Raw genomic sequence first — 144,179 nt, forward strand, 5'->3', positions numbered from 1 at the left:
CTTTTTTTATAATGTAAATATATATTTAGTACCTATTTAAAATATTCTGACAATGTTCTTAATTTTATAAATAACTCATAACATAAACTAACAATAAAATTAAGAATAAAATACAAAACTTGAATATGTATATTATAAATCACTGTTACTTTTTTATAAGTACATTGCAAATATATTTCAAGTAAAATTAGAAAGGTGAACACATAAATCACTGCCTAAAACAGAGATTATCAACTTCTAAAATAGAGGCAAAGACAGGAATATCAGAATAACCGGTAAAGCTTTTTCAAACACTATAAGTTCTTTCCCCTCAGATACCTGCTCCCCTAGACAATTTTGATTTTGATTTTGTAGTGCTAAGAGTCTATGTATGTATATTCAAATATGATCTTTTATCCCACTTCTCACTGACTCAAAAGGTAACATATTTGCTAAAATTACTTTGCCTGATATAACTTTTGATTATTTTATCAAACTGTAATTGACAGTGAAAATATGTTTACTTCACCTCCTTTTTTTGAAAGATATTTTCTCTGGGTATAAAATGATTAAGTTAGCAGCTATTTTCTTTTATAACTTTAAAAATATAATTCCATTATCTTCTGATTTCCAATTATTTTTGTTGAATAATAACCTGGAGCTTAATTTTGCTCCATTGCAAATACAATGTCTTTTGTTCTGTCCACATTTAAGAATTCTTCTTTTGTACTTAGTTTCCAACAATTTTAACATATTGTGCTTTGGTGTAGTTTACTTTGTGTTTATTCTGCTTCAAGTTTATAGAGATTCTTAAATCTGTGGGTTGATGTCTTTTTGCACTTTGGGAAAATTCTCACCCAGTATTTCTTCACACTGCTTCTGCCCCATTCTCTTTTTTCTCTACTTCTGGGACAGCAATTATACATATGTTCACATGTCTCTTGTATGCTCTTATGTGCCTATATTTTAATTGTGTTTTAAATTATAAATATTTTCTACTGAACTATCCCCAAATTTACTACTCTTCTACTCTACAATTAGTAAAATGACAAAAATGTTGCTTACTTCTAATCTTCCGTGAAATCCATCAACTGAGTTTTAAATTTCATGTATTGTATTTTTAGTCCTAAAATCTCTATTTGATTGTTTTATAAACTTGGTTTTCTGTTAAATTATCCAGCTCATTTCTTATTCTTAAGCATATTAATTTTGAGTCTGAAAATCAAATACTTTGGTCAACTAAGGCAGTGGTTCTCAACCTTGGCTGCACATTAGAATCACCTGGGAATCTTTTTAAAATCCTGATTTCTGGGCCTCATCCTCCGGAAATTCTGTTTCTTTGTTACTAATGTTGTGGCCTCACACCATAACAAAGAAACAGAATTTCTGGAGGATGAGGCCCAGAAATCAGGATTTTAAAAAGATTCCCAGGTGATTCTAATGTGCAGCCAAGGTTGAGAACCACTGGTCTAGCACTATGAAGCTTCTAAATCAGGATACCTACTTAGCTGCCACTTTCTAATTGGAGTCTTGGCTTCCTGCCTAGACATCATACAAATCAACAAAACCTGCAGGAAAAAAAATAACAGCACAGAATGCAGCATTACTTTCCTGTGGCTTTCCTTCCTCAAGCTTTGACTACATTGTTGTTCCTGAATTTCATTTTTTTTATTTTCCAACCTTGTAGGAATGATGAAAGATTTTATCAGTTATTTCTGCTTAACACCTCAGCGTTTCTTTCTATGCCACTTATAAATTTTTTAAAAAATGCCTTAATGTAAAAAGGTCCAGAGAATGTCAGATTAACCTCAACGCACTTCTCTTTCTCTCTGGAATATTTATCCCTTAGGTCCTATCTCCTTTGGTTGCTCTTTGTTGCCTTCAACCATTTGGAAATCACATAATTTATCCACTTCAACAATTGCTCTCAGCAGGATAATTGTAGTTAGTACAGACTACTCCAGCATACCCAGAAACAGAATTCTTCACTATTCTTAAGACACCAAAACATGTGACTAAATACTACTAAAAGAAAAGAAAAATGAGTCATGTAATAATAAAACCCAGCCTCAAAATTGGAATGTATTCTGTAGATTATGAAAAGAAGCACCTCTATCCTTCAGAACAACACAAAAAAAATTTCTTTTACTGAGAATATATATATATATATGTAACTATATATCAAAGCCTAATATGCAAATAGACAGAATGGTGGGAACAACAGAACAACTGGTCACTATGATGTGCGCTGACCACCAGGGGGCGCGTGCAGAACATGGCAGGTGTAGGCAGCAGGTGGCAGAGCGCAGAACATGGTAGGCATTGGCTGCGGCAGGATGGTGGCACAGGTGAGCAGGGGCACTGTAATTGGGCTGAGCCTTTGCTGGTTACTGAAAATTCTTTGCTCCCATGCACCGCTATCCTGCCCTGTGTTCACACCTGCTATTGGTGCCAGCCCCGCTCACACCCACTGCTGGCGCCGGAGCCGCTGCTTGTACCCGATTGCTTGGCACCGTTAGTGGGTACTGGTACGAGCGGCAACTGCTGGCCCCAATCACCCCTCAGTGCTTCTCCACCTCCTCCTGCTCCTGAGGGGTGACTGGGGCAAGCAGCCACCTCTCACACCCACTGCCGGCGATGGCCCTGCTTGCACCCACTGCCAACACTAGAGTCGCTGCTCGCACCCACTGCTGGCGCCAACCCTGCTCACACCCACTGCTGGCGCCAAGCCTGCTTGCACCCACTGCCAGCGCCTGGCGCCGGTCCCAATCACTCAGTGTCATCAGTGGGTGTGAGAAGCAGCCGCCGGTCCCGATTGCCTCTGAGGGCTTCTCCACCTCCCCCTATTCCAGAGGGGCAATCAGGGCAGCAGCTGCCACTCACACCCGCTGATGGAGCCAGCCCTGCTCTTACCCGCTGCTGGTGCTGGCCCTAATTGCTCTGCTCTGTGCCATCAGTGGGTGCAAGCGGGGCAGTGGTGCTGCCGGCAGATGGGGCCAGAGGCTGCAGCGAGAGGGGCTGACCAAGACCCGCCCCTGTGCCCACCACAGCCTCAAGGCCCACAGTTCCTTTCAAGGTGGACAAATTCGTGCTCTGGGCCCCTAGTTTAACTATAAAGTTTGAAACCCTTGGGGGTACTTACAAAATCTTCAAGAAGCAAAGACCACACAATTTTAAAAGAAACAAATGAATGGTAAAACATCCAAATAATCCAACATGAAAAACTGAAGGTAAGAACTAAAAACCCAAAAGACAGTTTAATAAGAGAGAAGTCTTAAATTTTTATTAAAATTGATATAGCCTTAATCTAATAAATAGCTTACTTTTAATAGCTCATATTTTATATCACAATTGAAAATGTCAATTTTTGTCTCCATATGAACATCTGAAGGCACATTCAAGTAAGAAGATGCTTCTTAAACACAATTTTGAAAATTCATAGATTTTAGAATCATTGAAACAAATGTTGAGATTGGCCATGTGTACTTTTTGACATTAAAAGCAGTTATGGGTATTTCAAAGTTCACGTCTTCCTAAAACTGCCATTCAATCTAGTCAATCCTCATGTTCACTGCTAACAGTATAATATTGAAAGACATTTGATATAAAAGTTGCAAATATCAGTAATAACTCTAAAGATCACTATAAATTTAATGGGTGTATTCAGAAAACCTATTCTCATTCCTAATTACAATTTCACTGTATGTTGGAATAAAGGGTACAATTGTACTTTATTAAGTAAAAAACAGTCCTATTTAAAGATGCATATACATTAAAACACACGTTATAATATATATGGTGAATTTTTACTACTAAATAAGCTAACATGTGTTAAAAGCTCTCTGATCTAGGTATTTAATCAACAAACAAAGCAATGTTATTTATAACTTCAAAAACCTTACAGTCAACCCCAGCCAGTTGGGCTCAGTGGATAGAGCAGGGGTTCTCAAACTACGGGCAGCGGGCCACATGCAAATACAAATATTGTATTTGTTTCCGTTTTGTTTTTTTACTTCAAAATAAGATATGTGCAGTGTGCAAAGGAATTTGTTCATAGTTTTTTTTTAAACTATAGTCCAGCCCTCCAACGGTCTGAGGGACAGTGAACTGGCCCCCTGTTTAAAAAGTTTGAGGACCCCTGGGATAGAGGATAGGCCCAATCAAGGGAACGTATCTCGGTTGCAAGCTCAATCTCCGGCCCCGGTCAGGGTGTGTTGGGAAGGCAACCAATCAATGTGTCTTTCTCACATCACTGTTTCCCTGTGTCTCTCCCCATCTCTTCCACTCTTTCTAATAATCAATGGAAAAATATTTTTGGGTAAGGATTAACACAAACAAACAAACAAAAAGCATACCCTACAGTCAGGGTTCTCAAAGTTTGTTCCAGGGACCCTTGTAGAGTCCCTGATATCTTTTCAGGGAATCTTCAAGATCAAGATTATTTTCATAGTAAAGCTGTCTTAGTCTGTATGGGCTGGTATAATAAAACCATAAGCTAGGTAGCTTTAATAACAGAAATTTTTTTCTCACAGTTCCAGAGGTTGTGGATTCTAAGATTCAATGTTAGGTGAGGGTCTGCTTCCTGGTTCATAGACAGCAGTCTTCTCACTGTATTTAAGCAGGGTTGCCCTAGCTGTTTTTCTCAGTGGATAGAGTGTTGGCCTGCGGACTGAAGGGTCCCAGGTTTAATTCTGGTTAAGGGCACATGCCTGGGTTGCAGGCTCGATCCCCGGTGGGGGGCGTGCAGGAGGCAGCCGATCAATAATTCTCTCTCATCATTGATGTTTCTATCTCTCTCTCCCTCTCCTTTCCTCTCTGAAATAAAAATATTTTTAATAAATAAATAATAAAAAATAAACAGGGTGGAAGAAGTAAGGGAATTAGTCCCATTCATAAGGGCCCATATCTGAATTAACTTTCAAAGGCCCCACCTCCAAATGTCTTCACACTGGGGATTGGGTTTCAACATAAGAATTTCAGAGAGACACATTCAGTCTCTAGAAAATGCTAAGATTTTGTTTGCCTATTTGACTCTTGCTTTCTTATGAACACTTGTATATTCTTGTATTTTAAATATTTCTCAGTTTTAATTTCTAATATAACAAATATCAATAAATATAACCCACTTAAATAAAAGTTCTTTAGGCCCTCAATCATTTTTGAGAGTATAAAAATGTTCTGATGTCAAAAAGTTTGAGAACCAGTACCCCACAACCTAAATGATAAATTAAGAAAGAAAAAATATCAAAAACTGTTGCTAAAAATTGTAAAATATTAATTTTACATTATCATGTTTTTAAATACTAAATGTCTAAGAGTATCAATAAATGTTAATATAGTAAAGGTTAAATCAGAAAGCATGATTCACCAATATTGAAAAAAACCAAGATGGCAGCATAGGTAAACATCGGAAATTGCTGCCTCGCACAACCACTTCAAAAATACAACTAAAAGACAAAATGGACATCATCCAGAACCACAGGAAGGCTGGCTGAGTGGAAATCCTACAACTAGAAGGAAAGAGAAAAGCACACTGAGACTCAGAGGAGCTGTGAAAGTAAAGTGCAGAGGTACAGAGGTGCACGTGGAAAGGGCTGGCAACTGAGGATGCGGCTGTCTTTTTCAATTGGGAGGGAGTCTCAAGCTCCCGACTGCTCTGAACTCCAGTTCTGGGCGAGTCTCTGGGGACCCAGACTCACACGGGGAGAAACTGGACTGTGTGGCATCAGTCAGAACTTGAGCGTGGCTTTTTCTCAGAGGTGCTTGCAGCGATTACCAGGACACTGAGAAGCTGGGCCTGAGGAGCAGCCATAGCTGCTTGCTCCACCCTGTTGATCCCCTGAGACCCCGCCCCACCCAAGCTGTGAGCAGAGGCTTTTGCATATGAAAGGCCTGGCCCTTTGCAATCTGAAAATAACCTAACTGCAGCTGGGACAGAGAGAACCAGAACATCCAAAAGAAGGCCCAAGGCCCCACAGCAGCTTGCATTGCTTCACAACTGGGCCTCATCTGGGCACCTCCAAACCCCAAACAAAGAAAAGGAATCTGCAAATCTCTCCATAATTCCTGCTGGGTAGCCTCAGGCAGAGGCTAAATTAGCACTTCCTTAGAGATCCAAGAGCCAGTGTACCCAGTGGTCAGAGTGGGACCATCCAGATTATAACTCCTCAGATCCATAAGGGACACACTCAGGGGGCAGACTCAGTGAGCACCAAAGCCCCACTGAAGCAAGTCTTGCCCCATAAGGGTGTCTCCAGCACAGAAGTTCTCCCATTGCAGACACAGCTGATTCTCAGCCAATTCTCCTGGAGGTCAATTCCTCCCAGTGATACCTACAACAATCAAGGCTTAACTACAACAAGACTTGCACAAAGCCCGCAAAGTGGTGCACCAAGAGTGTCCACCTCAGGTCACTGGGGAGGCTGAGCCACTGGGCCCTATAGACACCTAGCACACAAAGCCACTCTACCAACACAGGGAAGCAGCCAAAATGTGAAGACAACGAAACAGGTCACAAATGACAGAAATAGAGGAAAGCAAACTACTGAATATAGAGTTCAAAACCACGGTTATAAGGTTTTTCAATAATTTTCTAGAAACCACCGATAAATTTAGTGAGACCCTCAAGAAATCTAGTGAGACCCTCGAGGTCATGAAAAAGGACCAACTAGAAATTAAGCATACACTGACTGAAATAAAGAATATTATGCAGAGAACCAACAGCAGACTAGAGGATTGCAAGAATCAAGTAAAAGATTTGAAATACGAAGAAGCAAAAAACACCCAACCAGAAAAACACAAAGAAAAAAGAATCCAAAAATATGAAGATAGTGTAAGGAGCCTCTGGGACAACTTCAAGCGTACCAACATCCCAATTATAGGGATGCCAGAAGAAGAGAGAGACCAAGATGTTGAAAACCTATTTGAAGAAATGATGACAGAAAACTTCCCCTACCTGGTGAAAGAAGTAGACTTATAAGTCCAGGAAGCACAGAGAACCCCAAACAAAAGGAATCCAAAGAGGACCACACCAAGACACATCATAATTAAAATGCCAAGAGCAAAAGACAAAGAGAAAATCTTAAAAGCAGCAAGAGAAAAAAGTCAGTTACCTACAAGGGAGTACCCATACGACTGTCAGCTGATTTCTCAACAGAAACTATGCAGGCCAGAAGGGAGTGGCAAGAAATATTCAAAGTGATGAATACCAAGGACCTACAACCAAGATTACTTTACCCAGCAAAGCTATCATTCAGAATTGAAGGTCAAATGAAGAGCTTCACAGATAAGAAAAAGCTAAAGGAGCTCATCACCACCAAACCAGTATTATATGAAATGCTGAAAGGTATCCTTTAAGAAGAGGAAGAAGAAGAAAAAGGTAAAGATACAAATTATGAACAACAAATACACATCAACAAGTGAATCTAAAAATCAAGTGAATAAATAATCTGATGAACAGAATAAACTGGTGAATATAATAGAACCAGAGGCATAGAAAGGGAGTGGACTGACTATTCTTGGGGGTTGCGGGAAGAAACTGGACAAAAATCGTACACCTATGGATAAGGATGCGGTGGGGGATGAGGTGGGAACCAGGTGGAGGGGAGCTATGGGGGGAAAAAAGAGAAATGACTATAATAATCTGAGCACTAAAGATTAATTTAAAAAAATAATTCACCAATATTAAATGTTTCTACTCTCACAGAATATTATGGACTGAATTGTGTCCCCCAAAAATTCATATGTTGTAGCGTAAACCCCAGTGTGACTATATTTGAGCAAACAAGAACTTTAAAAACATAATAAAAGTTCAATGACATCCTAAAGATGGAGCCCTGATCCAAGTGGATTGGTGTCCTTATAAGAAGAGGAAGAGTTACCAGGGATGCATGTGCACAAAGAAAAAGCCATGTGTTGACACAGCAAGAAAGTGAACATCTAACTGTAAGCCAAGAATACAGCTCTTAGAGGAAACCACAACTGTAAACTCCTTGATCTTGGACTTCCAACCTCCAGAATTGTGAGAAAATAATGTCCATTGTGTAAGCCTTCACTCTATAGTATTTTATTATGGCCACCCTCACAAACTAATACAGAAGACTGAAGTTTTTCTTGTTGGCCTAGTGACCTTCTGTAAGTTTTAGCTATTTCAGTAAGAATCACAATGGTAGAAGACATTGTACATGTGCCCCACAACATTTTTCTAATTCTTTTATTTTCTGTGCCCCTTGAAAACTTAATACAAGGACAGTTTTACTGAAATAATTTTCTTATTCTCCCCTGAGGATATGGTTATTGTTTTGGGAGAGAAACATTGATGTGAGAGAGAAATATCAAATGGCTGCCTCCCATACACACACTGATTGGGGATTGAAAGCACAATTTAGTTAAGTACCCTGACCTGGAATTGAGCCCACACCTTTTGGTATACAGGACATGGGTCCAACCAACTAAGCCACCTGGGCAGGGTGGAAATGAAAAAAACTTAACTCATACACAGAGCTTGAATGTCATGTCATCTCAAATATGATCCTTCAAAGCCCTAGCTGGATAGCTCAATTGGTAAGAGCATTGTTCAGATATGCCAAGGTTGTGGGTTCAATCTCCGGTCAGGGCACATACAAGAATCAACCAATGAATGCGTAAATACGTGAAACAACAAATTGATGTTTCTCTTTCTCTCTTCCTCTCTTTCTCCAAAAGTAATAAATAAAAAAATAAAGAAATATAATCCTTAAAAAACTCTTTGTTTCTCTCCCCAAATGTAAAGCAAGTTGATCACTGAAAGAAAGAAAAATACTCCTGATGAAAGATATACTTTTTAACAAAAGGTGGGGCACTGTGTGTCTAGTTACCTTCATTTGACTCCCTAGGAAAAGGATATTTTCTAATAATATTATAAAGGAAAAGCTTATTATTATTATTATTATTATTATTATTACTTTATCATTTACTAGCCCTCATAATATATTTCTCTTAGTGCTGGGATCCAACCCCAGCAGGTCCAGGGGTCCCCAAAGGTATGGACGGAGTCGGCGAAGAAGGAATGACACGGAGACAGCGTTCAGTTGATCAGCAGCCTAGCCAGGATCTCTAGCCAAGTTCTGGCCAGGATCTCCAGCGAAGTTCTGGTTAGGATTTCCAGCCAGGTTCTGTGTCCATGTTCTCTTGCTAGGTTCTCCAGCCAGGTTCTCCAGGTTCTCCAGCCAGGTTCTGTAGCCATGTCCCCTCGCTAGGTTCTCCAGCCAGGTTCTGTAGCCATGTTTCCTCGCTAGGTTCTCCTGCCAGGTTCTGTCCCCAGGTTCTAGTCAGGTTCTCTTGCCATGTTCTATCCAGGTTCTGTCTCTAGGTTCTTCAGCCAGGTTCTCTCGCTAGGTTCTGTCTCTAGGTTCTGTGGTCAGTTTCTGTCCAGGATCTTTTGCCATGTTCTCTCCAGCGAAGTTCTTCTGTCTCTAGGTTCTGTGTAGGTTCTGTGTCTAGGTTCTGTGTCCTGTTGTCTTGTTACATCTGTACTTATACCAGTTGATTCCAATCCTATCAATCTCTATTCCAAAGGTTAGGGCGTTTCTTATCTCCATTCCAGGGAGTAAAGATTATGTAGCTTAAGCATGATTGTTCGTAGTTAAAGTGATTAATTACCCGCCTGGCACTTAGTTAAGGGGTTTTATTCCCTCCCTAACTTCAGGGGAAAATCCCTACCTGGGGAAATAACCTTTCTCAGAGAGGTGACCTTGGTTAAAACACATAGTGCCAAGAAGGTGAGCAAACATATTAAGAACAGTATGCCATATATGCCAGGTCCCTTGAAACAGCAAGGATGGACCGGCTCCCGGCATCTTAGAAACTTACTTTCATCACTAGCCAGTTGTCACATTTAAGGAAAAAAATTAATTCCTCCAATTCCTCAGGACCTTAGCCTCCAGATTTCTAAACAAAGAGCACTAGATTTAAAATACGGCTTTACAGCATTATATGAAAAGTAACCTGTCTATATACAGGTAGGCTTGAATATTCACCATTGTGGTGAACCTAATGTTAATGAACATAGACACCTCAGTAGATAAAAAAAGAGAAGCAGGAATGTAAAGTTAAATGTGCAGTCAATATTTTCCCATCATTTACACCCAGGTTAGTACAACAAATGTAACTTATCTGCCCTTACAAAAGTGCTTGACGCCACTGAAATAAATAGACAGTCTCAAAATATAATTCAATACTAAAATTGCATATTTTGACAAGAATATAAATTTTCTTTTACTTAAATCAATTAGGCGGATTAAATATATAGATCTGTAAGCTTTTACTATCTTAAACTTGGAGTTTAATGTCTTTTGTTATAAGGTATAATCTTACTTGAACTCTATTAGGTAAATGGAAGGAAATCTTGAAATACATTGTACTTGTGATATAAAACAACAATAATAACCATATCTATTACACATTTATTTTTCTATTAAAGTCTTTCAGCATACTATTAAATTCAAATAATCTAAATAAAAATTTATCAACTTATGCCTAATTTATAACTCAATTATATCCTGGCTTTTACAGATGTTCAGAATAAGTATACATATATACTTAAATAACTTCCCTCTCCTCCAAAATAATACTTTGTAAAATTTTTTTACAAATACAAATCTACATGGGCAGCTTCTAGTTAAAAATATTTTAATATATCACCATTACTCAAAATATTTCGCTCATAGCCTAGTATGTAAATGTGGATATGTATCCTGTATAGGATGACTTTGTGTGTCCTCCAGGTAGGCCCAGAGGGCAGTGTTGGCAATAATGACCCATCTGTTCACTACTGGCAACTAGGAAACTTCTAATGAAGACAGATGTGAGTCACCCTGTACATGCAGGCTGCAGGGTGTTAATGAATCCACCTAATGGTCACTACCTGCCACTGTTGACTGATTGATCACCTAAATAAAAGGTATAGTTTGAAAGCAAAATGAGTATTTCACATACTCATTAGTCTTAACAGGACATGGCTTTCGCTTTTTCTCATAAACTCACTCTTTACTACTTGTCTTTATCAATTCTTATAAACTATTACTCTTATTAGACTCAGACTTTTAAAATAAACTTGCTAGCACTATTGAAAAATTAATTTCTCCTAAATTTCTCCATTGACTGACCCACAAGATATCCACTCCATGTTATGATGCAGCAAAATACAAAAGGTAATATTTTTTATGTCATAAAACTATTCAGGTACATGTATATGTAATTTTGTCACAAATATCAATTTCTCTAAAATTTTACTTTTTAAAATATTGTCAATATCTGCTTTGAAATAAAATTATTTCATTCCATAGTCCAAACTGACTGTTTACAGAGACCAATTTATGAAATATTTATATACCCATAAAAAATGTATAGAGATAGTCATTTTACTTTCTAAAAGATGTTGTGGGTAAGACTCAAGAATTATAATTTCTGCAGTTGTTTTTTCAGAGTAAAATTATACTTAAACTCTTAAAGAAAATCCAATAAAGCCATAAATTGATACTTAGAAAAATTCATACATATATAAAAGTATATACAGTCAAAAAGTGGAAACATATTTTTCAAAATATGCACATTTATACATAAAGCTATGAGAAATATTATCCTATATAATAAAAGGGTAATATGCAAATAGACTGAACTGCAGAACCAAACAACCAATCAAAGCATAATATGCTAATGATATGCTAAGGCTGCTCAACCGCTCACTATGATGTGCACTGACCACCAGGGGGCAGATGCTCCGACCAGTAGGTTAGCTTGCTGCTTGGGTCCAGCCGATAGGGACTGGGCAAGATGGGCCAGACACACCCTGGAGGCCTCCTGCGGTCCCTCCCCGGACCAATTGTGCACCAGTGGGGTCCCTCAGCCTGGCCTGCTCCCTCTTGCAATCCGGGACCCCTCAGGGGATGTTGAAGAGCATGTTTCAGCCCGATCCCGCAGGCCACTCCCCTTGGGAGAGCACCAGACGCAGGGCTCATGGCTGGCAAGCGCCGCTGTGGCAGCGTAAGCCTCTCCCGATCGAGACTGATTGGGCACGAGCCCATGGCAGGCACAGTGGGGCTGGGATGAACAGGAGCGGCAGGTAGGAGCTTCAGGCCACGTTGGACTGAGGGTTTCGGCCAGATCCCTTCAGGCCACCCAGAGGGACTCCACCCATGCATGAATCCATGCACCATGCCTCTAGTTTTAAAGTAATTGTTATAATTAAGTTTGAGGAAGTTTCTACAGTTTATAAACTATTAAATTTCACTTTCTATCTGGAGATTTAAAACAACCAGTGGTTGCTTCAGTCACTAATGGACTATTTATTCTTATAGCAAATCAATTTACTGGAGTGGGAACCATGACTGACTTTCATTAAGATGACCTGCATCCTTAAAAGTTAAAATTCAAATGTGAACACATGCACACAATGTTATACATACATACACACACACCATCCCAATAGTTACTTTTAAAGATAAAAAGGTGTTCCTTTAGCCTAATAAGTCTAAAATATCCAATAAAAAATTCCATGTGAACTTTATAAAAGAGGAAAATAATAAGACCATTCAAATAAGTTAAAATAAATAGAGCAGCAAGATAATCACATTACTAAATATACCAGTTTTATTTATATAAAGGCAGTGATGTAGCAAAATTTTTATTATCAAAAACAGTGTATAAACACAAATCACATGTGGTTGCTTCTGTGATTATTTACTAGAAACAATTAATATATGTAATGCTTTCAACAAAATGGGTGCTTTCACATGCATTATCTCATTTCTTATACAATCCTGTGAAATTGGAATTGTCATAACTCCCACCTACATTAATAATAGAGGAATATGCAAGTTGTCCAGGACACTGTCATGTAATATCCGTTCAGCAGGCTGCATCTCTGCCTCCTACTCAGACAGCTGCAAGTCCCGGGGTAGGTAGGATAGGATGCGATAAGAGGGGATAATAAAGGAGAGGGAGAGGAAGGCAGGCCTGCATGCAGACAGGCTGAGAGAAGAAATAGAAATACGGAAAGAGAACAAGAAAAAAACGCAGGAGGGGGAAGGTCAAGGGGGGAAAAAAAGGGAGACATACGTAATACTCTTTGTAATACTTTAAGCAATAAAACAAAATTTTTAAAAAAGAAAAAATGCAGGAATGGAAAAGGGAAGTAAATTCGGGGCTGCATGTGGGAGGGGGTGGCAACCACGGGGGGGGGGGGGGGGGTGTGTGAAGCAGCTGCGCTGGGCGAGGGGCGTGGCACAGGTGGCGCAGAGCGGGAAGCCCTACCCAGATGCTGAAGGAGGGCTATTGCCCCCTGTGCAGGGTGTTGGGACGGAAGAGTGGATGGTCCAAGGTCTTCTGGGTGGAGGTGCTCCTGCTCCATGGCAGCAGCACCCAGGTGGCATGGGCCTCGGCCAACCTCGCTGGGCCAGGCATCCCGCGCTGGGAGGGGAGGCGCAGCTTAGGTGGGGCAAAGTTGATCACTAAGGAGGGTACCGCTTTCACCCCTGATGTCTGGACGCCAAAGACACTGGCCAGAGTTACAATGGTGGCGCATTAAGTGTACTTTGTTGACTAGAAGTTGGGGCATCCTGGACAGGGAAAGGGAGGAGGATGGCGGCGGGGAAGCCGGGGAAGTGGGAGACAGCAAAGGCCTGGCTGGGGGTTAACGCCCCCTGAACGGAAGCTTTAATATCAAAGTGCGCTCAGGTGGGGCTGGAAACAGGTCCCAGAGAGAAAAGGGGGGTGGGGTGCGGGTAATAATAGGGAAGGAGAGAGGGAGGCAGGTTTCAGGCTCACAAGGGAAAGGCAAATGGGGGGAAGGGAGGAGGAGTAAGAAGGAGACAGACAGGGGAATGGAGAGAAAGGAGGAGTGGGGGAAGGAGAGGGGCCATGGGAGGTTCAAAGGGAGGGAGGGAAAGAAAGCAGGAAAGACAAGGATGCTAAAATGGGGTGAGGCCAGGAAAATAGTTAAATAAAATGAAGAAACAGAATGTGAGAGTGAGAGGAGTTTAAAAGGAGTTAGTAAGAAAATTAAGTACAGGGTGATTTTTTTTAAATGTAGTCAGACATCCCCTGAGGGCTCCTGGACTGTGAAAGGGTGCAGGCTTGGCTGAGCCCCATTCCTTCCCCCGCTCCCCTACCCCATGCACAAATTTCGTACACTGGGCCTCTAGTTTTATCAATAAAAACCTTCAGAGAAATTAAGTTACTTTTCAATATCCACACTTAGTAATAAGAGATGAAGCAAAATTTCAGATCCATATTTTCTAATTCATAATCCCTATCGTATTTTTCTACACTTCAAAGTTGAAAGTGAGGTCTCTTTGATTTATTTCATAACCATTCCTTGTTTTATAGCAACACATCACTTACACAGGGGTCATTTATTCAGCTAGTGTGGATATATGAAACAGTCTAAACATCAGAAAAAAGCAAAAGATACCTGGAAGTATAAGAAATATCCCATAGGAGCATCCCTTCCTCTCTAAAATCAATTTTTAAAAAAATAATAACACATATGTTTGGGTAATGAATTTTTTATAAAAGAAAGAAAGAAAAAGAAAATATCCCACAGGCCAGTGGTCGGCAAACTCATTAGTCAACAGAGTCAAATATCAACAGTACAACGATTGAAATTTCTTTTGAGAGCCAAATTTTTTAAACTTAAACTATATAGGTAGGTACATTGTTATTAACTTAATTAGGGTACGCCTAAGCTGGCCTTTGCTAAAAACGTCCTCAATCTGATTGAGGTACGTTTGCTGAAGTTGACCCCTTCCAACTTTCCCATCAACACTCGTCTTGTATACTTGTTTCCTCTATCTTTTGTCACCCACGCGCTATGTGTGGAAGCGACTAGCACTAACCACTGCACATGAGACTGCTGACTGACTGGCTCACTCAACTTGTGCATGAATCGCATGCATCTCCCCCGCACTGCGTATCCCAGGGCCCACCTGCGCCGCGTCTCCCGTCGCCCAACCAACTGACACCCCCCACTTCTTCTAACACCACTTTTTCAAAAGAGACTCGCCCAGCCAAAAACCGACTTCTGCACATGGGCCACGAAGTTTCAATCGCACTGTATGTGCGCGCCCACACGTGGTATTTTGTGGAAGAGCCACACTCAAGGGGCCAAAGAGCCGCATGTGGCTCGTGAGGCACAGTTTGCTGACCACTGCCATTGGCAAAAATAAGATTGTGGGTTTTTTTCATAATCAAATACCTTCAATCTTCATTCAACTCCTATTTGCTTATATAGTATTTACTAACCTAACAATGCATTAGAGGAATACTTGTTAAAAAAAAAAAAAAAAAGTCAATCTCCACACTCGATCCTTACTCCTTTTGAATTATGTAATTTAACCCCAAAATTAATTTCTAAATCTCCTGTCAACATTTTTCTCAATTTTCTGACTATCTTCAAAACATTTATGCCTATATAACAAATACATGTTTAAAATAATCTGATTCCTCAGTATTACACACACACACATACACACACACACAGTATGGCATGGTTTCTATATTCTCTCTAACTCACTACACCATTCATGAGGCATTCTAAGTGAGAAATCTAGGAGTCATCCTTAATACATCCTTCCCCCTCATCCTCTCACATCATATTAATTACTAGACGAAAATCAATGCTAACATTCAAATGTCACTTTCCCCTCACTTCCAGGTTCATTTCACTATCTTAATACAGGGACTCACTATTGAATCACTAGGTATCACATCATGACTTCTTTCTCCCTCCCTTTCCCCATATGTCATCAATTTGACTTACAGATGACTGTCATGTTCTTATAAAATTTTAAAACTGTTTGTGAATCTCCTACTTAAAACATTCACTGGATCATTATCACCTCTAGCTAAAAATAAAAACTGTTTTTCTCAAATCTTTATGGCTTTCCACATCCTCTTTACCTGTAGTTTTCTATCCATCTGACCAAAATTACCTACACATCCTTCAAAATACAACTCAATCATACTTTGATATCCTTTCTTGACTTCTATCATCCGCCAAGCAGAATCCATGAGTTTCTCTTCTGAAGTTTCATAGTACTTTATTTGAATATTATCATATCATTGTTTACCTATTTGTACTTGCCATCAAAGTGTTAATTTCTTGATTCAAGAAGCTTTGTACTACTCATCATTACTAAGTGCAATAAATTGCCAAGTGCCTATTATAATGCAAACTATTAGGCAATTTAATAAATATTAAAGACTAGTAATGAAAAGTAAAATGGTAATTTTTTTGCATCAGAAATAATGGGACAACCCAGTCATAGACAAAATCATTAATACTATAATGGCAGGCTTCAAAAAATAATCACAAAAGGATATATTATTTCTGTCTCTTATGTCCTTGTTATTAATCTTTTTAGCATATTTTTACTTATATGAAATAATACCTTTCTACTTGAGAGCCACTTAAGATTAGTAAATTATATTTAGGCAATCTACTACTTAAGGGGAAAACCTAGTTTATAAATTACACCTTTATTTTTATTTATATATTTTTATGGTTTAAAGTATTACAAATAGTAGTACATATGTCTCCTTTTCCCCCCATTAACCTCCCCCAGATTCCCCCACCTCCCGGCACATGCCCTCAGTCCCCTAGTGTCTGTGGCCATTGGTTATGCTTGTATGCATGCATCCAAGTCCTTTGGTTAATCTCTTACCCCCCAAAACCTCCCCTGCCTCCCCACTTAAGTTTGACAGTCCAATAGATGCCCCCTTGTCTCTGTATCTATTATTGTTCATCAGTTTATAATGTTCATTAATATTCCACAAATGAGTGAGATCATGTGATATTTATCTTTCTCTGACTGGCTTATTTCCCATAGCATAATACTCTCCAGTTCCATCCATGCTGTTACAAATAGTAAGAATTCTTCCTTTTCTACATCAGCATAGTATTCCATTGTGTAGATGTACCACAGTTTCCTAATCCACTCATCTGCTTATGGGCACTTAGCCTGTTTCCAAATTTTAGCTATGGTAAATTGTGCTGCTATGAATATAGGGATGTATATATCCTTTCTGATTGGTGTTTCTGGTTTCCTGGGATATAGTCCTAGAAGTGGGATTACTGGGTCAAATGGAAGTTCCATTTTTAGTTTTTTGAGGAAACGCCATACTGTTTTCCACAGTGGTTGCACCAGTCTGCATTCCTACCAGCAGTGCACAAGGGTTCCTTATTCTCCACATCCTTGCCAGCACTTGTCATTTGTTGATTTGTTGATGATTGCCTCTGGCAGGTGTGAGATGGTACCTCATTGTTGTTTTGATTTGCATCTCTCTGATGATTAGTGACTTTGAGCATGTTTTCATATGTCTCTTGGCCTTCTGTATGTCCTCTTTTGAAAAGTGTCTATTTGGGTCCATTTTTTGATTGGATTGTTTATCTTCCTTTTGTTAAGGTGTATGAGTACCCTATAAATTTTGGAGATTAAACTCTTATCAGAGATAACATTGCAAATATCTTCTCCCATGCAGTGGGCTTTCTTGTTGTTTTGGTGATGGTTTCTTTTGGTATGTGGAAGCTTTTCATTTTGATGTAGTCCCATTTGTTTATTTTCTCCTTAGTTCCCATTGCCCTGGGAGCTGTATCAGTAAAGATATTGCTACAACAAATGTCTCCGATTTCGTTGCCTATGGGTTCTTCTAAGATTTTTATGGTTTTCCGTCTTACGTTTAAGTACTTTATACATTTTGAGTTCATTTTTCTGTATAGTGTAAGTTGGTGGTCTAGTTTCATTTTTTTTTTGCATGTATCTGTCCAATTTTCCCAACACCATTTATTGAAGAGACTATCTTGACTCCATTGTATGCTCTTGCCTCCTTTGTCAAATATTAATTGAGCATAATGGCTTGGGTCGATTTCTGGGTTCTCTGTTATGTTCCACTGGTCTATATGTCTGTTCTTATGCCAGTACCAGCAGTTTTGAGGACAGTGGCTTTGTAATGTATCTTGCTAGCTGGTATTGTGATCCCTCCAACTTTGTTCTTCTTTCACAAGATTGCTGCAGTTATTCGGGGGTCTTATTTTATTCCAGATGAATTTTTGGAGAGTTTGTTCTAGGTCTTTAAAGTATGTCCTTGGTATTTTAATGGGGGTTGCACTGAATTTATAGATTGCTTTGGATAGTATGGACATTTAAATGATGTTGATTCTACCAATCCATGAACATGGTATGTTCTTCCATTTGTTTATGTCTTCCTCTATCTCTTTTTTCAGTGTCCTGTAATTTTCTGAGTACAGGTCCTTTACCTCCTTGGTTAAATTTATTCCTAGGTATCTTATTTTTTTTAATTGCAATGGTAAATGGGATTTTTTTTTTTTTAGTTTCTCTTTCTGTGAGTTCATTATTGGTGTATAAAAACAAGCCATAGATTTCTTGGCATTAATTTTTTATCCTGCTACATTGCCAAATTCATTTATTAATTATACTAGTTTTTTGATAGAGTCTTTAGGGTTTTCTATGTACAATATCATTTCATCTGCAAATAATGACAATTTTCCTTCTTTTTTTCCAATTTGGATGCCTTTTATTTCTTCTTCTTGTTTGATCACTATGGCTAGGTCTCCAGTATTATGTCAGACAGGAGTGGTGAGACTGGGCATCCCTGTCTTGTTCCTGTTCTTAAGTCAGCAGTTTTATTTTTTGCCCATTGAGTATGATGTTGGCTGTAGGTTTGTCATATATGGCTTTTATTGTGTTGAGGTCTGATCCTTCTATTCCCATCTTGCTAAGAGTTTTTATCAAGAAAGGGTGTTTGATTTTGTCAAATGCTTTTTATGCATCAATTGATATGATTATGTGAGTTTTATCTCTCAATTTGCTTATGTGATGTATCACGTTTATTGATTTGTGGATATTGTACCATCTCTGCATCCCTGGAATAAATCCCACTTGGCCATGGTGTATGATCTTTCTAATGTAATGCTGGATCCGATGTGCTAGAATTTTTGTTGAGAATATTGGCATCTATGTTCATGAGGGATAATGCCTGTAATTCTATTTTTTTTTTATTGTCTTTATCCGGTTTGGGGATTAGGGTAATGCTGGCTTCATAGAAAGAGCTTGGAAGTGTTCCTTCCTCTTGAATATTTTGAATTGTCGAAGGAGGGCAGGATTTAGTTCTTCCTGAATGCTTGATAAAATCTCCTGTGAAGCCCTCTGGTCCAGGGCTTTTGTTTATTAGAAGTTTTTGGTTTTTTTAAAAATATATTTTATTGATTTTTTACAGAGAGGAAGGGAGAGAGATAGAGAGTCAGAAACATCGATGAGAGAGAAACATCGACCAGCCGCCTCCTGCACATCCCCCACCGGGGATGTGCCCGCAACCCAGGTACATGCCCTTGACCGGAATCGAACCTGGGACCTTTCAGTCCACAGGCCGACGCTCTATCCACTGAGCCAAACCGGTTTCGGCTAGAAGTTTTTTATTATTATTATTATTACTGCTTCAATTTCCTCCATAGTTATTGGCCTATTCATATTTTTTTATTCTTCCTGATTGAGTTTTGGATGTCGTATTTTTCTAGGAATATGTCCATTTCTTTTAGGTTGACCAGTTTGTTGGAATAGAGTTGCTCATAGTATTTTTTTTTACAATTCTTTGTATTTCTGTGGGGTCTGTTGTTATTTTTCCTCTTTCATTTCTGATTTTGTTTATTTGGGTTCTTTCTCTTTGCTTCTTGGTGAGCCTGTCTAGAGGTTCATCAACCTTGTTTATCCTTTCAAAGAACCAGCTCTTGGTTTCATTGATCTTTTGTATTGGTTTTGTTCTGGTTTTTTTGTATTTGTTTGTTTGCCTCTATGTCATTTCTTTCCGCTGTGATCTTTATTATCTCCTTCCTTCTGCTCACACTGGGCTTTTCTTGTTGCTCTCTTTCTAACATTTCAATTTACAGAGTTAGATAGTTTATTACCAGTTTTTCTTGTTTTTTGAGGTAGGCCTGTAATACTCTACACTACTTTCATTGTGTTCCATAGATTTTTGGATTGTTGTGTTTTCATTGTCATCTGTTTCCAGAATGTTTTTTATTTCTTCTTCTCTTTGGTAACCTAATCATTGTTTAATAACATGCTATTTAGCCTCCAAGTGTTTGAATTTTTATGATTATTCTTTTTGTAGTTTATTTCTAATATTATGCCATTGTTATCTGAGTAAAGGCTTGATATGATTTCAATCTTCTTGATTTTGGAGAGACTTTGCCTGTGACCCAGTATGTGGTCTATCTTTGAAAATGTCCTATGTGCACTTCAGAAGAATGTATATTCTATAGCTTTGGAATAGAATGTTCTAAAAATGTCAATGAAGTCCATCTTATCTAGTGAGTCATTTAGAATTTCTGTTTCTTTGCTGATTTTTTGACTAGAGGATTTATCCAGTGATGTTAATGAAGTATTAAAGTCTCCTACTATGATTGCATTGCTGTCAATCTCTCCCCTGATATCTTCCAGAAATTTTTTTATATATTTTGGTGCTCCTGCATTGGCTACATATATGTTTACCAGAGTTATATCCTCTTGTTGTATCAATCCCTTTAGAATTATGAAGTGGCTTTCTTTGTCTCTTGTTATGGCCTTCACTTTGAAGTCTATTTTTTCAGATATAAGTATTGCTACCCAAGCTTTTTTTTTTTTCATTTTCATTTCACTGAAAGATATTTTTCCATCCCTTCACTTTCAGTCTGTGAGAGTCCCTTGTCCTGAGGTGGGTCTCTTGTAGACAGGATATATATGGGTCATGTTTTCTTATCCATTTAGTCATTTGATATCTTTTGATTGGAGCATTTAATACATTTACGTTTAATGTTATTATTGACTAGAGGCCCAGTGCATGAAATTTGTGCACAGGAGGGGGGTGGGGGTAACCTCAGCCCGGCCTAGACCCTCTTGCAATCCAGGCCCCGTTGAGAGATGTCCAACTGCTGGTTTAGACTCAATCCCACTGTGGGTCTAAACCAGCAGTCAGACATCCCCCTCACAATTTGGGACCACTGGCTCCTAACTGCTGGCCTGCCTGCCTGCCTCATCGTCCCTAACCACTCGACTGCCTGCCTCATCACCCCTAACCCCTCTGCCAGCCTGCCTCATCACCCCAACCACTCTGCCTGCCTGCCTGATCGCTGCTAAACACTTTCCTGCCTGCCTGATCTCCCCTAACCACTTGCCTGCCTGATCACCCCTAACCATCTCTGCATCGGCCCCCGCACCGCGGGTGTTCCAGAAGGACATCTGGAATGATGAAGATCATTTGGCTGTCTGGTCTAATTAGCATATTACACTTTTATTATTATAGATAGGTACTTGTTTGTAGCCACTGATATTCTATATGCCTCTGTTCCTCCCTTTCTATTCCTTCTTTTTACAACAGTCTCTTTAGCATTTCTTGCATTGCTGGCTTGTTAGTGATAAACTCCCTTAGCCTTTTTTTGTCTGCGAATCTCCTGATTTCCCCTTCAATTTTGAATGATAGCCTTGCTGAATAGAGTATTCTTGGATTAAGTCACTTGTCTTGCATCCCTTTGTGTACTTCATTCCATTCCCTTCTGGCTTTATTTGTTTCTGTTGAGAAATCATTTGATAATCTGATGTGATATTCTTTGTAGGTAACTCTCTGTCTCTCTCTTGCAGCCTTTAAGATTCTCTCTTTGCCGTTAACATTTGCCATTATATTTATGATGTGTCTTTGTGTGGGTCTTTTTGGGTTCATCTTCTTTGGGACTCTCTGTACATGTGTGACTTTTTTCTTCCCCATATCAGGGAAGTTTTCTGTCATTATTTCTTCAAATAGATTCTGTAATCCTTACTGCTCTTATTGTCCTTCTGAGATCCCTATTATACGTATGTTACTTCGTTTCATGTTGTCCCAAAGCTCCCTTAGGCTCTCCTCCTGCTTTCTAATTTTTTCTCCAATTGCTGTTCAGATTTGGCTTTTGTCGCTACCTTATCTTCTAACTCACTAATTCGGTCCTCTGCTTCTCCTAATCTACTGTTGAAACCTTCCATTGTGTTTTTTACTGTAGTTATATCACTTTTGATTTCCTCCTGATTCTTGCATAGGTTGTTGATTTTTCTCATCCATCCAGTTTATGAACTATATGACTGAATTCTTTCTTTTTGACATATTGCATGCCTCTGTTTCATTTAGTTCCTTTCTTGCTGATTCCTTCTTTCCTTTCCTTTGGGGATTGTTTCATTGTCTCCCCATTTTTACTATTACCAAAAGGTCCAAGCTTCAAGTTGTGAGGGCCTGAGGCACATGTGTCATGCCACTCAAGCATCACTGAAAAGCTCAGGCACCAAGAGGCTTGGTTGCCCTGGACCAGTGGGAGCTGCAAGTGACAAGAATCTGCCAGCTCGGGGGTGGGTGGCACAGCCACTGGGGGTCAGCCACAGCGCCCCCAGGTGTGCCTGAACCGAAAATCAGGGTCATGGGCTCTCGGTGTGGCTGCCTTGGGTCAGCTGGGGCCTTGTGCACACACTGAGAATCAGAGACCCCACATGCATCACTGAGATTCAGAATCCCTGTGCATGTGCACGAGAATCAGAGTCATCGGCACTCCGTTTGGCCATCTTGGGTCACCCAGGGCTTCACACACGCTCCATGAATCAGCGTCCCCACATGCATGCGCCAAGAATCAGAGTCACAGGTGCTCGGTTTGGCCGCTGCGGGTCAGTGTAGGGCCTCCGCGCCAAGAATCAGAGTCCTCATGTGTGCATGCACTGAGAATCAGAGTCCCCACATGCATGTACCAAGTATCAGAGTCACAGGCAGTTGGTTCTGCCGCCACAGGTCAACAGGGGGCCTCCACACCAAGAATCAGTCCCTACATGTGCATGCACCAAGAATCAGTCATGGGCTTGCTAGAGGGGCAGGGTTGCACGACCGCCCTGTATCAGTGAGAGGCCCGCTAGCACACCACAGGCTGCGTCGGTCCTATGCTGCTGCGGTGGGCCAGTGGGACTGGGACACACTCTATGACTCAGGAATCTTCGGCCAGGATGGCTGGAATCTCAGTTTCCATGGGTCTGCAGCTGTGGTAACAGGTGTTTGTCCAGAGTCGCTGTAGTATCCCGGTTTTTGTCTGAGGCCAGTCTTGGTGCTGGTGTGACTGGGTTCCCAGTCACAGCAGTCTGCCCTTCAAGATGATGTGGTTTCTGTACCAGTGCCTGCCGTCCGGGAGAGCTTGCAGTGGCAGCAGGGTCTTGCAGTCTAAGATCACCTGGTCCACCAGCCCCAAAAGTCCTGCAGGATCTAACTGTCCCTAGCTCTCACACACACACACACACACACACACACACACACACACACACACAACACACACGTCCACACACTCCTCTTTTGCTCCCTCACTTAACACTCTCTTCCTCACTGCCATCCTGCTGGTTCGCCATCTTCCTATCCCCTAACTGTACCTAAGTTAAATCTTTAAATTATAACTTTTAAAATTCTAACAATTTTAATAAATTTATAGCATAAATAAAGAAACATAACAGCTCTATAATTTTGTTTGCAACCAGAATTTAAGTAACATTTTAAAATACAGTTCCAAATTATATCTGTTTGGCAGAACTTTCAAAGAATTAAAATTTGCAATTTAGGTTTGCTCAGAAGAATTACAAGGCAAATTTTCATACCCTGCCATGTAATATTTAAACATTTATCTTAATGAATATGGGAAATGAATGAATAAATAAGGATTCATGTCAATAAAGATCCAAAGTATTGGTGCCACCTAATGAAATATTAATAAGTTTTTTAACAGATAATAAGCTTCATAAATTTTGCATTAATACAGCAACTTCATAAATTTTGCATACTACATCAAAGAATTTGAATAGGAACAGCTGTTAGATTTTTTAAATTAAAGACTTCATTAATGTTAAGGAAGATATTAAAAAGAATTTTTTTTGCCAAAGGCAAGATATATTCCTATGCAAAATATTCAAACTGAATAAAAATTAATATCTGTATTTCTAACCTAAGTTCACAGTAGAGTGGAAGTCATGATATATGCAAAAGCTATGTGGAAACAATAATGTGTATACAATAGAATTAAGTAGAACTCAAGGAATAATAAATTTAAAAACTCACAACCATGCATTAAAATATTATATTCATGTTATTTTATCTTATATTTTGTTATACTACCAGAAAATCCAAAGACCCTAGAATATTTAATTATTCTATTACTTAATTATTGTTTAATTATTTTACTGCTTTAAATTTATTCTTAGGCAATAGGATAAATGGGAGGAAAGAAAAAGCCTAATAATTCTTTCTCTAAATTCAAATTTTAAAATTAAACTCGTTTTCAGACCTGTAGTCAATTAATTCCAAAAGCATTAGTAAACATTATATATCTCACTCTACTAACTACAGGTATACCAAAAAACAAGCAGAATAAAAGATTCTTGTCCTAAAAGAATGGTATAATTGGGGACATAAATATATATTTTAAAAGATTCCATACAAGAAATAACATTATTAAAGTTAGTCATAAGTTCAGACAAAACAAAATCAAACTTAGAGAACTCTGACATGTCAATAACAAAAAGACAATCCAACTTTAAAATGGGCAAAGGATCTGACTAGATATATCTCTAAAGAAGATATATAAAGGGCCAATAAGTGCATGAAATAGTACTCAACGTCATTAGTCTTTGGGAACTGCAAATCAAAATCACAATGATATATCACCTCACACACACAAGAATGGCTATCAAAAAGGTAAAATATAGCAAGTGTTTAAAAGATGTGGAGAAATTGGAACCTTCAGACTTTGGCAGACATAACTACTTATAAAACAGTTCCATAAAAAGTTAAACATAGATTTATGACATTATCCAGCAATCTCAATCCCAGATATATATTCAAGAGAAATGAAAACATTTGTAAACTAATATTCAAAGCAGCATTATTCTTTTGCTCATTATTCTTATGCTTTTAGTTAGCATATTAGTATACTAATTATTTTTATTCTTGGCCAAAAAAGTGTAAACAACCTAAATGACCATCAATCAATAAATGGATAAACAAAATATGGTATATCCATAAAACAAAATAGTATTCAGTCATAAAAAGAAATATAATATTGATATATGCTACAACATGAAAAAAAATTATGCCAAGTAAAATAAGCCATCACAAAAGGACAAATATTGTATGATTCCATTTATAAAAAATGCCCAGATAGGCAAATCTACAGAGTCAAAAAGTAGATTAGTGATTGCCTAGAGCTGTGATAACTGGGGGGAAATGGGAATTAATGTTATTTGGGGTGAGTTAAATACTCTAAATTGATTGTGGTGATGGTTTCATAACTCTTTGAATATACTAAATCATTAAATTGGATACTTTAAATGGATAAATTGTAAGATATATGAATTATCTATCTACACGAATAAAAGAGAAACATGCAAATTGGTGTCACTACACTATGCCCACCAGCCAATCAGAGCAACTATGCAAATTAACCCAACAAAGATGGTGGTTACTTTGCATACACAGGTGCGGAGAAGCCAAGCCTCACTGCAGCCAGAGGGAAGAAGCCAAGCCTCACTGTGGCCGGAGGGGAGAAGCCTAGCCTCAAGGCTTGGCTTCTCTCCTGCGGCTGGATCAAAGGCCTGGCAGCCAGGGGAAGGAAAGCATATTGCGTGAATCTTCATGAAACAGGCTTCTAGTATATATATAAAAGGCTAATATGCAAAGTGTCCCCGCAGGAGTTTGACCGGGAGACGAGGAATTCTATCACTCACTATGACATGCGCTGACCAGCACGGGGTGGCACAGAACAAAGGAAGGCCTCTTCCAGCAGCCAGCAGCCAGCAGCTGGGGAAGGAAGGCCCCGGCTGGCAGCCAGAAAGCCCTGATCAGCCCTGATCACCCAGCCAGGCCTAGGGACCCTACCCATGCACGAATTTCATGGACCAGGACTCTAGTATCTTAATAAAGCTGATTTTTTTTAAAGGCAAACTTGTAACTTTAAAAAGTGATGAATTTTGAGGCAAGCTAAATAACATGGAATAAAAACCACATTGAGAAACAAATCTAAAAACATTAATTACATCCCCTCTTCTAGCATGTGTGATAATTTCCCCCTTATAGGAATATAAAAGGAAGAGATTGTCCTGAATTAGCCAGAACTACAGGGTTCAGAGGAAGAACTTTGTAAAAATATGAGAACCATAGAGGATAGCTAAACTATAGTAAACCAAAAAGAGAATTATGAAAGGATCAATAGAAGCCAGAAATCTGAGTGAGATCCAAGGTAACAACGGAAAGAGCAATGGGCTCCATATAAATAGAGTATTCTAAAACAGTTTCAAGATATTACTACCTATAACTAATTTTTGTGTACCATAATTAATTTCAGTGCATCAGTTTAATTTATTTTTTTATTTATTGTTGAAACTATTACAGATGCCTCCCATTTACCCCCTCTTGGCCCACTTCCACCCAGCCCTTTTCCCCGTCCTTCTAGCCATCACCACACTGTTGCAGAAGAAAAGAAATAATAAGAATTAGAGCAGAAATCAATGAAATTAAAAATAAGAAATGAATAGAGGCAATAAATAAAGGAAAAAGCTTGTTCTTTGAAAAGTTCAATAAAATCTTTAACTTTCTAGCCAGACAAACTAAGGGGAAAAAAAGGACACAAGTTACTAATATCAGAAATGAACAAGAGGGCATCACTACAGATCCCATAGACATTAATATAATCAGTGAATACTATGAATAACACTATGCCCATACATTTGATAATCGAGATTAAATGGGCAAATTCCTTGAAAAACTCACACAAAAGAAACAAGATGATCTGAATAGGCCTATATTTATTAAAGATTGAATCAATAGTTAATAAGCTTCCAAAACCAGGGCCAGATGGGTTCACTGGTTAATTCTACCAAACATTTAAGGAAGACATTTATAATCGCTTTCAGAGGATAGAAGAAGAATACTTCTTAACTCATTCTATGAGACCAGCATTACCCCTATACCAATACCAGACAAAGAGATTACAAGAAAACCACAGACTAGCATCTCTCATGATTCTAAATTAACACTTTTTATCCTGTTAGAGATTTAAAATTGCTATTCTATGAAAACAATTATACTATAGTATTCTGTTATGTTTTTCTAATACTTCTATAAACAATATTTTAATTTCTGATTAATATTCAGGGGAAGACCAAAGAAATCAAATGCAGAGAAAATTCTTAATAAAATAGCTATTGATTTTTCAACTAAAAATCATTTATCCTTACTCTAAATGAATCCATTTTTAAAATTTTATCCTATAATCTTCAAGTTTTTAAGTTTAAATATAATAATATATTGAAGGGGGAATAATTCAGGGTATAATTTGCCTACAAGTTCCAAGTGAATAAACTGAAACATGGCTACAAAAAATATATTTAATGGAATATTAGGTTTTATACTAATAAACATACATTATTGAGAACAAGGAAGATGAAAATCTTACTGAGTATTAACCAGAATACATGAAGAATATTATGTTTAGTTCTCATTTGATATGCTTTTTAAAAAGAGAGCTTCACAAACATAAGAAGAAAGAAGATCCCTTAATAACTTTAAAGAAAATAAGTTACCATGAAGTTAAATAATGAGAATATTCAAAGGTATTTAGAACATTAATCCTTACTAGAAAAAATAAAAGAAGACTAAAAAGAAGTCATAGGAAAAGAAAGAATAAATAGGTTGCAAGCAGGAAAGAAAATTTAAGTCAGTTTGTAAAGAAAATTGTAAGAAACAGTGGCCTTACTGAAACAAACAAACAAAAAACTTAGGGTTGGGGAGGGTTTGTTTGTTTTTTAGTCACAAGAGGTGTTCTAGCAGAGACAGTGATAACTTGACAGATATTTTAAATACAGTTTCTTCCACAATATTCACTGAGTGACAACTAAATGCAGTAGATCTAAGAGTACTTTAACCTTGTCATAATAAGATTCAATGATCTTAGAATCTAGAAAGTAGATGAAATAGCTACTTCCCAACTTACCTTTTTTACCTCCTGCATTATTATTACTTCATAAAGTCGTGGGACATGTAAACAATAATTTTTTGGTTGATCTTTCTTGATGTTAATATTTTCATAATATGTCTTTTTCCTTAAAAAAAATTAAGAAAGATACTGAGTTCGCAATTTCAAATATCTACACTAATAAAAGACAAAGATGCTAATTGACCGTACCTTTGCTACGCCCACCAGCCATTGAGAGCGACTATATGCAAATTAACCCAACCAAGATGGCGGCTGGCAGCCACAGAGCTAGAGCAAGCAGAAGTCTTGGTTGCCCGGGCAATGGAGGAAGCAAAGCTTCCTGCCAGCCCTGAGCTTGCTGAAGCCTCTGATCATGGCAACAAAGTTTCAATTATAGAAGACAAATAAATCCCAGATACCTGCTTCCAGCTAGCCTCCACTGGGAGCTTGGGTGGCTGGGGGTTTTGGCCAGCTGGCAAACAGCCATCAGCCACTCAGCCAGGCTGGCCACACCCTCATGGGTTGAGGGTCCCCGCTGGGGGGCTTAGCCAGCCTGCAAACAGCCATCAGCCCCTCACCCAGGCTGGCCAGGCACCCCAACAGGACCCCCCCCCACCCTGAAGGGGCTGTGGACAGCCTGCAAACTGCCATCAGCCACTCACCCAGACTGGCCAGGCACCCCAGCAGGTACCCCCACACTGAAGGTGCTGTGGTCAGCCTGCAAACAGCCATCAGCCCCTCACCCATGCTGGCCAGGCACCCCAGGGGGAACCCCTACCCTGAAGGGGCTGTGCCCAGCCTGCAAATAGCCATGAGCCCCTTACCCAGGCTGGGCAGGCACTCCTATATAATAAAAGGGTAATATGCAAATTGACCCTAACAGCAGAACGACTGGGAATGACTGGTCACTATGACACACACTGACCACCAGGGGCAGATGCTCAATGCAGGAGCTGCCCCCTGGTGGTCAGTGCACTCCCACAGGGGGAGCTCTGCTCAGCCACAAGCCAGACTGATGGCTGCCAGTACAGCAGTGGTGGTGGGAGCCTCTCCCGCCTCCTCAGCAGTGCTAAGGATGTCGGATTGCAGCTTAGTCCTGCTCCCCACTGGCAAGTGGATATCCCCAGAGGGCTCCCTGGCTGCCAGAGGGATGTCTGACTGCCAGCTTAGGCCCAATCCCCCGGGGAGTGGGCCTAAGCCAGCAGGTGGTCATCCCCCGAGGGGTCCCAAACTGTGAGAGGGCACAGGCCAGGCTGAGGGACGACCCCCCCAAGTGCATAAATTTTTGTGTACCTGGCCTCTAGTATAAATATATAAGTATTTATATAAACCAACAGAATATTTTACACCAACATTTTCTGCTTAAAACGTATGCAATAATAAGTTTATCTGGTGTGTTAGACCAATATATTCTATATTTTATAAAATGTACTTATTTATTTTGGTGAGTAGTTCTGCATTTTCCAATTCAAAGCATTATAATATAACCTATTCTAATGATTACTCCAAAAATAAAACAGGATGTGTCAGGAGTTTAAATAAAAAGCTACCAAAAAAAAAAAAGCCGAAACGGGTTTGGCTCAGTGGATAGAGCGTCGGCCTGCGGACTGAAAGGTCCCAGGTTCGATTCCGGTCAAGGGCATGTACCTGGGTTGCGGGCATATCCCCAGTAGGAGATGTGCAGGAGGCAGCTGATCGATGTTTCTCTCTCATCGATGTTTCTAGCTCTCTATCTCTCTGCCTTCCTCTCTGTAAAAAATCAATAAAATATATTAAAAAATAAATAAATAAATAAATAAATAAATAAATAAAAAGCTACCAAAAAAATTGCTGTATAATTCTTTAACATTTAAAATTTCTTAGTATTTCAATTATTACTAAAATAACAGGGAAAATAGCCCTATGCTATTTATATCATAAAACAATCAAGGAATAAACATGAAGAAAGATCTTTGAAAATGAAAGGGAAGCTTATTATCATTGAAATGTACACAACCTCAAGAAAGAATAAGAACCTAAGCAGTGATTAAGTGCCCAAGCTTTGGGGTCAGACAGCCTGATGGGAATCCTAGCATTGCTATCTACTAACTATGTGACCTTAAACAAATCACCTAATTTCTTTAAGGGTCAGGTTAGATTTCCCATCTAATTGGGAATAGTAACAAACACTTCTCAAGAGTATAATGATTAGAGTATATATATAATCTCCTATATAATAAAAGGGTAATATGCGAATTGACCCTAACAGCAGAACAACTGGGAATGACTGGTCACTATGACACACACTGACCACCAGGGGGCAGACGCTCAATGCAGGATCTGCCCTCTGGTGGTCAGGGCGCTCTCACATGGGAGGAGCTCTGCTTGGCCACAAGCCAGACTGACGGCTGCCAGTACAGCGGTGGTGGTGGGAGCCTCTCCTGCCTCCTCAGAAGCGCTAACGATGTCCGACTGCAGTTTAGGCCTGCTCCCCACTGGCAAGTGGATATCCCCTGAGGGCTGCCGGGCTGCCAGAGGGATGTCTGATTCCCATCTTAGGCCCAATTGCCCAGGGAGCGGGCCTAAGCCAACAGGTGGTCATCCCCTGAGGGGTCCCAGACTGCGAGAGGGCACAGGCCGGGCTGAGGGACCCCTCCCCTCCCCCCCGAGTGCACAAATTTTTGTGCACCGGGCCTCTAGTCCTATATAATAAAAGGGTAATATGCAAATTGACCCTAACAGCAGAACAACTGGGAACGACTGGTCATTATGACACACACTGACCACCAGGGGGCAGACGCTCAATGCAGGATCTGCCCCCTGGTGGTCAGTGCACTCCCACAGGGGGAGCTTTGCTCAGCCACAAGGCAGGCTGATGGCTGCCAGCACAGTAGTGGTGGTGGAAGCCTCTTCCCCCTCCTTAGCAGCGCTAAGGATGTACGACTACAGCTTAGGCCTGCTTCCCTTTGGCAAGTGGACTCACAGGTTGCCAGAGGGATGTCTGACTGCCAGCTTAGGCCCACTCCCCAGGTGGACATCCAGCAGGTGGACATCCCCTGAAGGGTGCCAGACTGCAAAAGAGCACAGGTCAGGCTGAGGGGGCCCCCCGCCCAGTGCACAAATTTTTGTGCACTGGGCCTCTAGTGTGTGTGTGTGTGTGTGTGTGTGTGTGTGTGTGTATATAAAGTGTTTATTGCTTTACATACCCGTAATAAGTACACATGTTATATATATATATATATATATACATATAAGTACACATGTTATATATATATATACACTATATATATATATATATATATATATATATATATATATATATATAGTGTTTATTGCTTTACATACCCGTAATAAGTACACAATAGGTGTTAGCTGTTATTATAACCATTATATTATAGGCTATACTGAGTATACTGCTATTTTTTTCTATTTCTTAAACAGAAAATTAAGTCATATATGAAACATATCCCGTGAACTATCCAGAACATAAGCAGAAAATCAGATAATAAAAAAACATAAAAACAATTATTTGACATTGCTATAATTTAAATATACATTTAACATATCAGTTCACTGTTAAAGGCTGACTTCATGATTTTTTATACAATCCTAATATTTAAAAACCCAGGGTCCGTAAGGACTGACCGAAGGCTCAACTGAATACCGGAAGTCAGTCCTGCAGTCAGTGCTGTGTTACCATGGCGACCCAGCACTGACTGCGCTCCTTCAGGCGCCGTGATCCAGCACTGATGCTGAGGGGGCTGCGGATCAGGCCCAGAGAGAGAGGCCTGGAGAGAGACGCAGCCTCCGTGGCATCTATTGATCAGCCATTGCCTTTCTCTTTCTCTCTGGGCTTCGCCAGCAGCTGCGCCTCTATTTCTCTCTGGGCCTCTGAGGGGGCTGCTAATCAGCCCCACCTCTCTGATCAGGCCTGGAGATAGGCCCGGAGATGCTGACTGGCATAGAAACCAACAAATCAGAACCAAATCTGGATGAACTGTGAGGAGCCAATGGCTGCCTAGGAGGCAGAGCTTTTGATGCTGACTGGCATAGAAACCAACCAATCGGAACCTAATCTGGGTGAACTGTGAAGGCAGAACCTAAGGTGGGGGCTGAGGAGGGGTTTTAAGGGCAAAAGCTGTTTGGTGTAAGGTGGAAGAAAGCGGTTCAATTTTTCAATTTTTTAATGACCGGTTTGGCAGTATAGTGCATATAGCTGGCTATCAGTCCAGATATAGGGATTATGTATTTTTGTCTGCCAAGAGCATCTCCTCCTGCTGAAAAAGGCTTTTTGTCCCCATTTAAGCAATCCTATCCTATCTATACTAATAAAAGGGTAATATGCTAATTAGACTGGGTTGACTGGCCATCTTCCAGATGCCCAACTTCCTTCTGGACAAAGCCATGGTGGTGGGGGCCAAGGTAGAGGCAGTTAGGGGCGATCAGGCCAGCAGGGGACGGCCGTTGGGGGTGAGATCAGGCCAGCAGGGGAGGGTAGTTGGGGGCAACCAGGCCAGCAGGGGAGGGCAGTTAGGGGCAACCAGGCTAGCAGGGGAGGGCAGTTGAGGGTGATCAGGCAGGCAGAGGCAGTTGGGGTGAGACCAGACCAGCAGGGGAGAGCAGTTAGGAGCAATTAAGCAGGCAGACAGAGGCAGTTAGGGGCAATCAGGCAGGCAGGCAGAGAGATTAGGGGCGATCAGGCAGGCAGGCAGAGGCAGTTAGGGGCGATCAAGCAGGCAGGCAGGTGAGTGGTTAGGAGCCAGCAGTCTCAGATTATGAGAGGGGTCCCTGATTGGAGAGGGTGCAGGGTGGACTGAGGGAACCCACCCACTCCATGCACAAATTTCATGCACCAGGCCACTAGTATTTAATAAATGAACTTGTTTTCAAAACTTCAAATATTTTTATAGATGATAAATTTATATTTGAGATATCAGAAGAGTCACATATCATTTAGGTCTGTCTTTCCCAAACAGAAACCTGTGAGTTCATCTTTCTATTTACAGGGGTCAAGCATCTCCACTTTATACTCTATCAAATCTCCCAGAATAATTCTGACATGATCCAATAAAGTAAAAGTTTTAAAAAAGGTAGAAAATTTCAGCTGCCAGAAGGAACCAAGACAACTTCATATAAAATATACAGTGAAAGGAGCAAAACCAAAAAAACAGTTATGGAAATGGTTATAACTATAGTCTGGAATGCAATCAGTACAGATAAATTCCTAGGAGCAAAAGTAAAAATACATATAGAAGAAGAGAAGAAAAAGGGGAAATAACAAAGATCAAATAAAAGTAACATTAAAAAACAAGAGGAAAATGGGAGTGGGATAAGGTTGAAGAAGTGAAAAAAAGCTGTTCTAAAAATACCACCACATACCCTGGCCAGCATGGCTCAGTGATTGAGCATCAACCTATGAACTAGGAGGTCACAGTTTGATTCCCAGTCAGGGCACATGCCTGAGGGCTTGAACCCCGGTGTGGAGCATGCAGGAGGCAGCCAGTCAATGATTCTCTCTCATCATTGAGGTTTCTGTCTCCCTCTCTCTTCCTCTCTGAAATCAATAAAAATATATATTTTTTAAATACTAGCACATAAAGTCAGAGAAACATGACCAAATAGAGTCCTGGTTGTGCCTGATACTTAGTCACAGTGTAATAGAATGAATGGAAAGCAATCATCATAGAACCAGATACTTTCAAAAAGATTAATTTTGTTTATGTCAATTAAGCCTCAATAAAAGTGACAGGCAGGCAGATAAAGAGATAGACAGATAAGCAAACCAACCACACTGGAAGAAGATGAGGATAAGATTAGAACACTAAATAACAAAAACGTTTGTCAAGGGAATGAGCAGTGTTAAAGCACTTGATAGACTTTCTTTTCTTTGGAAGAATGACAAAAATATTAAGTTTAGACCCCATTAGGCTAAATATACATGTTAAAGTTCTAGTGTAACTACTAAAAAAAAAAATACAAAGTGTATATCCAATATTAGGAGAGTGAAAAGGACAGTAGACTATAAGTTCCCAAAAACAAGGACCATGTTTTATTCTTTTCTTTCGCAGTTACTAAGTTTAGTACTAGCACATAGCAAGAATCCAAACAATGCTTGTTCAATGACTAAACAGTAGCTGGGGTATCTCATAAGAGTCTAAGCTATTTCTACCACTGGCATATAGATGTGTCTGAATCAATCTAACAAACTAATGGGATAGATAATCACTGTGAGATGTCTTGTGAGAAAATTCATTCTATGAGAGAAAGTATCATTCAGATAACTTGAACGCTGTTTTTAAAAAATTAATGATGAAAAGGAATGGTAGATTCTGAGGACAATATGGTAATTGTTACTCGATTTGGTCTTCCATACCCTTGTCTAAGACCTTAGTGTAAAAGTAGGAGAAATTAAAAACAGAGCTATTATGCCAGAAATCTTCTTCCTATTTAAATTTCATTAATATTCCCTCCAACCTATTGTTATGCCTCTGATCCACACTGAGAATGCCTTCTAAAGCTATCACATAGTCAGAAGAATAAACATCAGAGGCACGGACAAAATGAAGAATCCTAGTGCCGGGGTCCAACCCCAGCAGGTCCAGGGGTCCCCAAAGGTGTGGATGGAGTTGGCGAAGAAGGAATGACACAGAGACAGCGTTCAGTTGATCAGCAGCCTAGCCAGGATCTCCAGCCAGGATCTCCAGCCAAGTTCTGGTCTGGATCTCCAGAGAGGTTCTGCTTCAGATCTCCAGCCAGGTTCTGTGTCCATGTTCTCTTGCTAGGTTCTCCAGCCAGGTTCAGTCCAGGTTCTCCAGCCAGGTTCAGTCACCATGTTCTAGTCAGGTTCTCTTGCCCATTTCTGTAGTCAGGTTCAGTCCAGGATCTTTTGCCATGTTCTCTCCAGCGAAGTTCTGTGTTCTAAGTTCTGTCTCCTAAGTTCTGGGTCTTGCTGTCTTATTACATCTGTATTTATACCAGCCAGACCAGAACTTGGCTGGAGATCCTGGCTGGAGATCCTGGCTAGGCTGCTGATCAACTGAACGCTGTCTCTGTGTCATTCCTTCTTCGCCAACTCCATCCACACCTTTGGGGACCCCTGGACCTGCTGGGGTTGGACCCCGGCATCCTAGGTCAACTTATTTTATATTTTCTCTGATCTTTTGTCTGTTTAATAATGAAATACAGTATATTTTAGCACCTAGATACATGGGCTATATAATCAATTGAAGAGGCCTTAGTGAAAGTCTAGCTCTGCCACTTAATAGCTACATGATCTTGAATATGTTATTTATCCTCTTCAATCCTTGCATTTCTCACTGATAAAATACATATATCAATAGTAGTTACATAGAGACTGGTGAAGATTAAATGAGGTGAAACATGTAAAGCAGGGTAGCACAGGATCTGGCTCACAAAAAATCAACAGTTTTTGTATAGGTTATTCCACAATATAATACTTCTTGGAGATTTTATACTGATTTTCCCTTTATAGCAGCATAGTCTAGTCTAAATTATTAGAATATTTTAATGTTCATAGCAGCAGAATTTACAATAGCTAATATTTGGAAGCAGCCTAAGTGCCCATCAGCAGATAAGTGGATTAAAAAAAACAGTGGTACATCTACACAATGGAATACTATGCTGCTGTAAAAAAGAAAGAACTCTTCCCATTTGCAACAGCATGAATGGACCTGGAGAGCATTATGCTAAGCCAGTGATGGCAAACCTATGACACGCGTGTCAGAGGTGGCATGCGAACTCATTTTTTTGGTTGATTTTTCTTTGTTAAATGGCATTTAAATATATAAAATAAATATCAAAATATAAGTCTTTGTTTTACTATGGTTGCAAATATCAAAAAATTTCTATATGTGATACAGCACCAGAGTTAAGTTAGGGTTTTTCAAAATGCTGACACGCCAAGCTCAAAAGGTTCGCCATCACTGTGCTAAGCGATATAAGCCAGTCGGAGAAAGATAAATATCACATGATCTCACTTATTTGTGGAGTATAATCAACAACATAAACTGATGAACAAAAATAGATCTAAAGACAGAAGCATGGAACAGACGTCCAACCTCAAAGGGAAGGCAGGGGAGGGAGGGGGTGGTGGTGGAGGTAAGAGATCAACCAAAGGATTTGTATGTATGCATATAAGCATAACCAACGGGCACAGAAAGTAGGGGTGGTGAGGGTATGTACTGGGGGGGGGGGGGGGAGCGGCTGGGGAGAGGTCAATAGGGAAAAAAGGAGACATGTAATACTTTAAGCAATAAATAATCTAATTTTTTTTAAAAAAGAATACTTTATAGTAAAAACTATATTAATGGCATACTTTTTCTTTTTTTTACTTACTGAACTATATCATACTGTCCAGGACCAGGCCCTGACTTTATAGGTAACTTTAGTCTTCCCAAAGATTTGCCAAAATGTATTCCCTTGTATTTTAAAGTTGCATTGGAAAAACCCTATAAAAAAAGAAAAAGTGAAGATGAGACATAGTTTAAATAAGTCACAAAAGAATTTTTAACTTTATTTAAGTCTAAAGCTAAAGCAAGGATAACCTTAGACAAAGGGGTTTCATGGGTAAATGCTAGATCTCAAGGTAAGTTATTACTGCAATGCTTATCCCATACCTGAGTCAGCCAGGATTTCTAGAGAAATGCCTCTCATTTTAGCGTGTCCTCAACCAATAAGAACAGTTTTGCTCTTGGCATACATTCATTTAAAAAAAGGGAGGAGGGCAGAATTGTATGATTTAGGGAATGGGAAATTCTATTAAAAATGACCTTAATAGAAATTATATTAATTTCAAGAAATCCAATTAAAATTCAAATACCACTGATAGATATTAAATAACTTCTAATTACCTGATATTTAAAACTCTAACATATTTATGTAAAGTTTTCAGAATAACAAGTATATGACAATAAATTAAACATCACCCCCATTTCATTTTATTATTAATGCCTGAGGTCACGATCAGTCTTTTAATGTTAAAGGAATTATTTATGACATAAGAAATCAACAATTATCTAATACCACTAAAATAGGTATTAAAATTACATATGACCCGTTAAAAATTTCACTTTAGAGAAGTTAAAGCACCTGATTTTAATAAAAACTAATGAGATAACAAAATATAATACAATAACAAAATATAATACAAGCTTTTTTTTTTTTTAACAAGAATTCTCTTCTGTTGACCTAATACCTTATATATTGAGCAATCATTTAAGAATATTTTTAAAACTCAATTTTTAAACTGATGGTAAAAAGTGACTTCTAATATATTTATCTTACTTTTAATTCACATTTGTAAAAAGAGTTTTAAAATGAGCTTGAATTATTAAAATAGTTGACATATGATACTGAATAAAATTCCCATAACATAAACTTTAGTTTAACTGCATTAAACAGTTAGTCAGCTGTTCTAGGTGACTGTTACTATTCTAGAATAGTAGACCCAATCTCTCTCTATTACTGTTATAAATAAAAATAAATAGCAATATTTGTGATAATTCTAGTTTTAAATGATTACTCAAACCCATATCTGCTCTGCTCTCACCAAAATTTCAAAAGAAGTATATAAAATAGATACAATTTATCAGTGCTACAAACTAAGAGAAGGTATCATTCACATTCCAAAACTCTGAGGAATTTCTGTGAAATACAGCACAGCAAAGACTAGAACCAGAAGAAAAACCTCACTGAATGTGAAAAGAACCTCAACTGAACTCTATTAATGTCCCCAGAAAGACAAAAACTGGAAATAAGGATGGACTTTTGGGCAGTGAGTAGGGAGAAATTCTCAAAACTACTAATGCCCTTGGAGATTTGCACCAGTGCCATTACATGAAGTGAAAGAATGCTAACTAATACCCACTCTATTCCTGGCAAGGATGATTGGAATAAATCAGAAACACTTCCATGAGTATCTAACGAAGACAGACATTCTAGTTAGAAAGGGACCATTCCAGAAAGCTTTGGGACGCTACAACGAAATCCAAAAGGAAGCTGACACGGCACTAAAATTCCCTACGAAGTGATGCCTTTTACTTCCTAGAATGTAGCACTAAGAACTAGCCTTCCGATGTTATAAAATGCAAACACAATAAAACTGAACTTTCCCTTCTACACCCTCCTGATGTTAAAGAATTAAACAGGGGCCAACACAAACTCTGACAGAAATTTGATATTTGCATGAAGTGAAATGGAACCTTTGTTATTCTTTTTTCATAGATGCAATCTCATAGAGAAATGAAATGACAGTTTTCTAAAGCTTTCCCCTGTTTTGATTTTAACAAATCCCCTTGCTCATTCCTTGCTTAAGGGGATGTTTGAGCTGAGAGAAACAAAGTTACCAGCCATATCCAAGTAAGATTCAGACATGTTTTGGAATGTCTGGTGAACAAATAGAGCAATCTAATCAGAAGGTGAATGTGAAATCTAATCCTATGGGAAACAGGTAATTATGATGATCCTTACCTAGTAAGAAAATCTTAGTGGCAAGAGTAGCAATGCCAAATACTGAGTCTTTTCTGTTGAATGAATTTGCCTCCTAATGGACAGTCCCCACTGGATTTATGCCTGTGTCGTATAGATTGCAAAGGGTTTACAAGAGAAATCTAGAAGACCTGTTTCATAAAAACACCAGGAGACATCAGTACAACTTATAGACCACTCTAACAGAGAATAATGCAAAGGAAGAGCAGCATTATCCCTCCAGTTGTGATCAAGGGCATTGGTGGAAATGCCCAGCAGAGAGCTCCATCTGGCAAGAGACTGACACATCTGCTGGAACAATAACTGTCCCAGTGAAAACACACTTGTTTAGGAGCATGGCTGAGACAGCCCCTGAGGACTTCCAGAAACACCTGAACAGGGGAACTCTGCAGAAGACTAGAAATCCTCTCACTCAATAGTAGACAACAAACATATATTTGAGTTATTAACATAACTGTGACTCTATATCACAATCTAATGAAGCCTGGGAAAACTTGTTACATAAATAAGAATTAATCCTTATTTCCATTAGGAATATTTCTAGCACTAAAGTGGTCTCATTGTGCTTAGATTAGTCTGGCCAGTGTGGTTCAATAGTTGAACACTGACCTATGAACCAGGAGGTCACAGTTCGATTCCTGGTCAGGGCACATGCCCAGGTAGTTGGCTCAATCCCCAGTAGGGAGTGTACAGAGGCAGCCATTCAATGATTCTCTCTCATCATTGATGTTTCTATCTTTCTCTCCCTCTTCCTTCCTCTCTGAAATCAATGAAAATACATTTTTTTTTAAAATACACTTAGATTATTGATATACCTATCCCTTCCAATAAATTGTAACACAAACAGCAGAAAGGTATTTTTCCCTCTTCACTATGGACGTTTAGCTTTAACATACTATGAAGCTACAACACTATAAAACACTAGTAGTAGTAGTAGTAGTAGTAGGGGTGTTATTAGTTGCACTATTAGCAGTAGTGGCATTACTATTACTATAAGTAGATTGTCTAGTTGATAACATGATTCCCAGCCTAGAACCTTGTCAATCCTAGAAGGAAAAGAGCTATGAATAAAAATTGAAAGAGTTGAAAAACCAAGATGGCAGCATAGGTAAACACCAGAAATTGCTGCCTCCCACAACAACTTCAAAAATACAACAAAAAGACAAAATGGACATCATCCAGAACTACAGGAAGGCTGGCTGAGTGGAAATTCTATAACTACAAGAAAAGAGAAAAGCACACTGAGACTCAGAGGAGGTGTGGAAGTAAAGTTCAGAGGTACGGAGGCACGGGTGCAGAAAGGAGCTGGCAACTGAGGACGCGGCTGTCTTTTTGAATAGGGAGGGAGTTACAAGCCCACAACTGCTCTGAACTCCAGTTCCTGGAAGTCTCTGGGGACCCAGACTCATACGGGGAGAAACTGGATTGCCTGGCAGCAGGCAGAACTCGGAACTCGAGGACGGCTTTCTCTCAAAGGTGCTTGCAGCAATTACCAGGACACTGAGACGTGGGGCCTCTTAGGGCAGGCCTGATGATCAGCCATAGATGTTTTCTCCACCCTGTTGATTCCCTGAGACCCCGCCCTCACCCAAGCTTCAGCAGAGGCTTTTGCATATGAATGCCCTGGCCCTTTGCAACCTGAAAATTACCTAACAAACTGCAGCTGGGCCAGACAGACCCAGAACTTCCAAGAGGAGGCCCAAGGCCCCACAGCAGCTTGCACTGCTTCACAGCTGGGCCTCATCTGGGCACCTCCAAACCCCAAACAAGAAAGGGGAATCTGCAGATCCCTTCGTAGCTCCTGCTGGGTAGCCTCAGGCAGAGACTAAATTAGCACCTCCTTAGATCCAAGAGCCAGTGAACCCAGTGGTCAGAGTGGGACCATCCAGATTACAACTCCTCAGATCCATAAGGGACACACTCAGGGGGCAGACTCAGTGAGCACCAAAGCCCAACTGAAGCAAGTCTTGCCTCACAAGGGTGTCTTCAGCATAGAAGTTCTCCCACCGTAGACACAGCTGATTCTCACAGGCAAATTCCTCCCAGTGATACCTAAAACAATCAAGACTTAACTACAACAAGACTGTGCACAAAGCCCACAAAGGGGTGTGCCAAGAATGTCCACCTCAGGTAACTGGGGAGGCTGAGCCACTGGGCCCTATAGGACACCTATCACACAAAGCCACTCTACCAACACAGGAAAGCATAAAAAATGCAAAGACAAAGAAACAGGTCACAAATGACAGAAATGGAGGAAAGCAAACTACTGGATATAGAGTTCAAAACCACGGTTATAAGGTTTTTCAAGAATTTTCTAGAAACCACTGATAAATTTAGTGAGACCCTGGAGGATATGAAAAAAGACCAACTAGAAATTAAGCATACACTGACTGAAATAAAGAATACTATACAGACTCCCAACAGCAGACCAGAGGAGCGCAAGAATCAAGTCAAAGATTTGAAATGCGAAGAAGCAAAAAACATCCAACCGGAAAAGCAAAATAAAAAAAGAATCCGAAAATACGAAGATAGTGTAAGGAGCCTCTGGGACAGCTTCAAGCGTACCAACACCCGAATTATGGGGGTGCCAGAAGAAGAGAGAGACCAAGATATTGAAAAACTATTTGAAGAAATAATGACAGAAAACTTCCCCTACCTGGTCAAAAAAATAGATTTACAAGTCCAGGAAGCGCAGAGAACCCCAAACAAAAGGAATCCAAAGAGGACCACACCAAGACACATCATAATTAAAATGCCAAGAGCAAAAGACAAAGAGAGAATCTTAAAAGCAGCAAGAGAAAAACGGTCAGTTACTTACAAGGGAATACCCATACGATTGTCAGCTGATTTCTCAACAGAAACTATGTAGGCCAGAAGGGAGTGGCAAGAAATATTCAAAGTGATGAATAGCAAGAACCTACAACCAAGATTACTCTACCCAGCAAAGCTATCATTCAGAATTGAAGGTCAGACGAAGAGCTTCACAGATAAGAAAAAGCTAAAGGAGTTCATCACCACCAAACCAGCATTATATGAAATGCTGAAAGGTATTCTTTAAGAAGAGGAAGAAGAAAAGGGTAAAGATAAAAATTATGAACAGCAAATACATATCTATCAACAAGTGAATCTAAACATCAAGTGAATAAAAAAATCTAATGAACAGAGTAAACTGGTGAATATAATAGAACCAGGGGCATGGAAAGGGAGTGGACTGACAATTCTTGAGGAGAAAGGGGTATGGGGGTGCAGGAGGAGACTGGACAAAAATCATACACCTATGGATGAGGACAGTGGGGGAGGGGGGGTAAGGGCAGAGGGTGGGGTGGGAACTGGGTGGAGGAGAGCTATGGGGGGAAAAAAGAGGAACAACTGTAATAATCTAAACAATAAAGATTTAATTTTAAAAAAATTGAAAGAGTTATTCCACCAATCTCTAAACACATTGAATATATGGTTTTTACACTCCTGAGTATAACACAAAAGGAGATAAGGCCGTCAGATCATCCAAAGGCTTTGGGTCTGGAGTGCAGAGACAAAAGCTATAACAACTAGCAGAGCAGCAAAGAAAAACTACACAGCCTGCATGTCCAGCAGAGCAGCAGGTGGTAGTAGAGAGGTACTGGAAGAAACCAGGGAATCTACTAGAGTAGCTGAAAAGCAGCCTGTTCCTTTGGTTCAGTGGTAACTCCAAAGATTGCTGCACCCTATAAAGTTTCTGGAAAAGAATATGGAGCCTCACAATACTTTCTTTTGTTAAAATAAGTGTTAGACATCTAGACCATCTTTCAAATGGAATTACCTAATATAGCCATGAATTTTAAAGATATATATACAGTTCTGATGGCATAAAGAGCAAAATTTCTCATTTGTGTTGTACTTTCTTTTTATTTAGAAATGAAGCAGAATTCCATAATTGTGCCAATTTTAGGCATAATCACTAATGAAGTACACAAATGTAAAACTCTGGCTAATATAATGTAGCAATCTATAATAATAAAAGCATAATATGCTAATTAGACCTGATGACCTTCTGGACAAAGCCAGGGCTGCGAGGGAAGCCCAGGTCCCAGGTGCCAGAGGGAAGCCGGTGCCAGCAGACAGAGGAAAGAAGACCTACTCTTGCATGAATTTCATGCATCGGGCCTCTAGTGTTAGATATATTGGACTAGAGGCCCGGTGAACAACATTCATGCACTGGGGGTGGGTCCCTCAGCCTGGCCTGAACCCTCTCGCAGTCTGGGACCCCTCAGGGGATGTCCGACTTTTAAACTGGCAGTCAGACATCCCCCGAGGAGTCCTTAGCGCTACTGTGGAGGTGGGAGAGGCTCCTGCCACTGCCACTGCACTCGCCAGCCATGAGCCCAACTTCTGGCTGAGCAGTGCTCCCCCTGTGGAAGCACACTGACCACCAAGGGGCAGTTCCTGCATTGAGCCTCTGCTCCCTGGCAGTCAGCGCACGTCATAGCGACCGGGCGTTCCACCGTTCAGTCTATTTGCATATTAGGGTTTTATTATATAGGATATTTGATATATTTCAGGCAAAGCATATCTAATATATTGATTTACTATAGCCTATAGATTTATTTAAAAGCAATATTTTAAAACAGAGCACTTTAATAAATCATCTTTTACATCATAATTTATAGCCTAAAAAATACATGCTAAGGTTTTATATTAATTCTTTTAACACAGCAATTCAAGACCTTGAGCAAAATTATGTCCAAGAAGCTTTCTTCAATAATTCACATTATTGTGATTTTGTGGCTCAACTGTTAACAATTCTTTAGATAATCCAGTAGAAGGAAAGATTATGCATACATATACACACACCACTTAAGACATTAGCATATTCCTTTCCCTGTGTATACACTAAAATTGTTTTTATTTAAACCATGAGAAGAAGCAAGCACTTAACTCACTAACCTTGCTGTACTCAGGTAAATGTTCCCATCTAAAATGTAATTCAAAATACTTTTTAAAATACAGACAGAAAATGAAAACTAAATTGATGCACTCTTAACTCTAAATCATACTCTCTTTATGTCAAGAAGTGTTGACAATACCCACTCCAAGGTCATTGTCAACTTGGAAAATCATTAGCAAATAAAATATGACTTAACTGAAACAAACTCAGCATGGAGCTGCATTATTTTAAGTGAATGTTGTAACATAACTTGAAGAAGAATTACTAACTGTCACTCCCAATGACAATGAAATAAATGAAGTGGCTATGTAACTTTTCCCCCAAGTCATTTCTATAATTAAGTATGGAAATAGAATTTATGAAGAATATAAAGTCCCAAAGTGCATCAATTTAAACACTAATGGACTGCTTTCCAGTGTGGCAGCACACAGGTAGTTCCCAGCATGTTATCATTAGCAAATATGTCAGTGTCATAATTCCAACTGCAAACTCTGCTTGTGAAATCTGCCTCTGAAAACTAAATGTCTAATGATTACCTGGGCTCTTCGAAAACACAGAGAGAGAAAGGCTAAATTTTATAATTCAAAATGTTATATAAAATAATTTATACATAAAATTTCTCTTTATACATTAAATATAGCTAAAACATCACTTATTGGCTAGAGTCTAATACAACTCTCAATTTCAGAGTTGCTTCTATATTTAAGCTATATAAGATTCCTTCAGTAGATGCTATTCATCAGTCCAGAGAAGAACCACAATAATTATCCATTTATTGGATTATTTTCTTAATTTTCTATTAATATTCACATCTGGAAACTGAGCCCACAGCTTAAAAAAATGGTATTATCAGAAATTTGGATAAGATTTGAATTAACATTCCTATATTATCACCTTCACAGTAGCCTGTGAGAAACCTGGGGGGATTTTTTTTGCAAGAAAAACAAGAAAATAAAGCCTTCAGCTACTGAGCTTTACCACCTTATCTCCAGTTTCTCTCAAATTCAAGATGGATATTTCAGAAAATATCACAATTCAATTCAAATTAAACTTTGTTGAATCTTTTCTGAATACTAAGAACTGTGTGTTTAATTTATATATAAATCTATGTTTTTACATAATATGCTTTCTTAAAACAAATCTAGATATTTAGGCTAATAAACACAAGTTGGATTGACTCAATAATTACTAAAATAAGCTGTCAAGTAAACTAGACTTATTAAAATTGTGGGATAAATTTTCTTCTTATTTTGGTCTTCTATTAATAATATTTAGCCAGAATGAAATCAAATGTTAAATGTCAAAGTAATGTTTATCTATATGTGAAAAGGTTTTGATTTTTTTCCAAGATTTGTTTTTGCTTTTTAGAGAGAGAATAAGGGAGGAGAGAGAGAAACATCAATCTCCTCCATGGCCCCCGCAACCTGGGCATGTGGCGTGACTGGGACCAGCAACCTTTTGGTGCATGGGATATCCCCCAAGCAACTGAGCTACAATGGCCAGGGCTGTGAAAAGGTTTTGTACATCTGGGGAGGCTTGGAGGCATTACTCTGGTCTTCTAATAGATGACATATGATTCCAAAATAAAGAAATAACCTAAATAAAAATATAATTTTAAAGCAAGAATAACATTTTGAGATAGGTTAAGAGTAATGAGAAAAGTGTTTAAACCATTATTTTTGTTATTGTTCCTTGCATAATTTTTGTTAAATACTGAACATTTTAAATGGTAGAGTGTGGCAACTCTGGAAATCAGAATCTCCCTCAGCCCAAGAGGCTGGTTTGTTTGTTTGTTTAGTGATTTTCCTGGACCAGTTCTTTAAATTCTGTATTTATCATGTGTGTCCACTTAAGTCTCAGAATGAATAGCTGAGTAGTCAGCCGGGTAATGGTTGGAAAGAGGTTTCCTTAAATGCTTTGAACCAATAACTCTCCAACCTTTGCAGACATGCTCTGTGCATGTGTTGAGGCACACCTTCACTACTCAAGGAGGCAGTTTAAAGGTTGTGCCTTAGCCTTCACTTCCTGCTTGTGTAGAGCTTGAAGGTCACATAAAGATAGGAGCTTTGTACCTTGTTACATCTGTTTTTTGCAGTGATGGGTTAGCAATTCTGTAACTACTTTCAGAGTTTTATAGGATTAAGCAAATATACTGATATAATGGGAGCCAGATTTCTCACTGTAGGAGAAGGGAGTTCAAACATGCAAAAAACTAGAATAAACCTATGGGGTTGGCTTAGAATTGGGAGGTTTCAGTACAAACTCACAGTTTTAACAGATAGAGAAGAAATAAGTATATATTTCTAATTTTGTCCCCTGAGGAGGCCTAAAAACAATGATAACACAGTAACAATGAATGTATCTAGTCACTAGTGCATTGATCTTGTTTGGATATCATTTTCCACTAAATGGAAGTAGGGCTTTTTGAAAGAATGACTAGTTCCAAGGTTGGGACAGGGGGGAAAATGAGGTGAAGCTGAAATGTCTTACTGTGCCCGAAGGTGAGGAAATGCTCAAAAAAATGATGGGAATATGTAAAAAACAAACAAAAAAAAAAGATGCAAGAAGCAGTTTGAAAGGGCTCCCAAGGATCAAGTCTGAGGTAATTTAACCTCAAAATAAATAACGAGTAATAAATTATAACCCTTTCAGTAAAACAGAAATTCTGAATCCATACTGATATAAATGAGAAAGAAGATAAAGTTCTTCTTTACACAGTGTCAAAAAATAAATGTGAAAAAGATGGAGTTAGAAAATCACAATTTGATAAACATCACAGTAAAACTAATTCAAGCATCATCAATGGATGTTAAACTAGTGAGAGTTTGATGAAGAACATAACATATACTTATTCTCAGAGTAACTCCTCTATAATAAATTTTTTTAAATAGTAACTACATTGAATAAAAATGGAAGACACCACTTTAAGTTAACATCAGCAATTACAGGATAAATTACATCCTGTGCTTTGTATGCCGTGCTTTGAGAAGCATATATCACGTCTATAGTATTCCTGCCAAAATATATTCTAATCATGAGAAAATATACACAAACCCAAAATTGAGACATAGTCTACAAAATAAATAGCCTGTACTCTTCAAAAAGTCAAGGTTGCAAAACACAAAGAAAGACTAAAGAGCTGTTCCAAATGAAAGGAATCTAAAGAGGCATGAAAAATAAATGATGTAATACCAGATTGGCCTCTGGACCAAAAAAATTTTTAAAAAGATCACTGAGGCAATTAGCAATATTTTCAATAGATCTATAAATTAGATAATAGTATTATATGAATGAAAGTTTCGTGATTTTGATAATTATATTCTGGTTATAAAAGAGAATGTCTTGTTCTCTGAAAATTTACAGTGAAGTGTTTAGGGGTAAAGGAGCATCATGCCTTAGACATACTCTCTAATTTCTTAATAAAAATAATAAATGTATAGGGAGAAAAAATGATATAGCAAATGTGATAAAGTATTAACTGCAGGATCTGAATGAATGGCATATGAGAATTTTTTGTATTAATCTTATAACTTTTCTATCAGTCTAAAACTATTTCAAAATATAAATTATTTTTTAAAAAAGAAATTAACTATAAACAATGGATGAATTAGATCTAATATATGTATACATATATATATATATATATATATATATATATATATATGGTTAAACCTAGAAAATATAACATTAAGTGAAACAGTAAGACACCTATATACCAGTTGATACCTCTTACTTGTATGTTTTAAACCATACAAGTTATTCATGCATATAATAAAATTTAGTGTTTACTTTAACAAAAGGAGAAGAATGAAGACAGGGAAATTGGGTAGGTTAATAATTGTAATAATATATTTATTTTAAAATATATCTAATTCAAGTGTGAGAAAATTTTATGTTTTATATGTTATGAAGTGTACATGGTATCAGTTATTATGTTTGTACTATTAAATGTGTAATTATATAAATTACATTAAAAATATTTTAAGAAAAAAACTTTCAATAATTCAAAGAATCTAAGACCCAAAAATGCCTTAATATACCTATTGTCACAAACAAATGGTTTCTGAAGGTGAGCCTAAGCCTAAAGTTGGAGACATAAACAAACAAAAAACTATTGGGAATGAAGGTCAAGCCAAATCCTGAGAGTGCTTATTCTTTGCCCAAGGTGTCTCTTCAACCTCTTCTTAAATCTACACTTAACTTTTGCCATTTTCCTCACTAGGATTACTTCTTCCAGATCTCATAAAAGTGTGAAAATGCAATACATTTAAGGCACTATATATTTCAGTCTACTAATTAAGTAAAACCAGACATCTCACCCATCTATATTTATTCTCTGTATTCATGGGTAACTCATGAAATCTTGCTTCAATTCAACTTTTGCCAAGTTTGAAATTTAAAACCTAGACAAGATTGAGCTTATATATAGGATGTCCCAAAAAAAATGTATACACACTTTAACAGCTGGTAACTCAATTTTCATTCCATTTCAGGGTTAACTGATTTGAAATAATGGGTGAAGCCAGACTAAGCTTTGAATGAAGAAAATTTATCCTTAAGTGCCATTAGTCTTTCTTTATGGGGATACATAAAAAACAAAATTTATGGTACAAAACCTGCAACAGTCAATGAATTGAGGTTGCACAAATACCGAACAAAATGATTCTTGATGTTTGCGATTCCATTGCTTTGAGTTATCAGCAGTGCCTGGACCACAATAGTCATCAGTTTGAAAACACGTATTGACAAAAAAGATTTATTCATTCCTATATTCATTTAAATTTTGAAAATGAACTCTCTTAATAATGACTTTATAATCATTCAAAGTGCATATACATTTTTGGGACATCCTGTATTATGTTTGATATTTTAATAAGAGAAGTTCCTTACCTTATTTATAATCATTTATAAAATAAATAATATACTATCAAATTCTAATTCCTTTATAATTAAATTTTCTTTTTCATTTTCAAATTCAAGAAAAGAATATCTATGTATTGCATATGATTATACATTATAGCAGAGACTTCTAGACTTCTAGTATTTCCTCTTTTTCCTAGACTATGTATGTCCCAGACTCCTTTGGGATTTAAGTATGTCTATGTGCTAGAGCTTCAACTCACAGGCCTGGCCTACAAAATCCTCCCACTAGCAGTCCACCATCTTCTTTTCCTTCTGCCAGCTGGACGCAGAAGACAACAAGCTCTCAGGGTATGAAAGTAACGCAAATGGAATAAACCTGTGTCCCTGAATCTCTACCTGGAGGAAAATCTCTTAACAAAGATTTCCCTTATTGTTGAGGAGAAAAGAAAGATTTCTGATGTATTAAGCCACTAATGTTTGGGATTCTATTTGTGACTGCAATTAGTGTTACATTAACCAAAATAATTATAATTAATTTTCTAATTGTCAATATGAAATGCTTTATACTCACAAACTGAGGTTTATAGTATGCTGGACCTAGTGTGATATCACTAGCAGGTGGAAGATGTTTTATAATACTGCCATCCTCATTAATATGATAACCATATGATCGTCCATAAGAAGGAATTGAAGGAACAATCATTCTGAAAACTGAAGGTAACCTTGAAATTTTCTGTAAAAAAAACATTTTATATTATTTACTCAAAGGCAAGAGAGAAGAGAAGGAATGAAGAATCAAATATTGAAATTTACTAAAAAGCAACTATTAAATATTGATTTTATGAATTTCATAATATAAACCAAAAATGTTGGTTCTATAAAAGTAATTTCAGGGGGTGAATTCAAGTCTCACTTCATCATATAAATCAAGAGGATATATAAAGGGTGTCCCAAAATTCACGCAAGAAGTAATTTTGATAGAAAACACAGGCTTATGATTAAAAATTGTAAATTTTTTATTGATTCATAAAGTACACAGTATAGGGTTATGTATGGAATAGCATATCAGGTAAATGGCCTCCAAGGCTTTGCTGGCATATACACACTCTTTTGTTGAAATTTTCCATGACCGTTTTGCATAAATGTGGCTGAATTTCGTTGATACAGTGCTCAATTTCCTCCTTCAAGGCGTGGGTGGTCGTGGGCTTGTTGGCAAAAACCTCAGACTTCAAAAAACCCCAAAGAAACAAGTCCAACGGCGTTAAATTGCATGATCTGGGCGGCCAATTCTGATCACCAAAACGGGAAATTACACGACCAGGAAATGACTCATGCAGTAATTGAATTGTTTCTTGGGCTGTATGGCATGTGGCACCGTCTTGTTGAAACCACATGTCGTCCACATCCATATCTTGCAATTTAGGCACAAAAAACTGGATTATCATGTCGCGATAGCGAGCACCATTAAGTTCAAATCTTGCGTGAATTTTGGGACACCCTTTACCATTACTATTAAAACCACCTTCAGAGATAAGGCGTCTCTTTCTCACTTAGCTCATTTATCTTGCTTAAAACAGGCATTCATTCCTATAGTCACATCAACAATCAACATTACTTGTGTTATGCTATCAGAGTATCTGCTATGCAAAAACAAACAATATATTCTGTAACATTTCCTGATTTCATTCCTTCCCAGCTCCTGACTATCCCCATATTATTGGTGCCCTTTATTAATAATCTAACTGTGCAGATTGTGTAGCAAGAAAAATGTCTATGACATAATGCTAAAAGGAAATAAAAATATAAAATATGAAATTTAATCTATGACTACAGCTATGTAAATTATGTGAAATTATATATAAGTGAATAAAGTGATATACATACATGATTTAATACTGAAAGGAACTATGAAAAAATTAACATAATATCAATATTAGAGTCATGAATTTCAGGGTAATTATACTTCTTTTTTTTTAAAAATATATTTTATTGATTTTTTACAGAGAGGAAGGGAGAGAGATAGTTAGAAACATCGATGAGAGAGAAACATCGATCAGCTGCCTCCTGCACATCTCCTACTGGGGATGTGCCCACAACCAAGGTACATGCCCTTGACCGGAATTGAACCTGGGACCTTTCAGTCCGCAGGCCGACGCTCTATCCACTGAGCCAAACTGGTTTCGGCGGTAATTATACTTCTTTCATATTTTTCTTTAGTAAAAAATATCTTATATGACCTGGCTGGTTTGTCTCAGTAGATAGAACGTTGACCCATGGACTGAAGGGTCCTGGGTTAGATTTTGGTCAAGAGCAAATACCTCAGTTGCAGGCTTGATCCTCAGCCAGCCCTGGTCAGGATGCATACAGGAGACAACCAATCAATGCGTCCCTCACATTGATGGTTCTCTTTCTCTGTCTCTCCCCCTCCCTTCCACTCTCTCTAAAATCAGTGGAAAAACATCCTCAGATGAGGATTAACAAACAAAAAAAAGAAGAGAAAGAAAAAAATACTACTATAAAATATATCAAAATACAGACATTTAAGTCATTTACCAATCTGGAAAATTCCTTATTAAGAATATATTGATCCTCTATAATAAATAAAGTTATTAAGTTAATTAAATAATTAATTGATTTTATAATTGGTGCACATATGCCCAATATATAATTATGTTATGAAAATACTGTCACTGACTGAAATTTTTTTATCATTAGAGACAACGATTAAGTAGTTTTAGTGATATTTAATGATACTGATTACCAAATTAAAACAGGAAAGCACTAAATAGCTTCCCCTCTACTCTCTACTTTCAAACCTTATTTGCATCATGTCAAGACTTTCCAAAATACGGCCCCCACCTCCTCCCCAGCTTCTATTCCTGCTACTCTCCTGTGCACCAAGTATTCCAAAGACCTTTGTTCTCCTCTGAACATACCATGTCATTAAATACCATAATGTCTTTATTCATGTGTTTTTTCTCTTCCAGAGTGGGGTTTTTTTACAATTCTTTTTAACTACTTAGTGAATCCTTCAAGATGCAGTTCAATTGTGATATCCTTAATCCCTCAAAAAACTCTCTTCTCTGGGCTACTACTAAACATTTTATTATGATACTGGAGGCCCATTGCATGAAATTTGTACACAGGTAGGGTCCGTAGGCCTGGCCAGCAATCAGGGTCAATCAGGGCCTTCCAGCTGCTGTCCGGGGCCTTCTATCCCCAGCTGTCAGCTGCTGGCTGGGGCCTTCCTTCGTTCCATGCTGCCCCCTGGTGGTCATCACATGTCATAGTCAGCAATAGAACTCCTGGTCTCCCAGTCCAACTCCCATGGGGACACTTTGCATATTAGCCTTTTATATATCCTACTAGAAGCCCAGCTGCCTCAGCCCTTGCAGCCCTGGCTTCATCCAGAAGGTCGTCTAGAAGGTCATCTGGCCAGTTCTGCTGTTCAGCCGTTCAGTAGATTTGCATATTATGCTTTTATTATTATAAATATAATAAAAGGCTAATATGCAAATTGACCGAATTGCAAAATGACCAGTCGCTATGATGTGCACTGACCACCAGGGGAAAGACACTCAATTCAGGAGCTGCCTCCTGGTGGTCAGTACGCTTCCACAGGAGAGCGCTGCTCAGCCAGAAGCCAGGCTCATGGCTGGCAAGCACAGCAGCAGTGGCAGGAGCCTCTCCCGCCTTCGTGGCAGTGCTAAGGATGTCCAACTACCAGCTTAGGGCCAGCTGGCAGTCGGACATCCCCTGAGGGCTCCTCGACTGCGAGAGGGTACAGGCCAGGTTGAGGGACCCCCCTGAATGCACGAATTTCGTACACTGGGCCTCTAGTATATATGTTTATTAAAATATCATTTCATCAACTTTTTTATACTGAATTTCATTCATTATTTTCCTGTTAAAATTATAGATCCCAGGGAGCAGTGATTTGTATTCTATATATTATCAGTGCCCGGCTTTATGGCTGATACTCATAGTTACTGAAAAAATGTCTGGTAAATCCTTGCATGAGTAAGTAAACATTTACGTGTCTCCACACATGAAATGGAGAAAATTTAAATCCTATATAATAAAAGGCTAATATGCAAATTGACCAACCAGCAGAACGAGCACTTGCTATGACACACACTGACCACTAGGGGGCAGACACTCAACGCAGGAGCTGCCCCCTGGTGGTCAGTGCACTCCCACAGGGGGAGCACCTCTCAGCCAGAAGCCAGGCTCATGGCTGGCAAGCACAGAGGCAGCAGCGCTAAGGATGTCCAACTGATGGCTTAGGCCAGTGGTTGGCAAACTCATTAGTCAACAGAGCCAAATATCAACAGTACAATGATTGAAATTTCTTTTGAGAGCCAAATTTTTTACTTAAACTATACAAGTAGATACATTGTTATTAACTTAATTAGGGTACTCCTAAGGCTTAGGAAGAGCCACACTCAAGGGGCCAAAGAATCGCATGTGGCTTGCAAACCGCAGTTTGCCGACCACTGGCTTAGGCCCACGAGGGAGCAGGCCTAAGCCATCAGGGGGTCATCCCCCAAGTGCTCCCAGATTGCAAGAGGGCACAGGCCAGGCTGAGAGAACCCCCCCCCCCCCGCCAAGTGCACAAATTTCGTGCACCAGGCCTCTAGTATACTAATCTCATTGTCATTGCACTGACATTATTCAACTGAGTACTGAACCCTAAAATATATTCTCCTAAACAAACAGGAAACTAATTCAAATTTAATTAATATGAGTTATGTGAAGAAGTTATGGCAAGAGAAGATGGAACCACTCAAAAGAAACCATGACCAAAATCTGAAAGATTACATTATTTATTTCAAAGAGGTAGGCCTTTGGTGTAAAAATTATTCATTTACATAACACCAACATACCTTTTCAAACATATTACCTGCTAGTCCCCTACACAAATTCCTCATTCCAGTCAAATAATATTATATATATATATATATATATATATATATATATATATATATATATATATATATCTTTACCATTTAAATGTTAAGCTTTTTATTTCAGGAATCATGTTTTAAATTTCACTGACTGTATTAACCACTTGAACAGAGTTTCATATATAAACACATATACAGGTAAACCATTGAGATGGTTTCTAAAAATCTTCCTTACTTTCTGTTCACCATGGATATAGGAAGTGACTATAGATTTATCCAAAGCAAAAAAAGAAGTTCGATGGCAATACAATTAAAAACTTAAGTATACAAAATCAAGTGTTCATTTAACTATAAATAACTATAATATGGATACTAATATACCTACTACTTTTTATAGTATTGCTTTTTAAATGCACTTAACATCACAGAAAACACTGAACCGTTTCTACTTTAACTAAAAGAAATGTCATTAGAAGCATACTTTAAAATTGCAACCTACTGATTGAAGATGCTCTTTAGCCTCTAGAACTTTTCTCTTCATGGTATCTAAGGCTCCAGGACAAGACTGATCATAGCTTGCCGGTCCTGGACTATCGGAAATAAACTTCTTAAAACGTTTCTCCCGGTTTTGTAGACTATGGCCTCCTTTTATATTACACTAAATTGAAGAGAAAAAAATGAAGTAATTAAAAGAAGCACTTTATAATGAATACCTATTTGATAAGTACATGTTTATATGAACAAATAGTTTTTAAACTCAACCTGAGAAAATTAAGGCCCTTGACTGAAGACCTAGTCCTAAGAGGATGAGAAACTGACAATGATACCTGTCAGTTTTAACTCTAAACTCAAACTAAAATTTACTCAGAGCACTCTAAGAAAATGAAAAACTCAGTTTTAGAATAGGTATCAGAGACACAGGAGTCTCCAAAGCTGTGGAGCAAAAATAAAGAGTGTATAGCCCAGCCAATGTGGCTCAGTGGTTGAGTGTAAACTTATGAACTAGGAGGTCACAGTTGGATTCTGGGTCAGGGCACTTGCTAGGGTTGCAGGCTCAATTCCCAGTGGGGGTTATGCAGAAGGCAGCCAATCAACAATTCTCTCTCATCACTAATGTTTCTATCTCTCTCTCCCTCTCCCTTCCTTTCCGAAATCAATAAAAATATTTATTTTTAAAAGAGTGTATGCTTACAGGCTCATGGAGAATTTATACCTCTGAAATGAGCTAAAAAATTCTGGTATTTATATTGCAAGGAAAAAGTAAATCTTCTAAGCTTGCTACAATTATTTATTTTTGTGAATAACATTTTGGTCATTTCTAATGATATTTATGTAGCTTTACTGGCACTTGCTTGATTGTATGCTCAGATTAATTTTAAACATTTTTTTATTGCAGAGAAGGCACTAGGAAATGTCTTCCATGCCTAATATCTGAATTCTCTCGAATCAGAATTATCAACTGGCTAATTGCCAGTTTATTCAGATAAAATTCCATCACAGTTTCTATAAACAGTCATAGTGCAGTCATTCCAAAGATGATTCATAATAGTGGCTGGCATTTGACTAATCAGATACAATTTTTTTTTAAGTCACCGATTTATAAACAGATTTTTTCACATGATATATATATATATATATATCAGTTGTTCACAATCACTATTCACTGAGCTTATCTCTAGTTTGCATCTTATTTACCTTCATTTGGCTTTTAAGAAGTACACAGTAGAGGTCTTCTTTTAAAAAAAATGAGTCAAATTATATTCTTAAATAGCCAATTCACTATTTGATTACTGTTTTAGTAAGATCAGAATTCCTATGTTTAAAGAGATTGGATATATAATAAACTTTAATGATTTTGCAAAAAAACATTACAAGTTATATAAAAAGTTAAATCACTCTAAGAGAGAAGGCCTCCTCAAATTTTGATTATGTGAAAGCCATTACTATGGTCTCTGGGATCTTAAAACTCAAACTGCAATTTAAATTTACATTGAATACTTTTACAGAAGATTTAAAAATTGATCTAGATTTTTTTAAACTATGATACAAATTAACCAGAATATTTTCAGGTTATTCATATTTCATAATTACTAATTCTACTGATTTTATAAGAGGTTACAAAAGGAACTGCCGTATGTCAGATAAATGACCCAAAAATATATTACCGATTGTGCATTTTATATGAAAACCTCTGAGAAAATGGTTTTACTACTTTTTGAATACTGACTTTTGTCTAAATACTATAGTTATTTGATGAGTTATTACATTGTCAGCAACCCCCCAACACTATAGGGGCAAGTCTCATCTGAAGGATGAGGACATGTACTGTATCATATGTGATGTCCTATCACTCAGCTCTAGTGAGAGATCTCTCTCAGATCAAAAATCAAACCTAATTTGGACATCTATTCCTAGGCCTACATAATAAAAATTATGAAAGAAACTATTTGTCTAGACCCAGAGAAGAGATCCCACATCTAGAACCATTCTCATGTAGCAAGAAACAAAATGGTACCTACCAAGCAGAGATAGGTCAGAAATTGGAAAAGAACCGGACCAGAAAACATAAGTGAATTTTGTACTGACACTTTGAAGTAAGAATCCTAGGAAACAGGATATGAACAGAACAAGGCAGGTAACTTAAGGGGCTCATTATCTACTAAAGGATCAAAAGCCTGCACTTTGTAAACTTGATTCTTCTCCTTTTATTTTAATTCCTTTATGTTCTTTTCTACTAAACAAACTTCCTTTCAAAAAACTCAGCATGCTTCATTATATTCCACAAATGAGTGAGATCTTGTGATATTTATCTTTCTCTGACTGGCTTATTTCACTTAGCATAATGCTCTCCAGGAGTGAGGGGGTGGGGATAAGAGATCAACCAAAGGACTTGTATGCACGCATATAGGCATAACCAATGGACAGACAACTAGGGGGGTGAGGGCATGTGTCAGAAGTTGGGGGTGGCTGGGGGGAGGTCAATGAGGGAAAAAGGAGACATATGTAATACTATATGTAATACTTTAAGCAATAAAATAAAATTTTTAAGAAAAACTTAGCATGCTTTAGATATGCTAAAGGAAAAGTGATTCTGCCATAACTGGGCAAGAGTTGTAAAGGCAAAGGTATACCCAACCTCCCTCCCCACCCCCTACCCCCTGCCCAACTTTGGAATAGTGATGATGACCATAATCAAAGTGAAATCGCTTTAAGGGATACAGAGAACCACACAAGACCAAATTATGGCACGCAGTTCCAACACCTAAATGTTCTACTTAATAAAGCTTCAGGTTTTTGTATTTTACACTGGAGGTAGGCCCTCACAATCACAACCCACATTTTAGGTTTTTCAAAATGTCATTTGAAGTCCCTAAATAATATTTACTAGTACTAAGTATTACTGATAGAAAGCAACATTTCAACCTATGCTTCCAAAAGAAAAGTTTTAAAAAAAGTTAAATACGCATATTAATTTCCAATAGTATTATCCCTTTAATTATGTTCCATGTTTACAGAATAATTATGTAAACTATGTCACATTACAATCATGTTTCCTAATTCATCCATTTGAAATGAAATAAACTTTATTTTTTAAACAGTATGATAAATGCACACTTCTTAAACTTCTAAAAGTTCTGCAAGAGTTTAGACTAAAACTACACCCCCCCCAAAAAAAAATCAACAGCAATTAAGTAAATAAATTAGAAGTCACTTTATAAACCAAGGAAATCAATCTTCTTCTGGCATTTGTTTAAAATTTTAAGAAGAAAAACAGAGACTACTAGAACTGTTTTCTTGATCATTCATTACATAAAAAAAGCAGAATTCCTAATTCCTTATTCTTTAAATCCAAGAAATTTACCCAATTTGAAATAAAGTAAATTTTAATCTAGATTGTACTTTATATTATCTCACATGGAATTGACTAAAATCAGTATTAATATAAAATAACATTCCAACATCCTGACACATCATTTTTAACAAGTTTAAATTCTACCTATTGTGTATTTTACTACATTTCCCTCTTAGAATACTGGAGTTATGTATCAGTTTTAATAAGGAAACTGTTGGTAAAACTAGAAAGCCCATACATCCATTAATATGCTAGTCTGTGGACCATGGCATGGAAGTAGGTGTGACACTTCTAATGATTACATTTAATGACCCACTATCGAATTTTTTGCTTTTTGTCCTCTAAGCTCTAGCATTCTTAAAGTTTTAAGACAGGGAGAAGCAACATATGTTCCATTGAATTGGAAGTTGAGACCACCAACTGACCATTCCAGGCTCTTTATGCTACAAAGCAAAAAGCAAAATAAGGACCTACCCAGTTTGTCAGTGGTTAGAGCATTGCCCAAGGACTGAAGAGTCCAGGGTGTGATTCCAGTCAAGGGCTCAATCCCCAGGGCTGGTTGGGGTTTGTGCGAGACAACCAATTGATGTGTCTCTCTCACATCAATGTTTCTCTTTCTCTGTCTCTCCCTCTCCCTCTACTCTCTCTAAAAATCTATGGGGGAAAAATATCCTCTCGTGAGGATTAACAAAAACAAACAAACAAAAAGCAAAATAAGGAGGTTAGTGCATTGACTGAGGTGTTAACCTGACCAGGTCTGAAAGACAAGACTAATGAAAGCCAAGATTAGATGGACCACCAGGGACACCCTGCAGAGCTTCCTCACACGGTAATACAGGGAAAATGCTAAAAAAACAAATTTATTTAAAGGTGAAACAAGCCTGAGAATCAAGAGCTCAGGCTCCTTAGAACTGAAGATTCTGATCACCCCACCAAACTAAAAACTACCAGATAAAGTGCTCGTTGAAAAGATGGGGAAAGTGGAATGAGTAATGGAAAAAATTCTTAAATTACCTATAACCTCATGATCAGTTACAGAAACAAAATAGGTTCCTACCACTATTTCCTTACTTCCTCCATCACTTTCTTTCACTTTCTATCTCTTTCTTTCCCTCTTCTATTATAAAATGGCAACATTAATAATGTTGAAGTGTATTGAATGCCAACTATAATCAGGCACTGTTCTAAATGCTTATTAACATTTAGTCCTTAGAAAAAGCCTACAAAGTTATTACTCCTATTTAAAAGTTGAGGAGACTGAGGCCCAAAGAGCTTAAAGGTTAAGATTAAGTCTCACAGCTTAATCAGTAAGTGGCAGAGACAGATTTTGAATCTATGTAGTCTACTTCCAGAGCCTACAGTCCAAACCACTTCTTTATACTATCTCATGTTATACTTCCTATTTAATCTATAGGTTGCCAAATAATGAAATAGAAATGTGAAAGAACAAGAGAATTAATGGCTTTAATCTATTAATCCAGGATTCATTTGGTAGTAGTGACACTGTAATATCACCTCTTCATGCAGTAGCTAGATAGTAGTTTGGCTACTCCCGGAAAGATAATTGCTTTTTATAAATTACATATATATGGTAAGAATAACTCAGTGTGTGTATGCGTGTGTGTATGTGTGTGAGTGTGTGTGTATGTGTATTGTGTGTTGTATACATGAGAGAGAAGAGAACTGGGCAGTGAAGGGGTGAAATGTAATGGAAATTAATTGTATTAATCTATCCAGCGTCTCTTCTACTATCTACTCAACTAGAGGCTCGGTGCACGAATTCATGCACTGGAGGGGTCCCTTGGTGTGGCCTGTGGGGAATGGGTTGTAACTGGCAGTCCAATGCTGCCTACCACTCCTGCCTATCACTCCCACTCATCCCGGCCCACTGAGCCTGCTGTGGGCTCATGCCCAGTCAGTTCTGATTGGGAGAGGCTATGCCACCGCAGCCCATACCGAGAGGAGTGAGGGCGGGGTCAGTACTCTATAGGCCCTCTGAGCAGGTGATGGTATGCCCTTGTCGGCCCGGGATCCGGATCTGTCCTGCTAACATTCATGCTGGTTGTCGGGAGCAACCTGGAAGCCACTTTCATATTGTTTCTTCCTTGTGGGGTGTCTAGGGAGGGGAAGCAGCCGCAGTGCCCGAGGCTGACTTCCAGGAGGCTAGTGATGCTGTCGGGTCCATGCCAGCAGAGCCGATTTGTTGGTGCCTGGTCCGTTCTCCAGAGATTGGACCTGCAGCCTGGTGGGGTCAGTCAGCTGAGCGGCACTCTTGCTGCGGAAGCGCTGACCACCGGGGGGCAGCTCAGGCTTTGAGCGTCTGCCCTCTGGTGGTCAGTGTGCATCATAGTGACCAGTCTACCAACTGGTCATTTGGTCGCTTAGGCTTTTATATAGAGACTAGAGTCCCGGTGCACAAAAATTTGTGCACTCGGGGGGGCAGGGTGGGGGGCCCTCAGCCCGGCCTGTGCCCTCTCACAGTATGGGACCACTTGGGAGATAATGACCTGCTGGCTTAGGCCTGCTCCCAGGTGGCAGAGGGCAGGCCCAACCCCTAGGTGCAGCCCCTGGTCGGGCTCAGAGCAGGGCTGACTGGGGAGTTGGGGCACCACCCCCTGTCATGCACAGAGCAGGGCGGATCGGGAGGTTGCGATGCCACCCTCAGTCACCCTCAGGATAGGGCCGACTGGGGGGTTTGGGCACTGCCCCCTGTCACACTCAAGGCAGGGTTGATGGGGAGGTTGTGGCGCCACCCCCTGTCACGCACAGAGCAGGGCCAATCAGGGGGTTGGGGCGCTGCCCCCTGTCACTCACAGAGCAGGGCCTATCAGGGGGGTTGGGGCTCCGTACCCTGTCACACACAGAGCAGGTCTCATCAGGGGGTTGGGGAGCTCCCCCGTCATGCACAGAGCAGGGCCTGTGGGAGGTGGGGGGTTGGGGCACCGCACCCTGTCACACACAGAGCCGCAGGGCGATCAGGGGGTTTGGGCGCTGCCCCCTGTCATGCTTATCCCGGTGCCGGGAGGCCTCGCGGCTCTGCTCATCCTGGTGCTGGGAGGCATATTACCCTTGTACTATATAGGATAGAGGCCTGGTGCACAGGTGGTGGCCAGCTGGTTTGCCCTGAAGGGTGTCCTGGATCAGGGTGGGGGTCCCCAACTGGGGTGCCTGGCCAGCCTGGGTGAGGGGATGATGGCTGTTTGCAGCTGGTCACACACCCTTCAGGGTGGGGGTCCCCACTGGGGTGCCTGGCCAGTCTGGGTGAGGGGCTGAGAGGGCTATGTTTTCAGGCTGGCAGGTGACTGAAGCTCCCATCCACTCCTTTTTTTCTTTTTTTCTTTTTTGTTCTGGGCCAGCTTTAGCTCTGAGGCTTGGCTCCAGCTCTGAGGCCTCGGCTACTGAAAGCAGGTATCTGGTTTGTTTGGGTTCTATAATCGAAACACTGTTTCAATTCCAGCTTTGAGATCCCAGCTGGCTGAAAACAGGTTTCTGGGGTTTTGTTTAGCTTCTATATTTGTAACAATGTTTCAAACTGCAAGGTCAGAAGCCGGCAGTGGCAGGCGGGGAACGTTGGAGTCCTCCGTCACTGAAGCAAGCAACCCTCATGTAAGCTTCAAGCTGCCTGGCTGCCGGCCACCATCTTGGCTGGCAGTTAATTTGCATATCGCCCTGATTAGCCAATGGGAAGGGTAGCGGAGATACGGCTAATTACCATGTTTCTCTTTTATTAGATAGGATAACAGCATAATCATCAGCCTTGGGATAATCAAATCCTAGTCCCCTTCCCAAACTTTTGTGGGGGTTTTAAATTTTTTTAATTTTTAATTTTATTGAATTTATTGGGGTAACATTTTATTGAATTTATTGGGGTAACATTGGTTAATAAAATCCTATAGGTTTCAGGTGTATAATTCCATAATACATTATCTGCATATCATACTGTGTGTTCACCATCCAAAGTCAAGTCTCTTTCACCATTTATCCCCCTTTATCCTCTTTTACCTCCCACCATCCCCCTTCCCCTTTCGTAATCATCACACTGTTATCTGTGTATATGAATATTGGGAGTTTTCTGGCTTATTCCTTTGAACTTTTTCACATAGCCCCATAACCCCTCTCCCCCCTGACAGCTAAAATACTTTGTCATTTTTAAAGTAGCTTACAAACACAGGATATCCTATCCCTGGAGTCACAGGTGTTGTTCCATAATGAAACCAGACCAATCAGATTCTCCCTACTGAGAATTTTAATCCTCAGTGGAGTCACATGTAAAAAATGAAAGGAAGCAAAAAAAATTTTTTTAAACATAAGAAGAAGAGGAGGAGGAGGAGAAGGAGAAGAATAATAAGAAGAAAGGTAGTGGGGGGAAGGAGGAGGAGTTTAGAAGGAAGAGAAGGAGGGGGAGGAAAAAAGGGAAGGGGAAGAGAAAGAGGAGAAAGAAGAAAACATAAATAATTATATTTAATGGCAGTTTCCTATTAAAAGGTGCAGAAGTTTCTACTACTGAAATACCTAGAATTATCTTAATCCTATCCTGCCTTAAGATTTGACTATTCAATATTCCTTAAGTCTATGAGCTTCTCAAGTGCCTTTCCTATAAATCTTTCATTGTAAACCTAGTATCTATCTTTAAAATCTATTTTATTGCTTGTAACCAAAGTTTACTAACTGACAGAATGGTTGCTATTCTCAACTCAGGGAGATTAATGCAAAAGTTAAGGCCTCAGTGACTACATCTGGGCCTCCAACAAGGGAGAGAAGGTCTGGTGGGGTCAGCGAGGAATCATTATTTATGAAGGCAAAGTGTGTGGAAAGAGTAGAAGGTGATATTCGTGATTATGAAGATATTAGAGTTACATCACTGTTTTATAACATGAATAGAATATCAAAAATATTCTTGTCACACACTCTTGAGAATGTATAGAATTAGGAGACGTATGATTCAGTTTCAATAGTTCTGGCTTTACAATATGTGTTCAACCAGCATTGAAACACATTTACTTTCTCTTATTCTAACTACAAAATATAGATCAAAAGGAGAAAGAAGATAATATGAAGGGAAAAAAACAATTGACATGATAGTCTATTAAAGGAAGAAATCATAATTTTTATTAACTTATATAATTATCACAATTATTATAAACTTACCTTTTTTTCAGAAACATTATAGTGTGCTGGACCTGGAATAGCTTCCCCAGTGTTAGGGGCATTAGTGTTTCTGGCAGCCAAAGAAAGGAATGGTGCATAGCCACCTATAAAAGTAAAATCATATCGGCGGCAGGTAAGGTTCCAATGATTTCAGAGAAAAAGCGCTCAAAATGCATAAAATCATTTATTAACTTCAACTGTTGATACTATACTATCAGAACTAACAGCTAGCTACAGAAGTTGTTGCATTTTAAATATTCTAATGTAAAAGCAGAATTCCTATTAATATATGTATTAAATATAAGAACCTGAATTTGCAAAAATACCTAAAGAAAATAAGAAACAAAAGTCTGTTTTCTTCTAAGCATATGTGGTTGGAATAAAAATGGCAGTTATATTTAGCTGATAAAGTATTTTCATCCTCCAAAGACCACTGTTTTGTATTTTGGAACAGCATTTTTTATTTGTAGACAATGACATATATAAGTTTATAGAGACAGCCTAAGTAGAAATAACTTAAAGTGAGTTTATAACAAGTAATTAATAATGTCCCCTTGCTTTGATACATAGTTGGATTGCCTCACCCCAAAGGTTTATAAATAAAAGTTATAAATTTCACTGTAAAAGCAATCATAAACTTAGACAAACTTAGTAGATAGACAGTAGACAGACTTAGCCTGCTGAAAAACTGATAAAATATTTCAAGAACTGTATCAAGAAAATTAGTATAGTTAAAGCAACATAGATATTAAAGAAGAGATGGGAGCCCTAGCCAGTTTGGCTCAGTGGATAGAGCATCAGACCATAGACTGAAGGGTCCCAGGTTGGATTTCAGTCAGGAGCACTTCCCTCAGCTGTGGGCTCAATCCATGGTCCCAGGCACATGTGGGAGACAACCAAGTGATTTGTTCATCTCACGTGGATGTTGCTCTCTCTGTCTCTCCCCCTCCCTCCCACTCTCTCTCTAAAAAACAAAATCAATAAAAAATCAATAAAAAATATTGTTTGGTGAGGATTAACCAGAGAGAGAGAGAGAGAGAGAGAGAGAGAGAGAGAGAGAGAGAGAGAGAGAGAGAGAGAGAGAGAGAGATGAGATGGAAAAGAATAGAGCAGCTATAGTCAACCGGTAATAAAAGAATGAAAGTGAGGACTCAAAACTGGTAAGAATTTTATACACTAACAGAAACTGAAGGCTAGTATGAAATTTTATGGTGATAATTAGAATAGTTTAAAATCTCACTAATCAGTCTAATTATAAAAGGTATTCATTTTAAAACTAGAAATAACGTGTTTCTTTTGAGGCCCATGTGTATTAAAATGTGACTGAAATCAAATATTATTTATTTATGTTAGGTATTACAGCATAAAAGAAGCGAGTAAAATATAGACCTTACCCTTAAAAAGCAATAGTCTATCAAATATTAAGAAAACAACTAAAATAATTTTATTTTTTTTATTTTTTTTATTTTTTTATTTTTTTTATTTTTTTTTTATTAAATCTTTATCCTTTAAGAAGAGGAAGAGGAAGAAAAAGGTAAAGATACAAATTATGAACAACAAATATGCATCTATCAACAAGTGAATCTAAGAATCAAGTGAATAAATAATCTGATGAACAGAATGAACTGTTGATTATAATAGAATCAGGGACATAGAAAGGGAATGGACTGACTATTCTTGGGGGGGAAAGGGGTGTGGGAGATGCGGGAAGAGACTGGACAAAAATCGTGCACCTATGGATGAGGACAGTGGGTGCGGAGTGAGGGCGGAGGGTGGGGCGGGAACTGGGAGGACGGGAGTTATGGGGGGGAAAAAAGAGGAACAAATGTAATAATCTGAACAATAAAGATTTAATTAAAATAAAAAAAAACAAAACAAAAAAAAAACAATGCCTGAAATAAAGTAAGGATTCCAAAAAAAAAACTCAAATCAATTCTAAAATGAAAAGTACCACTGGATAGAATTAACAACAAAATTTTTGTGAGTTAATAAAAGAGTTAATAATATGTGAAGTGGTACAGTATTTTTTGAAGGTAGATTGTGATAAGTTAGACAAACCCTAGAGCGGTGGTTCTCAACCTGTGGGTTGCGACCCCTTTGGGAGTCGAACGACCCTTTCACAGGGGTCACCTAAGACCATTGGAAAACACATATATAATTACATATTATTTTTGTGATTAATCACTATGCTTTAATTATGTTCAATTTGTAACAATGAAAATACATCCTGCATATCAGATATTTACATAATGATTCATAATAGTAGCAAAATTACAGTTATGAAGTAGCAATGAAAATAATTTTATGGTTGGGGGTCACCACAACATGAGGAACTGTATTGAAGGGTCGCGGAATTAGGAAGGTTGAGAACCACTCCCCTAGAGCAACCACTAAAAAAATAAAACAAAGAATTATAACAATAGTGAAGACAAAAACAGAACAATTTAGCCCTGGCTAGTGTTACCCAACCGTTAGAGCATCAGCACGTGCACCAAAGGGTTGAGAGTTTGAATCCTGGCCAAGGGCATGTACCTGGGTTGCAGGCTTGGGGTGAGGGCAGGAGCAAGCAATTGATGTGTCACTCTCACATCAATGTTTCTCTCTCTCCCCCTCGCTCCCTCCCTTTCACTCTTTCTAAAGATCAATGGAATACAGATCTTGTAACATAGAAACCCACATCTGAAACCTATATGATCATGCTGACAAATTTCACCCCAATAAATTTAATTTTTTTTTAAACAATGGAGACCTAGCCGGTTTGGCTCGGTGGATAGAGCATTGGCCTGTGGACTGAGGGGTCCAGGGTTTGATTCCAGTCAAGGGCATGTACCTTGGTTGCCAGCACATCCCTAGTAGGAGGTGTGCAGAAGGCAGCTGATTGATGTTTCTCTCCCATCGATGATTCTAACTCTCTATCCCTCTCCCTTCCTCTCTGTAAAAAAACAATAAAAATAAAAAAAATTAAAAATCAGTGGAAAAAAATATCCTCTGGTGAGGACTAACCAAAAAAAAGTAAAATAAAATAACAACAACAAAACAAACAAAAAAAACACAGAATAATTTAAAAAAAAAAACTCAACTCATTCAATGAAAGTTGGGAAAGAAGAAAAAAGAAATAAAGAATGGATGAGATGAATAGAAAACAAATAGCAAGAGAGTAAATTTAAATGTAAAAATATTGATAATTAAGTGGAAGAATTCCAAACACCTCAATTAAAAGGTAGATTATCAGACTGAATGAAAAAAGCAAAACCCCCATTTTATGCTGTCTACAGTAGACCTTCTTAAAACATAAGGACACAGGTTCAAAATAAAAGGATGAGAAAAATATACCATGTATCCATGAATCCATGAAAATTGTTTTGACTATATTAAAATCAGATGAGGAAAAGCAGGGATAAGAGAGACATTTCATTATGATAAAGGGATCACTTCATCAAGAGAATTTAATAATCTGTAATGAAAAGCAAAAACTGATAGCCATAAAAATCAGAATAGTGCTTATCTATAGGGGAACGGAAAAGGATTATGATTAAAAAGGAAATTTTGGCAATCTTATATTTCTTGTGTATTCACTTTTTAAGCCATAAATTTATATTTTATATGCTTTTCTTCATAAGTATTTCTCACAATTAAAAGTCTATTTCTTCTAATTTAAGTTCATACAGACACTAAGTTAATGAGACCTAACATGTGAGAAATATAAGAAACCTAAGCTCAGGCTAGTTCTGAGGCTGCTGTTATCCAAGCATGCAGAGATTCTAACTGAATTTACCTAGACAAATGTAAAATTAAATGCAAAATGCTGAAATTTATATAAAAATGCAAAAACAAAATACACAACAGCCCCATGAATTCAAGACTCATCAAATCTTCACTGAAGTTTTCCAAAGGTAATTATTTAGAATCTTTCATCAATGGGCTAACAGTTTATATGAAACATTGAGTTCAAATAAAACCACAAGAAAATTAAAATGTTTATACTGATGATCTCCATGAGAGAATGGAGTTTTCTGTTTTATTCATAGCACTAGAGGCCTGGTGCATGAATTCATGCATGGATGGGGTCCAGCTGGCCCACCCTGATGGGTGCCGATCGGGCCAGGCCAGCTGGGAATAAGGAACACGGAGGTTGGCCAGCCCCCCGATCAGACCAGTTGGCCAGCTGCAGTGCACGTCATAACGACCAGTCATTCCAGTCATTCTAGTCATTCCAGTCATTCTAGTCATTCCGGCGTTCTGGTTGCTTGGCTTTTATATAGACTATACCTAATGTTTACAATTAGGGTGACACACTGTCCTAGTTTACCCAGGAAACAGGACTTTTAGGGCTAAAACCAGGACATGTCTAGATAAACCAAGATAATTGGTCATCCTATCATAGTGCCCTGCATATTAAACAATAAATATCAAATTAATAGGTGATATTCTAAATTACACCTTTAATAATTTATTCAACAATACTGAATACTTTATTAGATGTCAGAGAGGCAGTGAGGGTACAGTAATGAAGAAGCTAAAACCCTGGCCTCAAATAGTGGGAAAGCCAGACAAATAAGCAAATAATTACACTATAAATAGTGCTGCTATTAATTATGGTATAAAATTTAGGAGATGAGAGTTTTGAGGAATTAGAGTTGGTGGAATGTAACAGAAGTTTTATTTGGGGCATATGGACCTATTGGCATGTAAAGTGTGTAACTACAAATGATAAACTGTCAGGTAGGAAGAAAATAAGAATATAGAAGAGGAAAAGATTTCAAAAGAAATAAATTTATTTTGGGATATATTGAGTTTGAGGTGCCAACAGCAGGAGATAAATCAAACTGGCATGAAGCAATAAAATCAGTCCATTCTGAGAAAGAGGGTGGGCAGCATGTGATTAAAAATAAATTCCACCCCTACAACTATAACCACAAAACAAAAAAAGAGTATTCCCAACATAAAAGTAGATCTTTGAGCATATACAGCAGCAATTTTCAACCTTTTTCATCTCATGGCAATTTTAGTAAAGTATTTACTAAAATTATGCAGCAAACCAAAAAATATATGTATATATTTTTACAGATCTGATAAAAAAAAAATAGGTATAATTTTGATTCATTCACTGGATGGCTATTGTGTTCGCCATTTTTTATTTGACAATCTAAAGGAGAAGAGGTCAGTGCCCCTGACTACTAGTAAATAGTCAGATATAGCATGTTTTAAAATTCTTGCAGCACAGGTTGAAAATCACTGATATTGAGCAATCAAATTAATATTGTTCATTTAAACTTAAATAAAGATAGATTGCACAACCTGATGTGATCTCCTTAAATTCTGATTTGCTAATAAAATAAAATCATTATTGTTGGCATAAGCACATGGGCATAAGTACAAGACCACAGGCAGCTCATGCTTCTGTGGCAAATAAAGCTAACTGCTCTCCAATCAAAGAAAAAAATATGGGAAAGAATATAGTATTTATGGACTTATGTCACCCAGTTTAGAAAACTAATATATAACCAATACAGATAATTAATATACAGCTAATGTGAGGTGCCATTGATTATGTAAATCAAGCTCAAAACCCAATGGAAAAAAAACAACAACAATGAAATACTGCTTAAGCACAGTAATACCAGGAGCAGATTATTAAAGGGATTATATTTTTAGTGTATTTTGCCAAGGGGGTTGTCTCTTGGGAAAATTTGCTTTGATGAGATAAGATAAGCTTGCTTCTCAGACAACTGTGAAAAAATCAGAAATAGCTCTTATTACTCTGGAATTGGAATATCCATTATCTCTCCTACTCCTAAAATCAGAACAGCTAAGTCCTGTCCCTTGCAGGCTGCAAATCTATAAAAGTCTCCCGGATCAAATGGCCAAAAGCCAAGGCAATGAAGTTTGAAAATTAGGGTGGAAAGAATTTCCTGAGGAAAATCTTACAGTACATTGCAGGATTGACAGAGTGGGCAACAGTAAAAGGAAAGCAGTAATTAGGAAAGAGAAATGCCAAAAACAAAGAGTATTTGCTTCTTTCTTTTGAAGATCTAAGACTCTAAAGCAGCAATTGTCAGCCTTTTTCATCTCATGGCACATATAAACTAATTACTAAAATTCTACACACACCAAAAAATGTTTTTGCCAATCTGACAAGAAAAAGGGTATAATAATAATTTTAATTCACTCAAACACGGCAGCTATTATGGTGTGGCACATGTCACATTTTTAATTGATAATCTAAGAGAGAAGTCAGTATCTGTGACTAAATAGTCAGGTATTGCATGTTTTAAAAATTCTTGTGGCACAGCGGTTAAAAATCACTGCTCTAAGATCTTCACCTCTTGTGTAATTCAAGGTAACAAGTTATATAAAGTCCCCACATCTGCTCTTCATACATCATACTCTATAAAATCTACCTAACCATTTATTAAATTACAGTTTACTTTTAAAATTATTTTGTATTAGTTTAAGGTATTCTTCATAATGGTTAGATACTCATATACTTTACAAAGTGTTCCCCTGATATTTCCTGTACCCACCAGGCACCATACATAGTTATTACAATACTAGTGTCCCGGTGCATGGATTCATGCACATTGAAAGGAAATTAATTAGAAGAAATATTTTAATATTGCTACTCACCCTCTCTCTATAATAGAAGTGTCAACCAAATTCACAATTGACAATAACATATTGAAACACGTGTGCGATTTGCACCAGTGAGAGCTTTATATGTATCGTGCATGTGCCAGTCAACTTAGCCTTTTATAGATATAGAATAAACGTGCTTAATTAGGCCTGCTTTCTGATTTAGCTAAACTTTTTCCAGCCCAGTGAAGCACTCCAACTTCTCTTTCAGGTAATTGTCAGCAACACAGCAGTAAATATCAACATGGAGCAAATTATTATTGTAGATCGCACAGGGAGAATAAAGGGTAAAATATTTAACTGTAGAAGTGTTTGACTATATTCTGAGCAGTGAGAAAACCTGAAGTCATTTCAAGTTCCACCATTTCTTACTTCTTTTCAGTCGGGTCAAGTTTCTAAACTTTCTAAATCTCCGTTTTCTGGCTAATGAAAATAGGATTCCACCGAGTCTCCTTTCAACCTACTCCAGGACTTCTGTGAGGATCAAATGAGATGAGGCATGGGAAAACACTTCATGGACATTTGGTTAAAGTATAAAATGTTTCCACCTGCTATAAAGCAAGTCAAGCAAGTCATATTCCTGGGATGAAGAAACTCCAAGGAGGCTAGTCGCTAGGGAGAGGAAGCCAGGTGTTGCTACGTGACGTCATTACCTGGTGCCCACAGCCACCATTTCCGGGCTGGGCTGGGCTGTATTTTGCACCATGGGGTCTTAGCAGCATTGGCTGTAATTTGGTGGGGTGTCGCTCCGGGATGGTGACGAGGCCTGTACCCCACTTGGGCGAAGCCGAGTGTTGGTTTGTTGGCACCAGGTCCGGGGTGCCACTTATTTTTGAACTAGAGGCCCAGTGCATGAAATTTCATGCACTGGGTGGTCCCTCAGCCCAGCCTGTGCCCTCTCGCAGTCTGGAACCCCTTGCTTCTTACCACCCTCTTGCAGCGGAGGCAAGAGAGGCTCCTGCCACTGCCACTGCACTCACCACTCTGAGCCCAGCTTCTGGCTGAGCAGAGCTTCCTGAGTGCACTGACCACCAGGAGGCAGCTCCCACATTGAGGGTCTGCCCCCTGGTGGTCAGTGCGTGTCATAGTGACAGGTCAGACAGATAGCCTTTTATATATATACTAGAGGCCCGGTGCACAAAATTCGTGCACTCGGTGGGGAGATCCCTCAGCCTGGCCTGTGCCCTCTCACAGTCCGGAGTCCTTGGGGGATGTCTGACTGATGGCTTAGGCCTGCTCTCTGTGGGGGAGCAGACCTAAGCCATCAGTTAGACATCCGTAGCGCTGCCGCCAACGCAGGAAAGTCTCTCGCCACTGCCGCAGTGCTCGCCAGCCATTAGCCCGGGTTCTGGCTGAGCGGCACTCCCCCTGTGGGAGTGCACTGACCACCAGGGGACAGGTCCTGCATTGAGCTTCTGCCCCTGGTGGTCAGTGCACATCATAGCGACCAGTCGTTCCACAGTTTGGTCGATTTGCATATTAGTCTTTTATTATATAAGACTAGAGGCCCGATGCACAAAAATTTGTGCACTCGGGGGGGAGTGGGGGGGTCACTCAGCCCGGCCTGTGCCCTCTCACAGTCTGGGACCCCTCGGGAGACAATGACCTGCTGGCTTAGGCCTGCTCCCAGGTGGCAGAGGGCAGGCCCAATCCCTAGGTGCAGCCCCTGGTCGGGCTCAGAGCAGGGCCGATTGGGGAGTTGGGGCACCGCCCCTGTCATGCACAGAGCAGGGCAGATTGGGAGGTTGCGATGCCACCCTCAGTCACACTCAGGGTAGGGCTGATTGGGGAGGTTATGGCTCTACCCCGTCACACACAGAGCAGGGCCTGTGGGGGGCGGCTGGGGTGTCGCCCTCAATCACCCACAGAGCAGGGCCGATCAGGGGGTTGGGGCGCCTTCCCCTGTCAGGAACAGAGCAGGGCAGATAGGGAGGTTGTGGCCCCGCCCCCTGTCACACACAGAGCCGCAGGGCGATCAGGGGGTTTGGGCGCTGCCCCCTGTCACCCTGATCCCGGTGCCAGGAGGCATATTACCCTTTTACTATATAGAGGCCTGGTGCACATGTGGGGGCCGGCTGGTTTGCCCTGAAGGGTGTCCTGGATCAGGGTGGGGGTCCCCACTGGGGTGCCTGGCCAGTCTGGGTGAGGGGCTGAGGGCTGTTTTCAGGCTGGCGGGTGACTGAAGCTCCCAACCACTCCTTTTTTTCTTTTTTTATATTCTGGGCCAGCTTTAGCTCTGAGGCTTGGCTCCAGGTCTTAGGCCTCTGCTGCTGAAAGCAGGTTTCTGGCCTTTGTTTACCTTCTGTATTTGAAACAATGTTGCGATCCTGCTGGCTGAAGCCCGGCGACTAAAGCAGGTTTCTGGGGTTTTGTTTAGCTTCTATATTTGTAACATAGTTGCTTAGAGTTGCAGCTCAGAGGCCTGCAGCGGCAGGCGGGGAACATTGGAGTCCTCCATCACTGAAGCAAGCAAGCCTCATGTTAGTTTCAAGCTGCCTGGCTGCCGGCCGCCATCTTGCCTGGCAGTTAATTTGCATATCGCCCTGATTAGCCAATGGGAAGGGTAGCGGTTGTACGCTAATTACCATGTTTCTCTTTTATTAGATAGGACTAGTGGCCCAATGCATAAAATTTGTGCAAGAGTAGGCCTTCCTTCCCCCAGTTGCTAGCACTGGCTTCCCTATAGCACCCGGGACCTGGGTTTGCTTCCCTCCAGCTGCCTGCAGGCCCCTGGGACCTGGGCTGTCTTCCCTCTGGCTACCTGCAGGCATCCGTGACCTAGGCTGGTTTCCCTCCAACCACCCACAGGCACTGGGGACCCGGGCTGGCTTCCCTCTGGCTGCCCACAGGCACCCGGGACCTGGGCCTCCCTCTGGCCCCGTCTTCGTCTGGGAGGATGTCTGGAATGTTGTCCTGAAAGATGTCTAGTGTAATTAGCATATTACCCTTTTATTATTATAGACTAGAGGTCCGTTGCACGAAGATTCGCACAATAGGCCTTCCTTCCCCTGGCTGTCGGCACCGGTTTTCCTCCAGCACCCAGGACACAGGTCTTTTACTGCTCTCTACAAGAGTTCACAAAGATTATATTATATGAGTTTTTATACTGCTATGTGCCACTTACTAATTTTTTTTATTTTATTTCAAGAATTACTGTAGGGTTTTTTAATTAAGCACTTATCTTGAGCTAAAACCTGAGAATAACAGAGTAAAAATCCTAATTATTGCCCTCAAGAAAGTGACATTTTTGTGCAGCAGCCAGATGATTAACAGATAATTGCAAGATAGTATCAAAGTGCTATCAAACGTCAATAAGAAGTCAAAGAAGAAAGAATTAAGAAAGAGTAAAGTAAGAGAATAACCTCGCTTTACCTGAGTCTCAAAGAATAAATAGGAATTAGCCAGATGAGGAAGAAAGAGAGAGCATACCAGGCAAAGGTATCTGGAGGTACAAAGGCATGGAGGTGATTAAGCATGAACTTCTAGAAAATGCAAAGTTGGAACTGCTGATATGTAGGTTAAGTCTTGGTGGAGGTGTGCCTGGAAAATTCAGTAAAGCAGGAGAGCAGGTCAGGGATCATATCATGAAGACTCTTATTGAGGAATTCAGATTTCAATCTTAGTTTTAAAAACAAATAACATAACTCTAATGATCATGTGAGCCATAAGACAGAAGTTGGATTGGAGACTAAAATAGAGAGAAACCAGCAATGTCTTATGGGTTTATTTCAGAAAAAAAATAATAATAATGATACCTGAACTAAGACAAGGGTAGTTAAATGAAGAAAGAGGACTAATTTGACAGATAATAAGAAGATAGAATCAATAGGTCTTTAAGATCAATGGAATGGTCAGTCAGAGAAGAAGAAGGAGCCTGGATAATTCTAAAGCTTAAATTTTATAAATTACTGGTAGGGAATTTTTTTTCAAAGGAGCCAGTAAAGGTGGGGAAAATGATGAGTTCAGACATTTGGAATTTCAGAGGCCAGAAACCACCCAGGTGGAGATGTCCAAAACAGAAATTGGCAATGCGGAGAAATTAAGATAGGGAGAAAGCTCATCTTAGAGATACAAATCACCTGTATCTCTAAAGACTTTCTTTTGGGAAGAATCAGAATGTGGACAGTGGTTGAAGCTATGGGTTTGAATGAGAAAGTACACATGAGAAAAGCAACAAGCAAAGAATAGAAAGTACAGTATATAAACATTTAAAAGATGTTTAGAAAAATGTAAACTTTTAAAGAAGACTATGAAGGGTTGGTTAGAGATAGAAAATGATTCCCTGACTCAGCATGTATTAGGCACTATTCCTAACTGGTGTGGCTCAGTGGTTGAGTGTCAACCCATGAATCAAGAGGTCACCAGTTTTGACTCCCTGTCAGGACACCTACCTGAGTTGTAGGGTCACTCCTTAGTAAGGGGTGTGCCAGAGGCAGCGATTGATGTTTCTATCTCCCTCTCCCTTCCTCCCTCTCTAAAAATCCATTTTAAAACATTCAAAATAAAAACAGAGTGGTCAGTTATGCCAAAATAAAATCATACGTGTAATCACTGGTAGCTAGTAAACTGTTAGGGAGTTATTGTTTCTAACAACTCAACTGCATTAAAGACAGACATGGTAAGCTCCAAGGATATTGAAATCAGATGCTGACAACTAGTAAAACTCAATATTAAAGCAAGGACAATTGACAAATATGTCCTCCACCCAGAGAAACCCAAATTAACCTAAAATACTAATCTGATCAGTCATATCAACAGAGTAATGGATCCTGGCATTTGTCTAAAAATACAGACATAGCCCTAACCGGTTTGGCTCAGTGGATAGTGTCAGCCTGCAGACTGAAGGGTCCCGGTTCGATTCTGGTCAAGGGCATGTACCTTGGTTGCGGGCACATCCCCAGTAGGGGGTGCAGGAGGCAGCTGATCGAGGTTTCTCTCTCATTGATGTTTCTAACTCTATCCCTCTCCCTTCCTCTCTATAAAAAAAAATCAATAAAATATTTTTTAGAAATACAGACACAAAATAATAAAAATACAGACATAGTGTAGGAATAAGGAAAATGCAGATTAACAAGGAAAAAAACTTTTAATTTGAATGGTATTAAACTCCACAAAATCAGCAGATTAGGAAAAGCAGAAAGCAAATTGAACTATTTTAACTTCATAAAAATCCCTCCTAAAGTCACTAGCTGCAAACAAATGAGGAGAGTGAATAACTGTTTAAATGATCCATTCCCACTTCATCTCTCAAGATGTAAAGCTTTGCTTTGCACAGAATGGGAGCATGAAGGGACTGCTCAGAGAGAACAGGGGTTTGGTCATACAAGAGGCATCGAACTGAAAAAACACATGGAACCATCTTCAAATGACATTGCAAAGCAGAAACATAAAAATTACATTTTGGTAAATCGATGTGTCTCTCGCTAAGGGTAGGGCAGGTGTGTGACGCCAACAGGGTCGCCGTGGGAAAGGCCCGCGGGCGGTAAGAAGGACATCTGGAGCCTGTGACGGCCCACAGGGCGGGAAACCGAAACCTGGCTTCCAGCTGCACCCCTGCAAGAACGATGTGGGCGGCCATGGCCCTGTGCCCGGGCCCGGTGACCAGCTGGTGCCCGTAAACACGGGCGGCATCTTCCTGCTGCTTCCTGTGGGTGACACCTGGGAAGGGCCGCTATCCCATTCACCTGCAGGCACCCCACGGGGCGGGAGGGAAGGGAGGCGCCCTGCGGAGGCCTGCCTTGCCCGCATCTCACCTGCTGCCTGCTGCTTCGGGAAAGGCACCTGGTAGGCCCCGGGCCCCACATGGTCCGCGGTGCTGCCGCCGTCCGCGAATCTGAGCACGCGGGGAGCCCGCTCATACATAGCGGCGGGCGGGCTGGGAGGGGGCGGCTGAAAGGGGTAAAGACACGTTGGTGCAGCACAAGGAAGGCCTCGACAGCCCGAGGAGCTGGCAGCCTCTGGGAAGAGGGAGCTCGCATGGGCCGTCTCCCCACCTGCTCGGGTGCCCGAGGGACCCCGGGGAGCTCTGGCCCTGTGGTAACCGGAAAGATGGACTTAAGGCATCTCGCACAATCACCGCTTCACCCACTGAGAGCGGCGGCTGCCGCCCCCTAGGAGATCTAAGGACTGGTCTCCAGCCTGTGCTTCCGGCGCTGGCCCCGCCCCGGAAGTTCCGGGGAGCGGCTGCAGACTCTCCCCTGTGAGGCCCACGGAGCATGCGCATAGCGTGGAGCCCGCCTCGCTCGTCCCACCCTGAGCTCTATGTCAATTGCTGTAGGTCCTGGTTTCTCAGAAAAGCTGTAGGAAATGAGTTAAAGGGGTTAGGGCTTCTGATGCATTTTCGCAATAAATGAATTAGGGCGACATGGAAGGGACTAGCAAAAACTGTGAATGAAAAACTAAGCCTTAGTTCAAAGCAGGGCCTGGGTCCTGCCACGCTCACCGCCCAACCCCTACTGGACACCCCCGCACTCACAGAGAAGCACCTCGGACTTTATCCTATGTATAATAGAAACTCTGCTAGAGACGCAATAAGCCGGTCAGAGGAAGAGAAATATCACATGCTCTCACTCATTTGTGGAATATAATGAACAACATAAACTGATGAACAAAAATAGAAATTAAAAAATGACTCATTCCACCTGATTCAAATGACACTGTGATGAGAAAAATCCGTTTCCAAATGAGGTAAACAGATATTGGAAGCAGAGCCACATCTGGTCTAGCAAGGTTCATCATAGGAGACATGTGGAGAGGCACTTGGGAGAGCTTTTGTCACACAATGTAGGGTCGTGAAGGGAATGATGCAAGTTAAATGAAGTTTACACACTTAGGAATTACTCAGGAAGAGACAGATAGAACGTCTCTCTTACTAGCTTTGACCAAAATTAGTGTACATAACAAATCACCTGCCTGAAAGCAGTGGCCACTGCTCATTCTTCTGATGGCCTGTGGAAACTGCATTTGAGAGCAAAGCAAATGAGGTAGCCTGATATTTAGATTGCTTTCCCTGTCCTTATCATGAGTTACTGTGAGTTTGGTTCTCCTAGAGTGGATAGTCCTAGTTAATAATAGACTGGTAATACAATTGCTAAGATTTGGAAACAGCATAAGTGCCCATCAGCAGATGAATGGATTAGAAAACTGTAGTACATCGACACAATGGAATACTATGGTGCGGTAAAAAAGAAGGAATTCTTACCATTTGCAACAGCATGGATGGAACTGGAAAACATTATGCTAAGCAAAATAAGCCAGTCGGAGAAAGAGAAATATTACTTTTGTGGAATATAATGAACAACATAAACTGATGAACAAAAATAGATCCAAAGACAGTGAAGCATCGAACAGACCGTCAAACTTCAGAGAGAAGACGGGGGTGGGGTGGGGGGTGTTAAGAGATTAACCAAAAGGCTTGTAGGAATGCATACAAGCATAACCCATTAACACAGACACTGGGGGTGAGGGGGTGGCCAGGGAGAGGTCAAAGGGCAAAAGGAGATATGTAATACTATATGTAATATTATATGTAATACTTTTAACAATAAAGAATTTTTAAAAAAGAAATAAACATTGTTCTGAGTGAAAAAAATAGACTGGTGATATTTTTTTAATAGTGTGAAAATAAGGAAAACAATAGCAAATGCAGTATTTTCATTTTACAAAGTGTGAATGACATGGTAAGGCATTATACTTTTACTTCTAGGAAAGTGAAATGAAGACTAAATGAAAATCTTTTTAAAATCTGGTGTGTGCATTTAAAAGATTGGAAATCAGCGATTTTGACACCTATCATCATTTAAATTCACTATGTTAAAAATGAAAAGCATGTGGGTATTAAGATCTGAATCTCGTGGCTCAACTTATAATTTGTTGATAAAAAAATGTAAGAACATTTTTACATGATACTTTTTTAAAAATCTTTATTGTTGTAAGTATTACATATGTCCCCTTTCTTCCCCCATTAGCCCCTTCTAGCCTGCTCCCCCCACCACCCACCCCAGGCCTTCACCACCCTAGATCCAGAGACATATAAGCATGGTACATGACACTTTTTAAAACCTACTGTCTTACATAACATCACAAAGGAGCTTATTGTAGTTTTAAAAGATTCTTAATTGTTGGAATTCTGTCTCAGCATTGTACAGCACTTTACTAAATATATGTAGCTGTGTTTTTTCTGTGTAGACCATATTAATATGTAGACCATATTAAATTGACTTGTAGTTCACATCCTATGTAATAAAAGGCTAATATGTAAATTGTCCCCTTGGGAGTTCAACCACTCCCTATGACATGTGCTGACCACCAGGGGGAAGCATGGAACGAAGGAAGGCCCCGGCCAGGAGCCAGAAGGCCCTGATCGGCCCTGATTGCTGTCCCAGCCTAGGGACCCTACTGTACAAGAATTTCATGCACTGGGCCTATAGTTGATTAAATAAATCTGCTGGCTACAATCTAAGTACTTTTTTATTCTTTTATTTTTTTTATTGATTTCAGAAAGGAAGGGAGAGGGAGAGAGAGAGAGAAACATCAATGATGACAGAGAATCATGGATCAGCTCCCTCCTGCAAGCCCCACACTGGGGATTGAGCCCGAAACCCAGGCTTGTGCCCTTGACTGGAATCGAACCTGGGACCTTTCAGTTCACAGGCAATGCTCTATCCACTGAGCAAAACCAGCTAGGGCCTAAGTACTTTTTTAATGTCTTTATTAATATTTTATTATTTTTAATATGATTTTAGAGAGAGAGGAAAGGAGAGGGATAGAGAGATGGCAACATAAGTGAGAGAGAAACATTGATCAGCTGCCTCCTGCATGCCCCCTACTGGGGATCAAGTTCGCAACCTGGGCATGTGCCCTGACCAAGAATCCAACTGGAGGCCTCTTGGTTCATGGGTCAGTGCTCAACCACTGAGCCACACCAGCCAAACCAGTCTAAGTATTTTTTTAAAATTACCTTAAATAGTATTTAACCTTAAAAATGAAATCTTATCACATGCTACAGCATGGATAAAACTTGAGAACATTATGTTGAGTGAAATAAGCCAGTCACAAAGACAAAAATACTGTATGATATCGCATATATGAAGCATCTAAAGTTGTCAAACTTATAGAAAGTAGAATGGTGGTTGCTAGGCACTGGCTGAAGGTGAAATGGAGAATTGCTGTTTAATAGATACAGAGTTTCAGTTTGGCAAGATGAAAAAGTTCCATTGCACAACAATATGGATGTACTTAAGGCAACGGAATGAATGGTTAAGATGTTAAATTTGGGAGAAACTAAGATGGTGGCATAGGGAAACACCGAAATTGCTGCCTCCTACAACAATTTCAAAACACAATAAAAAGACAAAACGGACATCATCCAGAACTTATAGGAAGGCTGGCGGATTGGGAATTCTACAACTAGAAGGAAAGAGAAAAGCACATTGAGGGTCAGGAGCTGCGGAAGTAAAAGTGCAAAGGTACGGAGGCTCGAGAGTGCGCGGAAAGGGGCTGGTACCTGAGGACGCAGCTGTCTTTTTGAATCGGGAGGGAGTCACAAGCTCCCGACTGCTCTGAACTCCGGTTCCAGGAAGTCTCTGGGAACCCAGGACTCATACGGGGAGAAACTGGACTGTCTGGCAGCGGGCAGAACTCAGAACTCAAGGGCGGCTTTCCCTCAGAGGTGCTTGCAGCAATTAAATTATCAGGACACTGAGACGCACACGGCCCCTTAGGGCAGGGCTGAGAATCTGCCATAGTTCCTTGCTCCGCCCTTTGATTCCCTGAGACCCCGCCCCACCCAGGCTGCAGCAGAGGCTTTTGCATATGAATGCCCTGGCCCTTTGCAACCTGAAAATTACCTAACAAACTGCAGCTGGGCCACAGACCCAGAATTTCCAAGAGAAGGCCCAAGGCCCCACAGCAGCTTGCATTGCTCCACAGCTGGGCCTCATCAGGGCACCTCCAAACTCCAAAAAAGGAAGGGGAATCTGCAGTTCCCTTCATAGCTCCTGCTGGGTAACCTCCAAGAGCCAGTGTACCCACTGGTCAGAGGGGGACCATCCGGATTACAACTCCTCAGATCCATAAGGGACACACTCAGGGGGCAGACTCAGTGAGCACCAAAGCCCCACTGAAGCAAGTCTTGCCCCAGAAGGGTGTCTTCAGCATAGAAGTTCTCCCACTGCAGACACAGCTGATTCTCACTGCCAATTGGCCTAGAGGTCAATTCCTCCCAGTGATCCTACAACAATCAAGCATAACTACAACAAGACTGTGCACAAAGCCCACAAGGGGGTACACCAAGAGTGTCCACCTCAGGTAACTGGGGAGGCTGAGCCACTGGGCCCAACAGGACACCTAGCACACAAAACCACTCTACCAACACAGGGAAGCATAAAAAATGCGGAGACAAAGAAACAGGTCACAAATGACAGAAATGGAGGAAAGCAAACGACTGGATATAGAGTTCAAAACCACGGTTATAAGGTTTTGCAAGAATTTTATGGAAACCGCCGATAAATTTAGTGAGACCCTGGAGGATATGAAAAAAAGACCAACTAGAAATTAAGCATACACTGACTGAAATAAAGAATAATATACAGAGATCCTGCAGCAGACAAGAGGATCCCAAGAATCAAGTCAAAGATTTGCAATACAAAGAAACAAAAAATACCCAACCGAAAAAGAAAAAAGAAAAAAGATTCAAAAAATATGAAGATAGTGTAAGGAGCCTCTGGGACAACTTCAAGTGTCCCAACATCCAAATTATAGGGGTACCAGAAGAAGAGAGAGGGCAAGATATTGAAAACCTATTTGAAGAAATAATGACAGAAAACTTCCCCTCCCTGGTGAAAGAAATAGACTTACAGGTCCAGGAAGCGCAGAGAACCCCAAACAAAAGGAACCCAAAGAGGACCACACCAAGACACATCATAACTAAAATGCCAAGAGCAAAAGACAAAGAGAGAATCTTAAAAGCAGCAAGAGAAAGACAGTCAGTTACCTACAAGGGAGTACTCATATGACTGTCAGCTGATTTCTCAACAGAAACCATGCAGGCCAGAAGGGAGTGGCAAGAAATATTCAAAGTGATGAATAGCAAGAACCTACAACCAAGATTACTTTATCCAGCAAAGCTATCATTCAGAATAGAAGGTCAGATAAAGAGCTTCACAGATAAGAACAAGCTAAAGGAGTTCATCACCACCAAACCAGCATTATATGAAATGCTGAAAGGTCTTCTTTAAGAAGAGGAAGAAGAAAAAGGAACTCTTACCATTTGCCACAGCATGGATGGAACTGGAGAGCAGATAAATACCACATGATCTCACTCATTTGTGGAATATAATGAACAACATAAACTGATGAACAAGGACTGATCCGGAGACGGAGAGGCATTGATTGGACTGTCGGGCCTTGGAGGGAAGGTAGGAGAGGGTGGGGGTAAGGGGGAAAGATCAACCAAAGGACTTATATGCAAGCATATAGGCCTAACCAATGGACACGTACAACGGGGGGGAGGGGGGGAGGGCATGAGGGGTGGGAGGGGGTAACGTGGGGATAAGGACACGTATGTAATATCTTAATCAATAAAAAATATATTTAAAAAAAAGATGTTAAATTTTATGTTATGTATTTTTTACAATGAAAAATAAAATAATTACCTTAAGTTACATGAGTGTTTGTGAAATCTCAGACATATGAAATATACTTTCTCTCAATGGATGTACTATATATCAGATTTGTTGATAACATGTTTTTACCTGGGTAAAAGAAAATTCCTCTGAATCCAGAAAACAAGGTAACAACTACTTATCAATTGCCTGCTAGGAACAAAACATGAGAGGTATGCAAAACATTTTACACATATGCAGATATGGATATAGATAAAGTTGTTGACACAGGTCCTAAAAATATTAATAGCAATTCACGATACAAAAATTTTCAAGAAAATAATAGAAGTCACAAGATGATACATGATTAATAGTTAAGTGAAGGTAACTAGATAAAAGAAATCTTTAGCCTAACTGAACAGGCATAATAACTAATACAAATGATCTGCATATGTCCCACTATACAGGTAGGTAGTTACAGAAATTCTTCCTAAAGTTTTATGGTGAAAGGAATTGATACTTGTTACATCACTATGTTTCTGCACAACTATTTTAAAAGGTACCTGAATTTACCTGACTTTGCTTCCACCTCCACTTTTTTTTTTAAACATATGAAAATTAAGTCATCAAAAGTAATCGGGTAATTCCAAAGTCACAAAAAACCAAATCTGGATAAAAGTAACTTCAAAGCTTTCTGTCAGTTAATCTCTGCTGCCAGCACACTGAACTATAATTTTTCATTTTCTCTACCTTCTCCCTCACATTTCCCATTTATCCTAATGCAACTCACAACTCCTCTCTTCTTCCTCTTATGAAAACATGCATGCACACACATACAAAAACCTCTACTTCCCCCAATTCTCAGGATAGGGCCTAGGTTGACAATATAGATAGGGGAAAGACATGGAAGGGGTCGACAATCTTGAAGCCAGAGTCTTCAAGATCCTGCCTTTGACGGCCCTTATCAAAGCTGCAGTTACTTCCCTGTGCCTGCTGCAGGCAAAAAGAAGCCCAGAGGGACAGTTTTCCATGATGGCCAACACTCTGTCTGCTGTAACTGATCTGCAACATTTCAGGAAAATACAGTTCCGAAAGGGAAAAAAAAGATCTTCCCTTCATTTCATCACCAGCCACCAAGAATCTCATTATTTGGTGGCTTTTGGTCTCACACTCCTCTTATCTCTACTCCCCAATAATACACACACTCCATAGGAAAAATTATATTACGTATAGCAAACAAAGTCTTAGGAAATGCTTGGAATGACCTCACTAATTTCTAGAGATTGGCTAGAATTTCGTTCTGTGCCTGGAATACACTCTTCCAGTAATATGTGTCCTAAGTTTATTTTATTTTGTACTCATATTGCTTATATTTCATACTTAAGAATTGGAAAAAAAGTTTCCAAGACTCATTTTTAATCAGTAACATTTAAAAATTGGTGGAGCTGAAAAAAAAAATTTTTTTAATACAGTTTTTTCATTAAAGGACACTAGATGGCACAATTTCACCAATTTATGCTAATAAAGTCATTCATCCTCTTATCAATTCGCAAATAAAATAATTTGTCTTTATAAATAGTTATACCTAAATAATCTAACAGGAAACCTATATAACCAGAAGAAATTATTGAGAATATAATGTTTCCAATTTAACATGTTTTATGTTCTTATTTATGAACACAGTAACCAGAATTCCAGTGTTGGACGAATAATTTAAGGAACCCAAAGAAAATAGCAGCCTCTCTACAGTGAAATACATCAAGTAGTTATAGATGTTAGACATTAATATCTATCAAATGAACATTTTTATAGTGTTACTAACATATAATAACACTCTGTAACATAATAAAGTAAGCTGGTGATTCCATTCATTATGCATATTTAAAATGGGGTAAGTAGACAAGCCAAAAATTCAACAGTATGAATTTTTCTTACTTTATTGCTTGCCTTAAGCAAATTATACACAATTAGGATCTTAGTTTCCTCATATGTAACAATGAAAAAAAATTAATCTAGAAGCAATAGAAAATGATTAGAGTCTACCTGATTTAGCATCCAATTGACCTTTTATTTGCTAAAAATACCATATTTATAGCAAAAGTAGCAGATGTATCCAATGTTTTCACTATCACTTCATTTTCTGGAATTATTGAAAGTGTATTAGCTCTTGAGCCGTATCTTGGCAGATAAGATAGCACATCAGCCAAACAAGCAGAATGTACACCTCACCTGGATCATCTCCCAACCCTGATTATACTCAACCCTGGCTGGGGTTCTTGGAGAACTCTTGCCTAGTTACATAGTGCATACTCTGGCCAGATGGTGCAATCAACTGTGGTAGGTCTTTGCTTAAGAGATTCTAATAGGGTGAGTCTCCACTTAGGTACTTTTACCTAATGAAAAGTTCTCTTTAGATAAAAATTATCATCTTGGGCAAAAGGAACACCTCTGGAAGGCCACATATAAAGAGGGGAGTAAAAAAACATAACATCTGCATTGTTAGCTAGACTGTCCCAAGCTACACTAGATATTAATGTAGTGACATGTTGTATAGCCAAATTGCCCTTAGATTTCAACAAACTGGAGTGGGGTGTTGGATGGGCTGAGGAAGTGAGAGAAGTTAGACAATTCCTGGAGAAGAACTCTTAAAGCAATACTGGAGATCTTTGAAAGTTAATGAGTCTATAAGTAGCTCACCAATGGTAATGCTAAATAGACAGTGATTTCTAATAGAGTTGTTCTGACATCTAAGGTGACTTACCTATAACAGCTGAACCAATATCAATTCTACATGTTTTACATAAAGATTTTTAAGAAATTCCAAATTTGATCCATCAGCTCAAGTTACTCAGCTGTCTCTTTTTAAGATAGTTTACTATGATAGAGTAATAAAAACAGATTCTTTTTGTTCTCACTTCAAAAAGCATCTTTTTTTCCTCCCCCAAAATAATTTTTAACCAATATCTGAATCAACATATATTACGCATTATGGAAAATAAGGAGGAAAGAGAGTACTAATAATATGATAGTATTCTTTGTAAGAAAAACATATCATAAAGAGAGAATAGATAAACCCATTTGGTAATTCTCAAAGAAGCATTGTAATGTGAGTACATAATATATATTGTGGTTTATTCCCCAGTCATTCCATCCCAGAAGACTTCATGAGCAAATTATGGAAACTCATCCCCCGTGACAATGATTCTTTCAGGAAAGAACATAATAATTCTAAAATGCTACCCCTCCCAAAGATGTTCTACCCTAATCCCTGAAACTGATGAAAATGATGAGATATCACCCTGGTGATTATGTTACATTATTTGTATGGTTAATTTTTTAAAAAGGTTAGGCCTGATCTAATCACAAAAGCAGAAAGGTTTCTTCAATTGATGGGAGAAAGGAAAGTCAGAGAGATTTGAAGCACAAGAAGGATTCAAGTGAACTCCTTGACGACCGTAGTCAGCCCCAAGGAGCTGAAATCAACCCCCAGTTAAGAGCCAGCAAAGAAACAGTGACCTCAATCTTAGAACCACAGAGAACTGGATTTCGCAAACAACCTGAATGAGCTTGGAAGTGGGTTTTCCTCTCAAGTCCTCCAGTCAGGATGCCAGCCCAGCCTTCACATTGACTTTAGCATTTAGTACACAGAGGACTCAGTAGAGCCCATCTGGACTTCTGTCCCACAGAACTGTGAAGTAATAAATGAGTATTTGCTATAAGCTACTAGGTTTGTGGTGACTTATCATGATAGTATTAGAAAACTTGGTTCTGAGGAAATTTTATTACTTCTACAAAAGAACCACAGGACCAAATTGTGTCTCTTCTTTCTTTGAATGTTGCTGTCTGAACCTAATGGCTACAACTGACTTGTAGATGTGCATGATTATGTCAATGGCGTTCCTAAAAGTAAATCACCCTGATAATCATAGACTAACCCCTACTAAGACATAAGCAGATTTAAAGATAGAACAAAGGTAAGTCTTCATGCCAGTAAAGAGTTTAACCCCGCGGTCCACTCTACCTCTGGAATTACTGATACGTGGGATAATAAATTTCTTTATTGTTTAAACCAGTTTGAGTCAGGGTTTCTGTCACAGGCAAAATATTTTAAGTGATAGGCTTATTTGACATAAAGCTGAAGATAGTCCCTGATTTATAATTGTTTGATTTGGGATTTTTTGACTTTAATTTTTAGTGCTAAAGCAAAATGCACTTAGAAGAAACTTTAATTTGAATTTTGATCATTTCCTGGGCTAACGATATGCAGTATGATACTCTCTCATGCTTAGCAGCGGCTTAAAGCCACAGCTCCAAGTCAGCCACACAATCATGAGAGTAAACAACCAATACTCTACAGCAGTGGTACTCAACCTTCCTAATGCCGCGACCCTTTAATACAGTTCCTCATGTTGTGGTGACCCCCAACCTTAAAATTATTTTTGTTGCTACTTCATAACTGTAATTTTGCTACTGTTATGAATCATAATGTAAATATCTGATATGCAGGATGTATTTTCATTGTTACAAATTGAACATAATTAAAGCATAGTGAATAATCACAAAAACAATATGTTATTATATACATGTTTTCTGATGGTCTTAGGCGACCCCTGTGAAAGGGTCGTTCAACCCCCAAAGGCGACCCACAGGTTGAGAACTGCTGCTCTACAGTGTTCTGTGTTTCCAGAGTTTTTTGGATATTGTATTATTTGGATATTGTATTATTTGAATATTGTATTATATGTTTTCCTATCCCATCATGTCTACAAAATGCCTGCCTGTGTATCCTGTTTCTGGTGAGAGGAGGAAGGCAATTACTCCTGAGATTAAACTCAAGATAACTGCTCAACTGTAGGCTAATGTAAGTGTTCTGAGCACTTTAAGGTAAGCTAGGCTCAGCTATGATGTTTAGTAGGTTGGGTGAATTAAAAGCATTTCTAAACTTATGATATTTTCAACTTGTGATGGGTTTATTAGGACATAGCCTCAATCTTAAAATGAGCATCTGTAGTATAGTTATATCTAGAGAGATACATAAAAGAATATTGGACATTGAAATGAGAAACTTGAGATAACATATCTACCTACAGTTGTATATTTATTTAATTTCTCACACATTTAAAAAGTATCTAATTTTCTTCGCTTTTTAATCAACATATCTAATGAAATAGAAAAAAATTCAAAAGAATAAGATTATGTGGAAGCTATCTCTAACACGAAAAAATCTGCCTAATACTAATACATATGGTTGAGAAATTTAAAGTTTGGGCAATAAAATGATTATTTTCACAGTTTAAAATGCCAACACATTACCAATACTTGAGAACTGGTATCTAGTTAGTTATGTAAGTATGAATGCAGGAGAGATAATGGTTGATATAGAGATTTAAAGGTCAGCATACAAGACGTAATTAAAACCACTTTAATGTTTATCCAACATGAGGGACAAAGAGAGAAAAGCAGGGCCTGCAGACAGGAAGACACTCAGAAACAACTAAAATTAAAGATTAATAGGCAAAAGAGGAGGGGCCTGTGAAGGAAAAATAACAAAATTGGTTAGGCATATGTGATTAGAATCAGAATAACTAATGTTAAGGTCACAGAGGATAGAGTTTTGAAAAGTGCCTGTGCAACAATCAGAAATAGATGAGAGATCCAGTAAAATTAAAAAGAATTCACTGAATATCATAATTATAATGCATTATTTTATTTCAGTAAAGATAATTTCATTCATGGGGTGAAGGAAGTAGAGGATAGGCAGAAGCCAGATTGTTGTGGGTTGGGCAGTGGGAGGGACCTTTTATCTTCTGAGACAGGAGAGAAAGAAAATAAAGATGAATGCAGATGTTTATCACAATGGAAATAACGCAAATAATACAATAGCAGGATACCTAAGCTCAAGTGGAGAATTTACAAGGAGTAGTAATGCTTAAGAGATTTCCTAAAACACTATCTCACACAATCAGAATAACTATTGATGTCCTGGAAATGCCACCAACCCCAAATGCAGTGATAAGAAAATACTGATTTACTTACCTACAATTGTCAGTACAGTGTTACAGGGAGTGATCTCATGAGAATTGGGTTGTTGGGTAAATAAGATTGTCCTTAAAGAGTTAAACTCTGTACTTACTTATAATTGATTTATTGGCAGTCACCAGAAAGACAGAATTCCTGCCAAGTCTGTAATTTTTTACTATACTTTATTAAATATATTAATATAGCTAATGAAAGAATATATCCATAAAAAAGGGGACATTAATTGGCTACAGAAGTAGAGTAAAAGGAGATTCATATAGGCAAACCCACCCAAACACAGGGATGAATATGTTTTTCCTGCTGGCAGAACTATTCTCAATGGGAAAATCAATATAGAAAATATATGCCCAGAAATTATTACAATTCAACCTATAGACAGAAAGACATGGGAATTCAGAGAAAAGGGAGATGACTTCTAATTGATCAATGGCATATAAGTCTTGAGGCAGGGAGGATAAACATAAAGATTGTCAGGCATATGGAAGAATTTGTTAATGTTCTATAATTTTTTTCACTTCTATCTGTTTTGTTTTCCCAACCATGTTATCAAGTTCTTTCTTGTCAGGAACTTATAATAAGACTTAAAGGCCCAGCGTACAAAATCGTGCGCATGTAGAGTCCCTACCCTAGCCTGCCATCAGGGCCCATGACACTCCGCAACGCTGCTCACCACCACCTCGGGACACTCAGTGATGCTGCTGCCGCCCCAGGACACTCTGTGATGCTGTTTGCCACTGCCTCAGAACGCTCCACGACGCTGATGCCACTCTGGGACACTCGGCGATGCTGCCGCTGCCCCACGAGTCCAATCCCCAGTCCCACCCCACCACCACCCCCTATTCGCCATGGCTCCCTGTTAGCCATGCTGCAATCACAGCCTGCCAGATGGGGGGGGGGGGGGGCAAGAGGTGGTCAATGCACCTCATGGCGACTGGTTGAACAGTTGTTTCAGTCATGATGCTTATGGTCTGGCCTTTTATTAGATAGGATTTTGCTTATCTATTCATCAGTTGATAGACACAGGTTGCTTCCATGTTTTAGTTACTGTGAATAGTGCTGCTATAAACATAGGTATACAAATATCTCTTTGAGACTCTGCTTTCCATTGTAGGCAGCATGTACCTTAAATCATATTGTAATTCTAATTTTAATTTTTTGAGAAACCACCATAATGTTGTCCACAGTGGCTGTATTATTGATTCCCACCAACAGTACGGAAGGTTTCAAATTCTCCATATCCTAACCCTTCAAAATGGGTGTGAGATAGATCTCATTGTAGTATTGATTTATATCTCTAATTATTAGTAATGCTGAGGATCTTTTCATATGTTTATTGGTGTTATGTATTTCCCTTTTTTGTTTTTTCTTGTATGGAACGCTTCATGAATTTGTGTGTCATTCTTGCACAAGGTCATGCTAGTCCTCTTTGTATCATTTCAATTTTAGTGCATGAGTTGCTGAGGCAAGCACTGTGCATTTTTCTTGGAGAAATGTTTATTTGAGTCCTTGCCCATTTTTTAATTAGGTTGTTTGGCTTTTTATTGTTTAGTTTGAGAATTTCTCTGTATGTTCTGGATATTAATCCCTTATCAGATATATGGCTTGCAAATATTTTTCCCATTCTGTGGATTGCCTTTTAACCCTGTTAGTAATATTTTTTGATGCACAATTTTTTTAAATTTTCATAAAATCCAGTTATTACTTATTTTTGTTTCCTCTGCCTTTGATGTCATCCAAAAAATCAATACCAAATCCAATGTCATGAAACTTTTGTCATTTTTTTAAAAGATTTTTATTGTTTTAAGTCTTACATTTAGGTCTTTGATCCAGTTTAGTTAAGTTTTATATATGGTGTTAGATAGGATCCAACTTTATTATTTTCCATGTGAATATTCTGTTTTCCCAGCATCATTTGTTGAAAAGACTGTTCTTTCCCTATTAAAGGTCTTGGTACTCTTGTCAAAAACCATTTGACCATATTAGAGAGGGTTTATTTCTGGGCTCTCTGTTCTTCTTCATTGATCAATATGTCTGTCTTTACAACTGTACCGCACTGTTTTGATTACTGCTACTACATAAGTTTTGAAATCAGAAGCTATGAGTCCTCTAGCTTTGTTCTTCTTTTTCAAAATTATGTTGACTATTTGGAGTACCTTGAGAGTTTATGTAAATATTAGAGGTCCGGTGCATGAAATTCATACACTCAGCGGGGTGGTGCCTCAGCCCGGCCTGCACCCTCTTCCAGTCCGGGAGCCCTGGGGGATAACTGGGGGGAGCAGGCCTAAGCTGGCAGTCGGACATCTTTAGCACTGCTGTGGAGGTGGGAGAGGCTCCCCCCACCACCACTGTGCTGGCTAGCTATGAGCCAGCTTCTTGCCTGAGCAGCACTTCCCGTGTGGGATCAAGCAGAAACTGGCTCTCCGACATCCCCCAAGGGGTCCCAGATTGCAAGAGGGCACAGGACAGGCCGAGGGACCCCACCAGTGCATGATCGGGGCCTGGGAGAGATGTGGGAGGTTGGCCAGCTGGGGAGGGACTGTAGGAGGGCTCCAGGATGTGTCCATCCTGTTTCACTCAGTCCCAATTGGCCAGACCCCAGCAGCAAGCTAACCTACCGGTCAGAGTGTCTACCCCCTGTTTGTCAGTGCATGTCATAATGAGCAGTTGAGCAGCCTTAGCATACCATTAGCATGTTACCCTTTGATTGGTTGAACAGCTTACTGGTCAACTGGACACTTAGCATATTAGGCTTTTATTATATAGGATTAGAATGAGTTTTTCTAAATCTGCAAAAAACATTGCTAGGAATTTGAAAGAGATTCATTTGAGTCTATAAATTGCTTTGGGTAGTATTAACACCTTAACAATAGACATATAATCCATGAACATGCAATGTATTTCCGTGTATTTATGTCTTCTCTAGTTTCTTTCAGCAATGTTTTTGAGTTTTTATTGTACAAACCTTTCATCCTTTTAGTTAATGTCTAAGTCTTTTATTCTTCTTTATGCCATTGGAAATGGAATTGTTCTTGAAATTTCATTTTCAAATTGTTCATTGTTAGCGGACAGAAATGCAACTGATTTTTGTGTTGATGTTGTATCCTACTACTTTGCTGAATTCGTTTATTAAAACAGGTTTGTTTGTGTGTGAAATGTTCAGAGTTCTCTACATATAAGATCACACAATCTACAAACAGAGGTAATTTTACTTCTTCCTTTTTGGGTGTCTCTTATTTCTTTTTCTGGCCTAATTGCTCTGGCTAGCACTTTCAGTACAATTAGTGATAGTTTTAAAGAATTGTTGTAACTTCATACATTTTGTGACTTCATAAATTTCTCATTGCTTAGTATAAGGCTTAAGTTGGATTTTGTTTCTTGTTTTGTTTTTCAATTTTGGTAAAGGCTATGCTGGGGATAAAGGTATTTCAGATATTGACTATACTAGTAGACATTAATCAAAGGTCACTCTCACATGTGCTCAGGAAAGCTCAACTAAGCATGTGTTTTTCTGCATTGATCTTTTGACCACACCCATGAAGTCTATTCATGATTCGTTTTAAAGGAACATCATATTTTAAAACAACTCAAAGAATGAAAATTAACACTTCACTGAATGCACCATCTATTTCTTAGAAGAACTGTGTAATTTTTGTTATTTACACAAGAGAAAAGTAGAGTTCAAAATCATTGGTGATGAATGTGTGACTTGTAAGTTAGAGAGCTAAGATAAAAGCACAGTTCTGATTCCAGAATTCTTTTCACATGCTATAGTGCTTGCATATTATTATCATACAAACAAGTACAGTGGGGCCTTGACTTACGAATGTCCCGACTAATGAGTTTTTCGAGATACGAGCCATCTCTCGGCCGATTTTTGGCTTTGAGTTGCGAGCTAAAATTCGGGTTACGAGCCAGCTTCAGATACCCCACCGCTAGTTGGCGCAGCAAATGTCACAACATCAGCCCAGCATCACGTGTCTCACTCATTCACTTCTTGATTTGACATACGAGTAATTTGAGTTATGAGCTCCGTCACAGAATGAATTAAACTCGTAGTCAAGGCCCCACTGTATTTGAGAGCAATGAAAGAGAAAGAAATGACTAAGGACAAAATAATTTGTAAAGTGACTTTTATATTCCATTTATATATTTTTCAAATTTGAGTTTGAAATGTAAGAACTTAGGGTCTGTGGAAAGAAATTTTTCTGCACATCACTGCAGTAATATCTAATAGATATTAGATACTTCTAATAGCAATGTCTAGCTACTAGAAAATCCAGTAGCTTCTCTAAAGACATTTGAAAGAAAAGATATTCATTTCAGTGAATTCCCAAACTATAGAAGTATTCAAACTCACCTTAACTACACAGATACAAAAACTAAAGAAGAATAAAAATAAAAAATGTATATGATGTGTTGATGGGTTTGTGGATTATTTTACCTTCTTTTAACAAATAAAGGTGTCCTTCCAGAGACACAGAAGCATGAACAGACTGTTGAACTTCAGAGGGAAGGCAGGGGAGGATGAGTAGGAAGAGATCAGCCAATGAACTTGTATGCATATATACATAACCTGTGGACACAGACAATGGGGTGGTGAGGGTGTGGAGGGGGGTATGGGAAAGAGGGGTGGGAGCAGCCTGGAAGAGGTTAATGGGGGAAAAAGGAGGATCTATGTAATCCTTTCAACAATAAAGCTTTTTTAAAAAGTGTCCTTTATTGCTATTATCTTTGCTTATTTTACAATAAATAAACATCAGGAAGAAAAATACTACAGTGGAGTTTGCTTCTTGATTGCACCTTTAGCCTCATTGAAAAAATTACCTTCCTTACAGAGAACAGACTCATGGCTGTCAGAGGAAAGGGAGGGTGAGGTGGGAGGCTGAAAAAGGGATTAAGAACTACCAATTGGTAGTCACAAAATAGTCCTGAGGATACAAAATACAGCTTAGAGAATCTATAATAATAAAAGCATAATATGCTAATTAGATCAGACATCCTTCTGTCCTTCCAGACAAAGCCAGGGCTTCGAGGCAGGCCAGGGTCCCGGGTGCCAGCAGCCAGGGGAAGGAAGGCCTACTCTTGCACAAATTTCGTGCATTGGGCCTCTAGTATAGTCAATAATACTGTAATAACTATGTACAATGCCAGATGGGTACTTGAAATATTGGGGGACCACTTTGTAAAATATATTATTGGCTAGCAACTATGCTGTACACCTAAAACTAATATGAAATAACTAGAGTCCCAGTGCACAAATTCATGCATGGGTGGGGTCTGGCCAGCCCGGCCCAGATCAGGGCCGGGCCAGTCAGGAGGAGGAGATGGGCCCACCCCTATCAGGGCCCAATCAGGGCCAGGCCAGCTGGGGAGGAGGGGCCACAGGTTATTGGCTGGCGGGCCCAAACCTGATTAGGGTGGGGGGGCTGATTGGAGGTAGAGCTGGCTGTGGGAAGGGACTGTGGGTGGTGGGCCGGCCAGCCCTACCCCTGATTGGTGTGTGTGTGTGGGGGGGGGGGCGATCAGGGGTGGGGCCAGCCAGAAGAAGGGGCTGTGGCTGGTGGGCTAGCTGGCCCTGGCCCCAAATGGGGAGCAGGGGCTGTGGGTAGTTTGCTGGCAAGCCCTTCCCCTAATAGGGGTGGGTGTTGATATGGGGTGGGGCCAGGTGGGGAGGGAGGCTGCAGGAAGTTGGCCGGCTGGCCCCTCCCCCAGTCTGGCCAGTTTGCTGGCCACAGTGGGTGTCATAGTGACTGGTTGTTCCCGTTGTTACAGCGTTCTGGTCCCTGAGTTTTTATATATATAGATATTGAGTATAAACCATAATTGAAAATAATTTTTTACAAAAATCATGAAAGAATGTACAGGTGAAAATCATTATTTTTCCGAACCGTGGAACTGATTGAATTCTGTATGAACTTATTTAGAATTAGCCTTTTGGACTCTTTTACAACACAAATCTTTTGGTCTATGCTGAGTCAGTTATTTCTGTCCCCCGAGCAACTTTGTGTATATCAAAGCTGAAGGTCAGAACAAAGTGAATGCATTTCATTAAGGTAAAATAGAATTGCTCTGACTTTCAATTGGTGCTATTTGTTTTTGTATATTCAAATGTCCCTATTACCACTGTTGGTTAATTCTAGGTAGTTTGAATCTCTCATACATTTCAAGTTTGAAGCATTTTATGGAAGAAAAAAATAAAATTTAAAAACTGAACAGTAGTTATACAAAATAATTAATAAATGATAATTTTTATCTTTATTAGTAATAAAAGACATTGAAATCCAAAGAACGAGATAACATTGTTCTAATATCAAATGAGCAGATTTAGAAAATAATACCCAGTTCCAGTAAGGGTGCAGAGAAATGTTTCTTGTTTTGGCTTTGCTGTGGGTGGTGAAAATGGCACCAGGTGTTAGACTTTTGGGGTCAGATGGGATTTGGGTTCAGCAACCTCTGCATTTGAGTTCTGGCTAGGAAAGAATGCAGAGCCAAAACTCAAAGAATAAGAGAACATTTATTTGGAAAATCACAGCGGTATAATAAGTAATTTGTGGAAGAAATGGGTTTAGGAAACAAGTATAGAGGTAAAAGAAGGTCCCTTGAAGTTTAGAAGTGAGGAAGGTGACAGGTGCTGTGCCTGGGGGCATGGGGAGGGGGAAGAGAAAGGCTAGACATGCTCCTGCCACTGGGTCCCGTGTCTTAAGGGTTTTAAGGGTGGAGACTTTAGGGGAGGTCTCAGGGGAAGATCTCAATAGAATATTCAGCAGCTTTCCAGGTGTGTCCTTTCAAGGTCTAGATCTCCACTGATTGCTTGGTTTCTCTAGGGGATCATTATCCAACGCAGCTGGTCCTGAGGTCAGCTGTGGGGTCACTGTTCCGGTTTTGTTGCTTTTCTGGGCCTGGAGCTGAAATACAACTGAGGAAATATGTTAACTCTAGGGAGAAAAGGTCAGGGGTTCAAACAACATGACCAGCATATGCTAGGGGAGGAAAGGTCCCCCTGGGGGGGAGGTCCCGCCCTACAGTCTTTTGCTAGGCATCTGGGGCTTTCTACCCTGTGACCTTCGGTGCCTAGCCTTGCTCTGCTTATGTTTGTCTAACTGCCTATCACAGCTTCACATTTCTACAACTTTCTAGTTCAGATATTCATTATCTCCTGCCTAGAAAATCTCAATAACCCTCTTCTAACTTGTCTGCCTGACCCAGTCTTGTATTTCTTAAATCCCACGCTGCAGCCTGAGAGACCTGTCTAAAACATCATTCTAACCCAATTACCACATATGTTTCTCAGCCTCTCAGTTTCCAAGGTGGAAGAGTTACTAATACCTTATATCTGTAAAGAAAAAGCTAAATGCATGGCTGTGTTGGTGATGAAAACAGCACCAGGTGTTAGACAGATGGAGTCAGATGGACCTTGGTTCATCAGCCTTGGTACTTGAGGTCTGGCTAGGAATGAATTCAGAGTCAAGATTCACACTATAGGAGAAAATTTATTTAGAAAGTCACAGAGGTTGAAGTAAGCTGTAGAAGAAATGGGCTCAGGAACAAGTTACAGAGGCAACTTGTTTAGGAGAAAGAGAGAGGTAAGGAAACAGCACCTGGGGGGCGGGGTGGGGAAAGGTGCAGAGTACTCCATAGAGCAGTGGTTCTCAACCTTGGCTGCACATTAGAATCACCTGGGAATCTTTTTAAAATCCTGATTTCTGGGCCTCATCCTCCAGAAATTCTGTTTCTTTGTTACTAATGTCGTGGCCCCACCCCATAACAAAGAAACAGAATTTCCGGAGGATGAGGCCCAGAAATCAGGATTTTAAAAAGATTCCCAGGTGATTCTAATGTGCAGCCAAGGTTGAGAACCACTGCCATAGAGAGAGCTGCACTGTCTTCAGGGTGTTTAGCTGGAGGTCTCTGGGGAGGATCCCAATAAAATATCCATCAGTTTTCCAGGTGTGTTCTTTCAGGCCTGTGATCTCCACTGATTGGTCAGCACCAGAGCTCCTTTTAACGCCTTGGAAGGAGTGAACTGCTTTCTTCTTCAAGCTGACCAATCAGGGCCTGTCCCATGTCTCCTGCCCTTGTATGGAAATAAGATGGGGCTTTCTGCCAGCCCCCTTGTTCTTCTCTAGGGGTATAGTATGTGTGTGTGTTGGGGGGGAGGGGTAAAGGTGACAGGTACCTCGCCTAGGGGGATAGCTCCAGCCACTGGGTCCCCTGACCTAAGGGTTTTAAGAATGGAGATTTTAGGGGAGATCCCAAGGGAAGATCTCAATAGAATATTCAGCAGCTTTCCAGGTGTGTCATTTCAAGATCTAGGTCTCCACTGATTGCTTGGTCTCACCAGGGGATCACCAGGTGTGTGTGTGTGTGTGTGTGTGTGTGTGTGTGTGTGTGTGTGTGTAGGTGGGGGTGGGGAGGTGGGGGCGGGAATCCTACTGTCTGACAAGCTACACGTCATGGGGAGGCTCTCACCCAAATGACCAGAGAGACGATCTAGGGCAGGAAAGGTGTCTCGGGGCAAGGTCCTAATTAACAATACTTATCTCCAAGTATTTGCTCTCCAAGTTCTGCCCATTGCTACTTAGCCATTGGTAGATATGCTTATTTCTTCCCTGGTGACATTTTGTACCTGGCCTATTGGGAAGCTTGTTAAAAACTTTAATCATTTTATACATATCAATCACATATTGGCTTCTCTTAAAATGTAGCACTGAGGATGGCCCTACTTTTCCATTCTCCTTAAATTTAACAGTAGATCATTTTAGGATAACATAGAATAATCGGTTTTGCCTTTAATTCATGTTAAAGAGTTTGAATTATGGGTATAGAGTTTAGTAAAAAGTTGTCATTAATTGCTACATTTATATACTTCCCTTATTCTTTTATCTGAGCTCTGTCTTTGAGCAGCAATAGTTAAGAAATCCTTGTAGCAGTTTGTACTCCAGGAAATGGCTAACCAGAAAGCACAACACTGGCCCCTCACATTCAAAAAGGCTTCCATCCTTCCTCCTAACTCCCCTATGACAGATGACTCCATTGTTTATCTGCCTCTATAAAATCCCAGGCCCTCCCTTTCCTTAGAGGATTCCTCTCCATTGCAACTGTTTAAATAAAATAATCTCCTTAATTGTCCAGTGCACTCTGTCTTTCACACCAAATCATAATGTTCAATGCTGCCTTAACACTAAGTTGATTAAGTTTTAATGAGGATTAAATAAGTTAATATTTGTATATTATTTTGAATGGTATCAGACATCTAGTACATTACAACTTCAATAATCTGTAATACTGGGGGAAACTAAGATGGTGGCATAGGTAAACACCAAAATTGCTGCCTCCTACAACAACTTCACAAATACAACAACAAGACAAAACGGACATCACCCAGAACTACAGGAAGGCTGGCTGAGTGGAAATTCTACAACTAGAAGGAAAGAGAAAAGCACACTGAGTGTCAGGAGCTGCGGAAGGGAAGTGCAAAGGTACGGAGGCTCAAGCGCGCGGAAAGGGGCTGGTACCTGAGGACGCGGCTGTCTTTTTGAATCAAGAGGGAGTCACAAGCTCCCAACTGCTTTGAACTCCAGTTCCGGGAAGTCTCTGGGGACCCAGGACTCGTACGGGGAGAAACTGGACTGTCTGGCAGCAGGCAGAACTCGGAACTCAAGGGCGGCTTTCCCTCAGAGGTGCTTGCAGCAATTAAATTATCAGGACGCTGAGACACTTGCAGCCCCTTAGGGCAGGGCCGAGGATCAGCCATAGCTGCTTGCTCCACCCTTTGACTCCCTGAGACCCCGCCCCACCCAGGCTGAGGCAGAGGCTTTTGCATATGAATGCCCTGGCCCTTTGCAACCTGAAAATTACCTAACAAACTGCACTTGGGCCAGACAGACCCAGAACTTCCAAGAGAAGGCCCAAGGCCCCACAGCAGCTTGCATTGCTTTACAGCTGGGCCTCATCAGGGCACCCCCAAACTCCAAAAAAGGAAGAGGAATCTGCAGTTCTCTTCATAGCTCCTGCTGGGTAACCTCAGGCAGAGGCTAAATTAGCACCTCCTTAGATCCAAGAGCCAGTGTACCCAGTTGTCAGAGGGGGACAATCCGGATTACAACTCCTCAGATCCATAAGGGACACACTCAGGGTGCAGACTCAGTGAGCACCAAAGCCCCACTGAAGCAAGTCTTGCCCCAGAAGGGTGTCTTCAGCACAGAAGTTCTCCCACTGCAGACACAGCTGATTCTCACTGCCAATTGGCCTAGAGGTCAATTCCTCCCAGTGATGCTACAACAATCAAGGCATAACTACAACAAGACTGTGCACAAAGCCCACAAGGGGGTACACCAAGAGTGTCCACCTCAGGTAACTGGGGAGGCTGAGCCACTGGGCCCAACAGGACACCTAGCACACAAAACCACTCTACCAACACAGGGAAGCATAAAAAATGCGGAGACAAAGAAACAGGTCACAAATGACAGAAATGGAGGAAAACAAACGACTGGATATAGAGTTCAAGGCTACGTTTATAAGGTTTTTCAAGAATTTTATGGAAACCGCTGATAAATTTAGTGAGACCCTGGAGGATATGAAAAAAAGACCAACTAGAAATTAAGCATACACTGACTGAAATAAAGAATAATATACAGAGATCCAACAGCAGACAAGAGGATCCCAAGAATCAAGTCAAAGATTTGCAATACAAAGAAACAAAAAATACCCAACCGAAAAAGAAAAAAGAAAAAAGATTCAAAAAATATGAAGATAGTGTAAGGAGCCTCTGGGACAACTTCAAGTGTCCCAACATCCGAATTATAGGGGTACCAGAAGAAGAGAGAGGGCAAGATATTGAAAACCTATTTGAAGAAATAATGACAGAAAACTTCCCCTACCTGGTGAAAGAAATAGACTTACAGGTCCAGGAAGCGCAGAGAACCCCAAACAAAAGGAACCCAAAGAGGACCACACCAAGACACATCATAACTAAAATGCCAAGAGCAAAAGACAAAGAGAGAATCTTAAAAGCAGCAAGAGAAAGACAGTCAGTTACCTACAAGGGAGTACTCATACGACTGTCAGCTGATTTCTCAACAGAAACCATGCAGGCCAGAAGGGAGTGGCAAGAAATATTCAAAGTGATGAATAGCAAGAACCTACAACCAAGATTACTTTATCCAGCAAAGCTATCATTCAGAATAGAAGGTCAGATAAAGAGCTTCACAGATAATAAAAAGCTAAAGGAGTTCATCACCACCAAACCAGCATTATATGAAATGCTGAAAGGTCTTCTTTAAGAAGAGGAAGAAGAAAAAGGAACTCTTACCATTTGCCACAGCATGGATAGAACTGGAGAGCGGATAAATACCACATGATCTCACTCATTTGTGGAATATAATGAACCACATAAACTGATGAACAAGGACTGATCCAGAGATGGAGAGGCATTGATTGGACTGTCGGGCCTTGGAGGGAAGGTAGGAGAGGGTGGGGGTAAGAGGGAAAGATCAACCAAAGGACTTATATGCAAGCATATAGGCCTAACCAATGGACACGGACAATGGGGGGGGGTGAGGGCATGAGCAGGGGGGGGTAGTAGGTAACGTGGGGATAAGGACACATATGTAATATCTTAATCAATAAAAAAAATATATAAAAATAATCTGTAATACCTAAATTATCTATAACTAGAGGCGTGGTGCACCCTCTCACAGTCCAGGACCCTTTGGGGGGTGTCTGTTGAGGGGTCCTTAGTGCTACCGTGGAGGCGGGAGAGGCTTCCGCCACCACCGCTGTGTTTGCCAGCCATGAGCCAGGTTTCTGTCTGAGCAGCACTCCCCCTGTGGGAGTGCACTGATCACCAGGGGGCAGCTCCTGCGTCGATGTCTGCCCCCTGGTGGTCAGTGTGCATCATCACGACAGGTTGTTCTGCCGTCCAGTCGATTTGTATATTAGCCTTTTATATATATAGATTATTATTATTATTATGTACTTATTATTAATTCCCAATCAATGTTAGGGAATAAATATTATTCAAATTGTTAAAGAAAACATTGTTTATCTCAGTTGTTAAAGACAGTAGTGCAGACTATTCAAGGGAGATCATGGCAATGAGTGTAGGGAAACTGCAGTGGGGTCTTGTAGCAGGGGAGAGATTGTACTCAGCTTCAAATCCAGCACAGTCAAATGGGAATGTATAGCCAAGGAGCATGGTGGGGGTCATTACTAAGAGGAAACCAGAGGTGACTTTGGCCAAACCAACTTAACAGGATTCTTGCTAAAGGCAGGTCAGGGTAATCAGATATCACCTGGGGAATGATGGCAGATGAGAATCCCAATTAGATGATGAGAATGATCAGATATGGAAGATGAGAGATTCCAGTTAAACTGACTTATCAGGATTCTTACTAAAACTGGGCAATGCTGAGAGGAACACCGAAGTGCAAAGGTCAGGCATAGCTGCAAAACAGTTCAGCAGAGACAGAATAGTTTGGTCAAGAAGAAAGTCTTTGTCGTTAGGGAAAGAGGCTTAGAAAAATATGCTCATCTATGTATTTTATCTGCAGTGCCGCAACCTGGCCTAAATTGCCCAGAAGGGAAAGGTTAAAGGGGGAGGTCGAGGGGTACAGCAAGGCTATTCCCCTGAATTCCCAATGCTACTTCTTGACAATAAGTGAGGACCTTCTCTAATAATCTAACCATTTGAAACATATAACCTCATTCTAAGTCCCCTCCCCACTTGACAGCAGTATAGCTCTCATGTAGCAGACATCTCTCCCTTCTCCTTCAGTACATAAGCCTACAATACATTCCTCTACATCAGTATGTTCTGCATCCTAAGGCAACTTAGCTCCAGTTCTCTTAGTTCCTATTTCTCTCCTGGACTTGCAGACCTCGATCTCCATTCCATCAGCCACTCACCTGCAAGGCCTTTACTTTGATCTGCTCCTCATCCTAATGAGCAATCCTCAGATTCTTTTTTTAAAAATTTCTTTATTGATTAAGGTATTACATATGTGTCCTTATCCCCCACCATTACCCCCCAACCCCTCCCCCCTACTCATGCCCTCACCCCCGTGGTGTCTCTGTCCATTGGTTATGCTTATATGCATGCATACAGGACCTTTGGTTGATCTCTCCCCTTTACCCCCACCCTCCCCTACCTTCCCTCTGAGGTTTGACAGTCTGATCAATGCTTCTCTGTCTCTGGATCTGTTTTTGTTCATCAGTTTATGTTGTTCATTTTATCCCACAAATGAGTGAGATCATGTGGTATTCATCTTTCTCTGACTGGCTGATTTCACTTAGCATAATGCTCTCCAGTTCCATCTATGCTGTTGCAAATGGTAAGAATTCCTTCTTTTTTACCACAGGGTAGTATTCCCTTGTGTAGATGTACCACAGTCAGATTCTTTACATCAAAAATCCCTCTCTTTTAACAGGATTTCTCTTTTACATGCCACACTTCCACTCTTACCACACAGAGGCCAACTTGCTTTTTACCTTCATCACAACTTGCAGTTACCTAAGCAGTCCCTCTTTCTCAGGTTAAGTTACTAGATATATCCTTGCTCTGGCTGGTTTGGCTCAGTGAATAGAGTGTCGTCTGTGGACTGAAGGGTCCCAGGTTTAATTCTGGTCAAGGGCATGTACCTGGGTGGCAGGGCACGTGGAGGAGGCAACCAATGGATGTGTCTCTCTCACATGAATGTTTCTCTATGTCTCTCCCCTTCCCTTCTACTCTTTCTAAAAATCAATGGAAAAATATCCTTGGGTGAGGTTCCCAAGACTTTTTTCAAACTCTACTGTGTCGGGAATGTTTTCAACTTCAGGGAAAGAAAATCCCAACTAAAAGTGGATTAAGTCTAAATTCTCTGAGAGTTTTAAATGCTTAAAAGCTAAGATAGTGATCATTTAGTATTTGGAGAAGGCATTTAAGGTGTGAGGGATTGTCTCCAGGACTAAGCAGCTTCGTCCCCCTACCTACATGTGGCATATACATGTTATCATTTCTGTGTGGGCCAGGATATGGAAAGGATGAGAAGCGCTGGCTTAAAAGAATAGAAATTTACTATCTAACTTCCAGACTGGTGCTATGACTCAAAAATGCCACTGGACACCCAGGCTCTTTCTACCTTTTTGGTCTGTCACTTTTATCTTGCTCTCATCATCCTCTTACTTGCTGCCTCACTGTACCAAATAGTGCCAATGCCTCCAGGCCTCAAAACCACAAATCACATCTGCTTACTCTCATTGGTCAGAACCATGTCACATGGGCACTTTAGTTTCCAGAGAGGCTGGGAAATTAAGTTTTTAGGTTTTATAGCTGCTATAATACAGTCAGGTAAGAAAAAGACAGGGAATGAGTGTTATATGAGCCAATCTATAATATGTGACAAGCTGAGACTCCAAGATGACAATATTTAATATAGCTATATCTAGCAGAATTCAATACTCTAGAGTCTAGGGCAGTGATGGCGAACCTTTTGAGCTCGGTGTGTCAGCATTTTGAAAAACCCTAACTTAGCTCTGGTGCTATGTCACATATAAAAATTTTTTGATATTTGCAACCATAGTAAAACAAAGACTTATATTTTTGATATTTATTTTATATATTTAAATGCCATTTAACAAAGAAAAATCAACCAAAAAAAATGAGTTCGCGTGTCACCTCTGACACGCGTGTCATAGGTTCACCATCACTGGTCTAGGGCCTAGACTAGACATTCCTAACCATGCAGGGGACCTATGATATCTCACTGAACCCCAGTGTCTGCTTCTAGCCTCTTCAGCAGCTGGATAATTATTAATTCTCACTCTCCCGTGGAAATTTCATTCTATTGCAGCTCAGCTTTTCGAATACAAGCCTACTTGTAGTTATTACTGGTCTTTCTTTTAAATGTCCATCCCTTCATAGGAATGAAAACAAACAAACAAACAAAAAAACCCATGATCTACTAGTCATATAGTAGATCAAACTCCCCTTTATGCTTTTAATACCAAAATCAGAAAGAGGAGTGGGGCCAGGTCAAGGGAAGAGAGGGCTATTGTGAAAACTTAAGTTGAACGGAGTTGATCAAGATGGCAGCTGTTACTTGGCAGCAATGTGGATAGGCGGGCAATGAATTCGAAGGCTTACACCGCACCAAAATAGAGTTATTGGGACTGCATTGGGTCCTACGCGGCATTATACTCGAACCTGTTCTCCTCAGAAGGCTCTGGTCCTGCCCCCAAGAATGTGCCACAAGTATCAGTCACCGCACTCTGAACCCAACGCATGACAGATGAATTCAATTCAATTTCTATTCCTTTCCTGGGCGTTTTACTTTGTTTCAGTTCTACATTTTTAAGTCCTCACAGGACAACCCCAGTCAGTTGTTTCTGATCTGCACAGGAACATTAGAGTGATATTGGAAGCAAAATGGAAAAGAAAGTCACCTGCATTACCACCCCTATGGGTTAGCGTCCAATTTGTAGCAGGTAAGCTGTGAAGAGCTTTTTGCACAGACTGCCAGGAGGAAGAAAGGTGCAGGGTACCTTGACCTAAAGCAAGGGCTGAATCTTGCCACCCTGGTTTAGAAGAATAGAAGCTTAAAAAAAAAAAATCAAAGCTGCCAATGGTTTTTGGAAACAAATTTATGACAAACAGCTCCTTTGTTCTGATGAACTCTCTTGCATTTTTTGTTCCATGAATATAAAGCAAATACAAGTATAAAAAGAAAGGTTTTGTTTAATTATGTAAAAGATTGTTCACTTGGTAGACAAGCATTGAATTTCCACGGGTTTGGTTCCCTTGAGTGAATGTCTCCCCTGAGAGTACACTCCTTTGTACCTGAAAAGAGTTGCTTTTCCTGGGAGATGTGAGATGAGGACATTGCTGACAGACAAGGAGTGGGGGCCAGGGGTTGCAGGAACTGTTTACATAAGACACAGTCTGAACTGTGCTGCTTTCCGCTCCAGATTGTGAGGTGTGATACCCAGCTGAGGAGGCGGACTCCCTGCCCAGAATCTTTCATCAACTAACACGCTGAGGAGTGTCAGCTTTTAGAACCTCAGACCTGGAAACAGCACTTGATGTCTCTCTCTCTCTCTTTCTCCCTCCACCTCCTCTCTCTCTCTCTCTCTCTCTCTCTCTCTCTCTCTCTCTCTCTCTCTCTCTCTCTCCCTATCTTTTTGTATTTCTAATCTCTGCTATCTCTCCGGGGGTTTCATTATCTCCTACTACAAGCAAACATTCTCCACAAGATAAGAAATAGGCCCACTGGCATCTATTTTCAAAACCTTCTAACTCTCGTATTCCACGGCAAGGCCTTCCTTGCTATCTCCATCTGGTGGAATGGTATGACTTGGATCACATGACTTACCTCACCAGAGGGAGAAGTGTTCTGACTGACCTGGGCTGAGCCACGTGCTCAGGGATATAAAAGCTTTTGCTACTAGAAAAAAAGTGTAATGGAAACTGGCCAGTAATCTGACTGGTGTCCTTGGCAGCTAAAAACAATAGCTAGCACTTGCATTTTGTGAAAAGCCGAGTAAGAGTTATTTCTCAACTCTGGGCATATATCCACTGCTTCAGAGCCTCATCTGTGCCACCTCATTGTCTCAGGTAAGCCCTTAAGGAAACAGAGAAAAGACATAACAATAAATTGTCCAAAGCTTGAACACTAGCACTAAGAATGAGGGAATAAATGAAAATCCGGACCTTTCCCACCACCTACTTTGTTCATCCTGCTCCATCTTCTTCAGGTAATGACATCACCTATGGGGGGACGGAGGTGGGTGGGGGGCTAAGAGGAGTGGTCGTGTCTGTCTGATTCTTGACTGGATAGAGGGGGATGAGGTTTGAGGGATCCAGTTTATTTTCGACAGTGAATTTTGAGCCATTTAATTCTCATAAGTCTGTGAAGTAGGAATCCCAGATGCTGGATTTTTAAGTGTGTTAATCAGCCCTGGCCAGTGTGACTCAGTTGGTTGGAGCCTTGTCCCATACACCAAAAGGTGGCAGGTTCCATTCTCAGTCAGAGCACATATCCAAGTTTTGGGTTCAATTTCTGGTCAGGGTGAGCTCAGAAAGCAACCAATCTCTCTGTCTCTCTCTCTTTCACTCTTATTCTCTCTGTTAGGTCTGATCAAATAATTGAATCAATACCCCCTCTCCTGGGAACTGACCTTTTAGATCACTTCACAACCTACATCCCCTTTTGCTGAGACCACATCCCACTTGCTGAGACCACATCCCCCTTGCTGAGACCACATCCCACTTGCTGAGACCATTATCTTTCCTCTCCGGAATTTCCCAAGATCTAGACCTGTCCAGAGAGTTTCTCGCCGAAAAAGCCTGCCAAGAGTCCTTTAAAATCTCTGACTCCCAGAACCTGGGTGCTAGCACCACTTGGAGGCTCAACATCATCTGAGCCCCCAAATTTATAATTCCTTACCACTTTGGCCCCATGTGTTCCTCCTTCGGCAACTCTAACACCCTCTTTTATAAATAAATAAATAAATAAATAAATAAATAAATAAATAAATGTGTTAGTATGAGTGTAATCAAGTTTAAACTGCATATAGGATCAGAATAGGCTTTTTTAAATTTATATTTATTGTTGCAAGTATTACAGATGTCCCCTTTGTGTTTCTTTTTACCATGGACCCCTTTCCCCCCATAACTGCCCCTCCCAGGCCTTCACCACTCTATTGTCTGTGTCCACGGGTTATGCATATTAAGTTCCCCAGTTAATCACTCCCCTCCCACCCATCCCCAACACTGCCTTTTCTCTGAAATTCCTCAGCTTCTATGTCTCTAGATCTATTTTACTCATCAGTTTTTTTTGTTCATTAAATTCCACAAATGAGTGAGATCATGTGTTACTTATCTTTCTGGGACTGGCTTACTTTGCTTAGCATAATGCTCTCCAGGTCCACCCATGCTGTTGCAAATGGTGAGTTCTTTCTTTTTTATAGCTGCATAATATTCCATAGTGTAGATGTACCACAGCTTTCTTATCCACTCATCTGCTGATGGGCACTTGGGCTGTTTCCAAATCTTAGCTATTGTAAATTGCACCACTATGAACATAGGGGTGCATATATCCTTTCTGATTGGTGTTTCTAGTTTCTTAGGATGTATTCCTAGAAGTGGGATCACTGGGTCAAATGGTAGTTCCATTTTTAATTTTTTTAGGAAACTCCATACTGTCTTCCATAGTGGCTGCACCAGTCTGCTTTCCCACCAGCAGTGCATGAGGGTTCCCTTTTCTCCACATCCTCTCCAGCACTTGTCGTTTGTTGATTTGTTGGTGATAGCCATTCTGACAGGTGTGAGGTGATATCTCATTGTCATTTTGGTTTGCATCTCTTAGATGATTAGTAACTTTGAGCATTTTTCATATGCCTTTTGGCCTTCTGTATGTCGACTTTGGAGAAATGTCTATTTAGGTCTTTTGCCTATTTTTTAATTGGATTGTTTATCATCCTTTTGTTAAGTTGTATGAGTTCCCTATAAATTTGGAGATTAACCCCTTATCAGATGTATCATTGGCAAATATGTTCTCCCACATAATGGGCTTTCTTGTTATTTTGTTGATGGTTTCTTTTGCTGTGCAGAAGCTTTTTATTTTGATGTAGTCCCATTTGTTTATTTTGCAGGAGGCAACCCATCAATGTCATTCTTTCTCTGTCTCTCCCCCTCCCTTCCATACTCTATAAAAATATAATTAATAGAAAAATATCCTCAGGTGAAGATTAACAAAAAAAAATCATTTAATAGTTCAGTAAAGTATGTTTGCTTTCTACTTATGTCTTAAAGATATATCAATTTAAAACATAGATTCTTGCCCTAACTGGTTTGGCTCAGTGGATAGAGCATCGGCCTGTGGACTGAAATGTCCCAGGTTCGATTCCAGTCAAGGGCATGTACCTTAGTTGCAGGCACATCCCCAGTAGGGAGTGTGCAGGAGGCAGCTGATCGATGTTTCTAACTCTCTATCCCTCTCCCTTCGTCTCTGTAAAAAATCAATATAATATATTTTTAAAAATTTTTTAAAAATAAAACATAGATTCTTTCTCCCATAGGAATATTATCCTATATATTAACAGAATTATTCTGTAATTTTTTAAAAAATATATTTTTATTGATTTCAGAGAGAAGGAGATAGAGAAAGAAATAGAAACATTGATGGTAGAGAAACATTGATTGGTTGCCTCCTGCACATGCCTCCTGGGGATCGAGCCTGTGCCCTGCCTGGGAATCAAACTGGTGACTTCCTGGTGCATGGAACGACGCTCAGCCAACTGAACCACACTGGCTGGGCTATTCTGTGATTTAACCATGAACAGTTTTTAGATAGAAGTGGTAGAAATTATTTGGCATTTATTAAATATACAAAATTCATGGTCTTTATAATATAATTAGTGTACATTTTCTCTTAGACACTTTGATAGGCAGCTATGATGGCAAGAACCATGTTCATCGAGAGATCTTCACTGGGATTTTGTACAGGTTTGGTGTATGGCAGAGAACAACTGCTGCAATAAGCAAGTCTCTTTTATGCTCTAGATGTCAAATCTTGGGATCTCAAATGAGGAGTTGTTTGAATACTGTAATGAAGGCAAGCAAACTTTGGGTTTGGCTGCCAAAGCTAGAATATTTTAAGCTAGAATACTGGTAAAGAGCTTCAACCCTTACTAAAAAAATTAGCATTTCAACTTGCTCATCTGATTGCCAAATTACATATGCATTTACTGGTAAGGACTTCACAAGACATGTCCTCTATGACGTTGATAGAAAATACAACCTTGATCTATGAAAACCAGTTTTTACTAAATGAGGAATCACATCAAAATAGGCTGACACATATTGGGTTATTAATAATATATAATACAAACAAAAATAAAAATAGTGACAATAATTAATATTACTTCTGTATCACTGACCATGTGCCAGAGACATTTTACATATTTTATATATATATGTATATATATATATATATATATATATACATATATATCCTATATAATAAAGAGCTAATATGCTAATTAGACCAAACAACCATCTGGACAACCTTCTGGGTGATGCCAGGGCTTCAAGGGCCGGCTGGGGCTGCAAACGGCTGTGAGGGCAGAGCCCCTTGCACAAATTTCGTGCTTTGGGCCTCTAGTGTGTGTGTGTGTATATATAAACTTTTTTTCTACTGAACAGAAATATGAGGTTGATGTAATTATGAGAGTAGGCATATTCATATCTTTAATGTTGAGTTTTTCATCATCTGTTGCTTGAATTCTTGCAACAACCTCCTGTATGGCATGCCTTTCTACTCTTGCCCCTGTACAATTCAATCCAGAGGCTGCATCTTGATGGCTTAATAAAAAAAAGGAAATCTGATCATATCTATCCCTTTTCACTCCTTTTTCTCTTTTCCATTGGCTTATGCTTCAAATTTCTTATAATTACTTATCTCTAACTTACTTTTCCAACATTATCTGCCTCTTTTTTCCCCTTTTTTGTTAATCCTCACCCAAGGATATTTTTGCATTCATTTTTAGAGAGAGTGGAAGGGAGGGAGAGAGAGAGAGAAACATCAATGTGAGAGATACATCGATTGGTTGCCTCTTGCACATGCCCTGACCAGGCCCTGGGATTGAGGTACATGCCTTTGACCTGAATCAAACTCAGGACCCTTCAGTTCACAGGCCAATGTTCTATCCCCTGAGCCAAACTGGCAAGGGCTCATTATCTGTCCTTTTATTCAGCCTCTTCCCACTACACTAAATTTGGACTTCTTAGGAGCTGTCATTATTTTTCTTCTGCTTTACTTTTGGTGTCTCTTTCCCTGTCCCTTCCTCCTATTACTGCACATCCTCCAGGTATCACTAACTGTCATTGACACGAAATACTTTCTTTGATCCTTCCTGGATGTTCTCTAGCACTGTGGTCTTTCCTTATTATAATACTCTTAATACTCTTCACACAACTTTTATTACTTACTTAAATTCTATCTTTTCATGTAGAATGTCAAGTGTGTATGGATGAGATTGTGTCTACACTGTTTCTTTGCATATCCAGCACTTATCTTGGACTATGCTAGTCATTTTAAGAATATTCTTTGGCCGAAACCGGTTTGGCTCAGTGGATAGAGCGTCAGCCTGAGGACTGAAAGTTCCCAGGTTCAATTCTGGTCAAGGGCATGTACCTTGGTTGTGGGCACATTCCCAGTAGGAGATGTGCAGGAGGCAGCTGATCGATGTTTCTCTCTCATTGATGTTTCTAACTCTCTATCTCTCTCCCTTCCTCTCTGTAAAAAATCAATAAAATATATTTTTTTAAAAAAGAATATTCTTTGAATGAATGACTGACACTTTCTTATGTGTTGGATAATGAGTCATTAATTTAATTAACTGACCCTATTCCCAGAATTTCCCAGCTATAATACTTTATTTTGTAATGATAATGAAATTCAGATTATAATATGGTATTGAAATACTTAAGTTTTTAATTGGCAGGTCATTTTGTCCAATTTCCCATATCTTTCTCATTGTGATCAAACATCCTAAATAAAGAATACATTTCTACTAAAAATGCAAAGTAAAAAAAGCAAAACAAGCAAGAATAGGTTAACTTAGGCAAGGGTTTATATGGTTTGCAATGGAGTCCTCCAACAAATTCAAAATGTGGTGAGAGTGGGTGAGGAAATTCAAGAACCCAGTACACTAAATTTGGACTTCTTAGCAACTGTCATTATTTTTCTTCAAATGAGCCATGATTCAGCCTTCCCCTTTAACTCACAGAATGTAGGGGTCTTCCTGAAGGGGGGGAAAGAACAAAAACAAACAAACAAAAACCACAAGCAAATGCTGGGGAAAATGAGAATATTGTAATGTGAATACACCAGGTAATTTTCTGAAAGTAACTTGGAATAATATAGCTAAAGATTTGTAAACGTGTCTTGGTTTGAAAATACAATTACAAATATATATATTTTGTTCATATATAAAAAAAGTATAATAGACTTTTATCACAACTGTCACCTCAGTACAGTCAGAATCATAAACAAGTATTAAACTAAGCATTAAAGAATTAAACATGCATTTGTTTATTCTGTAAAGATTCAAAATTAACTAGTGCAAATGTAAACAATGATTTCTACAACTTAATTAATTAACCCTACCATACCCATGAAGACACCTTTCCTTAGAGTACTCAGTCTACCATGTAGCAAGCTATTCCCTTATTCCTAAGGTTTCCAAGTCAACCGTGAGGGTTCTGAGAGTATGGCTACTACTGCAGTTGGATCATGTTAGGAGCTTAACAATATTTGTGTATTAAATAAAAGTATTTTTTTAAACAGCTGGAAAATGTTCATAAAGTATGGAAATAGATGTGCTCACCCATAAGTTTGGCTCATTTTCCTCTAATGAGAGACATCGTTTTTGAAAATATAGAGTAATAACATGTATATCCACCCTTCAACAAGATTTTAGACCTTTAAAACAAATAATTTGTAAATACTTAATGAAGGAATGTGTAATGATTAGAAACCTAGAATTATAGGTTTCTGAATCTGAGATAGGGCCACTTTATCTCTCAATTGTGAAGGAATCCTTCAGGTAATATGGGAAAATAGTTTAATTTAAATGAAGCAAAGCTATGCAAGGGGAAACAATTTCCTCAATGCTCCATAGACTATGTGCTAGAAATATTTAACTCCTCGATCTACATGTCTGCCTGCTTTGATGAAGATATTTAGTGAAATTTCTAATGCCGCTTATTGACACTGGGAAAAATATTATAATAAAATTAACATGTAGAATGAATATAGGCAAAGCACAGAGGACTTTTTAGGGCAGTGAAATACTCTGTACAATACTATAATAGTGGACATATAAACATTATAAATTAACACCAAGAGTGAATGTAAACTATGGACTTTGGATGATAATGATATACCTACATCAATCGTAACCAATATACTTCTCTGCTGGGGGGGTTTAATAACATAGGAGGAAATGTATATATGGGGGCAGGGCATATATGAGAAATCTCTACTTAATGTTGCTATGGGCCTATAATTCCTCTATAAAATAAAGCCTATTACAAGCAAACCAATAAATAAGAATGAATATGTGATTGCTTAAAGAACTCGCCAATGCCTCAATTTGTGGTCTCCAACTTCCAGAAGTATTTGTATTAATAATGGACCACAGGGTTCAAACTGATCTTATAATTTATTTGAAGGTTGAAAGACCATTTATATTATTTCATATTTCACTTTTAAAGACAAATTTCTCTGACTCTGACTTTATATTTATGCAAACTCACTTTCTAAGGCAGTAGGAAATTTAGTTTGTGCTACCAACTAAAAACATGACTTACCCAGCGCTTCACTATAAATTTGATTCCACTTCTCATTAAATGTTTGGAACCAAAAGTCAAAATACTAGTAAAGCACATAGATCATAATTTTTATCCTCTCCATGAAGGTCATTTGATCACTTAATTCTGACATAATAACAAGTTCATAGGTTGGAGAGATTGGGAGTTCTTCACTATACTTTTCAATTGTCTAGCCAGGAAGGAAGCAGAAAGTGTACACTAAAGGTATTTTCAGTAATTCAGCCAGCAGCTGACCACAGGGAATGATGGCATCTGCAAGAATGATTCTTGTAGTTTTGTTATGTTTCCTATTAAAAATGATATTTTTACAGAGCTTTTCAATAAAATCAGACAATTCCCAAAACATTTCTTGCATTAGGTGAAAAAAGCATCCAAAATGTGTCTTTTGGCAGATAACATGTCTATTTATTTGGTCAGGTACATGAAAACACACACCATGATATTATTTTTTATTGAAGATGTAGGATAAATCTCAAATTTAATAGCAGATGATTTGTTGGGATCAACAAACACGGAAGCAGAAGATGTCAGAACAATCACTTCATGACCACTGTGGACAAGTTCACCCAAGATTGTCTGCATATTTATCCAAAGGCTGTATTCTGTGGGATGTACCAGCACCTTTCCACAGCTCCCAGGCTACAGTTACAACTCAACCATAGCAGCAGAAAAATTGAAATCCATTTCATAGCCATCCTGGTGGGCACAATGCTTCTTTTCAAATTGCCAACCCCTTCTGCCATTGCTCATGCTTATGTCCAAGGAGAAATCAATCCAAAGTTAAAATATAGCCCGGTCAGTGTCACTCCGTGGTTGAGCATTGACTTATGGATCAGGAGGTCACAGTTGGATTCCCAGTCAGGGGACATGCCTGGATTGTGGGCTTGATCCCTAGTAGAGGGTGTGCAGAAGGCAGCCAATCAATGATTCTCTGTCATTATTGATGTTTCTATCTCTCTCTCCCTCTCCCTTCCTTTATAAAATCAATAAAGATTTTTTTTAAGTTAAAATTTAACTCCTACACTGCAAAGTGTAACCACAGAACCAGCTCAAACTGGTCCTATCCTATTTCTAACAAGACCCAGAACCAAAGTTTAAACCTTGGATATATCACTTAAGAGTAACACTGTGAACACCATTAATGGGTAACACTTGTGAACCCTTTACTATTCCCTTCAGTGGAACCAAAGGGCCTGGAAATGACCAGAAACTCAACACCAGATCCTTTTCAGGAGGGAAGGATACATTGTCCAGGAAGATCGGAAGCTGAAACCTCTTAAACCTGCCCTGAACCCTGGATTGAGGAGACAGATTGGAGTCCTGCCTCCTGTCTCCTTGTCAGTCGACTTGCAAATAAAAGCCTTCTCTTTTCTCAAAAGCTGATGTCATAGTATTGACTTCTATGCACACAGAGCAGCAAGCCCTTTGTTCTTTAACAAAAGTAAATACGTCAATGCCCAGTCAGAGCATTTGGATGGCAAGTGGGGAAAGTGAAAGGTAGATGAATACTTAGGCAAGGATGATGACACACGTTTTTACATGAAAACAACACACACATTCACAACAGGTAAGGTTATTAACTATATTGAATGATGATTATTTACTCTTCATTAAGTAGAAGTGGATCAACATAAAAGTCTCCATCCCCTTGTCGTCACGTGGAGTAGGCTGAAGAGGAGGAGAAAGAGGAGTAGTGTTCTTGCTGTCTTGGGGGTGGCAGAGGCAGAAAGTTGGAAGGGGAGACACGAGAGGCAGGCACACTTGGTGTAACTTTACAGTAACACAATTTCTGTCTGACTCTTTTACTTTTCATTTTTCAAAAAATGCTTCCATGCAGTGTCAATCCTTCTTCCAAGGCTATCTTTAATTTCAGTGCCAGTTTCATAGAAGGGCCCATGTCATAAAAACTTAAATATAAGAAACCTTCTGTAAGATGTTAACCACCATGCTATGGTGACTCACCTGTCTGGGTTACAGTTATTTTTAAAATGTAACATTACTAGTTTCCTATTTTAAAAAAATATATATTTTATTGATTTTTTTACAGAAAGGAAGGGAGAGGGATAGAGAGTTAGAAACATCAATGAGAGAGAAACATCGTTGACCTGCCTCCTGCACACCTCCAACTGGGGATGTGCCTGCAACCAAGGTACATGCCCTGGACCTGAACCCTTCAGTCCACAGACCAACGCTCTATCCACTGAGCCAAACCGGTTAGAGCTAGTTTCCCATTTTTATAGCTATCTCTTAACTGTACTATTATTACAAATTATTTAAATATAGAAATTTTCCAGCTATCTACCGCTGTATTACAAACTGCTCTCAAATGTAAGGGCTTAGAACATCAATAATCATTTTATTATCATCTCTCATAGTTCTGGGTGTCAGCTGGGCTCAGCTAGTTAGTTCTCTCTTGGGTTGGTTCTTGGTTCTTGGCTTCTTGGGTGGATCAGTCACATGGTGGCTGGAGCTGTAATCCTCTGAAGGCTGTTCACTCCCACATCTGGTGACTAGTTTGAGAAGACTCAAAACTGCCGGGGGCTGGAACAACTAGGATTCTAAAGGCACATTTTTGTAATCTCTCTACCACTTGATCTTTTATCGTGATACTTCAGGTGTGACATAGGGTTCCAAAGTGAGTGGATCCAAAGAGAGGGAGGGAAAGAGAGTGAGAACGAGACAGAGAGAGACTATATTGCCTTTTCTGTCGGAGCCTTGGAAGTTGTTATATCAGTTCCACTGCATTCTTTTTGTTGAGACAGCTGCAAGGCTTTCCACAGTCCAAGGGGAGGAGATGTGATGGGAGTATTTTAATCTTGTCTCAAAATCACTGCAAATATAACCTTTTCCCCCACTACTTATAAATTAGAAATGTATTTATTTATTTAAAATGTATTTTTGCGAGTATTATAGATGTTCCCCATTTCCCTTCCGCTGCCCCTCTCCACCCTACCCCAGGCCTCTACCGCACTATTGTCTGGGTACCTGGAAATATAACCTTTTGAAGTAAGCCAGCAGAGGTCACTAAGCTACCGTAAAATTCATGACATGTTGACATGCAAAACACAGCAGCATCACTAAGAATTGTGAGAGTTTAGATTTTCACATGTGCTAAATTAGGAGCCTGACCTTCAGGCAGCTGCTTTTAAAATATGCAAATAGGACAAGATGGAAGCTGGGCTTTTCTGTCTGCCAGTTCTGCACTGCGTCCTGGGGGCCAGCCACAGTGAGTCCTTTCCAGCCTGCCAAGAACTGTGACTCTGTTTGCTCTGGTTCTGTGGTTGTGTGGATACAAGCTCCATTGGCTTTCAGAACTAGGTGTTCTGGGGGTACAGTGGGGGGCTGTCCCTCAGGTGGAAGTTTTGCTAGATGTAGTGCTAGATGTTCAATGCAAACTCTTCATTCTCCGGGGATAATCTGGGAGTTGTGAATTCTTCCTGATCGTATGCTACTGTGCCTGTAGTGGGGTTTATTGTGGGGTTTATAGTGGGTTTAACTTAGGTATTTTCTCATTCACCCAATCTGTAGGAGTCATTCAGGTAATTTCTGGATTTCTTTCAGAGGAAAATGCTTTGTGCATAGCTGTAGACTTGGTGTATCCACAGGAGGTGAGCTCAAAAGCTTCCATCTTGGAACTGGAGAGCATTATGCTAAGTGAAATAAGCCAGTCAGAGAAAGATAAATACCACATGATCTCACTCATTTGTGGATTATAGAGAACAACATAGACTGATGAAAAGGGACAGACTCAAAGACTGAGAAACAGCAATCAGGCTATAAGATAGTTAGTTCTAAAATCTTGCTTGTCAACAGTTGTTGTTCATGTTAAATGGTCATCTGTTCACGGTATTAAAAACAAAACAAAACCAGAGAAAGCAACAGTCAGTATCTCATTATGAGTTCCTGACTATTCTCTAATGTTTTATGTATTTGTTTTACCCCCTTCCCCAAATAGATGGCAAATTCCATTAGATATCATACATTTGTGATAAAGTAATCCTGGGTTGAGAATGGATATTAAGACTATTTAGAACTCTTGATGAAAGTGGGGAGAGAATGGATATTTAATAGGCAACAAGTACTGTCTGCTTTTTATATGTTCACCAAATATAATAAATGTCAGTGGTTATACTTGAACTAGAGGCCCAGTGCACGAATTTGTGCATGGGTGGGGTCCCTCTGGGTGACCTGCAGGGACTGGGCTGAAACCCGCAGTCCAATGCCACCTGCAGGTCCTACCTGCTGCTCCCTCTCATCCCGGCCCCACTGTGCCTGCCACGGGCTTGTGCCCAATCAGTCCCGATCAGAAGAGGCTTGCGCTGCCGCAGTGGTGCTCACCAGCCATGAGCCCTGCATCTGGCGCCCTCCCAAGGGGAGTGGCCTGCAGGATTGCGCTGAAACCAGCTCAGCCAGGATGAGGAACCCCACCGATGCACAATTGGGCCAGGGAGGGACTGCAGGAGGGCTCCAGGGTGTGTCTGGCCCATCTTGCTCAGTCCCGATTGGCTTGACCCCAGCAGCAAGCTACCCATCTGCCCCCTGGTGGTCAGTACATGTCATAGCGACTGGTCGACCAGTTGACTGTCTGCCACTTGTTGGTCAGTGCACGTCATAGAGAGCAGCTAAGCAGCCTTAGCATATCATTAGCATATTATGCTTTAATTGGTTGTTCGGTTGTTCTGCCGTTTGGTCTATATGTATATTACCCTTTTATTATATAGGATAGTAAGAATATGAGTGAGTATACTTTTTTGTATTGCTTTATTTTCAACGTGGGTGTGTGTGTGTGTGTGTGTATGTGTGTGTGTGTGTATTTAATTGAAAAAGAGCCCAATAAAGCTATTTTCATTTGTGGGGGAAACAGAAAATTTAAAAATTTGTTTCTATAGGCTGCACCAAAATATTGCTGATATTAAATGTCTGCTTCAAATGATCATGACAAAATATTCTTACTAATGTATAACGTTGGACATATACTCTGAGCCTCAGTTAACTTCTCTATGAAATAAGGTCATTATAGTCAACTCTCAAAGTTATCATAAAATTTAAATGGGATAATGTATACAAAATATTTAGCACAGTGCTCACTAAGTGGTATCTTCAATATTAATAATTAGATACATGGTAGATGGTGTAAAATAGCCCATTTGATTAACTGTATGGTTTATTGATTTTACTTAGCTATATCTTTGCATTAGCTCATTTCCATTGGACATTTACTATGTGGCAGGAACCTTGCCAAATATCTATATTAACTCATTTAAACCTAAGAATAACTTATTATTGTCACCTGCATTTTACATATGAAAATAACTGGGCCTTAGGGGAGGTAAGGAATTGCCCAAGATTATATAGTTAGAATGTCCCAAAGCTTGACTTAGATCCAGGCATTTTAATTCCAAGTTTTCATTCTTAACTAGTCTATTACAACACAAATCTGAAATTCCTCCCTTTTGAAATTATGAAAATATCATTAGCCTGGTTATATAAATCAATTCATCTAAGAAAGTGCTTTGGCTTTTTTAATTTCTTAGTTTAGCAAAAAGAACTTAGAATCAGCTGAATAACATCCAAAAATTAAAAACATTACAGTTTTTTCCTAACATTGCACTTTGTTGATAAGGCCACATTGAATAACTTCTAAAATTCTACTCTAAATTGTCAGAAAAATATGGATTCATACTTTTTATAAATATATGAAAACACGAGTTTTTCAAGTTAATTCATGTGCTCATTACAATTTGACTAGGTCAGTCTAGAAAAATGAACAATGCTGTGAAAAAGAATCAAGGAATCTGTAAAAGAAGGACAATATAAATAGATGCTTTTTCTCAGACATTTTACTGGTGTAACTTATTGTAGTAACTACTCACATGACTCCATTTATAAGTATTAAAATTAATAAAATGACAAGGAAATAATTTTTTAGTTTAAAAAAATCCTAATTGAAATAATTGTTTAAACAAATCACAAGTTAGCGGAATCTAAAAAAGACTATAGTAATTGGCAAAATATATTGGTAAAAATTTTAGATAATATTATAGCAAGTATCTCTCCAAGACTCCTGCATCTACCAACACAAATAAATTAAGTTCAGTAAAATGTAATAAGAGCCTAATATCTTTCTGCTGGCTATAAGAAAAGACAGAATAATATAAGAAATGAATTGTATAGCTAGTGTTTAAGTGTTTTTGAGATACAGAGGTACACAGAGGAAGGAAGGATTATATGTGGAGGTCAATCAGAAAAGGTTTAGATGGAATATAACATAATACAGTTTTGAAAGATAATAGAGCCTTTTCAGATGATTTTCATGAAGAAAAACATTCCAGGAAAAGGGACCAATATGAGCAAAAGCAGAGAGAGTATAAAACAATAGGGTAATTCTGAGTAATTGCATGCTCTTCAGCACTCCTAAACACGAATTGTGAGGAAAGAATTACTTAAGATGTTAGCAGTAAAACAGATGATTAATGAAGGCTCTTATCTGCCATAATTATAGTTTGAGCTTTATCCAAGGTCAATGGGAGACACTGAAAGATTTATATCAGTGAAATAATGTCATCTGGCATTTAAATCAATCACTTCTATCATTCTGATGGAAGACCCTTGTATCATTATGAAATATCTTTCTTTGCTTCTAGTAATACACTTGCATTAAAACCTATTTTAATATTAGTATAGCTATACCAGTTTTATTTTTATTAGAGTTTCATAGTCTAGACTTTTAAACCATTTCACCTTCAATTTTTCTGCATCCTTATATTTAAAACTAGTGGCCCAGTGCACGAAATTCATGCAGGGGTGGAGTTGTCCCTCAGCCCAGCCAGCACTCTCTCCAATCTGGAACCAGTCGGACATCCCTCTCATAATCCAGGACCCCTGGCTCCTAACTGCTCACTTGCCTGCATGCCCAATCGCCCCTAACCACTCTGCTGGCCAGCCTGCTCACCCCCAACTGCCCTCCCCTGCTGGCCTCATGGCGCCCAACTGCCCTCCCCAGCCAGTCTCCGGGAAAGTCTCCCGGTCTAATTAGCATATTACCCTTTTATTAGTATAGATGTTTCCTTTGCAACATTTAGGTAGGGACTTTGTCCCCATCTGACAATCTTGGTCTTTAATTAGAATATTAATCCATTTATAATTAATGTTATTTTACTAATATAACTGTTTGCTTTCTACTTGTCCCATCCTCTCTCTTTTTTTGTTCTATTTTTTTGCTCTTTTAAATTAGTCAAGTAATTTTTTTGTTCATTCTTTCCCTGCCCAGCATTAGCTTATTAGTTACATATTTTAAATTATTATTTTAAGGATTACTCTAGAGCAGGGTCTCTCAACCATGTTACGATTGACATTATGGACTAAATAATTCTTTATGGGATGTAGGTGCTGTTCTCTGTATAATATAGGGTGTATAGCAGCATCCATGGCTTCTACTCACGAGATAACAATAGCACCACCCACCCTCCCACAATCATGACAACCTCAGACATTATCAAATATACCCTGGGGGGTGGGGGGGAATCTCTCCCTTAAAACCACTGTATTAGGGCTGGGCTGTCTAGTAACCACATGTGAACATTTGAAATGTGGCTAGTCCAAGTTGAAATGTGCTCTAAGGGTAAAATATTCACCAGATTTTGAAGACTCAACATGATTTTTTAAAACCTCAATAATTTTTATATTGATTTATAAAATCTTAGATGTATTAGGTGAGAAAATATATTATTAACATTATTTTACCAGCTTTTTTTTACTTTTTAAAAATATAACTGCTGGAAATAGAAGAATTATTTATGTGGTTCTCATTTGTGGTTTGCATTATATTTCTTAGATATCACTTCTCTAGAGTTTATGGCATACATTGCTCACTTATTAGAGCCTACTATAAATTAATTAGTACTTTTGCAAATTACCCGACAATGCAAGGATGAAAGAACTTTAGCACATTTTCATTCTGTTAACTGCTCTTTCCCTCCTTTTGTGCTATTGCTGCCAAGTATTTTAATGCGAGATATTATAAATGTCATTTGACATTACTATTGGTGTTTTATACACTTAATATTAACCTTCATTTGACCCTTTATGTTGCTACTTACTGCTTCCTGAATTTCCATGCTTCCATTTAGGATTATTTCTTGACTGATTGGTTGATTGGTTGATTGGAGAGAGGAAAACACAGATTTGTTGTTTCATTTATTTATGCATTCATTGGGTAATTGTTGTATGTGGCCTGACCAAATATCAAACCCAAAACCATAGCATATGGGAGTGATTCTCTAACCAACTGAACTACCCAGCCAGGGGCTAGGATTCTTTATTTTATACTGAAGAACTCCCTTTTATTTCTTTTCATGCATACCTACTATTGATTAATTCTCAAAATTTCTGTTTTTTCTCAAAGTGCTTTTTTATTACTAGTAAATGAATTTTTACATATGTATTTACTCATGTAGCCACACCTAGATCAAGCACTCTAGGAGTACTTCCAACAGTCTAGGAGGCTCCACAAGGCCTCTTCTAAGTATTTCCCCAAAGGTAATACCTTCCTGACCATAATAACCATAAATTAGTTTTGCCAGGTTTTGATCTTTGTATAAATGTACTTGTATGTAGTGTCTATTGCCTGATTTCTTTTTCACAATTCTGTATCTGTGATATTTATCCAATTTGTTGCATGGAGCAGTTTTCTGAATAATAAACCAATAGTACTACAGTTGGTTTATCTGTTATCATGTTGATGTAGATTTGGGTTGTTTCCAGAATATTGAGAGTATGGGTAAAGCTGTTATGACTATTTTTGTACATCTACTTGGTGAACATAAACACTCATTATATATAAGGAACAGGATTGCTGGGTCATCTGGTATACTGCTTCATAGATAAAACAAATTTCCAGTCCTTTGTTTTTTCAATTATTCCATGAAAAGTAATTTCTTCCCAGTGTTAATTTCTTTATCATCTTTTCTCATTTAGTTCTAAATTAATAAGTGTTGATTAAGAAAGCTGTTAATCATGTATTTCCATAAAGATTTACATGTCTGGAGCATGGATAGAACAAACACCAAAAGGATATAAATGGAACAAAAGTAGCGGATATAAGTTTAAGCCGAAGTGGATCTGATATTACTGGTTTAGAGACTAGACCCTGAAGTAAAACTACAGGTTGTAGAATATGGCTGTCTAATTTGTGTCCTGCCTTTTCCACTACTACTTGTGTGACATGGGGAAAGATGCTTAATCTCTGAATGCTTCCTTTTTCTTATTGATAAAATGAAAATAACAGCAATCCCTATTCCATTGGGTTGCTATAACAATTAAATGAAATAATGTGTGCAAAGTGCTTAACACAGTGTCAGGCATGTAACAAACTGTACTCAAATATGAAAAGTACAGGCATGTAACAAACAGTACTCAAATATGACAACTTCACTCATTAAATCAATGAATTTTAATGATTCAAAAGCTAAATGCTTATTTTTTTTAAAAGAATTATAATTTTTCAATATTATATTAGTTTCAGGTGTGTAATATAGTGATTAGTCATTTATATACTTTATGAAATGATCACCCAATAAGTCTGGTACCCTTCTGACTTACATCTCTGTGAGTATTTTTGTTATTGTTAATCTTTGCTTGAGGATATTTTTTTCCATTGATTTTTAGAAGCAGTGGGAGGGGAAGAAGAGAGAAAATTCGGTGTGAGAAAGACACATCAGTTGGTTGCCTTCTGCACACACCCTGATGGGGCTGCAGAAACTGCAACTGAGGTACATGCCCTTGACCGGGAATTGAACCCAGGACCCTTCCATGCAAAGGCCAGTGCTCTAACCACTTAGAAACACCAGCCTCAGCCCTGTATTTTTATAATTGGCATTAAATGCTTGCTATCTTATCTAAAAATAATAAGCAAGTTTATATTCAGTGCTGAATAAGTGGAACATTGACTTTACTTTCTTTTTTTAACTTTTTTTACCTTTAATATTGTCTTCATATGAATGTGGTAAGTTAATGTGCAGTAATGCATTCAGAAAACATCCTTCATTCTTCAAGAAATTTACTTTATCTGTGTGAATGGAAGAGAAGAAATTTGTTTGCGCTATGCTCACATTTCCCTTATACTCTACAAATTGAAAATTTTGAAAATGAGGTAGATACATTGTGTTCTTAAGACTCTTTCAGTTGTAGGTGGTAGAAATACAATACAAATTATTTGGTACTCAAAGCAAATATGTGGGCCAAGTAACTGCAATGCGCAGGAATGGGGCTGGCCTAGACTCAAATGAATTAAGGTTTTCAAACTGCACCGTCACAATTGTCACCTTTATCATCTTTATTGATCTCTCTGTGTCTCTTTCTCTGTTTCTCTCATCTCTCCTGGGGGCTGGGGAATTTGTATTGGTTTTCTTGTCACTGCTTTAACAAATTACTACAACCTTAAAGGCTTAATAAAACAACACAAATTTATTCTGTTAAAGGTGGAAGTCAGAGTGCAAAATAAGTCCTGCAGGACTAAAATCAAGGTGTGGTCAAGGCTAATTCCTTCTGGAGGTTCAAGGCGATGATCTGATTCTTGCTGTGATGGCTAATTTTATGTGTCAACTTGACTAGGCCATTTAAATATCTGACTAAGCCAGATATTTAAGTAAATATTAATTCTGGGTCTTGTGTATGGGTGTTTCTGCATGAGATTAACACATGAATCTGTAGACTAAATAAAGCATATTGCCCTCACCAATAGAAGTGAACCTCTTTCAATACACTGAAGGATAAAACAAAAAGGCAAAGAAAGAATTCTCTCTCTGCCTGTCTTCAAGATGGACATCAGTCTTCTTCTGCCTTCAGACTTGAACTCAAACTGGAATTTATAACATCTGTACTCCTGGGTCTCTCTAGCTTGCCAGCTAAGTATCTTGGGACTTCTTAGCCTCCATAACCACATGAGCCAATTCCTCATAATACAGCTCTTTATATATTATTTTCTGTTTCTCTGGAGAACCCAGACAAATGACCTTGCCTCCTCCAGCTACTAGAGGCTTCCAACATTACTTGGTTTGTGGCCGGCCACATCACTCCAATCTCTACTTCCATGGTCATTTTGCCTTCTATTCATTCTGATCTTTTGCTCTGTCTCTTAGAATGACTTATGACTACAGTAGGCCCACCCAAAATGCAACATCCAAATAATTCAGTTTAATCTCAAGAGCTTAATCAAGTCTGCAAACTTTCTTTTACTGTGTAACTTATTCAGAAGGTCTAGAGATGCCAACATATTGGGGGGGGGGGCATTATTCAGCCAACCACAGAAGATGTCTTGCACACCAACTTTAATTGTAAAGTCCTAGGAAACATTCTTTTTGGCCCAGTTTGAGTAACAAATCCATCCCTGAGCCAACCACCATGGCCGAAGGGGTGTCAAGAATTGGTTAACTGAATTTGTATGCCCACTCCTTCTGAAAGATGAAATGAGAATGTTGTGACAATGGTTCCACAAAGCCCATAGGAACTGGAGAGGAATGGTTCCCCAAAAAATGTCTTGGCCAAGGGATGGTGAGTAGAAGCAGCAGGTGCTCACTGCGTAGTTTCATTTGAACTACACTGTCAACCCTCCGATAACAGCAGCAGGACTGTTCTTATTTTAAAATCCTATGTATGAGAGGATGAACTTCCTATGTTTTTTGTGTAGACAAAAATAGCAGTGGATAAGGGCATGGGATTTAGAGTTAGAAAAACCTGCATTGATAGCCAAACTCGACCCTTTCTAGCTGTGTAACATCACACATGTCATTGAAAGTTCCTGATTTGCAGTTTCCTCACAGGTAAAATAAAAGTTGCTTTCCATATTGGACATGGATATATTTTTCATGTTTTCTGACTACATAGTACATTTTGAAAACATCTTTACCATACTGGAATATTCCTAGTTTTAGAGTCCTTGCTTCCACAAGGGAGGATGTAGAAAACAACATTCTCAGCCTCTCATGTAGCTGAGGCTAGGGCTATGACAGTGACCATGGCTTCTCTGAGCAGACTCACACTGACCAGAATTGGACCAGTAAGTAAGCAACAAGAGGAAGGAAGCTCCAGTCAGAGTCCACTTTGGCTGGCAGGGGAGGCTTCTTGCCATGATAGCAATAGCAGTGCAAGCACTTTCTCCGTGGTTTCTAGGTCAAATTCCTGGCACAGAAGTAGCCTAGATGGGAGCTGGGAGTTGGCAGCACCTTCGCTAGTGCTCTGTAAGACAGCAACAGAGGAAACAGTTTTCTCTTTGGCCAACTGTGCCATGTGGTTTTCAGAATTGTTCCCAGGAGCTTAGCATCAAGTTTAGTTTTCCAGTCCTCCCAACAATTCTATGAGTCAACCAATATCCTATTAATAAACTTCCTTTTTTGCTTAATCATGTTTCAGAATTAGCTTTTGAGGGAACCCGATGAAGACAGACCCTATTAATGGAAGTCCAATCTCAGAAAAATATTGCACATTAACTTTGAACATTTTACATACAAATAGGCATTTAAGACTAAAATTCCAAGGTAAATGCCTCTACCATTGTCTTCCTCAAGTCAAAATGCTAAAATACTGAATTTTATCTTTTAAAGTTTGAGATAATTCCCACAACTTCTATGCCATTAAGGTATCTGGCATACATTATTTATTTTCCACAAAAAAAAGATGTTGGCAAAATTTCCTGGAGGGAACAGTCGTCTTCATATATCAAGTAATCTTTTTATTTATCTCGGAGGTAAAGGTTTAATATTTAGTGCTGAAATTTTAGAATGCATTCAAAAGAATAAGATTAACATTCTGTAATATCCTACTGATTGAAATGTAGTTTATAAGAAAAACCAATTACTTTTACAGAGAAGTTGAAAACCTTAGACCAATAATATGTGAATGATTTTCATTTGAACAAATTAAGAGGATTGATTCATCTTTGTTGCAAAGAGATCCTGTTACATTTAGTCAAGGAACATTCATAACATTTGGACTCAGTGTTTCTGGAAACTTAAAGGAAAAAAATAATCACACACAAAAAAACTAGAGTACATTTTCCCTGCAGGCTTTAACTTGAAAATTCAATTAAGATTTATTGATAAAAGACTGCACCAACTAAAATATATTACCCTAAGTTAGGAATCAATAAGCATTTCTGTGATTTTTATGTACCATAAATTATGTACTTTAATTTATGTCTATCTGATGTCCAAATGTGTTGGTAAATGAGAGGCCTAAAGCAATGTGGGGATAGACTATAATTCTGTTAATGTTGAAAAGAGGGGACACTTATATTCTAATCATAACAGAGCTTATGTGGACTGTTTTAACAACTTGCACACTAGACTCATTATATCTATACAGGGCCATTCTTTCTCTAGTCTTTTGCACCTGGCGGATCCACCCACATACCAAAAAAGATTTACTGTTTTAGGCAATTGTCTCCTCACTTTCCTATTTGTCTCTCCCAAAACTCATACCTCCTTCCGTCCTGCTTTGGTTTCTGATAGTCTGCATATGTAACAGGGCCCAGGTGAGGCTGAATGTAGAATACTGAGTGAGAAGTTGGCAGCATTTCTTGGTATTGGTATCTATAGCCAGTTCCCTTGGAGATCTCTGTTTTGCTCTTTGTTATGTTAGATATTCAAGCACTTGTTCTCTTGGGGTAAGTCTCATAACCTGATGTTTTCCATCAAGACTTCTTGATATACATGGCCCTACCTGGTTTGGCTCAGAGGATAGAGCTTTGGCCTGTGAACTGAAGGGTCCCAGGTTCGATTCCAGTCAAGGGCACATGCCTGGGTTGAGGGCTCAACTTCCAGTAGGAGGTGTGCAGGAAGGAGCTGATCAATGATTCTCTCTCATCATTAATGTTTCTATCTCTCTCTCCCTCTCCCTTCCTCCATGAAATCAATAAAATTATATTTTAAAAAAAGATTCTCCCAAAATTTAATAGGTTAATTCAATGTCATCGCTCAAAAAAATCCAAAGAGGTTTCTTCTTTTCTCTTTGAATTTGAAAAAATAATACTAGAATTCACCTAAAAAAATAAATGTATGAGCAGAGCCAGAACATTTATAAAAAATGAATGTGGAGGGAATATGACTACCTGCATAAATATGTATAAAGCTTCAATATTAAGGAATGTTATTATTAGCCAATGGTCTGTTAAATCAAAGAGAATTCAGAAATAACCCTCCAAACAAACAGGAATTTAGAACATAATAAATATATCCCTTCAAATTATTGAAGAAAAATGAATTATTCAATAAATGCTGTTGAAACAACTAAGCTAACAATTTAGAAAGATCTCAAAATAAATTCCAGATATATAAATAATTAAATGTAAAAGTTATATCATAAAAGAACTAAAAAAAAGATGAGATAATTTTTTTCACAATTTATTGTAGAAGACTTTTTATAAGAAGGTTGAAAATCCAGCTGTCATTAAGAAATGGGTTAATACATATGATTACATAAAAACCAAGAACTCCTGCAAGACAAAAGCAAATACTACAAATAAATACTAAATATAACCAAATAACTGGAGGAAAAATAATTTTCAACAAATGACAATAAAATTCTATTTTTTTAAATATAAAATTAACACTTGCTAACCAATAAGAAAAAAAAAAAAGAAACAGAATAGACAAAATTTGACATAGGGTGTAGACTTAAAAATCAACTTAAAATATTTTATTTAAAAAATGATGCAGGCACAAAACAAAGCCTCCTTCATGAGTTTTAATTCTAGTAGAAAGGCTTGACACTCAGCTGAAGTCCCTTGTATGGCCGTATTAGTTGCTGATGACTTGTGCCTAATCTGGTCAGTACCCATGCCCCTTCCAGTTGTTCAATAGTTTTAATATCATCCCTGCTAGTAGAGGCTTGAGTAACAATAAACCAACAAAGTATCTCAACCTCTAAAGTATTGACATTTCAGAACAGACAGTTAATTCTTTGGGTTGGGAGCTATCCAGTACATCGTAGGATGTTTAACAGCGTCTCTGACAGCTAACCGGTAGATGGCGGTAGCAGCAGCTCGTCCTCCCCAGTTGTGATAACCAGAATGGTTTCTAGACAGTGTCTAATGACCCAAGCAGGTAAAGTGCTATACAGTTGGATAGAGGCAGAACAGAGAGGAGACAAGTGTACTTTCAGGAGGGTGGGTAAGGTAAGAGCTCTGAAAAGATGCCATTTGAACAGCAAAACAAAGTAAGTGAGCCATGCTGCTCTTGAGGGAAGAGATTCCAGGCAGAGGGAACAGCAAGAGCTAAGGCCCTGAAACATGTCTAGCATGCTTGAGGAAAAGCAAGAAAACCAAATTTGTTGGAGCAGAGTAGGAGGAACAGAAAGAGAGCGCGCGAAAGAGAGAGACAGAGAGAGAGAGAAAGAGAGATTAGTATCAGTATTAGTATTAATATTAGTACCTATTAATAGGTCAGAGAGGAAGCCAGAAACCAGATCTTTTACTTTGGATAAAATTGATAAACACAGGAAGGTTTTGAGAGAAGACTGATATAATCTATCTCATGTTAACAGAAAAAAAGGAACAAAAATAGCTAAGAATCTTATGAAAAAATAATCAACTTCAATTGTAACTAATTCAAAGGGCTTTTTAAAAATTGATATACCACTTTTTTTCACCTATGATATCAGCAAAGATTAAAAAGTTGAAACACCCAATGATGGTGAATATTTAAGGAAATAGACACATATTCCTCTGCTTTTAATTGATGTAAATTTCTTTGGAGGACAATTTTTCCATGCCTATTAACATTTTTAAATTGATACAAAATTGCATTTAAAAGGAACTGAACATACAAATGTATTTGCACAACTGTGCAAAACCATAAAATTACTTTGTGTTACATTGTTTGAAATAGTAAAATCTCAGCATTTTGTTTAGGGTTCACTAAATTGGACTGATTATATAAATTGCTGGGAGCCGGTCCATCCTTGCTGTTTCAAGGGACCTGGCATATATGGCATACTGTTCTTAATATGTTTGCTCACCTTCTTGGCACTATGTGTTTTAACCAAGGTCTCCTCTCTGAGAAAGGTTGTTTCCCCAGGTAGGGATTTTCCCCTGAAGTTAGGGAGGGAATAAAACCTCTTAACTAAGTGCCAGGTGGGTAATTAATCACTTTAACTACGAACAATCATGCTTAAGCTACATAATCTTTACTCCCTGGAATGGAGATAAGAAACGCCCTAACCTTTGAAATAGAGATTGATAGGATTGGAATCAACTGGTATAAATACAGATGTAAGAAGACAGAACCGACACACAGAACTGAGAGACAGAACCTAGGCACAGAACCTACACAGAACGTTCTCTAGAGACAGAAGAACTTCGCTGGAGAGAACATGGCAAAAGATCCTGGACAGAAACTGGCCTCAGAACCTAGAGACAGAACCTAGCGAGAGAACATGGCAAAAGATCCTGGACTGAACCTGACTACAGAAATTGGCAAGAGAACCTGACTAGAACCTGGTAACTGAACCTGGCTGGAGAACCTGGACAGAACCTGGCTGGAGAACCTGGAGAACCTAGCAAGAGAACATGGACACAGAACCTGGCTGGAGAACCTAGCGAGGGAACATGGCTACAGAACCTGACTGGAGAACCTGGAGAACCTAGCAAGAGAACATGGGCACAGAATCTGGCTGGAGATCCTACCCAGAACTTCGCTGGAGATCCAGACCAGAACTTGGATGGAGATCCTGGCTAGTGATCCTGGCGAGGCTGCTGATCAACTGAACGCTGTCTCCGTGTCATTCCTTCTTCTTTGCCTACTCCGTCCACACCTTTGGGGACCCCTGGACCTGCTGGGGTTGGACCCCAGCAATAAATTACAGTAAATCCATATAATACAAACTGTGCAGTAGTCAAAAAGTTTAAGGTAAATCTATATAGGCTGACATGGAAATGGCTCCAGAAATATTTTTAGTTTAAAAAAAATTAAGTACAAAAGCAGCTTATAATATAATTCCATTGTTACTTACAAGAATTAGAAAGGCATATGTGTGTTTGCTTTAAGGATATTTATTTTCTTTATATTTGGTTCTAATTAACTGATTTGTTCCCTATAATTTTCACTGAACATAATAAAAAATGATTGCTAATGAATGATTCCTTTTACTTGGGTGCTTAACTTTTAGAACGTTGCTTATTTTTTAGATTTACTTTGGGCAACTCTTCCTTTTAAAAATATTCCATTCCTTACATTTACATTTTAATATAATTGTATGATAAATATAATAATAATTCTAAAAGTAGAAACTCTGTACTAACAAATGGCAGAAAATTCCTCTAAGGATCCATAAGAAACTGTTAAAATGGTTATCTCTGAGGCTGAAAGCAGAAGTGAGGGGGGGTGGGATATATTTCATTTTATATCTCTATGAAGTTATTACATTTTTATTTATGGGCATATTTTCTATAATATTAATAATAATTTAAAGTAAAACAAGAAAATAAAGTCTTCTAGAATATCAATGCCATTCCATGAGCAGTCTCTACACCTTCGAACTCTTACCTCCTGGGCCCGTCTCCCATTCCTGGTCTAGGATTACTTCTTGGAAATGATAACAAATTTGTTTTGTTTTGTTTTGTTTTGTTTTTTAATATACTTTGATTGATTTCAGAGAGGAAGGGAGAGGGAGAGAGATAAAAACATCAATGGTGAGAGAGTATCATTGATTGGCTGCCTCCTGCATGCCTCACACTGGGGATGGAGTCTGCAACTCCGGCATGTGTCCTTGACCGGGAATTGAACTGTGACCTCCTAGTTCAGTGATGGCGAACCTATGACACGCATGTCAGAGGTGACACACGAACTCATTTTTTTGGTTGATTTTTCTTTGTTAAATGGCATTTAAATATATAAAATAAATATCAAAAATATAAGTCTTTGTTTTATTATGGTTGCAAATATCAAAAAATTTCTATATGTGACATGGCACCAGAGTCAAGTTAGGGTTTTTCAAAATGCTGACACGCCGAGCTCAAAAGGTTCGTCATCACTGTCCTAGTTTATAGGTCAATGCTCCACCACTGAGCCACGCCAGCTGGGCAGTTTTTCTGGATTTCATTCTCAATACTCTGACTCCATTTGCACTTGCTGTTCTTCTTAGCACTTCAGGTAACCACCTCATGTGATTTAACCTGTGCCCCATCAGCTTGCATAACTGGGATCCAAACCAGGCCTGTAAGAGAGGCTCGGGCTAAAGTTCCACAAACTTCCAAGTGCAAGGAAGCAACACCATCACTTAGGAAATGCTTTTGTGAAAAATATGGTAAAATTTAATAGAATTGACTTCATTAAGATGCTCAATAACTGTACTGCATCTAAATTAGAGTTAAAAATTAAAAACTGCTTGCTGTTCTTGTTGTTATACTTTTTTAAATTTACATTCTTTACTGTTTAAAGTATTACATGTCTCCTTGTTGTTATACTTTCAGTGTGAAATTATAGATTACTATGAATTTTGTGACTTAGGGCTGTTTGAGCAGATTCATGAATTAGCAAGATTTGGTCCCTTCAAAATATCCGTGGAGACATTTGGCCTCGCCAGAAGGTCCTTGATATTTGGTTCTGTTCAAAACACCCATAGATATATTGGGTCTGCATAATTAATATAAATCTTGCTCTTCTCCAGCATTTGAACCCTGACCACACCTACCTAATCCCATGCCATTACGTTAGGCTACCGAGGCAAAAGGGTTATTATTGGCGATTCAGACACAACACAATTATTGGACCAATAAAAGACAATATATTTTTATGTGTTAATCCTGTAAACTGAAAGCATAAATAATGTTATGGGCTATTTGAACCCTGGCACATTTTCTAAGTGTGGATGTTTTTGACAGAACCAAAAATCAAGGGCCATTTGGCAAGGACCAAATACGATCATGGACACTTAGAACAGGATCAGATTTCAAGGATCTGTTTGTCAGCGACCAAATGTCTCCATGGACATTTTGGACTGAACCAAATGTCCTGCAATGAATGCAGGCCTAGAATGGAAGATTTACTCATATCATACAGCAGACATAACAATTACAAAAATAGCAGATGGTTTGGTAACTTTTTTTCTTACTGGCCTTCATTAGACCTATTTTTGGTGCCACACAGTCCAGAGAATATATGGGAATACTGTTTCAGATTGACTTGGGGAAATATGTAGTTTGCAAATAAGAATTTCTTATCTTCCTGTTAACCACCCTTCTTCCCATGGTTGGTTTATTTTCACTAATCTTATTTATTTATCTTTATTGTTGAAAATATTACAGATGCTCCCTTTTTTTCCCCCATTGACCCCCCTCCACCCCACACCTGTCCCCTCCCCAGGCCTTCACCATACTATTGTCTGTGTCCATGCATATATGCATATACATTCTTTGGTTAATCTCTCCCCACCCACCCACCCCCATTCTTAAACACCACTTTCATAGCCATTACTCCCACCTCTCAAATCTAGGTCGAGTACTTTTCATCTCTGCTACTATGATAGGTTACCCTGAGCTGTTAACAAATAGCCAATAGTAAGTGATGACGTTCTTGGCATTTTCACGAGGAATAAAACAATGTACATAGGTGTATGTGTCAATTTTTTGATGTCCAAACATCAAAAACATGCTTTTTCTAACCTTTATTTTTTTTTTCCCTTTACATTAACATCAATTTTTGAGCAGAGTTTTCTAGATTAAAATGTCCTGATTTGTTGACATCTTCTGGCTGAATAACTGCCAGATTCCCATTTGGCCTTTATGCTTTCTTCCACACCAAGTGGGTAAACACTAAGGAGGAAAAAAAACACACAGATACTGAGGAACAGCCTAAACAGCATATGTTTTTTTTTCCTATTCAGCCATTGTCAGTGGCATTGCAACTCCAATTAATAAGTGTGGTTTGCTGCAACAAAATAATCACAATTTTTTTTTCAGTAATTATATTAAGACAATATTCACATGATTATTCAGGTACCCTGCTCTTTAAGGACTGATGAGATCCTATAAAACTGACTGAAAAGCTAATTTGATTAAATCATATTTGATATTTTAATTACAGAATTGGAGATATTACCATGGAAAACAAATCCTCCAATTGCCTGAGTCAAAAGCTTTCAGGAAAGAAAAGATTGCTATGGTGATCATCCTTGCGGTTTGCTGTGCACTGTCAGACGATAATAGCATTCCAGGCTGGCACTGCACGGAGAGATTAGCTCTTTCTGCCTTTAGGTATTGAACATTCGGACGAATCTTAGCAGTGCCTTCCCTACTTCATGCTCTACCCTTTCATCATTTCCTTCCACTATAAAACCTTAGGATGTCTGTTTTGCCAGAATATTTCCAGGTACTACATAGAATCCTCCTACTTCTTATGCTTTTAAAATGTGCTAATGAACCCACATAGATAGTTGACTAACTGCCTGTGTATTTCTTTGCAAGATTTCTTAACTTGAAGTAATGTGCAAGTTTCTTATTTTATCAGTTTTGTAAGTTTGAAGTTTCATATATTAAGTAATGAATGATATGCTATACTATGACTATTTCATATATAGTAAGCCTCACTATTAATATAGAAATATGAAATATTGACAATAGGTCTTTAATTAATATTCAACCAGTCTCAGAAGGACAGCTACCACTTTACAATTGAAGATCTATTTTATCTGAGATGTGAAAGGAAAGACTAAAAGTTTAGGTGCTCACATAGTAATTATTGGGAAGTGACAATAATGCTGTATGTCTTTCAGAAATATGATTACATGGGAAATTAAAATGTTTTTAACATCGTAAAAACAGGTTTTTAAATTTAAGATACATGCATTTGGACTATGGATTGTAAGTTTCTTAAAATCTAATTTTAATTGCCTATTGTTTACTTAATAGTTATCATGCCAGCTGGTGTGGCTCAGTAGTTGAGCATCAACCCATGAACCAAGAGGTCACCTGTTCGATTCCCAGTCAGGGCACATGTCTGGTTTCAGGTTCCATCCCCAGTGGGGAATGTGCAGTAGGCAGCCAATCGATGTTTCTCTCTCATTGATATTTCTGTCTCTCTATCTGTCTCCCTTACTCTCTCTCTAAAAAAAACCCAAAAAACAACAACAAAAAATAATCAATAGTTATCAGCTCTGACAAAGAATACTTACAATTATTACATTGCATTTAATTTTTTTCTTTTCAAGTACCTTTATAAAACAGGGTTTCTAAAGCTGAAAACATAATTTTGGACCAGATCTTTTTCCTCTATATGCCTCATGTATGTTCTTCTTCCAGAAATTTTTTTGAAGTGTCAATAAGTCAAAAGATGAAGAGGGAAGCAATAGAGAGAAATCAAATTTTCACTGCAGCTATTTATATCATTGTAAAGTCATTTCATCAACCTTAAAAGAACAGTGATATGAAGTGGTGAGAAAAGAGATCAGATAGAATAAGTAAACCACAGTTTGAATGAAGGGCTGACAAACTTGGATTTAATTTTACAAGTAAAAGAAAGTCAGTGAAATTTCCTGATCAGTGTGTTGACATAATAAAAAATTATCTTTACAAAGATTAATCTGCAACTCTGTCACATATTAACAGGAGTCAAAGAGATGAAAAGAAGATGATAAAGGAATATGGTTATAGCCTACCCAGAAGTTCTGACCAACTGAAGTAAAGTGGTTGTTAGGCAGAGGCAGAGAGCATTTAATAAATATTATGAAGGTCCAGCTGGTGTTCCTCAGTGGTTGAGTGTCGATCTATGAACCAGGAAGTCACGGATTGATTCCCTGTCAAGGCACATGCCCAGTTTCCTCAATCCATAGTAGGGGGCCTGCAGGAGGCAGCCAATTGATGATTCTTTCTCATCATTGATGTTTCTCTCTCTCTCTCTCTCTCTCTCTCTCTCTCTCTCTCTCTCTCTCTCTCACTTTCTCTCTCCTTCCCTCTCTGAAATCAATGAAAACATATTTTAAAATTTTTTAAATATATTATCCTATCTAATAAAAGAGAAACATGGTAATTGGCGTATGACCGCTACCCTTCCCATTGGCTAATCAGGGCGATATGCAAATTAACTGCCAACCAAGATGGCGGCCGGCAGCCAGGAAGCTTAAACTAAACATGAGGCTTGCTTGCTTCAGTGACGGAGGAAACCAACGTTCCCCACCTGCCTTGCTGGCCTCTGAGCCTGCAGTTTGAAACATAGTTACAAATATAGAAGCTAAACAAAACCCCAGAAACCTGCTTTCAGCGAGCCGGGATCTTAGAGCTGGAGTTGATACAGAGTTTCGATTATAGAACCGAAACAAACCAGATACCTTCTTTCAGCAGTGGAGGCCTAAGAGCTGGAACCTCAGAGCTAAAGCTGGCCCAGAATAAAAAAGAAAAAGAAAAAAAGGAGCGGTTGGAAGCTTCAGTCACCTGCCAGCCTGAAAACAGCCCTGGTGTGTTTGACCAGCTGCAAACAGCCATCATCCCCTCACCCAGGCTGGCCAGGCACCCCAGTGGGGACCTCCACCCTGATCCAGGACACCCTTCAGGGCAAATCAGCCGGCACCCACCCATGCACCAGGCCTCTATCCTATATAGTAAAAGGGTAATATGCCTCCCAGCACCGGGATCAGCGTGACAGGGGGCAGCGCCCAAACCCCCTGATCGCGCTGCAGCTCTGTGTGTGACAGGGGGCGGGGCCACAACCTCCCTATCTGCCCTGCTCTGTTCGTGACAGGGGAATGCGCCCCAACCCCCTGATCAGCCCTGCTCTGTGGCTGATAGGGGGGAGCTCCCCAACCCCCTGATCGACCCTGCTCTGTGGGTGACAGGGGGTGGCACCGCAACCTCCCCATCGACCCTGCCTTGAGTGTGACAGGGGGCGGTGCCTCAACCCCCCAATCAGCCCTACCCTGAGCGTGACTGAGGGTGGCATCGCAACCTCCCGATCCGCCCTGCTCTGTGCATGACAGGGGGCGGCACCCCAACTCCCCAATCGGCCCTGCTCTGAGCCTGACCAAGGGCTGCACCTAGGGATGCGGCCTGCCCTCTGCCACCCGGGAGCAAACCTAAGCCAGCAGGTCGTTATCTCCTGAGGGGTCCCAGACTGCGAGAGGGCACAGGCCGGGCTGAGGGACCCCCTCCCCCCCGAGTGCACAAATTTTTGTGCACCGGGCCTCTAGTAAAGAATAAATGGCAGAGTTTGGAAATTGATTGGTTTGGATAACAAATGAGAGGGAAAGATAAAAGAGACTCTCAGGCAATACAGTGAAATTTAAAAATGATCTTTTTTATTTAAGGACATCTTTTTAAGAAAGTCATAGCTGCTTACAGGATAGTAGTTATAACTTAAATATTCAATGAAGGAGAGAAGTACATAATAACTCAATATATTGCTTTTAGATAAAGTTGTATATCATGAATCACAGCCACCTTATGGCTGCTCACACTGTGTACTGCGTGCGTCTTTCGCCTGTTGACACTGATCTGAATGCTACCCTAGGAGTTGTGCAGTGTACCAGCTACCCTAGTGTACATAGTGATGATGATTATAGTTCCTACATATCTTTGAAAACTATTTAGTAAAACTTGAGAAAACCAATTTATTCAGTTCTCAGATACTATCTAATCCAAAAGGGCTTCAGGGATGCTTTGCAAGGACTCCTTCATTCCCCAGGGGGCAGTCCTTCATAGTTTGGCTACCAGTAGGAGGAGAAATAGGAGGATTATATTGTTGTGAACAGTGATAGGAAAGTTCAGAGAAGGGAGGACTCTTTTCTCCTGGTCTCTCTGCTTCTAAGATAAAGTAAGGACTAAGAATCATCTACTATACAACATTAGTTTCCCAGAGCTACTGTAAAAAAAAAAAAATAAATACCACAAACTTGGTGGCTTAAAACAACAGAATTTTTTTTCTCTCATCCAAAATCAAGGTGCCAGTAGTGTCATGCTCCCTCTCAATGTTCTAAGGAAGGACCCTTGCTTGCCCCTTCCAGCTTCTGGTGACTCCCAGCAATCCTCGATGTTACGTGGCTTGTAGCTGCATCACTCCAATCTCGGTCTTGATCTTCAGCCTTCTAGGTGCATCTCTGTGTATCCTCACCCCTTCTTATGAGGACTCTCCTTATTGGACTGAGAGCCACCCTAACCCAATGCAACCTTACCTCAAGATCGCTAACTAACGTCTGCAATGACCTTGTTTCTAAAGAAGATTATATTCTGAGGTACTAGGTGGACATGAATTTGGGGGAACGCTATTTAACCCATTACATATACCTAAGTGAAAACCTCAAAATGTCACAGACGTTCTCTCACATCTCTGAAAGGAAATGTTACATTTTTTACAGTTGCTGAGCTTTACAAACGTAAGGAAACATTATGTTCAGTCTCTGTAGTTCAAATAGGAAAATAATAACCACAAGGCTACACTGAGAATGGTTAAAGCAAAAATGTTTTGGTTGAACAAAACAGCGCAGGGCATTAAATAAAAGGCAAGGTCTCTCAGCTCCTCCTTCACTCTCTGGAGAACATAGCCTTCCCTTGAGTGATGGCTTTTATACACAGACCTTTTCCTAAGACAAGTCCTGCTTTTATTTCCTTATGAAGGAGGAAATGAAGGAAAGAAGATAGGACATAATTCTGCAAGCTTGTTATCTAATTTTCTTTTCATAAAACAAAAACCTTTTATTTTCTTGTTAATTGATGTTTAAATTGTACAATTCACATTGTACAAAAAACATCAATCAAGTTATTATCTTGATCTTTTCTTTCTCTAATTCAGCATATTTATTCATTGAAACCTGATTAGAATATTTTACTTTATCTAAAACATTCTGATTGCTTGTTAATGTAGAATGTAATGTGTGGGATTTTAAAAATATTAGTTTATAATTCTTTTTGAAGTTTGAATAAAACTGTGGATTTTTTTTAAAAAATTATCAATTTTTTTCCATAATATGAATTCTTTATCCTTTGCATAAAGGAATAGGAAAGTGGTGATATGAGAAAAAAAAATTTACATTTATAAAGCAATGGTCTTTCTTACTCGGTTGTTTTCACATTTTCACGTAGCAAATTAAAAGCAGAATTACATCACTGTAGGAATTTACTAACCTTTTCCTATGTAAGACTAAATTTCTTCTCCTGTCTAAATTAACTCTGCTTCTGCAACTGAAGTATTGAACAAACTAGTGGTAAAGAAATAATTATAATATGATGCATGCTACAGTGGTGAAATTTACATATTGATATGACATTTATGAAAGACTAGTTGGTCATAGAATTTTCACTGGGAGATGACATTTGAACTAAGTCTGGAAGGATAAGAGAGACTTTGCAAGGCAGAGAGTGAGTTGGAGAAGAATGTTCTAGGCAAAATAAACAGCTGTGCTAATTCATGGAGTATGCTGTGTTCAGAAAATGCTAAGAAATTTATTGTGCTTGAAGAACAGGATATGTGGGCCCTGGCTCAGTTGGTTAGAGCATTGTCCCAATACGCCAAGGTTGCGGGTTTAATCAACCAATGAGTGCATAAATAAGTGAAACAACAAACCAATGTTTCTCTCTCTCAAAATCAATCAATGAATAAATAAAAAAAGAAGAGGATTTGTGTAGCAGATGGAGCCTAGTAGGGAATGAGGACAAATGATAAAGCAGATCCGGATCAGGTTGTGATGTGCTCTTTTCATGTCGTAGGGAACATATTTTGCAAATACTAAATCTGAATTTTAATATCTCAATTAAAGCATATTCCTTTGCATTTCTGTACTTCCAAAATCAAGCAGTGAGGCTTACTCATCCTGTGAGGGTAGGAGAAGTACTGTAAAGTGAAGTGGCCTTTGATGAGCTATAAGTCTCAAAGCAGATTGTTTTGACTTCTTTAGGAAGAGTATTGAGAGAGAGCTAGGTTTTGCAGGAGACAAAAGGGTTTGCTAAATTCCTTGATTTCTCCCCTTAATATTTCAAATGCCATCCTATACAGTGTGTGTAGGGAGAACCAATCCAGTCAGGAGGGTTAAGTTGGCAAAGTCTACCCCTTTCGGTCTTGTGGGTTTTAGTAGAAAGACAAGAGGTAGACCAGGAGCATATTTTCTCTCTCCTTCTGGTTCCTACTTGGAGACAGCAGAGGAATCGCAGGTAGAGGTGGGGCATGAGAGAGAAGAGCACCTGCAATATGCTGTCTTACTATTATCATTGACAATTTAAAGAGTACAAACACAGGCATCTCTTTGTAGAGCAAACAGGCTCAGTGGAACACCTACAAGAGAGTAATTTCTTGGTGCTGATGTCTAATTAGAAAGTTGTGAAAAGTTATGTACTAAAATACTTCAATCATTTTAGTGTATAACTAAAAAAAAAGAAGTAATACAATGGAAAAATAGATTTTCGAGAACCAAGATGGCGGCAGAGGTAAACACCGGAGATTGCTGCCTTGCACAACCACTTCCAAAATACAACTAAAAGACAGAACGGACATAACCCAGAACCACAGGAAGGCTGGCTGAGGGGAAACTCTTCAACTAGAAGGAAAGAGAACACCATACCGAGACTCAGAGGAGGCGCAGTGCGGAAAATACAAAGGTGCGGAGGTGCTCGCATAGCGGGCTAGCGGCTGAGGGCACTGTTGTCTGTTTCAATCGGGAGGGAGTCTCAGACTCTGAGCTCCAGTTCTGGGTGAGTCTCTGGGGACCCAGATTCAAACGGGAGAAGTGGGACTGTCTGGCATCGGTCTGAATGCGAGGGCAGCTTTCTCTCCGAGGTTTGCAGCGGTTGCTGGGACTCTGAGAGGCAGAGCCTCTGGGGACGGGACTGAGAGCAGCCATAACTGCTCGCTCTGCCTGCCTTGTTGATCCCATGGGACCCGCCCTGCCCAAGCCCTGCACAGAGGCATTTGCCCGATAGCCTCAGGCAAAGGCTAGATTAGCACCTCCCCAGAAGACAGAAGTTCTCTCACTGCAGACACAGCTGATTCTCACAGCCAGTTGGCCTGGAGGTTAAATCCCCCCCAGTGTTACCTACAACAATCAAGGCTTAACTACAACAACACTGCGCACAAAGAACACTAGGGGGTGCATCAAGAAAGCATAAAAAATGCGGAGACAAAGAAACAGGACACAAATGTCGATGGAGGATATAGAATTCAGAACCACACTTTTAAGGTCTCTCAATAATTTTCTAGAAACTGACGATAAACTTAATGAGATCTACAAGAAATCTAATGAGACCTCGATGTTGTGATAAAGAACCAACTAGAAATAAGCATACACTGACTGAAATAAAGAATATTATACAGACTCCCAACAGCAGACCAGAGGAGCGCAAGAATCAAGTCAAAGATTTGAAATATGAAGAAGCAAAAAAACACCCAACCGGAAAAGCAAAATGAAAAAAGAATCCAAAAATACGAAGATAGTGTAAGGAGCCTCTGGGACAGCTTCAAGCGTACCAACATCCGAACTATGGGGGTGGCAGAAGATGAGAGAGACCAAGATATTGAAAACCTATTTGAAGAAATAATGACAGAAAACTTCCCCTACCTGGTAAAAGAAATACACTTACAAGTTCAGGAAGCGCAGAGAACCCCAAACAAAAGGAATCCAAAGAGGACCACACCAAGACACATCATAATTAAAATGCCAAGAGTAAAAGACAAAGAGAGAATCTTAAAAGCAGCAAGAGAAAGAAACTCAGTTACCTACAAGGGAATACCCATACGACTGTCAGCTGATTTCTCAACAGAAAATTTGCAGGCCAAAAGGGAGTGGCAAGAAATATTCAAAGTGATGAATACCAAGAACCTACAACCAAGATTACTTTATCCAGCAAAGCTATCATTCAGAATTGAAGGTCAGATAAAGAGCTTCACAGATAAGGAAAAGCTAAAGGAGTTCATCACCACCAAACCAGTATTATATGAAATGCTGAAAGGTATCCTTCAAGAAGAGGAAGAAGAAGAAAAAGGTAAAGATACAAATTATGAACAAGAAATATGCATCTATCAACAAGTGAATCTAAGAATCAAGTGAATAAGTAAGCTGATGAACAGAATGAACTGGTGATTATAATAGAATCAGGGACGTAGAAAGGGAATGGACTGACTATTCTTGGGGGGGAAAGGGGTGTGGGAGATGCGGGAGGAGACTGGACAAAATTCGTGCACCTATGGATGAGGACAGTGGGTGGGGAGTAAGGGCTGAGGGTGGGGTGGGAACTGGGAGGAGGGGAGTTATGGGGGGGGGGAAGAGGAACAAATGTAATAATCTGAACAATAAAGATTTAATTAAAAAAATAAAAAAGAAATAAGAAATAATACAATGTGCCAAAACCGGTTTGGCTCAGTGGATAGAGCGTCGGCCTGTGGACTGAAGGGTCCCAGGTTCGATTCCGGTCAAGGGCATGTACCTGGGTTGCGGGCACATCCCCAGTGGGAGATGTGCAGGAGGCAGCTGATCGATGTTTCTCTCTCATCGATGTTTCTAACTCTCTATCTCTCTCCCTTCCTCTCTGTAAAAAATCAATAAAATATATTTTTTTAAAAAAAGAAAAAAAAATAATACAATGCATATATGATTGTATGGATAACCGCAAGTCAATATTATCATATTTTAGTTATAGTTACAATGAAGATAGAATCAGTTACAATTCTAATAGGTGTGCTATTTTAAAAAATATTGTTTTTCTTTCAGTTACGGAAAATGATAACTATGGAAAATATTGAACTGTCCTAATAATTAGGATTAGCATAGGGATATTAATAAACAGATTCAAATCCTAGGGCATATATTAAAACAAAAACATATATAAAATAATGAGGTCTCACTTAGCAGTAATCTCTTTGGGAGCCTCTCTTCAAATTCAGATATGAGAACCTGGGAAACACAAGCTGATGCAATATTCTAAAACATCCTCCAGGGGAAAGAACATCTACAAAACAAGCACATCAAATTAATTGCGTTCAAGAATTTAAGCCAAAATGCTAACACTAAAAAAGCAATACAGGGTCATGAAAATAAATTATTTGCATTATCATTTTAAAGCATTCTCTTTGTTGGGGGACTGCAGTAGTTACTTTCAAGAATATATTCCTTATATAAAATTTGACTACTCTAATTATTTTATCTTGGTTTTGTTTTCTTTTTAAGTATTATTTTAATGATAGCATTTGACTTAATAGAAATAATAAAACTAAAAGCTCCCTATTTGGCCACACCAACCTGAAAAATGTTAAGGCAAGTTTAATGTTCATAATAAATCCCATCGGGTTTGAGAATATTTTCATGACTATGTATATAAAAGTTCCCATGAGAAACATTTGCATTGTGCTACTGCATAAAAAACAAAGCACACTGCAAATGAGGTAGAGAGAACTTAATTAAAAATATTTCACCAAATTTTAATTCTTGAATACCTACCAAACCACTATGGTAATATTCTCATTGACTAGTTAACATGGAAGAAATAATTTTTAATTTTTAGTAGTTTTCTAACAGTATAAACGATCCTGGCTCTAATCTTGGTTTACAGTTTAAAATGTTAATATATGATAATTAGGCTTCCTCCTGAATTACTAGTAGAATATATGTAATCACTGTGATATTTGTTTTTATATTTTAATGTATCCAATGGAAAAGATAGTTCTGTGAATTTAGCCAGATATCAAAACTTGTGATGATCTCTGTAGTTAAAATTCTTATACATTATTCAATACTTATACTGATATGTTATCTTTTAGCATTGATATGAATAGCAATCTCACTATTTTATAATAGTACTTATAAAATTTAGAATCCTTGCTAGAACAGGAAGGACTCTTATAAGTTACTTAGTATAAACTCTACTTTAAAACTTTGTTTCTGAGTTATAAAATCAAACGTACTCAAAGTGAAAGAAAAAATTATATGTTTGGTATCCATTCATATTTTTGTTGACTATTCTGTGTCTTTGCCCACTTATACTTTTCTATTTGGTTGGTTGCCCTTTTTTCATTGATTTAAGAGTTCTCTGTGCCTTGGACAAGTAGCTCAGTTGGTTAGAGCATCATCTTGAAATGCCAAAGTTTCAGGTTTGATACCCAGTCAGGGCACATACAAGAATCAACCAATGAATGCATAAATAAGTAGAACAGCAAACTGACGTTTCTCTCTCTCTCTCAAACCAATTTTAAAAAGAGTTGTTTGTATATTATACACTGACCTTTTGTTTAGCAAATATATCACAAAATTGTCTACTTTTCAGCTTAATGATTGTCATTTACTGTATTTGAGATGATTTTTCCATATAAATATTTACATGATAAGTTAATTGTTCATTTAGTGGCTTCTAATTTTTATGATATTTTTTAAATGTCTACCTCACTCACTCATGTTTTCTGCTTATGCATTTCTGATTTTGTTTACCAAAGATATTGAAATAAATGTTTAGCAATCATTTATGTAAATGAAGGTATAGTTTTCTTCAGAATTAGCACACTTAAACATAATATTGAGAAATTCACCCAAAAATAGAAATTAGGGACAAAGAGATTTATTTAAAAAGAAAGAGATAGATGAGTTAAGAGTTAATATTTCTAAATTTTTAAATATACTTTTATTGATTTCAGAGAAGAGAGAGGGAGAGAGAGATAGAAATACCAATGATGAAGGAGAATCATTGATCGGCTACCTCTTGCACGCCCCTTACTTCAACCAGGTCATGTGCCCTGACCTGGAATCAAACCGTGACCTGCTGGTTCATAAGTCAATGCTCAACTACTGAACCACACCGGCCAAGCAAGAGTTAATATTTCTTTAAAAAGAGAGAACAGGCAACAGAGTGTGAAGCTTTAACATGTATCTAATAAGTATTTTTACATAATATAATGGAGGAAATGGCAGAGAAACAGCTTTTGAAAAAAACAGTAGCTGAGAAATTTCAAATTTCAAGACAGATATAAGTGATCAGGTTAAGAACAGTCTAAACACTAGGTAGAAAAAATGAAAATAAAGTCATACTAGGTATGTCCTCATGAATCTAGATCACATTAAGAATAAAGATTAAAAATATAATTTTAATTGGCTAAAGTATAAAGAACACCTAGAACTCTCCTACATTGTTGGTAGGAATGTAAAATTGGACAACCAATTTGGAAAATACCTTTGCAATTTTTTATAAACTGAAACAAATGCTTCTCATATGAACCAGCAATCACATTACTGAATATTAACCTAAAAGAAATAAAAGCATATGTCTGCACAAATTTCTGCAGGAGAATGTTTATAGAAGATTTATTTATAATTGCCCCAAACTGGAAACAATTCAAATATTCATCAACTCTGGAATAGTGAATGGATAAGCAAATTGTGGAGCATTTATACAATGGAATACAACTCGTCAATAAAAAGACACAAAGTACTAATACATCCAGCAACATAGTTAAACCTTCCAATGATCACATTGATGATAAAAGTCAAATGCAAAATTCTGTATGATTCCATTTACATATCATTCTGAAAAAGGCAAATCAATAGAGACAATAATCAGATCATTGTCAGATGTTGGAGATGAGGGAGAAATTGAATAACAAGGGTCATGAAAGAACTTTGTGGGTTAATGGAAATGTTCTACATTATTGAGCTGTAACACATGAAAGAGTAAGCTTTACTGTATGTAAAATATACCTGAATTTTTAAAAACGAATAAAGAAAAATAAATATTGAAAGCTACCAGAGAGTAAAGGAACACATTTTAACCTATAGCAGGCCTCTCCTCAATAACAGTCAACAGAAGACAATCAAGTAATAGCTTTAAAGCATTGAGGAAAAACAAGTGTTAACCTGAGATTTTATGTCCAGTTGAACAATCATTCAAGAGTGAGGCAAAATAATGACATTGTCAGATATACAGACTCAGAGCTAATTTACTACTTACGGATTCTCGTTAAAAGAACAAATAAAGGATGACTTTCTGCAATAAGTAAAGAAAAACCAGCAGGAACACCTGAGATGTTTTTAATGGTATGTTAACATTTAACTTAAAATTTTAGTTAGTACTGCCTGTAAACAAACTCACTCCTTTTGTTTTTAAAAAAATCAAACTAGGCCTCCTGGTGCTCACCACAGGCTGTGTTCTTACACTGACTGTACAGAAATAGGAGGCAGAGTAAACTTACCCCACATACACCTCAGCTCAGGCTCTTTGCCTGGTCTGTATTGTGAATGGGGAGACATTGGGAAAAAAAATCAAACTATCAGCAGGGGAACCTTGTGCGCCTGATGGGGGAGGAGGTGGGGACTGGCTCGCTGGGGATCAGCGCAGAGACAGGGGCGCAGCTGAAATGAGCTTCACTAAGTTGTCACTGAGCAAGATGCCCCCTTTAGCATCGAAGATGGACTAGTGGGTATCGCTGACAAAGTCTGTAGAGACAACATGGGTGTCAGAGTTTCTAAGGAAGCATGTATTGAGCATCTACTGTGTGCCAGGGCCTGGAAAGATGGCTGGAGCTGTGTGAGTGAAAAGATAGTCCCCAATCCTTGCCTTCTTGGAGTGCACGTGCTAGCAGGACCAACAGTGACCAAAATGGAATTTCAGGTGAAGAAAGGGGCCTCAACAAGAACATCTTGCTGAGGAGGGAGGCTGAAGTAAAGAATTGGAGGAGGTGAGGACAAATATATGGCCACTTGGGGGAAAAGTTTTCCAGGCCAGAGGAGCAGCAAGTGCAAAGATGCTGAGGCAGGAGATCTGACTCTCCCAGCCCTGCAGTTCCTATCTTGATTCATTGTGAGCAGCTCCTTGGCAAGTGGGAAGTCACGCTCTCCCCCCAGAGGGTTCCTCCCAGGGTCTCTCCTCCTCAGTCCCTACCTCATCCTCATTGTAGGCAAGTATGCCAGCCATTGGCCCCTTGGCTGCTGCTTTTATGGCATCCTTGATGGCGGAGTATGGTAGGCCGGCTAGGCGTCAGGTCAGGTCCACGACAGAAACGCCTGGGGCTGGCACCCGGAACGCCATTCCTGTCAGTTTCCTGGATAGTCCCACATGGAGGTGGAAGTCAGAACCCAAGGACTTCTCCATTTACCCCCTCACCTCCACCTTCCTCTCATTAGATACCGCAAGGACGGGGGCCCGTCTGCTCTTGTCAGGGTGTGCCTCCCATCCTGGTGGCAGCTTCCTGTCCTCATACCCTTCGAGGTCTAGGATGACTTTGCCTTGGCTGCCCCTGTAGAGGCTGGGATGATGTTCTGGTGGGTTCCTCGTCCGTCTTGCCAGGCCTTCTTTGATGGCCCGTCCACTGTCTTCTGGGCGGCCGTGTAGAAATGGACTGTGGTCTTGGAGAAGAAGAGGGCTGAGGTGAGGCTTTCCTGCTCTCAGCTTCCCATGCCTCTTTATTTTAGGCCTGAAGTGATGAGCCAGGTGGGGACCAGTGGAGGGGCACCTCCTAGCCAGGGTCCAGCCTTGCCTGAGAGTTACACGGTATTTTAAAAGACTCCACCACTGGCGGGCCTTTCCTCTTGAAACCAGTCTCTTCCTAGTAAAGTCACACACTAAGCAAATCCTAAGCGGAAGAGGTACAGGTTCCCTGCCATCCATCCTGCCCAGCCCTTTCCCCAACTCACCATCAGTCCTTCCACAATCCCAGATCGCTCATGAATGACCTTGGAAAGGGGCGCCAGGTAGCTGGTGGTGCAGGATGCATTGCTGACACAGCAAGGGAACTGTGAGGTAAGTGTCAGAGCCACCCTTCCACCCTTACCTCATCTGGGGGAGATGCTCAGAGGCTTGGATTTGTGAAAAGTCAGGATGGGGATGAGAAAGGTCATTGGGGATGCCTTCAGACTGAAGGAGGCACTGGAGGTGCAGCTGGGGGAACCTCCCCAAGCATATTCTCCAGAAGTTGTGCATTGCTAACAGCTCTAGGGGAATGTTAACATGGTGGCTGTTAACACTTTGGGAGGGAGAAGCAGAGGGATGTGAAAGAAGCACCATTGGGGTGGGGATGGGGGTGGGGAGGCTGAGTCTGATCCCTTCCCATCACAGGCTGGCATATCCTCTGGGCATCACCCACCCACTTCTGGATGCTGCTGCCCGTTACCTGACAATTTTCAGGGAATCAGCATTATAGTCCTTTTCATTCACCCCCATGACAAAGATGGGTACATCTGGCGAGGGTGCGTGATGACCACATGTAAGGCACCTGCCTGGATGTGGTTCTAGGGAAGGAGAAAGGAACACTGGTGTCATGAATTGATGAGATGCTTTCAGTGTCACACCCCTGGCCAGGCCTGTAAACTTTTCTCCCACTTATGGAAGCTTCCTCCTGGGACAGGTACACTCCTGTGGACTCCACCACAAAGGGGCTCCTGACAGACTTC

The 144,179-nt window shown here is 39.3% G+C and overlaps 1 protein-coding gene, 3 non-coding genes and 1 pseudogene across 4 annotated transcripts; 2 read left to right on the forward strand and 3 right to left on the reverse strand.

Moving 5' to 3' along the window:
- Positions 1-48,578: 48,578 nt before the first annotated feature.
- STPG2 (sperm tail PG-rich repeat containing 2) lies at positions 48,579-110,545 on the reverse strand. Its single transcript, XM_036316632.1, is given in 10 exon segments — positions 48,579-48,689; positions 48,865-49,026; positions 53,700-53,858; positions 62,202-62,305; positions 74,588-74,723; positions 108,243-108,259; positions 109,830-110,205; positions 110,207-110,251; positions 110,286-110,488; positions 110,491-110,545. Coding segments are annotated over 10 exon segments (1,368 nt in total).
- On the forward strand, positions 81,391-81,525 carry LOC118661766. Its single transcript, XR_004969464.1, has one exon. It is a non-coding gene; the product is annotated as a small nucleolar RNA SNORA16B/SNORA16A family (small nucleolar RNA).
- LOC118661546 lies at positions 87,841-87,946 on the reverse strand. The gene has a single exon (XR_004969364.1). It is a non-coding gene; the product is annotated as a U6 spliceosomal RNA (small nuclear RNA).
- Positions 110,546-141,568: 31,023 nt separating the features above from the next.
- LOC118660264 overlaps positions 141,569-144,179 on the reverse strand; it is a 9,227-nt pseudogene continuing 6,616 nt past the window's right edge.
- On the forward strand, positions 141,911-142,042 carry LOC118662010. The gene has a single exon (XR_004969570.1). It is a non-coding gene; the product is annotated as a small nucleolar RNA SNORA51 (small nucleolar RNA).

Source organism: Myotis myotis, unplaced genomic scaffold (assembly GCF_014108235.1).
Source record: "Myotis myotis isolate mMyoMyo1 unplaced genomic scaffold, mMyoMyo1.p scaffold_m19_p_1, whole genome shotgun sequence".
NCBI classification, from domain to species: domain Eukaryota; kingdom Metazoa; phylum Chordata; class Mammalia; order Chiroptera; family Vespertilionidae; genus Myotis; species Myotis myotis.